This window comes from Melanotaenia boesemani, chromosome 6 (genome assembly GCF_017639745.1).
Source record: "Melanotaenia boesemani isolate fMelBoe1 chromosome 6, fMelBoe1.pri, whole genome shotgun sequence".
Classification (NCBI taxonomy): domain Eukaryota; kingdom Metazoa; phylum Chordata; class Actinopteri; order Atheriniformes; family Melanotaeniidae; genus Melanotaenia; species Melanotaenia boesemani.
Window position 1 is genome coordinate 33427052 of NC_055687.1, and position 121896 is coordinate 33548947.

Here is a 121896-nt window from a genome sequence, read left to right on the forward strand (position 1 = left end):
ATATGTGCAAGTTGTTTCACTTGCAGAAGACTGTGGAACAGGTTCCTCAGCAATCATTACAGACTCATTGTTAGCTGGTTCCAATGCAGATTTGACCTGCATGGTGAGTTGTGTTACTTTCCATTCAAGCTCCTTTGTGACTTCCTGCAGGGCTGTTAGCTTGCAAGTCAACTCAAAATTGGTGGCAGTCTTCTCTTCAACTATTTTCTTTAATCTCTCCAGTTTATCGAGGGCTGTTGCGTGATTTCCTACAAAGGTACCTTCATTCTCTCCATTAGGAGTTCAGGTGATTTGACCCTCTGCTCCAGTGCTTTCTGTGCTTGGTCCATCATCATGGACTTGCTTGGGGTTGCTGTCTGTTCTCTAACATGTTTTCCTGTCGATCGATGTCTTGCTTTCCAGTGGGCCGTTTCTGGCCAAGGGGCCAAGGCTTGCTGCTTGACGGAGTGTTCTGTGTCATATTGCTCTCTGGTGCTTTCGTAAGGGAAGATATTGATCCCATCATGCAGGTCTTCCATGACCTCCTCCTGTACCATGTCGCTCCAAAGTTTAGCTGAGGACGATTCGATTTGACTCGTTTTTCTGCTTGGTGCACAGTGCTGGTCAAAAATTCTTGGAAAATGGGAATGTTTGTCAGACAATGTAAAATAATCCGTGTTGGCTTGAAGATTCTCTTCTGATGGCAACGTCTTTCTCTTGACGTGATCTCAGATCTGATGTTTGCCAACCTGTGATGACATGACTGCTTGTGACAGTAGTTCTTTTAGCCACTCCCCCTAAATGGAATGTGCTAGCATCATAGAAACCAGTTCCACTGCTGGTCCTCTGATAGATTCTATCATAGCTGCCTCCATAGAACAAAGGCATGGCCCAATTCAGGGTCTGCACACTTTTTAGGTTCCAATAAGATTTTGTTAAAAAAATATATATATATGTTATCAACGAAGACAGATGTCACAATGCTGTGCCTGAGGATGTGGACATGATACAATTGAATGTAAACAATGGATGAAACAATATTATATCAGAATTCTTTCAGCTCTCACTGCACAACAATTTCAAAACTGATACACAGATGCTAACATGTGTAACATTTGGAGGCTACACACGTTAGCATGTGTGTATCAGTTTTTTACCTCCGTAAACAGATGCTGCATGTGACATCACATTTTCCTCTGTGCATGGGGGTCACTTCAGGGCCATGGACTGTTCATACTTGAGTCTGATACTCGAGTTGCATTAAATTATAATGTGAGCATCCATACGAAAAAAAATTACTGGATCTCAGCAATATATCGAAATTGAGCTAACTTCAATCAGTATGAGTAACTTGTAGCTTGTCCAAAATTAGACACGGGAATGATGTCTGCTCTGATGAGAAACACTTAGATGTGCATTTTCCTTCTTTACGGGATGGAATTTTATGTCACAGCTGAGTACATTAACAAAATCAAAATATGTCCATTTCAGTGTGAAAATTCATTCCTGGAAATGTGTAAATCTACCGGCTCCAGCCGGTGGATGCAGATGACCACCCTCCCCGAGCTGGGTTCCACTAGAGTTTTTCCTTCTGTTAAAGGAGTTTATTCCTTCCGTTGTTGCCCGCCGCCCCATGCATGCTCCACCTGGGGGTTGAATCTTTTATTTTTCCAAAGACATGCATGTTAGATTAATTGATGACTCTAAATTCTCCCTAGGAGTGAGTGCGAGTGTGAATGATTGTTTGTCCCCTATGTGTTGGCGATGGACTGGTGACCTGTCCAGGGTGTACCTGCCTCTCACCTGTTAAATGCTGGGATAGGCTCCAGCTTACCCGCGACCCGTAATGGACTAAGCGGTACAGAGAATGAACAAGATTTAACAAAATCGTTTGGTTTCCTTAGATAGACTACAATTCTTAATGAATTGGCTTAAAGCAGTGCTTCCAGAATTCAAGAAGTTCATACACTTTCCCACCAGAGACAATAACATACTGGATCAGGTTTATTGCAACATCCGAGGAGCATACAAGGCGGCAGCAGCTCCTCACCTAGGCATGTCAGACCACATCTCTGTGAGGCTGATTCCAACATATAAACCTCTGATCTACAGGACAAAACCAACCACCAGAACAGTTCAAGTATGGACTGAGGAGGCTTCTTCAGCACTACAGGACTGTTTTGAACTCACTGACTGGGAAGTGTTTAAAGATTACTTAGACCTGGAGGCCTACACATCATCTGTCCTGGACTACGTGCAGTTCTGCACTGATGCTGTTCTACCCACAAAGTCCATCAAGGTGTTTCCAAACCAGAAACCATGGTGTGACAGCACAGTGCGGTCTCTGCTCAAAGCTCGGGATGCAGCCTACAGGTCAGGTGACAAGCTGGCCTACAGCAGGACCCGGTCAGAACTGAAGAAGGGCATCCAGCAGGCCAAACACAGGTACAGACAGCACATTGAGGAGCATTTTACTGACAACAACCCATGTGAAATGTGGAGAGGCATCAAAACCTTAACAGACTACAGGAATAGCAACCAGCAGATCAGCCATGACCCCACCCTACCTGACACCTTAAACAGTTTCTTTGCACGCTTCGACACACCTGGCAGCAGAGAGACTGTTTATCATCCACAGCGTGAGGAGCAGCCTCTCGTCCTGCAGCAACACCAGGTAAGCTCCACCCTGAGGAGGATCAGCACTAGCAAAGCAGCAGGACCAGACAAGGTATCAGGAGTTTTTCTGAACATTTTCAACCTGTCCTTGCAGCTTGCTTCAGTTCCTGTGTGCCTCAAGTCCTCTATCATTGTGCCTGTGCCGAAAAAATCTGCTGTCACCTGCCTCAATGACTACCGCCCGGTCGCTCTCACACCAGTAATCATGAAGTGCTTTGAGAGGATCGTCTTAAGTCACATCAAGGACGTCATTCCTGCTACTCTGGACAGATATCAGTTCGCCTACAGGGAGAACCGATCGACAGAGGATGCAGTCTCACTAGCACGGCACACGGCTCTGACCCACCTGGAGCATCCTAACACCTACGTCAGGATGTTATTTGTGGACTTCAGTTCAGCTTTCAACACGGTGATCCCGGACAAGCTGACACTGAAACTCCACAACCTCGGACTGTCCAACCCCCTATGCTTCTGGATCAGGGACTTCCTCACAAATAGGCCTCAGGTGGTGAGGATTGGGGACTGCACATCATCCACACAGTTCCTGAGCCTAGGCACACCACAGGGATGTGTGCTTAGCCCGGCCCTCTTCACCCTATTCACACATGACTGTTTTGCTATCCATCCCACAAACATGGTTCTGAAGTTTGCAGATGACACCACCGTGGTGGGTCTCATATCGGACAACAATGAGACCCTCTACAGAGCGGAGATCCAGCACTTGACAGGATGGTGTTCAGACAACAACCTTGTTCTGAACACCAGCAAGACCAAGGAGGTCATTGTGGACTTTAGGAGATCCAGGAAGATGGAACACATCCCTGTCCTCATCCATGGGGAGGAGGTGGAGCGGGTGGACAACATCAAGTTCCTGGGCATCCACATTACATCTGACCTCACTTGGTCCGCACACACATCGCACCTGGTGAAGAGGGCCAAACAAAGGCTCTTCTTCCTCAGGAAGCTCAAAAGGACTGGACTCTCCTCTCAGCTTCTGACAAACTTCTACAGAGCCACCATAGAGAGCATTCTCTGTCTGAGTGCAACAGTGTGGTACGGGAGCTGCACTGCACACGACAGGAAGGTCTTGGCCCGGGTGGTGAAAACAGCACAGGGGACTGTAGGAAGTCCTCTCCCGCTCCTGGACTCAATATACGACAGCCGGGTCCAGAGAAGGGCCAGTCGTATAGCTGCAGACCCCACCCACCCAGGACACGAACTGTTTGTACCTCTTCCCTCTGGAAAGAGATACAGAAACATCAAAGCCCACACCAACAGACTGAAACACAGCTTCTTCCCCAGAGCTGTGAAATCCATCACCCCATCTCCCCCCACCCCTCATCCATAGACTGAACACTAAACTCCTGCAGACAGGTAGACACACTCAGACTGCACTTTGGGACAATATGCTGCAATATGTGGATCACTTCCATGCCAGTCACTTTAAACACTTTAAATACTTGTTTGATTTGCACTGTTATTCCATTTTATTCCTTTTACTCTTTATTATATATATATATTTATCTAAAGATATATTGCCTTTTGCCTTTCCATACTTTTATCTTCGTGTGTTACAGTGTGCCTTTTAAGCCGAGAACTTCTGAAACAAAATTTCGTTGTGCCTTGCACAATGACAATAAAGACTCTTGATTCTTGATTCTTGATTCTTGTATGAACACTGTTACTATAAATTGTTTTAACTAGATCACAAATAATTGGTTTGAACTGATAATGTCTGCAAAGTGCCTTGAGATTACTTTGTTGTGAATTGGTGCTGTACAAATAAAACTGAATTGAATTGAAGAATTATAATACTGTTAACAGAGTAAAAAGGCCTACACCAATTGACTGTTTGCAAAAGTTTTCTTCGGACAATGTTAAAAGGTTTAGAGGATTGTTTTATTTATAAAATGCATTTACCCTTTTACATCGTGTTATAGGATTTTCGCACGATATGTTTTTCAATATGCACATTCAAGCTGCCTGAGGCTCTAAGTTGCCTTTAGACTGAAGGGAATACGAAGTTAAGTAGATCCAAAGGAACCCTGCATATTGCTGCAGCAACCCCCTCCTCATGCAAAGTAGAAGATTTCTCTTACAAAAATGCTAATTTAATTTTGTGCACTTCCATCTTTCCTCTCTTCCCCCAACTACCCCACCAGAAACCCCCCCTCCACATACACTAACACACACATAGGCACACATGCGTAGGCACACACAACTACCTCCCCCAACTCTACTGTAGCTTTGCCATTAGAGCTATTTGCATCTGACTGAGAGGCCATTAGAATAATAATTAGCCTGACCCACCGAAGAGGGAAGGCCTTCATCAGCTCCAAAGCAGGAAGCAAGCTGAAGGCACATACATAATGAACACACACGTTCATACACATACATTTTGCTGGTGAATGAGAGCTAACACATACACATGGTATTTTGATCAATCTTTATAATCAATCTGCCAAATGAAAGCTCCTAGATTGGACAGTTTTTCCAGCTGGGCTTGAGTGTTTTCTTGCTTAAGATTTTTTTTTTTTTTTTTTTTTTTTTTTACCTTTTTAAAATGTATTTATCTATTTGTCTACATTTCTTGCTAGAAAAATTATGAAGCATGACACATTTTAATGCTGTGGTTTTGGAACAGATTGAAAAGAATATAACAAAATGTAATTTGACTTGCTAGAAAATCTTTCTAAAATTGCGTTTTAATTACTGTTCATGATTTTTTTTTTCTTTCTTTTTATTTTTTTTCCCCAAAATGGCTAAACTAATAGGACTTTGTAGCAGAATGCTCTTCTGGCAAATGGGATGAAAAATGGGTATCACATGCTTTTAGCAGATATGTGCTAATGTGCCCAATTTCCAGGATCATTATGGCATTAATGTACAAATCACTGGCCTGGATGGAGATTTTTCATGTTGAAGGAAAGAATAATCAGCAATAATTAGCTTCGTTAAAACACAGCAGAACCCAGTTCGTATTACAGGAACCACATCAAACTCAAAGTACACCTTTGTTGTAGTTTATCAATAAATCTTTATCCAAAATTTGAAAGATGAAGTATTATAATTTGCACCAGTATTAAAGCACAGTATGCACTAGTACTTTTATGCAAGCAAAGCAGCTGTATTCCATATTCTATGGCTTACAGAAATTACAGTGTTGTATAAGTCCTATTATGAAGCAGTTCACCATAAACCTCCACAGACAGGTGGATGTCTGTCTTTGTTTGGCCATATTTGTCTTCGTGTTGATTTCACAGCTGAATTAGGTGAAAAAAACCTTCCAAGTACTTTCATGAGTACCATTTAAATAGATAGAAAAGCCATAACAGATGTGCTTACTGATGTGTAGCATCTTTTTCTTCATTATTTTGCCTTTACGGTACTTTGGTAAAACCTGTATTAACCTTGTTTCCAGCAGGAGCTTTTCACTTAAAAACAGTCATAAATTCACAGTATAAGACAAGATAAGAAGTTAATAGACACAGTAAAATTTCACAGGAATTAATACTGACTGCATATAACAGCTGGTTCTGAATAGTGTAGCCAAATTTAAAAAGAAAGAAGGAAGCAAACAACATTTCTCTTAGGGCATAATTACACCAGGATAGTCCACTAGGCTCGGTGCGATTGGGGTCTCGATTCAGTTGGGGTTCAACATTCTTCCAGACAAAGTTTGCTTTCACACTGCACATACCAACAAAGCTGACCTTTTAAATAACATATTCCCCTCCTCACCAGAGGTGGCGCTGCATCAAGAATTACTCATCTATTGGTTATTGCCAGACAACTTCTGTTTTTTCTATTCAAGAGCAAAACATGGAGCTGCATCAGATCCGAGCGGTCTTGAGTTGATCATTTTTCTATCAGGACTTTCACTGCATTCTTCCACATCTGACTACGGAGGTTGGTTTATTTATATTGATTTATTTATTGTTTGCTGTTGGCTATAGTTTGAAATTTGAGCAAATATCTACCCTTTAATACATTTTTATTTACCAATTGGTACTTTGTATAATAAAAACAAAAGAAAAATATTTTCAAGATGGGAAATTAGAAATTCGGGCTTCCAAGTTCAAATTAAACAAGTTGCCTTTTAGTACTTTAAGAAGAACTGCATTTAAGTTTAGTCGGAAATACCTTTTTTCACACTTCCATATAATCAACATTTAAACTGTTACTACACCCCCTACTTTTTGTGTAACTCCACCCTCTGCCAAAATTTGAAAAATGCCTGAAACTGCAAGGGTTGGGGTGGGAGGTGATCTGGGGCGGAGAATGGGTGGGTCGGGATACACAGGCAGAAATGACAGAATGACAGACAACAGCTCAGCGGCCTCGAGCAAGATGGAAAGCAAGATTCACAAAGCAGCTACGCCACAGAGTGGTCTTTGAGGTGGAAGACTTTTACCCTTCAGAATCTCCTCAGTTACACATGAACCAGGTGGTCGTGAACGTATCAGTCTGAGCCATTAGTGCTGTTAGCTGCCTGTCAGCAGCTCCAGCAGCTCTGGAAAGCTGGGGAGACTCGTGGCAGGTGCTGGCAGGTGCAGGAAGTGCTGCTGTGAGTTGTCGCTGCTACGATTTGAGCTGCTGTCTGTCGCCAGATGAGGATCAGCAGGTAAAGAAAAAAGTCCAGAGTTAATTTACACCCCTCAAAAGCACAAATCCGTCCCATTGCAGGAATATTTCATCAGAAACTCCATGAAAGTATAGAAGTCTGAAAGTAGCAAATCTACACTATATAAGTTCACATCCGCTCATATGTGTTGATGGGCTAAGTCTGCAAGGCGAAGACCCACCCATTTGCATCTGGACAGAGGGGGCTTTGAGGTTTTTTTAAATTCTCTCATGATGTACAGAAACACCAGTACAGCTCAGGTACGTCTCTACATCACGAAAACAAAACCTAGTTTTACCCTGTAGGAGGCATTAAGAGCCATTTTTGACCCACAAAATCCTGTTTTTTAAAGAAATTAAAAAATTACAGTATAGGTGGTTTTCATTACAATTAAGTAACACTATGTTGTTTACAGCTCAAAAAACACATTTTAGTGTGCACTATCCCTTTAAGTTAAACATTTGTAAAGAGACAAACCACCGGCAGAAAAGCCAGGGCCCTTCAAGCAGCATGCAGATTTTAAATGGGGCTTGTGCTCCCTTGACCCCACCCATAGATCCACCCATGCTGCAGTGCTCAACAGAAAACAGAACGATGGAAGTACTAAAAGAGACCAAGAAACTGGATTTTTTCAGTTAGTTAACACTGTTTTATTTACTTATTTATTTGATAAATATCAGATATAATTCCATACAATAATATATATATTTTTTACAACTTAAATAAAACCAAATATTTTAGGAATTTTAGGATTTGTAAAATGACACAACCTGAAACTTATTACGTTATTCATGTGAAAATAAAAATGTGTGCAGGACAACCATCAGATGTAATTTCTACACTTGGCTGTAATGTTTGCTTCTACAATTCATAAAGAGGACTGCAAAAAAAAGAAAAAAAGAAAAACACACTGAACCATGTCTAGTGTTGGAGGAGCCAATTAAAGCACCCCTGATTGAGAAAAATGTGTGTGTGTGTGTGTGTGTGTGTGTGTGTGTGTGTGTGTGTGTGTGTGTGTGTGTGTGTGTGTGTGTGTGTGTGTGTGAGTGAGTGCGTACAATGAGAGCCTCTCTCTTTCTGCCAAGTGTCTCTCATGCATACTGTATGCATGCCTGAGTCCATGCATATGTTTTTTGGTGTACAGGTAATTCTGCACTTCTGTTGGCTGGCTGAAGTTGTGTTTATTGTGCACGCATACGACCATAAATTATTTTGTATGTGTGGGGAGGCAAGTGCACAAACACATGCATACATATGTGTGCATTTGCATGTACATTCACAAACATCTAGTTAGTTTCAGTTCTGGCATACACATGCGTGACTGTGTGCAGCAGATTGCTGGGCGGTTTTGTGTATTTATGTGCGTCGTGTGCTTGCTGCAGGCAGGTTGAAGATTGTCTCCCCCCTGAGGGCCTCTTTCTCCCTGCAGCATGTGGGAACCATGGCGCGTTGCCAGGATACAAGCCCCTCGTCTGTACTGACAAGAAGACATGAAGAGCAAAGATTAATTATTTACAAGCAGACCCCTGTACACCACGTCTGGCTTGGCACTTCTCCTGCATTTAATGTCACTATCTATGAAGGCATCCATTTTATTGCTTATTCTATTTAAGCTCTTTGAAAAATCTGTTGCATCACCCCGCCCTCTATCTCATATGGTTTCTTGCATCTAAGGCCGGTTATTTTTCTTTTTAATAAAGCTATTTTACATGGGAATAACTAGCTTTGACACTGCATTAAGCTAAAGTATGTTTAAAAAGGAAAAGAAAGGCAATCTTGACTGTTCCCTAATGGCCCCTGCTTGCACTCACAAAGCTATTTTTTGGTGTGTTTTCAAGCTGTGATCACTAGTGTCCTCTGGGCAGCCTTCTCCACTGCCTCATCTAATATTCATGGGGTCTATACGCCTCTGACTGACAAGCATATCTGCTCTCTGAGAGCAGTAGATATTTACCAAACATATTAGAGTGATTAATTTATTCCCACATTCGTCTTGGGTGTCAGCTCTGCCTTCTCTCAGCCTATAACTCGCCAAATGACACGACATTTAGGCGTCAGGTTAGAGGCGTAGTGCATAAAAAGCTCAAACAAACACTCACACTTTGGGATGGACTGCTAATGCTGTGTTGTGACCAATAATTCAGATATGTTCTGGTCGTGACAAATCTGGAAGTGAAGGCATCCACGCAGCCTCACCCTGGACTGCCTCTTTGTTCTCTTGTCCTACCAGCTCTTTGTTGTGCGGCTGACTGTCTGTCTGCTCGTCTTTCTGTCTGTTTCTCTTTGCCTGTCTGTAGTCGGTCGGGGTTTATTTGCATTCCTCCAGCACATCCATATTCATGATGGAAGCGGGTCACTCCTAGTGGAGATGTGTGTGTGTTTTTTTTATTTATTTTATTTTGTGTGTGTGTGTGTGTGTGTGTGTGTGTGTGTGTGTGTGTGTGTGTGTGTGTGTGTGTGTGTGCAGGATTTAATTAGGCCATGGTCAGAGGGGATCCTCCACACTGAGTCCCAGGTGGAGAGGGAGCAGGGATCCCACTGTTCTGAGCATTATGCATTTTCTATTGTCCCCCCACCCCTCCTGTACAAACGGGTGCTCCCGTGGTGGCGACACAAGACGCCTTTTCATCAGGCTAAATTCGGTCTGATCCAGCACTAATTCTGCTCATATTTGACGAATTGATTTTGAGGACCACAGTCTGGGGAAGATAAATCTTGCTGTGTTTTTTAAAGGAGAAAATTAAAACAAAAAAAGCACCACATGCTACATATGACGTATAATATTATTAATAATTCAACACACATTCTTGACTTTGCATGTTTTTAAGAACTGAGATAGTGTGACTGATATTTGAGATTAATATAAAAAATAATATTCAGTGTGTCAGACTTGAGATTTTTTTAATTTGGAAACAAAATATGCCCCATGACAGACACAAAGCCACCTACAGAAAGCATTCGGCCTCATGCAAGTGCTTCTATTATCATCAGAAATGTAATTGCTCTGTTGTTGCTGAAGGACAGAGGGTGTGGGCGGGGGGGTCGGGCTCCCAATGTAAAATACGTGCAGAGCATTAATGCACAGCCACTTCTTTCTTTTATATTCCAAGCCAGCCTCTGTGCCTTCCTTACATGATGGAGCTATTGTATCCCTTTAACCCTCTGTATGTCACATGTCAGGGAACACAATCACTGCTGCAGCCTCCTTCACCCCAAAGTGGAGATGAGCATTAACACCAGGCTGATATTGTATGGCAGTGCAAGGCTTGTTACAGAGGTCAGCAGCGCGGGATAACACCATTTAAACCTGCCTTATCAGAAAGGTTTTGAGACAGAGCCTACTTTTTTTTTTTTTTAAATGTTGTTTTCAAAATGAGAAAGAAATGTGAGGTGGTTTATATTCAGTTTTAGAGATTGTGTGATAAAAGTAAAATAAAAAACAAATGATCATGGAAAACTTGGCAACTTTTTTCATTTTTGTTTCAGCTAGTTTTGTTTTGACATTATAAAATGTTCGAAAAAGAGCCGCTTACTCTCAAAATGGAATTACACAATTTTGTTCACTTTTTATTACTATTATTTTATCATTATTGCTGCTACTTTTTTCTGGAGATTTTACTAAACAAAATGGCGAAACTTTGGAGAGTTTACAGGAAAAAATGTTTATTTGGAAAATTCTATTCAGTTTATGCAAATAATAAGGATGAAATAAAAATAATAAATTTTTAGACATTTATTAAGTACTTGAATGTAAATTTCACCAAACAGACAGAAGTTTACAAGTTTACAAGTGATACTAAGAATTTATATATTTTTGTTGTTGTTGATGATGTGACCTAATCATTAGTTAAAACTATGAAAATATGATTTTGGCTCTATTAAACTACATGAATACCAACAAATTCCCCAAAAATACAAACAGCACCAGGATATAGTGCTTGATGGACAACTTTTTTGTAGTTTTTCTTTTCTCATTTTTTCTTTTTTGTCTATTTTTTTCTTTCTTTTTTTAAGACAATTTCATCTGTAGGAATGTTAGATGTTTTTTGCCCACCTATACACCACTATCTGGCATCTTTTCTCAATATGTAGTTTCCTACAAAATAAGATTGTAATGACTCATCCTAAATTCTTGTATGAGTACTACTTTTCTCCAATAAATGAAACACGTTTTCTCTTTTTCTTTCTTTCTTTCTTTCTTTCTTTCTTTGTTCCTCATTCTTTCATCATAACTAGAAATGTAAGCTTGGATGCGATGCAGGGCAGTGAGTGGATCCAGTTCAGGTCAGTGGAGCTGAGGCAGCTGAAGCTAAGGACCAATATTTACATCATGAATAATTGTGATTTTTATTCAACTTTCTAATGCACGCTACATTTTAAAAAATCTTAATTTAAGGAGGATTTCAAATTAATTTAATTGTTTCCTTTAGCTGATATAAGTTGGTAAGTGAGCTGATTACTAAATATGTGTGGGAGGAAAATATGTGTTTGTTTATCATGATTTCAGAATTTCTATAGCAAAACTTAATGCATATTGTGGTAATAAGACTATATTATTCCTCAGTTATGAATTATTTCTATTTTAGAGCTTTTTAAAAATAAATATAAATTACAAATGAATGCTGAATTTTCTTTTGCAATAAAAAAGATGTTTAGAGATTTTTATCAAAGCTAACCATATTTCATGTGAGCTCTTTTTTCCTCAGAAACAGAGCTGTCCTCATCAGTTTTTCCAGCTTTCTGTGTGTAAACGGTAAAACTAAAGGGAAAATTTGAGAGGAATACCAAAAAGCGTCTCGACTGTCTCCTGCCAAACTCTCAAGCTGTGCATTTTATGAGACAGACTCGAGGTAATTTTACATGAAACGCTCACAGACGCTCTTAAAACAATTAGCGTCTTTGTTTGATGGGAGGGGGAAAAGAGAACTGATTATCGAGATGGGACTTTATATTGCTTCTTAAAAACTAATTAACTCCTGAGAGTTTAGTGGCTTTTCAACAAACGGCAGATTGTTAAGGTATTGTTGAGAAACATTGTTGGGCGTGATAATTGGCATCCATTCAGAGCCGCCCTGGCAGACTCTTAGAAAGGAGTTGATTATTGAACAATGAGACACTCGGTGACAGAAGCCTGACTTGGCATTTCTTTGGCCTTTTTTTCTGTCGTCGTTGAGTCTCGCTCGCGGTCATTCTTCACTCCTTATCTCTGCTCAAGCAATGCCAACGCTCACATTTAACGGGGCACTGAGAGAATACCCTGACTGTACAGTGCACTGGACGTTAAGTACCAGCCATTGTCCATTCCTTCTTGACACCAAGAAGCAATTTGTTAGCATGATGTGGGCATTGTGCCATTGTCTGTGTGGAGTACTGTAAAAGTCCAAGACCAAAAATCCAGATATAATCTCATGCAACAATGACTTGTTAAAATTTTTATTTTCAGAAAAGACTGCATGAGTTTTGTTTTTTGTTTTGTTTTTTTTTTTTATTAAATACTGCAGCATAGTCAGTGGCTTTGGTCTGTTTGTGACTGTAATTATTTTAATTAATTTAATTAATTTAATGCTTATGAAAACTCCTTATGAAATCGTCCTCCAATAAAATCAACCTACAGATTTAAATTCCCAGAATCTTATTACAGGCCATGGTTATATTTGACAGAGGAGGTTGTGGTGGATGAAAAGATTGACAAAATATTTACTGTAATACAGAAAAAAGATGAAATACATGAACCTCATCTATTATAGATACACAATGTTGCACAAATGTGCATTACCCCATATGCTCTGTTCACTTTAAAAAAAAGCTGGGGGTTCAACAACTTAACAAGTTTTAAATATAGCTACATGTAATATAACTGTATATTTTCTATATGTACATGATGTAGACTTTATTTGTGTGAAAAGTCTCTACATGGTGTCACGTGCACAAAGAACTAAATCTGGATTTGGTGATTGTCCATCTGGGGAGCAACCTTATACCATTTTCACACAGAAACGCTGCCTGGTGAATCATGTCCAGACTTAGTCTCCAGTTACACGTTCACAAACGTCAGAGGTTACTTTGCATCAGTTGTGTCTGGGGAAAGTGCACGCAGGACAGACTGAGATGCAAAGCTACTGACTTAGCTCCATGATTTGAGTTGAACTTATATGAAGTATTTTCAAACAAAGAAAGACTGGAAAGCAACATTCAACCAAACAGAAAAAGTATGAAGCAGAAACCTAATGTACTGCCACATGGACATTAAAGTCCTGTGTTGGGAATGTTTGCATTCCCACACCATATCTACTGGATCATGTCTACAAAGTTTCTGTGTTGTGGTGCATGTGAAAAAATAGCTCTGCTCTGGTATTTTTAGTTACAACAGTGTAGAATTTTGCTTGCAGCACTTTGAGCTTCCAAATAACAGCAACACTGTGCTGCAACTCAACCACGGAGAATGGTGTAAAGATTACCAGAGGTTATCACAAAGTTCTCTGGCAGCTTCAGCAGAACAGCAATTTTCTAAGTTGATGGCATGAACTAAAAGGGCACCAACCTCTAAATTCATCAGTTTTTACACAAAACTGTTTCCAGGTCATCAAACCTGACAGGAAAGTATACCTACGCTATTCCAGTTCTCCACAGAAATCCATCCACCATCCATCCATCCATCCATCCATCCATCCATCCATCCATCCATCCATCCATCAATCCATCCATCCATCCATCAATCCATCCATCAATCCATCCATCCATCCATCCATCCGTCCATCCATCCGTCCATCCATCCATCAATCCATCCATCCATCCATCAATCCATCCATCAATCCATCCATCCATCCATCCGTCCATCTATCCGTCCATCCATCCATCCATCCATCCATCCATCCATCCATCCGTCCATCCATCCATCCATCCATCCATTCATCCATCCATCCATCCATCCATCAATCTATCCATCCATCCATCCGTCATCCGTCCATCCATCCATCTATCCATCCATCCATCCATCCGTCATCCGTCCATCCATCCATCTATCCATCCATCCATCCATCCATCCATCCATCCGTCATCCATCCATCTATCCATCCATCCATCCATCCATCCATCCATCCGTCATCCATCTATCCATCCATCCATCCATCCATCCATCCATCCATCCATCCATCCATCTATCCATCCATCCATCCATCCATCCATCCATCCATCCGTCATCCATTCATCCATCCATCCGTCATCCATCCATCCATCCATCCGTCATCCATCCATCTATCCGTCCATCCATCCATCCATCCATCCATCCGTCATCCATCCATCCATCCGTCATCCATCCATCCATCCATCCGCCATCCGTCCATCCATCCATCCATCCATCCATTCATCCATCCATCCGTCCATCCATCCATCCATCCATCCATCCATCCATCCATCCGTCATCCGTCCATCCATCCATCCATCCATCCATCCGTCATCTGTCCATCCATCCATCCATCCGTCATCCATCCATCCATCCGTCATCCATCCATCCATCCATCCGCCATCCGTCCATCCATCCATCCATCCATCCATTCATCCATCCATCCGTCCATCCATCCATCCATCCATCCATCCATCCGTCATCCGTCCATCCATCCATCCATCCATCCATCCATCCATCCATCCGTCATCTGTCCATCCATCCATCCATCCATCCATCCATCCATCCATCCATAGAAATTGTGATTAAGTCACAAGATCAAGCATGCAAATGTTCACAGTTTGAATGACTAGCAAGGGCCCTGCAACATGCATTTCTCAATAAGCCTCTATAATTGATGTCAACACAGTGAAGCAGGAAGCCCACAAATCAACTTTATACTGCAAACCATCGCATCAAAATGAAGAAGTGAAGCAGATCAGGTTTTGCGTTCTGCCCAACTATTCCCGAAACTGTCCTAGCAAACAACAATAGTTCATATAGAATATATGCAGAACTCCTCAGATCTAAGCAGTGTATAGATGAATGTACATAAACACATCCCAACATCGAACAAAACTATATATGGACATTTATTTTCCATCCTTTCTTGTCTTGTCAGTGTGTTTCCATGGTGCATCTAAATGCCTTCTCCCATGATAAATTACTATTTTTGTTCATCATTTAGATTACATTTTTCCCAGTATTTGCTCTCTGTCTTGCTTTGGTCTAAATATTAAACACTATAGTCTGTTTGAGGTTTTATGCCTCCTGTTTTTGCACCTTTTGCCACAGTGCATACTAAAAGGAAAAAAAAGACAATCATCCATATGCAAAAGGACCCAATTTCAAGTGAAAAGAACTAGAAGTTAACTAGAGCGGAAAAGTGTGGTGAGTAATTCTGGCTAGAAGAAGATTGTATTGTTTCATAAATATTGGATTTTTAACTAACTTTTCTCTTTTTTTTTAAGTTCTTTAGAGAATTAAAGTAGACAATTTCTCTTTGTGCTACAAGTACGATGTAATGAATCAAATGTTTTTTGTTAGAGGCTGAATCTACTGAGATAGAACAGATGAATAAAAGATGAAGAAACAATAACACGGAGGGAAAAAAAACACTCTGAACACACTAAAACTTTGTATTTAAGATTCTTGCATTAAATAGACATGAAGGGAATCTCTTGTTTACTTGAAGAAGTGGGCTTCTCTTTTCATCACGGCTTTGATCAGAGTGACACAAACGGATCCAGAGAGAGATAAATAACAGGAAAACAAAAAAAGAAAGTCAGATTTGTGATTGACAGCCTTAATTAACTAAAGCAGAGCAGGTTCTGTGCATTTCCTCTCACAGCCTCTGGGGCCCAAGCTGTGATTACTGGGAAATGCCAGAAAACAATACCTGACTTTACAAACAGTTTATGTATTCTCCCAGCAGTTACATTCATGTATGTTCATGCAGGATTTATTTTAATGAGGATTTTCAGTTTGCTGAAATCCAGGCTGATCGTGTGAGGATGCTGCTGAAAATCCTCCAAAGGAAATTAGCAAGATGCCATATGTTTCTAACTGTAAAACATTCACAGCTATGCAGTGTTGCTTATATATTACAATTTTTCACCTTCAATTCTCATGTTAAGTGATGGTATCATTATTACAACAAATACAATATGTGTGATGGAGAAACAGACGATCTTCTCTATAAAACTCCTGGAGAAAATGATCACTGCATCTCTGCAAGCGAGATTAGAGGTTGTGGGGGAGATTATATTCTGGGAATTTAAGGGGATTTACCAGCCTTAAGAAAAGGTTATATTCCAAGTTTTATTTTTCGTTAGTCTTTTTTTGTGTTTTATTGATGAATGTAAGGTAAACATTTTGGAAAGGTTTCACAGAATGCTTGGGTAGCTGTTTTAATAAAAAAACAATGAATTACCTATAATAAGGGAAACAACTCAACTTTTGTAAATACTGAAAGTGGATGTTATTACATAAGCACATTATTGACTTAAACTCACCAGCCACTTTATCAGGTCTGCCTTTCTAGTACTGCGCTGGACTCTTTTATCTCCAGAACTGCCTTAAGTCTTGGTGTCATAGATTGAACGAGGTGATGAAAACATTCTTCAGCGATTTTGGTCCTTACAGACAAGATAGCATCACACAGTTGCTTCAGATTTATTTCTTAGGCTGCACTAAACCTGGACAGTCTGAAAAACTTGGTTTGATAAGGCAAGGAATGCAGAGAAATGTTACACCTTCACAGGGTTCAAATTATGGGGGAGCTAAGGGGAGCTCAGCTTCCCTGAAAGACAAAGAAGCTCCCCTAAAGACATTCAGCTAATGCTTCAATGGGGAGCCCTAAAAATAGTCCACTTTGAGGTCACAAATGCTTGATGCAGAAAACGGATATGCAGATGGACGGACACGTCCATCTTCTGTAATATTTATGTGCGTAATTGGTGCATTTTTAGAGGCCTTGTGAATTTGTTGCATTACTCAGCAAACGGAGCAATACCACCTGAAATCACAGGGGCAGCACTGAGCGGAAGAAACAAACCAGAGAAGAAGAGGAACAGGAGGACAAGGAGGAGGAGGAGGAAGAAGAAAATGAAACTTTAGAGATGGTGAGAGCTTTTGAAGAAAGGGTGTGTGTTTTGGGTGGTTGGAAACCATTTTATAGCGGTGCATTACCACAACCAAACAAAACTGATGTCAGAACATGGAAGTGAACTCTGAACTCAACACTGCCCACTAGTGGATTTCACAATCATGGCAACATAAAATACACCAGGAAGCATGAAGGGCAGCAACATATGACAGCACTTGAAACAGTGCCTGTTACGTAAGTAAGGCAGCAAAACTGGGCCTTATTATAGTAATGGCTGTGGCAAAGGGCAGTATGATAAATAAGTAACTCCCACCAACCTGAACCTCAGCTTATCTGGTCTTGTCTTCCATTAATTTTCTTTTTTCACAACATTTTTCAGCCTATGAGGTTATTTTTCTATGTTACATACGCCTCTGTATTTCAGCTAAGACAGGCAGGAAATCAGACATAGGAGCAGAGTAAAAGCTTCCGGTATTTTTCAAAATAAAAGTCCCCATTCACATTTGTGCTGCTAAACCATGTAAAGATTACATGTTTAACCGGTCAGGGGGTCTCAGTGTTTTTTTTTGTTTTGTTTTTGTTTGTTTGTTTGTTTGTTTGTTTTTTTGGGGGGGCATCATAGACGCCTAGATGTTTATCCTGGAAGTGGAGAATTACAAGATTTTCTAATTATGTGATTTCTTGATCTCGCGGATACTGCTAAGTGGACTGCACTCGCGGGCGCTCCACATCTGACACGCTCCCGGTAGAAATCGCCGCACCACAGAGGTCGGAACAAAACCGTGGTGCAGCCGTGACGTTAGCCTGTCACGAGGAAACTGCAGTTTATAAAGAAACTGCAGTCGATAGACACAATGGAAAGCCGATGACGCTACATTCATTCTTATCATCCATATTTGAGGAATAAAGAGTAAGCCTTCTACTGTACAATGAAAATCCAACTCACCACTTGAAAGAAGGTGAAAAATGATAAAAAGAGAAACTGTAGAAATACATGATTGTATTATAATATATGAATTCTTTACACAAGAAATTAAACAACTCTAATCTAAAAAAAACTAAGTCAGTTTATGATTATTCTGAATTAGCAGGTGATATTGTGATACTGCACAAGACAAAGGTGTTTTTGCTCTAATTGTACTTATGAATAATGTGCAACATGTGGAGGTGGGTAACAGTCTCTGATTATGGTGTAGGGGAGCGGAAATGGCAAGCAGGCATTAGCACACTGCGACATTAGCCTCGTCCCTGACAGCCTCTTAGTTGAAGTGGGCTTTAATTAGCTATTTTCCAGTTAGTAAATGGAGGAATTATCGATGGCCCAAAAACAAGAGTGAAACTGGGCATGCAATGTACACGCAAGAAAAGCAACACAAACACACACACATGTAGCCTGTCAAGTACAAAAACAAACACTCCACAATAAATGGCAGATCCATGCATATCATATTAGCATAATATGCTGCTCACAAATGGGAAAAGCCATTATCTGGTTTTAGGGACTGGAGCTTTTTTATACCCTGCTTCCTAACTAATCAGAGCCTTGTCATACGATGCCATACTCACTGCAAGTGTTTGTAAATGCAAGATTTGCTCTTACCTTCGCTCCATTCAGCCTCTGACAGGACACTCATACTTTCTATTCTTCCTTTATGGACAAGCTCGGAGTTGTCATGGCTGTCACAGTAGAATGATAACAGAATGCAGAGGTTATTAGCCAGCTTTTTAATTAGTTTCTCCCCTACCACACTTGTCCCCTCTTATTTCTTTGTATGTGTGGGTGAACCAGAAAGGCATTATTAATATTTAGATGAGAAAACCTCTGCTCCTGCCTTCAAGGCTGTTGGCAAAAACAGACTCCCCCCTAATGTGGCAGGGTAGATGGATGGATGAATTCCCCTGATGGCCCTTCATCTTGGCTGCTGCCACAGCCGAGCAGCCTCTCTAACAGGGGGACTGGGGCTGTTTATAGTGCAACTATAACATGTTGTGCTGTGTGGGTTTCTTAAAGGTCTACAACATTATTAAAATGCTGAAAATGTTCCATGTGTTTTAGATATGCTTTGCCTTTTATGGGGTGGGCATTTTGTTTTGTTTCTCCATGCTGATGCACAGCCAGCCTAAAGCAAAGACATGACACAATGATGAGTTATCTTTCTAAAGTGTGTATAATGATAATTCACTGCAGGCAAGAAAAAAAAACATACATTTTATTAAGATCTTTAAAAACAAATAATATAATGGAATTTAACACTTTACTGGGATCAACTCCTGTGTGATTGAAATATTCAGGTGGTTTTCTTAAGGACAATACCAACAATTTGTTCCAATGATGCTTACAGCATGAAAAATGTTCACATATTGATAATGAATTATTATTGTTAATCTTTTTTAAAAAAGATTTATACACTTACTGACCACCTTTTTAGGTCTACCTGTTTAACTGCTTCTTAACGTAAATCTAATCAGCCAATCACATGGCAGCAATTTAATACATTCAGTCATGTAGACACGGTGAAGACAACGTGCTGAAGTTCAATCTGAGCATCGGAATGAGAAAAAGGAGATTTAAGTGACTTTGAACGTGGCATGGTTGTTGGTCTGAATGTTTCAAGAACTGCTGATCTACTGTGATTTTCACACACAACCATCTCTAGGGTTTACAGAGAAGAAGAGAAAATATCCAGTAAGCAGCAGTTGTCTGGACCAAAATGTCTTGTTGATGTCAGAGGTCAGAGGAGAATGGACAGACTGGTTGGAGATGACAGAAAGGCAACAGGGAGTCAAATGAGCACTGGTTCCAACCAAAGTCTGCAGAATAACATCTCTGAACATACAACACATCCAACCTTGAAGAATGGCTATAGCAGCAGAAGACCCCACCGGGTGCCGCTAATGAGTCTCCATTTCAGCTCCACTTGCAGATGGTAGGGTCAGAATTTGGTGGAAACACCATGAAAGCATAGGTCCATCCTGCCTGTATCAACATTTCAGGCTGCTGGTGTGGGAGATATTTTCTTGGCCAGAACCAAATTTTGAACCAGTTGGCGCATCGGGCTGTAACCTGAGAAATCGGTTCACATCAAACATAAAAAATTATGGGTTTTCTTTGCTGACCATGATGCGGACTGGATTCATCTGAACGCCAGACCGCTGTATTACTTATGTTTCAATTAAGATAAAAAAGGAAAAAAAGAAAGCAAAGCCAATGACCAATATTGCCTTTTGATATTAGGGGAGAGCGGGGTAATTTGTGCCAAGGGGCAAGTAGTGCCACCCTTGTTATCTAGAAAACCATAGAAAAAGTTGGTCATGTGACCACATATTTTTGAAGAGGCATCCATTTCACTCATCCTCCAAAAAAGGGAGACACAAGACTGCAGAGGTAACCACATTTAAGTTCAAAAAACACTTTTTTGCCTTCCAAAGTAAAATTTCTGCAGGGATGCATTTTTTTCAAAATGGCTGTCTTAGGGTGATTAGTCCTAAAGGGCCGGTTGGAAAGGAGAGGAAGATCTGCAGGGTGGCCATAAAAAGATATATGCATAAGAAAAAAAGTGACGAAGCCAGGCTATGAAAGAACAGCAGTCACCAAATGAGTCTTCAACAAGAAGCTGAAATAACATTGACATGCGTGCCAACTGAACCAGAGACAAAAAAGCTAATTAGATCAAGTACAGGCTATTGGAGAGATATTGGGAGATCATAGCTTCAGCTTAGCCTAAATCTGAATGTAAACTACAATGTTCCGATAAACTTTTAACCTTTTCTAGGACTTGATTGGTTCAACATCTTTAAAGTACGCTACCATTTGGCATGTCGTTTCTGACAGCTTATCTGTCTGCTGGTGACTGTCACTGTGAAGTTTGCAGGTAAAAAATCTAAATCTGATAACTACGTTGGGTTGGTGGAGAATGCTGAAGATGATGAGATCAGTGCAAAGTTTCTGAAGCAAAGTTGTTAGAGGGCTGTTGGTGGAAAGCCCATCTTCACATTTAGAGAGAATTATGAAGGAGTCGTTCCCAGAGGTGATGTTGTCAAGAAACTACCCACACCACAAAAACTTAGTGGTACAGCCAGAAGAAAGCATAAGCTCACATTCCCTTGCAGAATTGACAAGTGGGATGTTAAGCAGTAGATTGAATCTGTGAAGAGATTCAAATGCAGATGATTTGCAGATGATTACATGCTCATTCTGGAATTTTTATTTTGTAGGATGTAGGTAGGAGTGAAGCGTAAGAGTCAATTAGGTGTTCATGTGACAGTAAAGGCCTTGTTATCCAAAGTAGCCTTTGATGTTAAAACATGAAATAAAGTAAGTAAGTTTATTTTGAGCACATACAAAACCAAATGTACAGCCATGAAAATTCCACATACAAAAAAGAAAAATGAAACAAAGATCATGCTCGAAAAGGGGCAGGAAGAAGTAAAACTTGTTAAATCCCACCCCTTCTCCAAAGTTAAAATAATATTTTCCACTTCCTGTTAATTTTCCATCTGAACTTTACAGTCCTACATCATAGTACACATTTAAATGATTTCATATTGTTGAACCATTTAGATATTTCATTTTAAACCAACACAAAAAATACACATTTCAAAAAGAAGCTTCTTCATTCATATATTGTGTGAAAGTAATATCTTTAAACATTTTTTAAATTGCTTTAAATTTGGACATTTTGCTCCACAAACAGAAATACAAAAACCTCTCCTCCTTGTTTTCACCCTTTTGACCTTATAATTAAATTTCCCTATCAACAGATAACCCCCTTCCCTTTCTGTAAACAGTCCTTGAATATTTGCAGGTAGTAATTTGGTTTAGCCTTAAATAAAATTTGTATAGTCTGTAGATTAATAATGTCTTTCAATTTTAATAATTTTTACTGCAAAAATAATGAATTGGTATGGTCCCTGTCACCTGCCCCATGGATGATCCTTGTGGCTTTCTTTGGAGAACAAACAGTGGATGTATTATTGTTTTGTTTTGTAAACGTCTGCACAGTAATTAAAATATGGAAGAACTAACGAGCAAGAAAGAGTATGTAGTGATTTATGATCTAGATTCTGTTTTGCTTTATTTAATACTGCTAAACTTCTTGAAACTTTACTGTGGATGTGTCTAATGTGTTGTTTCCAACTAATTTGTTCATCTATTATCAACCCTAAAAATTTTATTTTATTCACTCTTTCATTCTCTACCCCATCCAACATAATTTCATTCTGCAAATTTGTTTGATCATTTCCAAACACCATTATTTTGGTTTTCGTCAAATTTAATGATAATTTATTTCTATCAAACCATAATTTCATTTTTTTTTTTTAATTCTATGTTAATTTCCTTTATTAACAACTGGAGATCACTGCTAGAACAAAAAGCACTGGTATCATCTGCAAAAAGACCAGCTTTAACACATTTGTTACCTTACATAAATCATTTATATAAAGAATAAACAATTTGGGGCCCAAGACTGCCCTTTGTGGGACACCACAGGAAATGTCCAAACTAGTGGAGCAGACGTCCTCAAGCTTGACAGACTTTTTCCTTTATGACCACAGTGAAGCATCTTCTGATGCTACTTCCAGCAGGATCGTGCTCCATGTCACAAAGCTCAGATCATCTCCACCTGCTTTCTAGAACATGACAATGAGTTCACTGGACTCCAATGGCCTCCACAGTCAGAGAATGTTCCTACATTCACGCAAACTCTGATCATGGCTGCAACACCACCGACCTAGCTGGAATTTATGGAATATGAACAAAATAAACCGCTACCAATCTCAGATGTATCTGTACAAATTTTATTTCATACATTAATACAAAAGACGACGTTACCTGCGTCATTCCTGTCATTTAGCTGACACTTTTCTCCAGCGTCTTGCCTTAGGCCACAACTGGAAAGTGTTACAGTTCACCCCCGTGGGATTCGAACTTTGACTGACTGAGATATCCAGTCGCATGTTCCGATGCCTCTGGCGGGTCTTGCCTTCTGACACTGTGATGACAGCATCTGCCACCTGCTGCCACTATTCTGCCTTTCTGACACAAGTAATGCCCACGGTGTGCCCACCAATTAAACTTTTTTACGTTTTTCAACATGGCCCATCAGGATCTCAAACTCACACCTTGAAAAATTCCACTTCTTCCCTCTTTTTTTCTCCCGAGCCATAATGTGATGAATGTTTATTATAGGCGTTCACCTGACCATTTATAGCCACCATGCGTGGGAAGTGCGCCGCATTTCCTTTTTGCGCCACAGATGCCACCTGTAGTTTGTTTTGCTGCTCAAAGTTTTATGCATGAGGCCCCAGATCTCAGTCCAGTAGAGCAGCTTTGGGATGTCATGGAACGGAAGATTCTCATCATGGATGCAGCCGACAAATCTGCAGCAACTCTGTGATGCTGTCATGTCAATATGGAGCAAAACTTCTAAAGAATTTTTCCAAAACCTTGTTCAATGTATAGCCCCATTTCCACCATTGGGTTTGGGTCGGTGTGAGATTGTTGTGGTTTGGTAATTTCTGATCTCTGTTTTGTTTCCACAGCCAACCCAGTAGTCAGCATATAGTAGCAGCTAGATACATAATAGCATGATGTTAGTGACGCAATGCCTTCTTTGAATTATAATTAAGAACACAATGCAGAAACAAAGGAGAGAATACATTTTTTGCATTTCCTCTGGCACAATGCAGGATACATCCTGGACAGGTCTACAATGCCAAAGTATAGGATGCTTTGATGTGTGTGGGTCCTGATGTTTGGCAATGTTTGACATGGACAAATCTATTGATTTACATAATCCAGCCTTAAGGCCCATTTATGCTCTCTTACATACGTAAAAAGGGACGTCCATTTCAAACATTGTCATATTTCCTCATACTTTCATGCATGTTTTACGTTCCCACAGTTGTTAAGTCAACCACTAGTGGGCAGTGCTGAGTTCAGCGTTTACTCCTGCGATCCAACATCAGTTTTAGACAATGGCTGGCAGCAGTAATGCATCGCTATAAAGTTGTTTCCAACCACCCAACACACCCTAAACACTCGCATAGTCTTTTATCAAAAGTTTGAGCATTTTTTACCGTTTTTGTCCTTGTCTTCATTCTTCTTCTATTTTTCCCCCTTCCTGTTCCTCTTATTCTCTGGTTTGTTTCTTTCACTGGTCACATGTCAGCTATTCTGCATCAGATTTATGACTCAAAGGCAGTTCACTTCCATTATGTCAAACCTCTGTGTAAATATAAAGTAGAAGTTTGATAAGTAAGTCAGCACATGCAATGGATTTGCTGTGTGACTTGCTGGGTAAGTTCAAAGGAGAAAGTTTTGCCACAGACAGCAGAAGCAGAAAGTCCTAAGGCTTTGTCAAACTGTGTGGAGTAGATTTATTGGCGTGGAGGTAGTTTGAGTGAACTGAAGCTGTGCAAACATCTCAAGCCTTCCCAAAATGAATAATAATTAAGCAATTTAGGAAAAAAAAGGTGGCCCACTTCAAATGGTGTGTAGGAGAGACATCTGTTCCTGCAGGCTGACTGAGGTAAGGAGGATAGAGACTCAGTTCCCTGAACGGTCTACATAATGCTCTCACATAGCCTTGCTCTGTCAAAAAGGTAGATGTGATAACTAATTAACTGTATCTACTGAGATGGCAATAAGACTTGAAAAAAGAAATTAAAATTATGTTGTATCATTATAATATACAGTATATAGTTTTAGTTAGATCAGAGACATAGACATGAGTTATGTTTGTTACCAAAAAATATGTGTACAGATCAAAGTCATTAAGTCATCCTCTCAGTCAACAGAGGACCATCCATACTGAGGAAAGGTTATGAATTTTACAACTAACAAAACAGTCTTTACAGTTGGATTTCCCCTGACTCACCCTAAACTACACAAACACTGATAAACCACACACTGTAACATGTGTGGTGCACAACATGAACCTGAAGCAAAACAGATTGAGTCCATTCACTAAAATACAGTATGTTCCGGTCTCTGAAAGATTAATGCGAAGTTACTGTCCAGGTGTTTATGATGACACAAAGAGGGTGTTTCTGGAGCCAGATAAGTGAAGCAGAAATGACTGATGTTGAGTGCAGGATGCTGGGAAATTCCTCTTGTTCTTCCCAGATTGTGGCATATATTTTGGGTATAGATCATAAAAAAGGCACAAGTTGTTGTAAGTGAAATGTCAATCACATAAAGACTAATGATGGCATCTCTGGCAACAACCTATAACTATTTAAGAAGAGTAAACCTGTGTTTTGTATTGTGTAAGTTTATGCTTCTCATGAACTAGTTCAAAGTTCAGTTCATTTTAATTGTTTTAAGTCAGAAGTGAGAATGAAAGATTGAACTTGAGAATCCTGTAACTAACCAACTAACCTGTTGCTGGGAAGTCATACCACTGAAGGCTGCAGGCAGGGTGATCTGGGTCGTTTGGGGCTGTTGGGAGAGAATCTTACAGAAGTAACGTCACGATCATTTAGGATGTCTATAAATTCAGCCTGCGTTACCACATTTTGACAGAACACCGGTTTGTTACGCTGGAGTTAACACATTCAATGAATACACGCTCAAAACTGGACTGGTGTGACTTGCTAATGCTACCATTAGAAACATATTCATTCAAATCAGTGTGCAAGTGATGTTTGTAAAAGAATTCCATAATTAAATAAATAAAACTCTTCACAAGGTAATACCTGATATCGAAGCTGATATGTTCTTTGTTTAGAGTCGCAGTAGCAAAGAAGATACTGCTAGCTGGTCAGTTAGCAGGTGCTGGATGGACTGACTGTCCAGGAGGTGGTAGTCACTGACTGGTGAAAGAAGTTGTCTGTTTATTGTGTCATGAAGAGTATCTTTCCCTCCACATATCTCTCTTTCTACCCCAGCTTCTTGTGCTTTATTATATAAGTAGTATCTGAGGGGCTAGTCACAGCTAAACACATGACCACCTCCCCCATAAGTAACTGGCTGTCAACGCCAAGTCATGAAATGCTGAAGACAGTTAATTGACCACCTTGCTCAACATCTTGTCTATGTTAATGTACTTCTTCACTTCTCTTGTTTTCTTTATTGCTAGACTCACTGGTTTCCAACCTTGCAACAGCCTGCTTCTGTATTTGGGAGAAAGTCATGGATCAGGTTATATTTACCTTTGTTGGAACAGAGTTTTGTCTGCTGGTACAAAGCCAAAGTCCAACAAGTCTCATCAAGTCTATGCTGAGCTCTTGTTTACCAAATCCATCTCTCTGTCTCCTGAGTCCGTTTTGGGGTCTTGTACTTGTTACCATACTGTCGGTCCAGAAAGCCTACATTTGACCTTTTGTCCTTAGAGTCAGCGTGAGCATGCTTGATGGTTTGTCTCTCTTCTGACTCCTTCTGTTTCACTCTGCAAAAATTTTTTGAATTTTTTTATTGATAAAGTGAGTGCTGTCAGGGTTTTAACCCTTATTTTGCACCCCTGAACCTGCTCTTTCATCGGTGTCTTCTGCTGTCCTGTCTTAGAACATTTTAAATCTGTGACTATCAGATTCCTGAGATAGTTCTACATCTGAGGCCTTCATACAGTCCAGGTGACACTATTCCTCCCAGACTCAAAGGAGGTCTTTTGTGCAGTAGGTCCCTGGGTAGTCAGTTTTGTTTCTCCTGGGTTGTGTTCCAGTTGCTTTGAAACATGCTGCTGTGCAACCTTAAAAAGAATAACTTCCTAACGTTTTCTCAAACTTTTAGCCAATTTGCAAGCTGCCTTTACATTCTAAGATTTAGAAGAAGGTGGTTTATCTTCAGATACAAGATGATCTAGAACTACATGACCTCCATGAGCAGTTTCAGTCTGGTTTTAAGTCATGTCACAGCACAGAAATGGCCCTTCTCAGGGTTGGCAATTATTTGCTGTTAATTCCTTATTTTTGAGCTTCTGCTGTTCTAACTTTACTTGATCTCACTCCTGCTTTCGATACATTGGATCATTATGTTTTATTACTGTTTGCAACAGTCTGTTGGTGTGAACAGCACAGTATTCAAATGGTTTGAGCACTCCGAGTGCTTCCTCAGAGGCCTCACTTAAAATGGGGTATTTTTAAGTGAGGCCTATTCTATTTTCACCTTGTTTACTTCCTCTGGGGTCTATTTTTTAAAAGCATAACGTGTCATTTCATTGCTATGCAAATGACAATCTGCCGAAGATCAATGTATAAAGAACCTGCGAAAATGCTTGTGGGACATTAAAACATGGATGGAGAAAAATGTCTTCTGCATAAATAAAAATAAAACAGAGGTCAGTACTGTTGGTAATACTAACCTGCTGGTAGGATGCAGCAGTGCTGTTAGCTCTCTGGACTCATTTAACCTGCCTTTTTATTAAAAGATCTTGGGGTTGTTCTTGATTTTAACCTAAAATTTGACAGGCAGGTCAGTGCAGAAGTCCAGTTTTTATTATCTGAGGCTTATTAGTAAACTCAAACCTTATCTTCCTCATGATGTCCTTGAAAGGGTCATTCACACTTTTAGCTCTAGCACTTTTAGGTCTAGACTGGACCACTGCAACTCTATTCATACCGGGATTGACCAGTCTCTCCTCCGCTGTCTACAGCTCGTCCAAAACTCAGCTGCCCGCCTGTTAAAGGGACAAGAGGGTGGGAGCACAGAGTACTGTGCCCTCGTCACTGGTCGTGTCTCTCCCTCTCTACCTTTCTTTGCTCCTGCACTATCACCGTCCTTGTAGAGTTCTGAGATCTGAAGAACAAAGGCGGTTAGTAGTCTCCAGGACTGGACTTGTGACTTGGGGAGACAGAGCCTTTTCCTCTGCAGCCCCTAAACTTTGGAATGGTCTCCCCCTTTCTGTGAGGTCTGCCAGAACCCTGAATGAATTTAAATCTCTTTTAAAAACTAATCTTTTACACTGGCTTTTAACTCCAGAGAGCACGATAATTAGGCCAGGCTTTGCACTCTTTTGTCTTTAATGTTTATTTTATTATTGTTTTATGTTTTATTTTGTATTATTATTTTTCCTGTGCAGCACTTAGGGTACCTCTTGATATGTGAAAGCACTATATAAATAAAGTTTGATTTGTTTTGATTTGATTACTCACCTAACTGGCATGTAAAACTTACTTTCTTTTTCAGTGAGGTTGTATCAGGTCTATCAGAACAAGCATAGAAGACCCTGACATTTTTCTCAGCAAGAGAGTAGAAAAAGTATGGCCTAGAATTGTGCAGAGGTTTCAGCTTTTTGTGTGTAGACCGTCATTACAGTAAGTGGTAAAAATTAGACAATCTGCATAACATTCTTGTCTTTCTCTTTCATTCTTTTCTTTGCAGGATGTGTATAAATATTGAAAATAAAATAAAAAAACACAATGTCATTTAGAAAGAGATCCTTTCTCCTTGTTTCCTGTTTATTTGCTGTATTAATTTGTAGCTTCCTCTATTAAACTGCAGCAACACGAATATTTTGCCTCAGTCTTGATGTATTGTTATGACAGGGAAGTCTGGTGAACTGTATGAGAGGCTTGATGCTCTTGGACACAATGTAAACCTAATGTATGGATTTTAAAGTCTGAAAGCTGTGATCCTTAAATTAAACAGTAGCTTTCTGCATAAATTAGACCTCTCCCATATGACCAGATGCCATGTGAACACTCCTCCACTTTCCTGAGCTGTAATAGTCTTAAAAAAAATCATGCACTGAGTAACGATGATTTCTCATTGACTGTGACATCTCTGTGATTTAAATGGAAGACCGATGTACCTCTGAAGTTTACCAGCATCAAATATAAAACAAAACAAAACCTCCTCATTGCACCAAGGCCGCTTTGCTGTTGAATATTTCAAAAACCTTCCCCCCTTTTTCCTCTTGCCAGCAATCAGGAAACAATCTTTTCTTGTCTCTCCCCGGCATCTTCGGGGACTCTGGGTACGGAGTGTGAGGGAAGACATCTGAATGCGAGATGACTGCTCCAAATCCGATGGCGGATGGGTGTAGCCAGTGGAGGGCGGTTTAATTGGAGATGTGGCTGGCTTCTCCTGCAGAGGGAAATAAGAATATGAGGGGGCTCCCAGTGGCTCGGTGCATCACATAACCAGTGACCTAGAAAAGGAACACTGATCACTCCCCGGAGCTGACGGCAGAAGAGCCTCATGCTTAAGGAATGCAGTCTGCCCAAGTCTGCTGCTGAAGAAAGGAGAGGCACTGAGTGTATGTGGGACAGACAGAAGCAGTGAACGTGACCCCTGCAAATAGTGAAGGGGAAGAAATGTACTCAGTTTGCTGTTGTGATATTCCTATACAGGAATATCACCAAGGCGACCACAGATCAATGTCCGGTTCTCTTTTTTCCTTTTTTGTTCTTCACCACGATCTTGTGTTAAACTATGTTTCTAATATTAAAGTTTATTTAAATCTAAAGATCATTTATTTCTGTTGCAACTATTACAAATCACAGTGTGCAGCCAAAAATACACAATTTTGCAGATTTAATTTCTAAATCAGATGTTTTTCATTGTTAAACGGTGCAGATGTAATACATTTTGTGAGACTCAGCATGCTTTGCAATATTTTCATCAGTCATCTGTTTATGCAGCTGTCCTCCGTTCACGAGTAGCTAAAGATGCTGAAAATGACATTAATTAACAGATATCTGCTTCCAGCTTTACGTCAAGGTGTTATAAATAATTAGAAATTGCCTATAAATGCTTATTGGGGTGGTTAAAGTGTTATCAGATAAGTGTTTTGTCAGTTTGTCACTGTTTTCTCTGATAGTTTTAGTGAATGTCTCATTTATTAGAATAACTTTCACCTCCTAATTGTGCACAAGACTGTAGATTCTGCAGGAATCTCACATCTCAACAGATCAGGTCAAGGTAGAACTGAACCACCTTACTCCGCTGCTCACTTATTCACCTAATCAGGCCATTTTCAGCGATTGTGCATTCAGGTGATCAGCTGGGGGATGACTTAACCCAGTAATGTCAGCTGCTAGCCAGCTATGCTAACTGCCAGGATAAGAGATGGTCAGCAAGCCCTCTGATGCAGACAGTAGCACTGAGGCATTTAAATAAGCCTTTCCTCCTGTAAAGATGTGAAAAACAAAACGTGACCCAACATAATGTGCTCATTATCTTGTTTGTATACCCAAAAATAATCTCATTATTGCATCACTCCATTATGCATTTATTTTACTTTTAACTGTTAGGAAATGTATCAGACAGCTTTAGAAGTACTAGGTCAAATTGATTCAGCTTTTTATTTTATCATTTTAAATGAACAATTGTTGTACTTAGCTAACCAAACCACCATGGCAAAGCTGTCACTGTCAGCGAGCATTCAATCAGCTGATTAAATTGAGAAAACAATTAGTAGATTGATCCACTAAGTATCATCCTAAATGAAAAGGAGTCACATCCTCTGACAGACCACGGTATTTCTTTAAACATTTTCCCTGTCTCTGCGTTTTAAACTCCTCATTCTTCCATCAGAAACAGACATGGAGAAGCTGCATTCAGCTTCTATGCTTCAAATGTTTGGAACAAACTCCCATAAAGCCTCAGATCAGCTGAGACACGTTTATTTAAATCCAAGTTAAAGACCCACCTGTTCTCTGCTGCATTTCACTAGTTTTTATTTAGAAGTCCAGATCTGCATCTGGTTCTTTTAAGCTGGAATCTTTAAATAGAATTTAATACTGTCTTTCCCCACACTGGAACTTTATTTCTTTGTATTTAATTAATTTTCTCTCTTTTAATCTTTGTTTTTTCAATGCACCTTTATTGCTTTCTGCACCCTGCTTTAATGTTTTATTTAAAGCACTTTGAATTGACTTGTACATTAAATAAATATACTGAAACAAATAAATTTGCTTTGCCTGATTGGATATTTTCTTTTTAATAAATGACAAAATATTATAACATAAAAAGAGACCTTTAGATATATGTTCAAAGTCAATGACGAGTGTGTGTTTTACATATAAATATGTGTGTGTGTCTATATATATATATATATATATATATATATATATATACACACACACAATGGGGTTGTGGGGGCTCGAATGTGACTATATATGTCCTCCTTTTCCTTTCCTTTCAAAGAAAGCCTCTCCCATCCTTTCGTTTGTCTCCCGTCGACGTGCATCACAGCCTTCACATTAATCACCAGTCTGTCGCTCCTTTCTCTCCTCCTCCTGGTCTCAATTTATTCACATTCCTCCCTTTCCCCTTCCTTTACCGTGAATCACGGCTAATTAGGCGCTCTCTAGATCTGATTTTCATAAAAGGCTGAGGGGGAAGGAGAAGGAGGGTGTGGGGGGGGGGGGTCTGGTTATGACAATTATTTTTCATAGGCTGTATAGAGCAGGGACAAAGGATAAATGGTTATTAGTATTCTGCACCTTAAAGAAAATCACCAAAAAGATTTCACTTTGATTAAAAAATTACAAGGAGATACTGCTTTTTGTTTTGTTTTGTTTTGTTTTGTTTTGTTTTGGGGGGGGGTTGAATTTGCAGGACAGCGAGGAGCTCTGCACCAACCAGCAGCACTACTGCAAGGTGAGTTCTTTCACTTGGGAAATCAAACATTAGATCTGATGAGAAAATAAGTTTGTTTTGACATATTCTTTAAATTAAAATCCATATAAAAGTGACTGCGTCTGCATCTTGCTGACGAAAGTTTTGCTCTCATGCTGTAAAGGACTGTTCTGTTTTTTGTTTTTTGTTTTTTGTTTGTTTGTTTTTTTGTGTTCCAATTAGTGGCTTCTGTGGTTGCAAGTGCAGCATTCTGGAGTGATTCCTTATTAAAAGCAGGTAAAAACAAAGTGACACAGACAGCAGAGAGAAACAGAATGTGCCCTGGTTAGACGCTTATGTTAAAAAAACCAGCAACTTAAAAACTAAAACCAACCCAGAGAGTTGATGTCATTATATATACCATAAAACCAGCATATGTTCTCCACACACACACACTCCCACCATCCATCTGACAAGTATCAAATAAAGGAGTTTACATTATTCAGAATGTACTGGCCTGTGGTTGCATTGATGGCAGCAGCACCTGACAGCCTCAGGGTGGATGCAGGGGGTGAGAAAACATTGGTTGAGGTGGGGAAGATCCGGTGATGTCCCCTGTTAAATTAACAACAGACAGATGCACATATATTCATGTAGACTGATGATGTCTTCCGCCATACTGAGTGGCCTCTATTGTCTGTGGCCCCCTGGACAGGGTCTCCAGATGGCAGGGTGCCTATTACTGCAGCCCCTACTGTGAGGGCCCCACAGTGGAAGTGTGTGTGGTTATCTTTGAACGTGTGTAGATGCAAATTCATACAGAGAACAAGATTTTCCATTTGAATTTGTCTGGCTATATGTCTGCAGGGAATGCAACGTGTGTGTGCGCATGGATGAGGTTAGGGTGGGCCAGAGGCAACATAAAGTGAGACACCGGTGTGAAATTCCTTCAAAGCTCTCATCAGAGCCTTTCTCTCTACAAAGGAGAGTGCAGTGCACGTCCCTCAGGGGGATTAGCTCGGCCTTGGTCATTAGGCTTCAGCCAAATGGGCCTAAGGAGACGCTGGCTGGATCTATAGCATGAAACACGTACAACACTCTCACTGCCGTATGGTGGGCCCAGCTCATGAATATCATTACGTAGTAATGCAGGATAACTACCCAGGGATAATGCATTGCACATTATGTTTTGCTGTGCGTGTCGGGATGGCTTTGAAAGCAGTGCATGGACCTAAATAAAATTGGGATATTTAAAGCTGATTGTCTTTTTCAGTTTGAATGATATCTGCAATGTTTAGCTTACAAAGTGAATTCCTTCCCTTTACCACAGTTCACATGTATACCATAAATATATGTCTGGCAGTTGTTGGTGTTAAAGTGGAAGATGCTGTATTCCCTTACTTTAATGTGGCTTCTCAAAACATGTAGAAGAAGTGACAGAAGAAAAAAGAAGAGGAGAAAGAAAGAGGAGGAAGAAATAACTTAAAAGAGAATAACAGTATATCTTATTTATGTTTTTTCGTATTCATGAATTCTATTTGTTGACCAAACTTTCCCTCTGACCTTTGTAACCAATAGAAACCACTGATCAACAGTGCAACATAATGATCAGAAGAAGAAGAACGAGGCATCAATACTACAATCGATGTCTGCAGTCACCGAGGTTGTACACAAACAGAAAGCTCACACAACAGGATTATCTCAAACTGGAATACTGGTGCGATCATGATTCGTTACTAAAATCAAGCCGTTGGAGAAAATGTATTAATTAACATATTAGATGAGAATAATTTCAAGGTTAGAATTAATGTTTATTAAAGTTTAATCAAGAATTTAGAGATGTAAAAAAAATTGAGATTTCTGTAAAACATCATATTTAGTTTCTTTATCTCAACAGTTTTCTTAAAATTCATCCTCACTGAGATTAAAATGTGCTTCTTCTCTAATTGTAAAATGTTGTGTTGCTTCTTTGCTTGCAGTCTGGATCAAATGAATAAAAATCCCTATATATTTAAACATAGGTCCTTAATGTTCAAGCAGATCTAAAAGAACACACACACAATAAACATAATATATATGGATGCAGGAAAGTGATCAGTGTGTATATTTCCTGTCACCTCAATGACTTATCTCTACTGTAGAAACAATTCATTACCTGCAGGATATCTGACAGGACGTGCTGCGAGGCTTCCCTTTTGTACGGCTTCGAAAGATGCTGACATTTGAACATAATGGTGCCAATAATGCATTCATCTGTTCACTGTTTATGGACCAGCAGCCAGGGGTGATATTATGATAGATTCCTCGAGCTCCCGCCAGATAGTCTTAGATGGGAAGTGTTTGGCTTTTAGCATGTGGTTAAACATCGAATTGAAAATACTTAAATTAGGTTTTATGTTCTTCTGTTGTTCATTTTTACTCAGATATAAGGATGCAAACTGTCATGTGTATCAGTTTACTCTAATGAGCTAATTTTAAATGTTTAACTGCATATTTCCATCTGTGAAAACTTATAATTTTCACGCATAATTCTTTAATCTCACCTCTATCACTTATATTGCTCTTTTTGTTTGTCCTCCCTCATGTTCCACTTTTCAGATGGTGATAAATTATTAACACAAAGTATAGATCTACAAGCTTTCAATGCATTTCAGTTGCTGAGCCGCATTGCCAAGGGGTGGAGGAAGTGGGTGGTGGGAGGCGGGTGGCCGAGCATTTTACGAAAGAGCGAGCAAGCGAGGCAAAAATGCAGCGCTCTCCAAAGGTCACTGCCACCCACCGGGTCTCCTGTGATATTTTCATTACTGAGGTGAAAAAAACACACACGCCACTGTGCACTCAGCTCTCTGTGCACGTGCACCACCTTCAGGCCTGGCGCAGCAACCCCCAGTGGCAATGTTACATGGCATGATGGGTGGGAGGTAAAGGCACAGTTTTCTATATGTGCAGAAGAAGATGGGGGGGAACACAAGATAGACAAAATCAGAGTTGAAACAGAGGGAAAGCTATTATGGGAAAATGGGAAAAACTATTAAAAGAACAAAAGAATCAGGAGGGAAGGCAGAGAGAGGAACAGGAATTTTAAAAAAAGGAAAGAGATTGGAGATGGAGGTAAGGAGATATAAGAAGCTGGTGAGACGGGACAGAAAGAGAAGAAATGAGAGACTTCATTACAGCAATGTGTCTCCTGCTAAAGCTGGGAATCAGATAGGCTCTGATTGTTTTTTCTTAGATACACTGTAATCTTGCTGATCTCCAAACAGTGCTGTAATTGGATTCTTCAGGGAGGATCAGAAAAAAATGTCCTACAAACTGCTGTCCTTTTTGTCTCCAGACACACAAACAAGAAGATAACCTGAAAGATAGATAAAGGTTTGCTTTTATATTAAGATGTATGATATGAAATTAGATTATTTTGTGATCATTTGTCTTTCAGAAGGTTAGATGCTGATAAGTATGTAGTGTTACAATAAACTTGTATGAGTTAGCCAGTAAAATAACTGATAATATAATATTTCCTCAAAAAATGAGATGTTTTAGTAAATGTTTATTCACAGAGTCACTCAGTTTAGAAGAAGTGGGCAAACAGGAAGATTCACTGTGGCAGTAAAATATCCACTAAGACCACTAAGAAGGTAAATTCGGATCATGTAATTCATGTAAACTAATTGCAAAATAATTATTCAGATCTCATTGACAAGCAGGTTAGCCTTTGTTTCTAAACAATGTGCTTTTAACAACTTCCAGACATTAGCTTAAAGCTCAGAATCTCACTTATAAATATGCTCATTTTTTATTTTAGTCTTTGTTATTACAGAATTGTAGTTTGTATGACTTGGAATAATTTCTCAGCCTTTTTCTGTTCTAATAAATACATGGGACAGAGGTAAGGGTGGATGGAGCTGCCACCAGAATTGGGGAATTTAAAAGGAAATGAACTGAAAGTGACTGTCAGGGGGCAGCAGAGAGGGAAATGGGTCAGGGGTGTGGAGTTAGGAGACGTAGCTTGTGACGGGTGGAGTTTGTAGCAGTGTGTGATGTGGCCTTTAGAGATCTCCACCTGGGGAAATTTCTCAAATTACATAATCAATTTGCATATTAATTGTGCACACTGCACATGCAGAGAGGGTCCTGACAAGAAATTAGCAGGAGAGCTCTTTTTTTTTCTTTTTTTTTTTTTTTTAAATTATAGCTTTTAAGTCTAGACTGCTGGGATGACCTCCCATGATGCATCTTTCCTCACTTTCCTCACTTTGCACTTTACTGTCCATCTATGTAACATTTTTGATATAATGATGAGTTTTTAACGTTTGTTTTCTCAGGTGCCTCAGTCTTCTTTGTGTTTTTATGTAATTCTGTGCCGTCCTCTCGACTCTGAACAAGCCAAGCCAGATGGCCACCTCTCCTGATTCTGGGGTCTCTTCTTGGCAAAAGGGAGTTCTCCTTGTGATTGTTTCCCGCTGGGCTGTGCAAGCTTTGGATGGATTGGATAATTACAATATTTAATTGGACAGTTGATGCGTGGAGCTGCATATTTTTGTCAGGCATTTAAATGGTTCAAATTATTATATCATGTTATATTTTATTCAAAGAGACTGGATACTTCATCTATCAACTTAAGATGCTTTAATAGAAAGTAATGTAATTAAAATAAACTTTATTCATGATGAGCTTCTTTTTTCTTATTTTTTCTCATAAAACTGTACATAATACAAACACACACACACACACAAACACATATATATACGAGATGTTTTGAAATAAATCTATTTCAAATGTGTATATATATATATATATATATACACACACACACACACACACACACACACACACACACACACACACACACACACACACACATACACACACACACATTTGAAATAGATTTATTTCAAAACATCTCATAAAACCTTGAAGCAATTACTGTTACTAGAGGTGTGTGAAATTCATGTAAAATTGCCACAGCTGACTATTAATTAATTCTTCCCTTGAAATGGCATTAAATCTCCCTTGAAAATATAAATCCCTAATTGCTGTAGTAAACACTTACAGGGATGGTGAAGAGGATATAAACCGTGCCAGGCAAAACAACTTTGCTGTAAAAGCTTGACTGGAAAGCTTTCATCCGTTTAAAGTTTTGTCTGTGCTCCCCCTCTGCCATGGAGGGGCAAATAAGGTGGGTGGGTGGATGGCGAATGTTGAAGACGACTTTTAAATTTCACTTTCCCCAAAATCACAGTTTCTTACTTTCTTAACTTCACTGCTTTTCTCCTGTTTCTTCTTCAGAAGTCTTTTTAAAGCCTTCATTAAAGCCTCATATCACCTGATCTTCTGATTCCAGCTCCTGACAGAACCTCAAGCCATCAACTGATCTTCCATCTCTTTCTTTCTTTCTGTCTCTCTCAACGCCCCTAAATCTCAACATAAAACAGATTTTTTTCTTCTGCCCCTGCTGGTTTGACCCTTATTGGCAATGACATATCTCTGTCTTTAAAGCAGCACCATCACCTGCCAGCAACCTACTGCCACCACCACCAGAATCTACACAAATCTTTTCTTACTAAGAAGGTATATGTCTCAAAATCTGCACAGCTAATTTTTCAGACCTGGTCTTTGTTTTCTCCATGTGCAATTTTCACTTTAGCAGAAGTCAAACATTTTTAACTTTATCTATATGCTGCATATATAGATGAAGGCCAGAGGCAGTTTAGTAGCAAGTCCAGATACCAACTTCTTTCATTGTTTTCAGTATTCATTCTTCACTTTCTGCAAATCCAGGTTGGGATTGCTTTAGTTTGCTGGTATTCCCTCTAATGAAACCCCACAGCAATAGGAGTATGGCATGTGTGTGCGCATGTGGCATGTGTGTATCAGGCTGTTTCTCAATACCAAGTACACTTAGAACCTACTTGTATAGTCGCTAGTAGGACTTGACAGTTTGACTTGGAGGTACAAACTTCCGAGGATGGAAGTGCACTCATTCTGCAGCTGGATGAAATGCAGACTGTCCAGACAGAGGTCGCTTTGAAAAAGATGCAGCAGTTATCTGATTTAGTTCCACGTATGAAAGTGGCCTGGGTTGGATTTGGGCTGTTCCAACCATCATAAAAAAAATAGAAAATATCATGTTAGGGGTCGTATATAGGCAAAAACAAGTCTCCAGTGTGAACGTAGCCTATTAGCTCCACAGCAAGCAATCACCTGGTTAGCTTGTTGTCAAGCCACTTTGCTTTGCTAGCTCCCAGTTAGCCCAGCACTTCCAGAGTACTGGTCAGCTCACCATGTGGTTCTGTGGTGCATTGTTTAAGAACTGAATTATTTCTGAGAGCACTGTGTTAGCTAGCAGCTCTGAGTAGCCAGCAACCAAAATTGTCTAAATCATACATTGGGCACACAATGTTCCACAATTTCTTTGGTTTTGTTGAGAATTGTTGGCTTGATAAAATCTGCATGGCTGATTTTTTTCTTCCTTTTTCTCTAAAATGATATCTCAGTTCATTTCTAACCCTTATAACCATGTAAAATAACAACATTAAACATATTATTGATTCATACAAATCCACTGCAATTCTTACAATGAAATTACTCTCGCCTATGCTCATATTTTCTTTTCCTTGAAAAAAACCTTTGCTTGTGCAACTTTTCCCCCTTGTGGTGATACTTCTTGAAGCCCAACGTCCCCATTTAAACACAGACAGAAGTTCATTGGCACTGTGCTGAGCAAAATAGCTGAAGCTTGAAAAAGCATGTTGCCAACTGCTGAAGCCGCAGCAGTAAAATCTGTATTGGCCATCACACCGTCTGTGAAAACACAATGAAAAGTGTATTTTATTGGTATTAAAGTGGTATGCAGAGCTACATGTATAATGTTTAACATATACTTATATAATTTGAAGTGCATTTTTAATTTGAATAGAAAGCCCTATAATCTATTACCACACCATTTCTTTCAAATATGTCAGATTTCACCCTTTTGCTTTTATGTTAACATTTTCCTTGTATTTTTCTTTTACCTTCACCTTTTCAGTCTTTCATTTTTCATCTTTTCAAGAACAATTTATTCTTCTTTTACTAGTGCATTTGCTCCCCTCTGCTGCTTCACAGCTTTCTGTCCTCTGCAGTCTCATTTCTTTTCTTTTGATTGACCAGCATTTCAATAGCAATGGCCAAGGTTATTTGGCAGCCTCCACAGAGCACATTTGTTTGTCCCTCTCAGAGAGTGAAGAAGACACTCTGCTCTTCTAACAGACTCCAAGAGAGAGAGTCTTTTGAATTGGTTTATAAAAGAAAGCCAGCAGAGTCTCTTTGCCCTCTCTCTTCTCTCCTTCTCTGCTTTTGTAGAGGGTGACAAAGGAGTCTCTCTGTGTTTGCCATGGGACCAGATGTACTCATGCAGTAGACAGGACGCTAACCTCTGGAAGCCCTTATGTTCCTTCTGTTATTGGACATTAAAGCTACACTTGATTGCATATTGGCAGCTTAATACAGAGAACTGCTTAAGATGCAGAAAACTCAAGCAAACATAAAGCACACAGGAAATAGCACATATTGCGAGTGTTTCCAGGAGGAGCTGAAAAATAACTGGTACAGCTGGGAAATGTTTGTTGTTGCCATGGTGATTCATGAAACTGGTAAAATGGTTTATTTGTTATACATTTGGAAAATTAACTTTTCTTTTTTTTTAAGGGACCTGTGTGGAGAAGTGCTTGACATACACCTGTTAACACAAATATCTAATCAACCAATCACACAGCGGCAACACAACAGAGTCATGTAAACATGGTGAACGCGACTTGCTAAAGTTCAATCGGAGCATGATGTGAGAGGTCAGAGGAGAATGGGCAGACTGGTTGGAGATGACAGGAATCCAACAGAAGGTCAGATTAGCACTGGTTCCAACCAAGGTCTGCAGAACAGCATCTCTGAACACACAACACGTCCAGCCTTGAAGCAGATGGGCTACAGCAGCAGAAGACACACCGGGTGCCTCCTGTCAGCTAAGAACAGGAAACTGAGGCTACAATTCACACACACTCACCAACACTGGACAATAGAAGATGGAGAAACATTGCCGGTCTGGTGAGTCTCCATTTCAGCTCCATGTTCAGATGCTAGGCTCAGAATTTGGTGGAAACATCATGAAAACATGGATCCATCCTGCCTTGGATCAACATTTCAGGCTGCTGCTGGTGTAATGGTGGGGGGATATTCTTTTGGCACACTTTGGGCCCCTTATTACCAACGTGGCCTGGTTTAACCACCATAGTCTACCTGAGTATTGTTGTTGACCATGTCCATCCCTTTATGACCACAGTGTAGCATCTTCTGATGCTACTTCCAGCAGGATGATGCACCATGTCACAAAGCTCAGATCATCTCCACCTGTTTTCTAGAACATGACGATGAGTTCACTGGACTCCAACGGCCTCCACAGCCACCAGATCTCAGTCCAGTAGAGCAGCTTCGGGATGTGGTGGAACAGGAGATTCCCATCATGGACGCAGCCGACAAACCTGCAGCAACTGTGTGATGCTGTCATGACAATATGGAGCAAAACCTCTGAGGAATGTTTCCACCACCTTGTTCAATCTATGACACCAAGAATTAAGACAGTTCTGAAGAAAGAAAGGCCAACCCGTTACTAGCATGGTGGGCCTGATAAAGTGTCCAATGAGTTTGTGTGATGATCTAAACCAGTGGTTTCCAGTGGTTGCATCTGTAAAGCTGCTGCTGACCTACCCACCCTAACCTTTAAAGTCAGAAATTAATAACCATTAATGAAGACTGTAGAATAAAATATTTAAAAAGTAAAAGATTTTTACTGTAAAATGTTGTAGACTATTAAAAAGGGAGCCCGGCACGTTGACGCATTATTATCGCTTTAATGTATTAATTATTTAAGGCTGACAATTCTTTTTTTTATGCATTAATACAGTTATGTTTCTCTTTTTTTTATCAGGAGTTCCTCACTGACTCTGACAACGCAGACATATATATATATATATATATATATATATATATATATATATATATATATATATATATATATATTTATATATAATTAAATGTAAAGTTTTACAAATTTTGGTTATGCACCTAAATTATTCTTTTTTTTTTTCCAGGGCCAGGGCAATAAACCTAAAATAATAATAATAGATATCCATAAACTAGCTAACCCCCACCCTCCCACACACACACGTCCATTACAACTGCACATTGTTTTAAAAGTATTCATATTATGTGTTCATGGCACATAATCAGCAGTAATTGCTAAATGAACCATGCAGAGATCAAAGACGTGGCATAATCCCACTTTTTAAAGTATCATCATTTGTCCCATTAGAAATCACTTTCCTCCTCAGTTCTTTCGTGCACTTTAATCCAGCTTGGTATTAAAGGCTCGACTCCTGTCACCAGCTCACAGTGCAGCTGTGAATCCCAGCTGTCTGATGCACACAACAGAAAAAAATCCAGGCGTTAGACTGAAGTCGTACATGGGACAGCTTTTCTAGCATTCTGGATAGCAAAAGCTACAGTTTATGCTATGATTAGATTTTAAACGTTATATTTTCTACCCAGTAACTTGTATTTCTGCAAATTAATATATTCATTAAGCTGTTGTCATCACTCAGAGGTAGAGGCGGGGTAGGGCACCCTGCCTAAATCTCCTGTTGCTCTTTTTCTCGACGCTTCCCTCTCCTGCATCCCACAACAAGCTCATTAAACTGCAAGCAAACTGACATTTCACCCCAACGTCTCCCTCTCTCTCTTGTTCACATCATTAAGTGGCAGCGTCAGGCTCAAAGGTAGCCGGGCAAACTCTTTGAGAGAAATGGCTCGCCTGGCAAGCGGGCGCTTTGATGAGCTTGTCACTCCCTCACCCCAAACATGCCTCATTAGTAGTTCAGTTGAAACACCTATCTGTACCCCCCACCACCACTTCTACCTGATATTCCTCCACCTCCCTCTTACACACACACACACACACACACACACACACACACACACAAACAGTTTAATTTCCTTTCTGTTTTCTCCTCCATCTCCCATCTCCCAGGCCCCCCTCCTGTTTTTCAGCTCTAATTAGCCGGCTTCTCCCTCTTCTGTGCTTCCCCAGTCACATCTCAAAGGGAGACGGATATGATTTTTCTTTAACCCAAAGGCCAACTTAATCAGCTGAATTAATGACTTTATTACTCGTTAGGCTCCAGGCCATGCAGCGTATTTCTCTCCAAATGCCCACTGCTCCTCGCTCCGTCTCTTCCACTTCTTCTCCCCCCCTACAGGAATTTGTACCTTGCAAAGGTTTCGTAGAAATAAGACAAGAGAAACAGAGACAAGGTGAAGCATGGCATTAGAAATATAATCATTTAAGAGATACATTTGTTATCAGCTAGTAGATTCTGGTCATTTATTCATATATACTGTGTTGATGCATATGTGTAAAGAAGAAAAGTCATTTCAAGATTTTGACTTTGTTTGCTGGTCTGTCAAAAATTAAAAATAGCAACATGGGAAATACAGAGCATAGAATCACTGCTAAGCTAAACGTCTAAATGCTCCTTTTTTTAAATGGCTAAAATATGGTAATTAGTTTATACATCAGTGTCTGCCAGTAGATATATGGCCACAGTTGAAAAACACCACCGATAAGGAAATGCGCCATTAGTCTTCTCATTTATGTGACAAACTTGAACAGAGCCCAAGGCCTGTACACTGAATTAGGTTCATGTAGTGACAACAAAATAATGAGGTGCTTCTGAATCTTGCTTCTTATTGCTGTGACAAAAGGAAATAGCTGCAGCTCAGATGCACCTGTGATTCAGACAGTTAGCAACGACAGGTGACTTCTGCTTCTATCATATTGTTCTGTCTTTGCTAGATATCTTTAATTTGATTGAAAACAGCAAGTAAAGTGTCTACATTTTATTTTAAATTTATTTCTATGTGAATAAATTTCTTTTACTAAACTGGAAATTAAACAACAGCTTATAGATGGCGGGAGGTGTGTGTTATTTTATATATGACCAAAACAAAGTCAGGAAATACAACATACTTCTATTTATATATATATGTTGTCTATAAACATATAATAAAAATGTATAGATTGGCTTGTCTGATTATTTTTTAATTCTTTTTTTTTTTTATCTTTTCACATTGAAACATGTTTTTGTACTGAATGAGACAATTTGTACAATTTAGTTGAGCTTTTTGTTTGATGACAATAAAGATCCTGATTCATTTTTTCCTCTGATACCCAGAAACTTGGTAATAATTTTAATGACAGACTAATGGTAAAACTTGTTTTTGAGTGTCTAGAAAATTCACTTAAATCTCTTTGTAACCTTGATTTCCATAGTCCAGAACAAATAGTGCAACGTTGCCCAGCAGTTAATTAAACTCAGCGATGAGGACGATTTAAGGTAAGACTCGTATTAGAAGAAAAATGATCTCATTCTACTCTGTATTAATGGAAATATCCAGCAGCATGGGATAAGACGTTTGGAGCAGATATACCTGCTTCAGTAAATTCACAGAGTTTGCTGCTTAGCACTTGCTTACTTATAAAGACATGCAGGCAACATGCAGATTTATTTTTCATTCATTCCTATTTTTTATTTGTTTCATAATAATAACATATTTTCTGTGGGAATGACCACAGCACAGTTTTCCACTTCACCACAGTCAATTATCTTATATCAGCTCCAGCTAAAAGATGACTGCACATCTAAATATTTTAAGTTTTTTTCTTTCTTTCTTTACACAATAAAGATTTTATTTGAATACGTTGATTAAGGATGGTGATCTGAAAACTGTAGCTCGACTCTGCATATATAACCATACTGCCTTAAGGCTTAAAGATCACAGCTGTTAAATGCTTACTTTTGGGTTACTGTTTACCAAAAACCAGTCCTAAAAGTATGAAGTACTGGTTTTTAAGTACAATAATAACAAGAAGAAGAACAAATGAGCTAAACATTTGGGGCTGTCAGCTTTAATAAACAGTAATGAGCTTAAAATTGCAACAAGCTACAACATACTTCTTCCAATCAACACCATAACAGCATGTGATGATGCATTTATTGACAATAGTTGTGATCAGTGGAAGGAAAACGCTCATTATCAGCTTGTGCCTCCTCTGAGGAGGAAGTTGATTGAAGTCAGAGGTGTGAAAGACACACACGGTATTTGCACATCAACTCATCCTGAATCGGTACACAACTTCCACCTGCAAGTTCCTTCTAACCTTATGCAGGTAATCACCACAACAAATTACATTAACAGAGTCAGCAAGCCCATTTATGCTGTGAAATTGATCTTTTATATAGAATTTAGTGTAACAAAATGATTTTTTTGCTTAAACTTAAGATTCTCTTTCTAATTTGTGTGATGTGACACTAAAGGTGGCATGAACTCACACCCTGACAACTTTTCCAGAAAGTCTCACCTGAAGGTAAACTTTGCTTGTTAGCAGCAGTGTTTGGAAACAAGGTGTGAGGGAGGATGTTGCTCTCAGTTTTCCTGGAAACTAACATCCCGTCTTCTCTTCGGGACCTTTTTGAACCTGTAAAGTTAGTTAAATAAAAACTGAAAATATACCGGAGGTGTCACACCAAACACTCCCTTTACTGTAGATTCATCAGGAGCGTTAATGTGTCTGTGTGACGTTAATTAAATATTTATATTTTAAAAAAAAACTAGAGGAATAATTTATACTTGCTCCCTTTGTTAGTGTATCTATGGAATAGCAGATTAGCTTCGGGGAAAATGAATTAACTAGCCATCTTTACAGGCTTTTCTCAAACTTTGGGCTGATGTGTCAACAATTCCAATTAGAGTCAACTCTAAAAGTGAGAAAATATACAGTACTTTAATCAGGGAAAAATCTTCTGCATTCACATCTGCTAACCAAATGATTATTGTTGAAAAAACTGTCTTTTAACTCTTTTTGCAGCCTACAAACCAGACAGTCTTGCATCAAGACTCAACATTTACCTGCTGGGTTTCAAGACGAGACAGAATGTTTTTATTTGGGGCTTCTGAGCCAAAAGTTTTAGGTCTTACAGAATTTTCTAACATACATGGTGTCAAATGTTATTCTTCAGCTTTCCGTTAGGTCAGTTTTTCCACATTTGCTTCACTCTATTATTGGACAGGAGCAGGGAAAAGAATTATGCCTTAGTTTTTAGCTTTATAAGGATTTACTGAAGGTGTGACGTACTGAACACAGAGCCGCTGCAGCAGCCAGTCAGCCATTATTGGTCCAACTCTGCCATCTACTGCTGGATGCATGAATTACAAGATATTATAATAATAAACATGCATGGTACCATTATTTCCCAAGATATTTTACTTCTACTTACCCAGGTGTTGGAAAAAGATTTTTTTTTCTGGACATAAAGATTAATGTAATATGTTGGGAAAATGTTTAACTTCATTGGTACCCTGGACCCCCTTTTTCCTTCAGAACTGCCTTAATTCTTGGTGTCATAGATTCAACAAGGTGTTGGAAACATTCCTCAGAGATTTTGCTCCATATTCACATGACAGCGTCACACAGTTGCTGCACACTCATGATGAGAATCTCCTGTTCCACCACATCCCAAAGCTGCTCTACTGGACTGAGATCTGGTGGCTGTGGAGGCCGTTAGAGTCCAGTGAACTAATTTTCATGTTCTAGAAAGCAGCTGGAGATGATCTGAGCTTTGTGACATGGTGCATTATCCAGCTGGAAGTAGCATCAGAAGATGCTACACTGTGGTCATGAAGGGATGGACATGGTCAGCAACAATACGGAGGTTGGCTGTGGTGGTTAAACCAGGCCACGTTGGTAATAAGGGGCCCAAAGTGGGCCAAAAGAATATCCCCCCACCATTACACCAGCAGCAGCCTGAAGCGTTGATCCAAGACAGGATGGATCCATGTTTTCATGATGTTTCCACCAAATTCTGAGCCTAGCATCTGAACATGGAGCTGAAATGAAGACTCACCAGACCGGCAACGTTCCTCCATCTTCTATTGTCCAGTGTTGGTGAGTGTGTGTGAACTGTAGCCTCAGTTTCCTGATCTTAGCTGACAGGAGGCACCTGGTGTGTCTTCTGCTGCTGTAGCCCATCTGCTTCAAGGTTGGACATGTTGTGTGTTCAGAGATGCTGTTCTGAAGACCTTGATTAGAACTTCCTGCTTCATTTCTATCATTTCCATCCAGTCTGCCCATCATCATCAGAATCAGATGTACTTTATTAATCCCGGACTGGGACATTTCAGTGTTACAGCAGAATTGCTGCCATGTGATTGGCTGATTAGATGTGTTTTAATGTAAACAAGCAACGAACATGTGGACCTGATAAAGCGGACGGTGAGTGTGATTACTGCAATGATGTGAATGCTTATGAATATATAAACTCACTCCTTTATCTTAGGCTGGCTTCAATGAAATCAAACTGTTACATACAGAGAAGGAACTTTACAGAATTGGTTATTGTCATTTTTAGGACTTACCATAAAAACCTAAACATATTTTGACTTCAGTTTCTACTAAATGCAATTTAGACACTCATTAGAAGTGACTACAACATGCTGGAGTGATTAATACATGACCATTTGCTCTAACTGTACCCTAAACTCAACCCTGAAGGGTTTAAATGCTCTGACAAATGTAAAGTACTTCTGTTTTTCTCCTCTTCTCATTTTGATAAACTGAAAACAAACTGAAATAGAAATGGAGTTAAATCAGTTATAAAAAATGTTTCTTAGTTAAATTGCATGAAAATTTAAATTTTCTTACCACAACTAAAAGCTTCTTAGTTTATATTTTATACACAAATGGGTTAAAAAAATAAAAACAAGAAAAGCAGAAACTACAGGAAAATATCTAATAAAGCAAAGTTGGAAAAAACTCAGTTTATTTGCAAAAAATAAATAGTGTAAAAGACTTTACAAATTAAGATTCTGGTTTACTAAATAGAGACCTGAGCATGAAAGTGGAGCAACAGACTTTTGTTTACTGTAACTGGACTTAATGACAAACTCCAGATGTTTTTCTCTTTGTTTTTTTAAGCAGAGTTGTGAGAAGCAGGAGTTGAGATCTTAGGAACAGTCCGCAGTGGTCAGATTGCTCTCCGTTTGGAGAAGCAGGGAGGAATTCTGACAGGAAAACTGAATTAAGAGCTTTCTCGGAGTGCTACATGAACCAGAGATCACGTTGCAGCATGGTCACTCTGATCAAGAAATATGTAAAGTTGACGTTTATGACAATTATGAAATGCTCTAAACTTTTTGAGTCGTTTTAAATAGCACTTACAAGCTTTTTGTGGTGGAAATTTTCTGAGAAACTGTTTGCCTCTCGAGTTCTCAGGTGAAGGTAAGAAAACAACAACTTTTCAGTATTATTGCAGATCCAGGTGTTTTTAAATGGAAATAAAGTGTCCAAAGATATAAAATATCGTCTGCGGTCAATGTGCAACAGAAACTGGTAGCTTCTGCATGTCATCAGTCTGCGGGTCAGAGTACAGATCTGTATTTACATGCAAACATGAGCCAAACTGCGCATGCATTCTCAGGATATACAAACACCCGAACACGGACGGCCAGTCTTACATGGTCACCACGACAACACACTATCTCCTCACAGAATGGAGACCTGCAAGAAAAAAACAACAGAACAGAGCATGAAAAAGTAGTTTTTAAAAACACTGATGAATATTTTATACAGAGCAATGTTAATGGTGCTGAAACTGCCTCTGACAGGCAGGTAGGGCTAAAAAAAGTAATGTGAAACTTTGTGTTTGGCTAGTCAGGATGCAACATTGTGTCCTGAAAACATTTCTTTGACACTGAATCAACTTGATTATAGGCTTGAAGGTAAAAGAGCACATGAACATGGGCAAGTAATTCCACATCTTAGAGGCTGGAAATGCAGAAGTCCAACGGTTGATTCCTGTGATTAGTTAGCAGCGACATCAGGAGTCAAACAGGACTCGAAGATCGCTGTTCATGTGCTGCTGATGGGTGTGTAAATCAGGGTGTAAAGACGCCTGCTCAGAGTCACCAGACTGCTTCATCTGCAGTAGCTCCCTGTTTCAACTGCTTCCAACTCTGCGCTCCAGTTATGGTGTGAAGAGCATCTTTGCCCTCCTTAATGTTTGATTAAAAACCCTGCACCTGCTTCTAGGTCTCATTGTAAAGAGTGAATGTGTACGCAGGTTTTAAATTAAAAAGGAGAAGTCAGCTGCATGTCTGAAGATGTGTCCTTGTAAGAGTTATTTAATTTCCAACTATTCAGTCGAAAAAGAAACAGGGTTTGATGCAAGTCATGTTCACACAGGTTTTTAATAACACAATGAATGTTATGATCTTATTTCCTGTGCAAACCTCATCTGCGGACCAAGTATGCCAACAACACATGTCTGGATTGGAGGAGGAATGACAGAGTAAGTATTTGTTTTAATAAGAGAATTTCTCGTTACCCACACCTAAACAGTGTGTTGTAGACCAATTCCATTTTAATTAACTTCAAAATTCTGAGATTACTAACTCAGTTTACAAAGCACTGAATGGTTCAGGGCCAAAATACAGTCAAGATCTTCTGGTTCGCTCCCTCAGGTCATTTTCTCCACTTTTAAATCACTCAAGTCTTCACTGTGTTTCATGGAATATCCATTGCAGAGGGAATTCTTCACACCCTCCTCCTGATTAGCAGGAAACTGAGTAAATGTCAGTAAAATCCTATGTGGCCAGCTATTTTTTTTTTCTTCTAACAGTTTTTTTTTTCCAACTGAACTGTACAATTTATAGGTCACATTTAAGGTGGAAAATGTTTGAAAATGATTGCCCCCATCATCTTACCTGAGACAGGTGGCAAAGGCTCTACGAGCATTGCGGTGCAAAAAGTGTATGGGGAAGCCTTTGAAGGTGTGTCCATCTGGCACAGCCCTCCTCACTGCATCCTGGAACTCCTCATTGCCGCAAGAGACGCCGGTACAACGCTCCATTTCATAGGCCGACAGGGCTGAAGACAGCAAGTAGGACAGGTGGTCATCCCACAATGTTGCCAGATCCAAGTCCTGAGGGGGAAACAATCACTCACGTTTGTACTAAATATTTGGGATATTTCAATGTTTTTTAACTGAAAAGTACTAAATTATAGGTGGACAGATGAGGTGAGTTAAACATCTTCTAAAGCTCCAAACTATCAGGCATCTACATCCAGTCCAGCACAGTTTTTCTTTTTTTTTTTGTTTCTACCTTCCTGTACTCAGAGACCAAGTAGCGCATCTCCAGCTCCAGCTGGTTGCTGGCTGCAGCAGGATCCAGAGACGGGGCACAGAGAGGAGGCAGAGGGGGCAGTGAGGTGGTGGAGCCTGGCGCACAGACAGACCTCAGAGCCTCTTCGCTCATGGCTTTCCAGCGTGACTGATTCTGAAGGAAAATAATGGAAAAAAAGAGTTCGGTGTATAACCTTAAAGCAATATGTCAGGATAGAAAATTTGGCTGAACAAAACTGTTACAGACTAAAATTTACTACCAACAAACTGGCTCCTGCTGTGAGGACTGAAAATGGTAATCACCCAGCAGTGCTCTGCTCCAGCCGACCTTTGCCCTCTGACTGACTTAAAACAACCTTATTTACTACCTGTTTATGTTTGCATGGCTGTTGTGCAGCATAAATTAAGGTTTTAATACTGCAGCTAATTTTGCATTTTCAGTGTTACAAATTTTTGTTTTTGCTCATTTCTCCTCAATAATCAATGCAAATGACAGAGAATGTAACTGTTGAATAATCAAAACTTATGTAAGGTTATATAATGATCTGGATTTTGTTGAATAAATTCCAAACGATTGAATAATCAGTTAAATCATTGCAGTTTCCAACAGGAGAGGTATTCAGCATGTTACACTACAAAGTGCCCTATGTCACTTCCTCTCATCGGTTCACTGGATGGTCCATTTGCTTTCATATTGCAAGCAAACCACACCCAGTTTTAAAGCAGACTAGAGTTCCCTTCTTTGGTCTGCACCAGAGTTCGAATGCATATTCACACTGCTTCAAACATAGCAGCAGATCAGGGATTGTTTAAAGCAGACCAAACAGCATTGGTGTGAATGCCCCCTTAAGTTTTTAATGGTTCTGTATGTAGAAACATTTGGAACAGAGTGTATAATAAAGGAATCTCTGTATGTTTGTGTGCTAGTTATTCACTCTTCACAACAACTCTTCAAATGGTCTGCTTGCTTCAACCTTTAGTAAGTCAAGTCTTTAATCTGAGGTTGTTTTATGCTCTACGCTCAGAATCACCAATGTCTATATATGAGTTATTTAGGGGAAATCTGTAAATTATAGGCTGCATGACCCCCCTCCTTCACAGCACAAATTCTCATCCTGGGGAATCTCAAAAAACAGCCTTGTTGCTGTTCTGGGTGGATATGTCCAATCAAACAACTAATACAACACACATTTTCATTTCACTGCAGAGAAAGTACAGTTAGCATTAGCTCCTGCTCTTATGGCTCGTTTCATGGGTTTTGGTTCATTAGCAGAAACAGACACACACAGGTGTACTGCTCAGCCAGTGTATCTTCATAGATGTCCTCATTAAACAGTAAAGCTATATGTGCGTGTCTGTTCCTTGAAAACAATTGATTGCCTGCATATGAGGCAATTAGAGCACATTGCACTCTCTATATATAGCTGAAGTGCTTATGGGACATTTATAAATTCATACTTACAGAAAATAAGTTGAGTTACACTATCCCTGAAACGCCACTGCACTATTTTCAAAGCCATGACGTATTAATTCAGTCCTTGCCAACAAAAAAAGTGAGCAGTGTAATTATATTTCTGTGACACTAAAATGGCTCAATAAATGGAATAATGGACCATGAAATATAAGTGAAACTAATTTAATGAGTGACAGTAAGCTCAAGCTGTGCAGGGATCATGGTGGGAAACTGGGAGGAACATTATACTCCAACCTGGAAGTCAAAGACGCAGAGCTCCACAGCATCCGAGGGCTGGCAGTTAGCCAGGAAGGTCTGGTGGTTGAAGACACAGCCCACGGTGCGGTAAGGGGAGGAGGCTTTGGGTTGAGGGGCCAGGGGAGGGGCATCCGGATCAATGGCTCTGTGCAGATATCTGATCACATTTATAAAAAAATATTAATAACAACAGACCCGTTTTAACATACAAAACATGTTGTAATCCCAAACTCTGCAAACTAAAAAGACATAAAAGTTTTCTACCATTTTGAAAAAACAGACTTCTTTAGTGATTTACAACGTCGCAGCTCAACTGATTTATACCAAAACTTAATGGTGGGGAGTTTCTGAACAACTATAATATAATCCATTGTTCTGTGGCCAAAATCTGCCCACCACGGAAATTCCTTAACACGATTCTGGGATATCCTGGTAAAAACAACAAAAGAAGCTGACTGTAGCTACAACTGTGTTTCATTTTTGGGGCTGCAGGAAACTTTAAAATATATATCATTCGGATGTGTTTCTGGGGTAAATAGCCAATCCCAAAATAAAGTCTAGATTTTCCCATGTTACCAGTTTTTCAGTAGCAGCTCAATCCACAAGGATTGGAGTAAAAGTAGATGTCCTTTGACTTATGCATCTGTAAATCAAAAGGGAAACTGAAACCTGTGTGCTGTGAGAGTCTCCCAGAAAGTGATGGTCCCATCAGAACCACGGGTCAGGACCCAGGCATGTGGCACCCCCTTGGCTTTGGTGCCCACGCACACGTATGCATCCAGGCCGAAGCCGAGCAGGAGGCTGCAGAGCAGAGTAGCGTGGTCCTCACAGTCTCCCTGAGGAGGACAAACAAAGCTGGATCAGGCATTTGAATTGAGAATATCAATCACTTCATCAGATTATTCGTGTTTAATTCAGTTTAAGAAGTTTGTTTTTAACTTAGTTTTGGTTCTAAGTATCTTTGGAGTTATGGCAGATTCACTTAATTCTCCAAATAAGGAGCCCGTTGGTATGCTTAAGTCCCAGAAGACCATGAGATGTTCTGGTAGTTAAAATCTCTGAAAGCTTGTGACTGGACTTTTGGACTTGGATTATTTTGTTACATATCCAGTTTCCAAAAAGCAACAATTAATTTTCATGCTCAGAACAGCTCTTTGTTTTCCTTGGAAGCTCTGTAGAGTTCACTGTAAAAAAAAACATACAGAGAATTCAAAATCAGTCTCTAAAACTTTATAATTTCACTTCCATAACTTATAACATATACAGAAACCTAAATTCAGACATTTTACCGTAAAACATATTTTCAGGAACTGCATTCTCAAAGAATAACATCACTTTTTTAACAGATTCAACTTTCTCTTTACTAAATATTATTGCATAAAATAATTTGCATATATGTAAAGTTTATTGTCCTCTGATATATCAAACTGACAGAAGTGCAAAAGATATCCACCAGGGCAACGGAAACGAGAATTAGACAGGATTTGGAGCAAAGGCGATTATCACAACTTAAATCCTTGAAATATAATCATCGGCAGATTTCTTAGGTCCACCTGTTCAAAGGCTTGTTTAATGGCTAATCAGCCAATCACATGTCAACAACTAAACACATTTAGTCATGTAGACACGGTGAAGACGACTTGCTGAAGTTCAAACTGAGCATCAGAAGGAGGAAGAAAGAGGATTTAAGTGACTTTGAGTTCAGCATGGTTGTTGGTCTGAGTGTTTCAAGAACTACTGATCTACTGGGATTTTCACACACAACCATCTGTAGGGTTTACAGAGAATGAAGAAGAGAAAATATCCAGTGAGCAGCAGTTGTCTGGACCAGAATGTCTTGTTGATGTCAGAGGTCAGAGGAGAATGGACAGACTGTTTGGAGATGTTGAAAGACAACAGGAAGTCAGACAAGAACAACATCTCTGAACACACAACACGTCCAACCTTGAAGCAGATGTATCAACAGTTCAGGCTGCTGCTGGTGTGATGGTGTGGTGGGTATTTTCTTGGCCCACTTTGGGCCCATTAGTACCAACGCGGCCTGGTTTAACCACCAAAGCCTATCTGAGTATTGTTGCTGACCATGTCTTTCCTTTTATGATCACAGTGTAGCATCTTCTGGGCCCGGTTGTTCAAAATATTTAATCTAGATAAAAGCTATCCAGATTTGGTATTCCAATTTTCATGATGGAAGTCCCATAATCTATCTTATTTTTTTTGTACAAAACAGCATTGGACTGGATTACTCTGATCCAGACACAGACTTTCCAGAATTACCAGAAATAGTCTGGCTTTGGTTTGCTGTAGTTTAGTAAGAGTGATTCGTTCCTCAGTTTCTCAGGTAAGAAGCAACTTGTAGACATCATCTTCATGTTTGGTTGGCAAAGAACTCTTTGAGCCTCTTTTCTGAGTTTCCCCGACAACTTCTCCCAGTGAAGATCTGCCTTTTTCCTTTATTTCATTTGTCCAAACCAACTGCAAATTAAAACTGATTATGTATATAAACACTACATGATATATTATTTGACCAGTTTTCTGTTAGTTTTATTACATTTTGCTCGTGGAATCCACACTGCATCCACCTTTCTCCTGGGATCAGAATAATCCAGCTTTTTGGATCAAACGTATCCCAATCCTTCCTAAAATCCAAGATTGGATTATGTGATCTAATCGGATTACAGAATCCTTTTTTTTCTTTTGAACAACCCATTTTCAAGACTTGATTTAATCCAGATAACTTTTATCCAGATTAAATCTTTTGAACAACTGGCCCCTGATGCTACTTCCAGCAGGATAATGCACCATGTCACAAAGCTCAGGTCATCTCCACCTGCTTTCTACAACATGACGATGAGTTCACTGGACTCCAACGGCCTCCACAGCCACCAGATCTCAATCCAGCAGAGCAGCTTTAGGATGTGGTGGAACGGGAGATTCTCATCATGGACGTGATGAACTCGGTACTAACAAGGTGGACTTCAAGTTGGCTTTCTGACTTCCAACTTAAATTTCCCTTTTACAGCTAAAGTCATCCATAAATATTTATCTGCAGGGAATTAAATGCTGATCTGTGACCTTTATATTGAGACAAATTAATCACTTACAGTGTGTGTGTGTATGTGTGTGTGTGTGTGTGTGTGTGTGTGACAGCAGATTTGAACAGAATGGATGATGCTTTCACAGCAGATCTGTATAATTCATCATGTTTCAACACCAATCTGTTATAGGAAAAAAACCTAAATATATTGTTCTTGCTGCACCGTTGCTGTTGTGAGAAGTGTAGAACGTGCCATAGACAAGTCAGCTGAGTGAAACTCTAATTTCACTGGCGCAACTTTAAAGGTAAAAAGACCAGGGCTGAGCAAGGGATTGTTGATGCAGCTTGCTGGAAAGAGCTATGGCCAAGTCAGAATGATAGATGTTCCCCAGAAGTGCTACTATGGATGGTAGCATCAGAGCAAGCTGGGGACTGATGAGGGTAAATTAATTTTCTCTGGAATGAAACTCATAAATCACAGCTGACCCGGGCCACTTTGTGAGAGTTGTGTTGTGTGTGTGTGCTGCCAGCCACTCACAGCAGAGAGGCACTGAACATTTATCCTGTGGTGGTCTGGGAAATTCCCCACTATCAGGTCGAGAGATGAAAATGCAGCAGTCGGTCAAGTCTGCACAAATCATCCTTCCTCAGAAATAACACCATCTGCCACACTCAGGAAGGAAGCTGAGGTGGTTCAAGTAAACGCTACCTGACTTCAGGGCAGCACGGCATAAACCTGTAGCATTATTTAGATCCACTGTAGCCACAGAGAACGTAGCATGGTTACACTTTAACTGACCCTGGCTATTTTTCTTTTATTCCCACTTTTTTATTTCTACTTTAACTCCACATTTTTAGACCTCTGAGATGAAAGCTCCGTTTCCATCGCAGGAACTTTTTTCATTTACCTGGAATAAGAACTATGTCTTCTTCTATGTGTCTTTTAAGGCATTACTTATCCCAAACAGTGCTCTAGCACCTATCAAACGAGCTCAGAGGATTCTCACTTCACACACAGAGTTGTTTGTCCATTCAGAGACACCGTAGTAAAAATGGTAGCACACATGGCAGTTGCCATGTGCCCGTGGCAAATAGATATAATGGCTCATTCTGAGAGAATAAAAACATGTTATTTCAGTAACATGGTTAGATACCAACAGAAATACAGTTTTCAGTGATATATGACAAGCCTTTTATTTTGTCACATACTGGATCTTCAAACCAGCGTGTAGTTGCAAACATTTTACTTCTACAGACTTAACTCCATGTTTTGTTCGTTAAAAAATTGGAGCCAAAAAAGAAGAGTTATGAGAAGTGGATGGATGTGGTCCAGGATCTTTTGTGTGTATTTGCAGCTTTAAATCTGCAACCTGAAACCACAGAGGGGAAAGAACGGCCGACAAGCTGGCAGAGCTGAATCTACGACACACAGAAACAAATTCAGGAAAAGGTAAAAGAACCGAAAAGTGATTATAAGAAGCTGAAGGACCACAGCAGCCGAAGCGGGTCTGACTTCTGTGCCAAAAAAAATCCGCCTGATTACAGTAAATTTTCTAGAATTTTGCTCTGGTGGAAACAGAAACAATGCAGATTACCAGGAACTATTTTACTCTGGTAAATAAATTCCATGCCTTTAAAATTTCTGGAAATGTTGGTGGAAAACCCCATTACCACAGAAAACAGATTTTTTTTTTTTAATGGGGGCTAAGCAGTGATGTGATGGTTATTACCGTCACCTCAGCATGAAGGCTGCTGGTTTGAACCTCAGCTGGAGCCCTTCTGTGTGGAGTTTGCATGTTCTGCCTGCATATGTGTGGGTTCTCTCCGGCTCCTCCAGCTTCCTCCCCCAGTCCACAGACATGCATTCAGGTTAATTGGTATTTCTAAATTCTCTCTAGGTGTGAGTAAGTGGTTGTTTGTCCCTCTGTTTTAGCCCTGTGATGGACTGGTGGTTAAAATAGATTAAATTAAAAATTAAATATTAAAAATTAAAAATAAAATATTTTCATGGACACATTCATCATCAGAATCCCTCCCTGTTGTGTCTGCTGAGCAGCAGGAAACTTACCTTCCCTCTACACAGGAAAGCCATTAATGTGCACCACTGCTCCTGCTTGCTGCCTCCTCCTCCCACCACCGGGGCCTTCTCGTGGGCCAGCAGGCTCACAAAGCGGGCTGCCTGTCGGGGGCTCTCCAGGAGACGGCCAGCCCGGAGGACTCGCACGTAGGAACAGACAGGTCTGTTGACGACATTCTCATCCTGCAGAGCGTACCCACACCCAGAGGTAACGATATGGTACTGGGAATCTGAGTAATCCTCTTCCCTATCTACTAACACCAGTGACAGCAGCTAAAGTTGTCAATAAGACAGACAAACCTGTGCAAAGATCTTCACAAGTTTAGATTGGTGAGACGGTCGGATCTCCAGGAACTCTCTCCACCACTGTTTGGCATACACCAAGAAGAGTCTCTCCTTCTCTGCTGTCCTCTGTCTCTCGAGTGATTGCTAATGGGGAACACAGTGATACGAAAACCTAAATACAGAGTTTTGACTTTTTTTTTCAAGGGAGGATTGATTCTTAACAGCTGTATTGGAATTATGCTGTAATAATTTCCTATTGGTTGACAGTGGTTAAGCTGATTCACAAATAATATAAGAAAAGGATGAAGGATGAGGCTTTCTTATCCAGTGGCTCGCTCCATCTTTAATACACATTTTTATGGCACATACAATTAGGCCCTAAAATATTTGTACAGTAAAACAGTTTTCATGGTTTGGATGCTGGATGCCACCACACTGGGTTTGAAAAGAAACAACTGAGATGTAATTGAAGGGAGGACTTTCAGGTTTGACTTAAATGGTAGTAAAATGATCTTATAGTTAAAAAAATATAACTATTTTTATGTGAAATTATCTCATCTCAGGAGCTCAAAAGTAATTGGAGAATTAGCAAAATCGTAAATAAAATGTTTATTTTTAATACTTGAAAATCCTTTGCAGGCAACGACTGCCTGACGTCTAGAATCAATGAACATCACCAAACTGGGGTTTCTCCTTTGTGATCCTTTGCCCAACCGTTACTGCATCTGTCATCTGGGTCTTTCTGTTATAAGTTGTGTCTAAAGCAAGTGAAAGTCATGATCAGTCATGCTGAGATCTGATGTTTTGCTCAGCTGACAACGTGTGTCACTTCTTTGCCTTAAAAAAACTCCTGCGTTGCTTTCACAGTATGTTTTGGGTCATTGCTCATCTTCACTGTGACGTGATATTCAGCTGAAAGCAAATCTCTATAACATCAAATTTCACCTAGCTGCTTCTATCTGCTGTCACATCATCAATTAACACCAGTGACCAGGAGCTTTTGGAAGCCATTCATGCTTTCACCATCTAACCGCCATGTTTTACAGGAGATATGGTTTACTTTAGATCACGAGCTGCGCCAAGCCTTCTCCATACTTTCTTCTTCCCTTCATACTGGTACAGGCTGATCTTACTTTGATATGTGTAAAGAATGCTGTTCCAGAACTCACTTGGCTTCTTTAGATGCTTTTTGGTACAGCCTAACCTGAACTTTCTATTCTCGAGGCTGAATAATGGTTTGCACCTTGTGGTTGAACCACTTGGATGGACGTTGTGAAGTTTTTCATCACTATGGAAAAGATCCTGCAAACATCCACGTCTGTTGTCTCCCATGGACGTCCAGACCTTTTGAGTTCCCAAGCTCACCAGTGCGCTTTTTCTCTCAGAATGTACCAAACTGTTGGTTTGGTCACTCCTAACATTTCTTTTTCACATTCATTAGGAGCTCCTTTGACCACATGTTGTGGGTTCACAGCAACAGATTACAGATGCCACACTCAGAATCAACTCCAGACCTTTTACCTGGTTTGGTTGATGATGGATTAATGAGGGAAGAGCCCATGAAATAGTTTTAAAGTTAACTGTCTAATTACTTTTGGTCCCTTGAAAAGGAGGCAGCTTCATTAAAGAGCTGTAATTCCTACATCTTTCCTCCCATTTTGATGTGAACACCCTCAAATTAAAGCTGTGAGTCTGCGCTTTAAGCCCATGTTGATTAGATAACTGTATCTTAAAAATGTTTTGGTAAAAAGCTAAAATAAAAACAAACTTGTGTCAGAATCTAAATATATGAGGACCTGACTGTATATTTAATGACTGATACAATAATCTGTTATGCTAACCTGTGTGGTGACGATGTCTGCGCTCAGAGTCTCTGGGAGAGGAGGATAGAGCTCCAGACTGACGGTCAAAACACCAGCTGGAACTTTGCATTCACTTCCTGTTGACATACAAAACTTGTTCAAAAGCTGCTAAATTCAGATGAGAATATGAGCAAAAACTATTAGTAATTTATGACATTAGCATGTATCATACTATAATTTTCTACAACAATATTTAGGTAAAAGGTTCTCTGTATTTCTGAAGGAAATATTCCACTTTTTTACTCCACATTTCCTTTAAAGCTCCAGTTATAATACAAATCATGATAAAAGTCTTACTTCAGCAGGAAATTGTGCTACTTCAATATTCTACCACATAAAACTGGTTATGGTCATAAACAGCGTAAGTAGGACTACATCTCATTCCCTATTCAGTGAATGGGGACATAAAATGTGGTAATCTGACTGTGTCCATAACACATATCCCAGCAACATTCAACACCGGCCATTACTGTTTACTCTGTTTTTATTAGAAGCCTTCCTATCGGAGGGAAATGACCCAGCAGGATGGAGGTGGCAGCTGTTTGCATTCTCTAAAACACCAAGAAAAGAAGCTCCAGAAGAAGATCCTTTCTTATCTCTGATCCGCTGTACTATGGCCAGTTCTTTGAACCAGCAGGTGATTCTCAAGTAGAGAAAACTAAATTATACATGTTCACTTGAAAGTGGAAGTAGCATTATGGGAAAGTATTTACTTCCTATTCCTTTTAATAAGAATAGAGATGTACTACTTGCTGGTCAACATGAGCCAAAGCTTCTAGCAGCTAAGGATCCTTTAAGATCACATGTTGAATTAAATCCTTGTAATCCTTAAACTTTTACTCTATAATGTATGTTCACTGTTACTAGGTCCACCTTACTAGTACTGGGTTTAACACACTCTTTCCTTCAGAACTGACCTAATTCTTGGTGTCATAGACTCAACAAGTTGGTGGAAACATTCCTAACTCTATATTGTCATGACAGCATCACACAGTTGCTGCAGGTTTGTCGGCTGCATCCATGATGAGAATCTCCCGTTCCACCACATCCCAAAGCTGCTCTACTGGACTGAGATCTGGTGACTGTGGAGGTCGTTGGAGTCCAGTGAACTCATTGTCATGTTCTAGAAAGCAGCTGGAGATGATCTGAGCTTTGTGACATGGTGCATTATCCTGCTGGAAGTAGCATCAGAAGATGCTCCACTGTGGTCATAAAGGGATGGACATGGTCAGCAACAATACTCAGGTAGGCTGTGCTGGTTCAACCAGGCCACGTTGTAGTAAAAGATCAAATACTATTACACCACCAGCAGCCTGAAGCATTGATCCAAGGCAGGATGGGTCCATGTTTTCATGGAACATTTCTCCATTTCTATTGTCCAGTGTTGGTGAGTGTGTGTGAATTGTAGCCTCAGTTTCCTGTTCTTAGCTGGCAGGAGGCACCCGGTGTGTCTTCTGCTGCTGTAGCCCATCTGCTTCAAGGCTGGACGTGTTGTGTGTTTAGAGATGCTGTTCTGCAGACGTTGGTGGGAACCAGTGCTGATTTGACTTCCTGTTTCCTTTCTATCATCTCCAACCAGTCTGTCCATTCTCCTCTGACCTCTAGCATCAATCATCAGAATCAGCCGTACTTTATAAATCCCAGACTGGGAATTTTCAGTGTTATAGCAGAATAATAAAGTGGCATGAAAATCCCAGTAGGTCAGCAGTTTCTGAAACACACATACCAACAACCATGCCACAGTCCAAGTCAGTTAATCCTCTTTTTTCCTCCTTCTGATGCTCAGTTTGAACTTCAGCAGGTCGTCTTCACCATGTCTACATGACGAGTTGCTTCCATGTGGTTTTTAAATGTTCTGATGAAGACTGTTTCATTCAGCAGAGTCACTCTAAATATTTGTAAAGTTCTAATCTCAGATAACGCGTTTAAGTTAATAAAACCTAGAAAAAATATTTGAAATAATAACAATTCAGAAATTACTACAATGACCGTAGATTCAGCTCATTAAACTGAGCGCGGAAGTGTCGTCACCTGTGTGTGCGTGCAGGTGTCTATATGCGTGGCATCAGGGCGGGACTCCCCCGTAGACACAAAGAGCAGCTCCGTCATGCCACCATGTACATCAGATAACTGCATCAGAAAGTATAAACCTGCTCTAGAGGAAAGGGAACTTGCAGTGACTTCTGCTCTGACTGGGTGCTGGATAGAAAACCAGATCAAATAACAGGAACTATTATCTCCATTTTCACACCTGTACTGCAGCCTTGAAATGTTCTTCACCCATTTTGAAGGGTCTCACATAAGAAGGTAAACGTACCAAACATTCACTCTTCCTAAAGAGACAGATCCCTACATACAACTCCGGGAAATGACTGAGTCAGCACACCTGTTTATCCAGAAGGTAATCCTCTGGAGCATTAACTGCAAGCAGGTGTGTGTGCTGACAATCACTGTTTCACACTCATTTTTTCTTCTTTTGCTACTTTTGACCTCCTGGCAAACATTGTGGACACATCTATGTGATGCAGTAATACTATCAACAGAAAAACAGTAACTTCTACTTGTAGATAAGAAGCATCATCAGACATTCTCATTGAGCTGTAAACAAAACAAAACCCTCTTCACTTATTTTTCCTTCAATGTCCTTCCTCCTGTGTTCTTTGTACTCAACATTCCTCTGGAAAAGCTTCCAGCTGTGACAATGGCATGAAGTGAAAAGTCCATAACAAAATGCAGAAAGACTCTGATGTTTACGTGTGAGGGCAAATTATAAAGTTCAGCTGAGAGCGAAGACAAAGTCCACATGACATCTCACATTTTGTTATATGATCATACAGGGGAATATTTAAACCATTATCTTGACATTGATTAAACCTATAAAAAGTCAACATATTTCTAAGTTTTTCCATCTACATAAACCCTTCAAGGTTTAAAGTCGTGTAGCTGTAACATCACCAATGAGTCATTCAGTTGCTAAGAATATGCAAAGTGTGACTGTGCTTGCACCAATTGTCAGCAGCTTGACGACACCTCCCCCCGTTCAGTGCATTTCACTCAGACGTCACACTTCGACGCCTTTTGCACATTCATCCCAACCAGATAGAGGCTGCATGCCAACATATCTATGTGTGCTTTCAAATAGTGACCTGTCATTCAGGAATGAGAGGTGTGATAAAACATAAATGCCCAGTTCAGTACAGCATGTTTCACGAACGTGACCTTACAGTAGAACAACCTGCAACTAAATCTTAGAAAATATTTTCTTTAGTAACAGAACTCCTCTTGCAGTTTGTATTTATGGGGCCTGGGAGAAGGGACACGTTTCTGTTTGTAGTATAATGTTACTACAAATGTATAGGAGTAACATCATTTCTGAAATTTAATAAAAGGTACTTCTCATCAGGAGCTGTTAAAGCAGCTGAAATCATTGTTGCTCACCAACGCCCATCAACTCCACAGCAAAGCAGGTTTTGCCACTTGACGAGCTGAGGACCGTCCTCCAGTCCAGGAAGTGGGACGAGACCAGCGTTGTCTCACTGGATGTGTCCGTCTTAATAAGAACAAAGTGGACTGGATCACATAAGGACAGCATGGTGGTTGCATCTGCCATTTTACTGCCATCGCCTGCAATACCATAAATAATTGAAAAAATTTAAGAGCAGTAAAGAAATACATACTGTATACAGGTATATTAAGTTACAGCTGCTTTACTTTTTGTTACGCCATCCTTGTGGATCTCCAAGAGGAAGCCTTCCTTCATGTCAGGCTCGCAAGCGCACGGCACTGGTTTAGAGCGAAATCTCTGGTTGCGAAAGTGCAGGTAGAGTGTAAATGTAGAACACACCTGGCCAGGTAATGGCTCTGGCTCCTGGAGGTGCTCAAGAAATGCTTTACCTCCAAGTACTTGGAGATAGAGGTATCGCCTTGATGGATCAATACTGGCTGAGAGAGAAGAGGGGAAAAGTAAGTGAATGTCCAAGAACATAGTACATTATTATATCAGTTCGTGTGAGTTTGTACAGGATGTTTCTTACTTTTCTTTGGCTGAAAAACATCTTTCTCAACATGAGTGGCGGGCTTGGGCGTAGATCCTGACTGTGCATCTGTGGTTGTTTCCTAACAAGGCAGAAAAAAGTTCTCACTCTTGTTTTATAATAAATCTCAAAAATGAACAATTAATAATAAAAATATTAGTTATTGTTGTGGAAAAATGAAACTAATTGTAGTTTTTATTTAATTACAGTTTATGTTTTTTCCCCAACATTTTTAATATTTATCGACCAGGTGATGTCTCAGCTTGATATAGGGTAAATTAGAGTCCATAAAGTTTGAAACTGTCTGCAAAGTCTTGAGAAACCTGGCCAAAGTGGAGGTCTTTCATCACTTCATCTATGATGCCCCTGCGCTGCAGAGCACGTAGGAAATCTGCTTCAGTCAGAGGCCCATGTGCTGAGCTTTGGTCATCTCTTACAGTCTCAGCCAACACTTCGCGGATTTTCCCATGAATATCCATCTGACAGAGAGAGGGAAAAAAAAACTTTTATTCTCACTGCATTTATTTTAATAATAGATATGCAGATAAAAGGAGAAAATCACAAAGAAAGGCTTCAAAGGCTTTCTTGCTTCGTGAGAGAAAAAAATGAAGCGCTCATGTTGAATCATACGAAGAACGGAAATTACAGCATTAAGATAATTCATTAGTTAAAATAAGTAAGTTAGGCAATGTTGTTTTCTCACCTTGAGCAGGTGACTGTGTATGATTTGCTTCAACTCGGATGCTTTCTCCGGAGGTAGAGACATTACAGGTGATTAGCTCCGCTAAGTTTACAGCCAAAACTTATACCTTTATTAACAAACGTGCACTGTTTTGAACAACAAATAACGACGTCGTTTCCGTTTTGAGCTATACTTGAAATTTATGTACATTCGTCGCCTGTAGAGCAACCAGTTTTCTTGTGTTGACAATTCGCAATTGCCAGTTTAAACTTTGGCGAGACAGCAAGCGGGAATCCATCTCTACCGATGCCTGAAGAAAATAAAATTAACTTTAAGAAGCGTAGTATTTCAGCATTTAACAAAGTTGCATAATGTAAGTTAATTACAATGTTAATATGGAAATGTATTTTAATAGATTAATAATTATGTCTATTTTGTGTTTGCTGAAGAAGAAAAAAATAAATTTTATTCAGGGATCATATTGGTTACCCTACTACGATCACATTCAGCGGCACAGTGCAAATAGGACCCTTTAAGAAATTTGTAGTTTAAAACATAATTCGGTGCAATTTGTCTTTCGGCGTGTGTAGTGTGTCCTTTTAAGTCGTTTTCAGTTTCTTAATTTTCTTTTCACGTAGAAATAGCCCGAGTCAATTTAGATACATCTAACTAAACAAGTTTGATCTCCATAATATTTCTAACTAATATTTCAATACTTCAGGTTAATTACAGTATTTGATCCCTGGAGTAATTGGGACTCGATATAGGACAGGAAGGAGGGAATAAAACTTACACATTTCTCTAGTTTATCATAGCCATTCTAGATACAGTTGGCAGTGTGCATAAGTGGAGATTTCTCTCTTGCGTGTCTTAGTGGTTCCCAACCAGGGAACTGGGACCCCCCCGAGGGTCACAAGGGGTCCCCAAAATTTAGAACATTTAGAGCGTTGTGATTAATGTCCACACATTTGGCATGGTTGCATGGTGTTTTTAATTCTGAATTAATTATTTAGAATTTAATAATTTGAAATTAAAATATTCTCCTTTGCATACTACTAATTCCGATTTGAGGGTTACACGGAAAACACGTTTAATCACCTTTATTCAGTTCCACTTAAGATCTCGGGGTCGGATGTGATGTATTTACATCTATGAGAAGAAAACAAACTCCAGTTCCTGCTTCTTTTTGTTTCGTCTACAAAATGTAGGACCACATAACAACAACCATTTTCGCTCTGAATTTGATTATAGTGTTGAAGCAGCAGCTCAACATCAGCACAATACTTCACGTTCGTTAGGTGGGGAGGATACGGGAGCTAGAATACCATACCGTCATCGCAACGGGACGCGGGAACGAGCATGCGCAGAACGACTGGAATTAATTTAAAGTGGAATGAACATGATTGAGGAATTATTCAATTCAGGTTTAAAATGAGAATAAACCAGCCAAGAAAGAAAGTAAGGTTATATGTTATTTTAACTTAAGCTTTATAGAAGGACAGGACTCAGCCAGAATACATTATTTATGGTGAGAATCTCACTTTTAAAAGCATAAAACCAAGCATGGTTTCAGCATGACCTTTTAGTGTTTGTATTAAGGGGGTCCCCAAGGAAAATAGGTTTGGAACCACTGATATAAACTATAACAACGGTGATGTTGCAACTAATAAAAGGCTATTAATAGTTGCATTAAATGCATTAAAATTATTTTACATTTACAGTGTTAGAAAGATACACACATTTTAAATCCTTGAGTTTCTATAGCACTTTTTTTCTCCAGAGGTCCCTAAAGATAAATACATTTCTGAAGCACATATTATCAATGTAAAATGACAAGATAATGATTAAAAACAATTCACGTCATATGAAATGTTGATTCTGAAAGGGAGAGGAAATAACAGGCGGAAACATCAGACTAATTTCTTTTGATTAATTAATCATTTACAGAAACCAAGAGCTGGTCTGGTGACCCTACATTCTCTTTTCTCTTTTCCATGCTGAAACTTACGGTTATTGTGTTTAAACCATCAGTGCTGGAAACATTCACTGTTTATTTAACATTTAACAGGTTATGGAGAACACCAACCTTGATACTACAATGAAGTCAGTTAGATTTTGTATTGAATCTCTTTTTTTCAGATGCATATTAACAATTTGTACTGTCATTATTCATAAACACTATTCTACTCTACACAACACTCTGATCTGGAATAACTGACCTGTTTTGTCCTAAAGAAAAATCTTCCTATTTTTGTGACTGGATAGAGAGAAGTATTTGGTTTGATTTACATTTGATGGACCACTCTTTCTTATGTACAATAATTTCTTTTGTTTAATGGTAATGTGCAAAATAATATCTAATGTATTTAATGATACTAATTAAAAAGTAGACATACAGACCATCATTGTTGTCCAGGCCTGTTTCATGAGTTTATTTTTTTAAATAATTCTGTTGAAGCATGGTTGAAAAGCAAAGTCTGACTTTCATTGGTTAAATTTAATATAATTTTATTTATTATTAATTTAGTCAGATTGAAGTTATTTCTGTGACCATTGTGAGTTTTTCTTTCATTAACCGAAGGGCACCAACAATTTTGTCGACATCTGTAACTATAGACTACCTTAACAAGGTTTTCATTGGTTACCTCACTCTACCACTCTGATCAGAAACTGATCACACACATTTTAAGGTCTCAAGTGATAGCCCATTTATTTTTTTAAGTTCTGCAGAAAAGATTTAACATGAACATTTCTGTTCTTTACCAGAGGCCCAGAGGGCGGGAATACCTTACGCCAGTATTTATTTCGCTGCATTGGCTCCCCATGCGTTGCAGAATTCATTTTAAGGTGCTTTTAGTTTATAAATATCTTGGGCCTTCTTATTTATCTGACCTACTTTTAAATTATGAGCCCTTGTGGACCCTGAGGTCCTTTGGTACTGGCCTTTTGGTTGTACCTAAAGTCAGGACTAAAACCCATGGAGGCTTCTTTCCACCATTACGGCCCTCATCTAGGTAACGGCTTCCCAGGGAACCTCAGGGCTGCAGAGACTGTTGATGCTTTTAAAAAGAGTCAAGACCTACCTTTTTAATTTAGCTTTTAACTGAATTATTTTACCTTGTTTAGGCTACTTCATTTTATTATTTTATTTTACTTATTCATGTACTTAATTACAAAAACTGGCGTTTTTTTTTTTAATTTCTCAATTGTTTTGTATGAGTTTGTTTTACTAATGCACGTTGCTTTTATGAGCTCCTTTAGTTAAACTTTCATACTTGTCATTCTTTTTTTTGTTTTGAGGTTTATTTAATTTAATTTTAACATTTTTAACTCCAGTGTATTCCTCATAGGGAGCCTCCACCCTGGGACCATCACCTGCTTGGTCTGCAGGACTGTTGCCATGGGGATGGCTATGGTCTGGGTGGCTAGGGGACCTGCACTGCAGCCCAAATGGTTGTGACGTAGGTCCTGCCCTGCTCTGACCTGGGCTGTCCCTGTGGTGGCTCCTGGTGTGGATGGATCCCCAACATATTGTTTCCTCCCTGTAGAGTCAAGCCAAATATATTATGTCAGGAGATTGGGGGGGTGGGAGGTTGCTTCAGGTACGTGTGTGTGAGAGAGAGAAAGAGTAGGTGTGGATTTTTAATTGCTGTTTTAAATTGTTCTTTACTTGTAAATATTGTATTTGTGTATATTTTATTATGTAAAGCCCTTTGTGCTTATTATGTATGAAAAGTGATTTTTAAATCAAATTTGATTTGATTTACGTGTAGCGTAAATATATTTATTTAAAAGAAGTTCTGGGCTAGGTGATAAGAAAAACATGATGTACAATGGCTTGACTACTATTACAAATTAGTCCAAATTAATACTAAAAATATAAAGTAGCCTTTTTAAAATTAAACAAAATTCTAAGAAGAAAAAAAGTGAAGCATGCATATGTATCCAGCCCCTTTCTCTATAAAGCCCTTTAATAAGATCTAATGCCACCAATTACTCCCACAAATCATATAATTAAGTCTGTAACACCACTCATCAAGAAGCACCAACAAGCACCAAAACCATGTTGATAGATTCAGAGAAAGGGGGCTACATAGGAGCGATTCATATATATGCAGTCATGGAAAATAAGTCTTCCATGCCTGTAAACATGATTAAGTGTATAAAATATATGTTATTGAATATATGCAAAGTTATTTGTCCGATGATGGTAAAGCATACAGGCTGGGGCAGAGCTCTGGTCCAATTTAAATCCTGCTTGCTCCTCTAAATACACTATCCTGGTGGAGAGGAAATGAAATTAGTACAGCACTCAATACGACCAAAGCCTCTTCTTGAAATATTGAATCAGTTCCTGGAATCCACAGTAAGAGGCCTCCAGTCTGACTGCATTGATCTGGCTCATGGTCAAAATGAAATTATGACTGTACCAACAGTGCACAGCAGTGTGGGGATGGGGGGAGACGTGGATGCGCCTGTCTGGGAGCGAAAAGCTGCTTTATGGCTCAGAGTTACAAAAACACACATGCACATTGAAAGCATGGTTGGATAAAAAAGGTTTTATTATTTTTATTATTTATCATTTTTGCTTTTCATTTCCCCTCCCCAAAAAAAAAAACAAACAGCTCATCAGTCATGTTCTCTCTGCAGCTCTGCAGAGTACAGTACTCCCCTGAAATATAATGTGGAAAACAAGAATAAATGGAATGTTATGGTCAAATGTTCATCTTCTGGGTTACATGAGAACACGTAAAAGCCATGTGCCACAGTAGCCAATGAAAGTTTCATTTCAGAGACGAGTACAAGCTAACAGCACATTCGGTTTAGGCTGATGCTTGTCCAACGCCTCAGTTTCTACCAACAAGTAACTGCAGTGCAAACATTTCCATCTTGTGTCCATTCACACAAGCTTTATTCTGTACTGATCATGCTCGAGACCTCAAAGCACACATTTCTCAATTTAACCTACGTCAAGGCACATAAAAAAAGTTATATCAACAAGCAAACCAACAGGTACGGATGTGATTACCATCACTGTCTGCTAACTTTGAGTTTAATCCAAGGAGCTTTGTAACAACTTCTACATTGCACTATTATAGCTTTAGATTGGTCCCTGTCAGTTGAAAACCAATTAGTTAATGCTATAGCTTACAATTAAGGAGTCACTCAACTCAAACAAACGACTTAATTATGCTATGACTAGTATAGTTTTTCTAACACAGATGTGAATTATATCAGATCTAAAACAAAAGAAATTCCACATTATGGGAGTGCAAGGCTTCCTCATCTAACAGCTTTCCTGGCTGTTACCCTCCTAAAACACACAGCTTTGCTTTGGTTTACTCAACAATAAATGAACAGTGGGAAAACTAGAACACACACACATGAACCCATCCAGTGGGTAAATACATGTACTAATTGGCAAAGGACCTGGCAGCTCACATTAGTCTACATGACAACCAAAATTCACAAGATGGGCAATAATTTACTTATATAAACAGAAAAGGAAAACCATTCAAGCGAAGTTTGAAACATTGGCAGGGCAGCTCTCTAAGAAGTGTCTATGTGCACAAAAATATATATCTGGCCATATTTGGATGCCCTGCTGAATGTTAATGGAAGAACAGGTGGTGCTCTGGCTGGAAAACCTGTAAATGCATGCATGTCAGCACATTACACACACACACACACAAATGATTCCAGAGTTAATCTTTTGGCTCTGGAGTCGTCCTAGAAATTCATAGGAGCATTGACAGTCGCCACAAGTCACTCTGACATGTAAAATGTAAAACGTGTCCACGTCTGATTCAACACTTGAATCTGAACATTGAATGCAAAAATAAACCTGTCTGAACTTTTTTCTTTGTACTGCACCTTTAGTGGGTTTCTTTCAAAGCCATTTTGCTATGATAGAGTACATTCATCAACAGGAAAAACAACAGAAAAAAATCGTGCTGGCACCAAGATCCTGAGATGTTACTATTTTTGTTAAGATCTTAAGAGAAAAATATACACACACTCATTTGATCTAGCGCTCCTGCATTTTGACTTTAAGAAATAAATACCCTCAGATATGCACATATAACAATCTACATCTACTTAGAGAAGAAGTACCTAATCCCAGGTACTGGTGCAAAGTAGGAGTCAGTTTTAGGGGACCCAGAGCCTTTCACTGGGAGTACATCCAGCACAGCAGGCCGACGACCAGGGCTGCCCCAGCACTGACGTTGAGAAGGATGGGAGTCCAGTACTGCCACTTCTCTCGTTTCTTCTCTGAGTCAGTCAGTCTCTGTTTCATCTGCTGGACTCTCTGCGCAGTGCTGGCGATCCTCTCATCACGGTGTCTCTTTCTAACACTGAAATACGAGTTAAGGAGTTATCAAAAATATGGTCAAGTCACATTATAATACAAAGCTGATACAGGGTTTGTTTTCCTCCCATTTATACACTGCCCATCCAAAAAAAAAAAAAAAGTTACCAACTGGATTTAACAAGTTATTTAACCTGAACTAATGCAATGTTGGTTAGCCTGTTCAAGAATGGTCAAATTATTGGCATCAAGCAAAGAAAACATTGAAGGAAGTGCTGAAAATACTGAAACTGGGTTAAGAACTGTCCTACGCATTGTTAAAAACTGGAAGGATAGTGGGAAACCATCGTCTTCCAGGAGAAAATGTGGTCAGACATTCATGTTCAATGATGGTGATCAGCATTTGGTGAAATCATATTGTAAAAATTGCAGTAGGACTCGGGGCTATGTTTAATAGTGGAAGTGAAAACATTTGGACACCCACAATATGAAGGGAACTCAAGGGATTGACAGCCTTAAGAAAACCACTTAACTGAACTGTGATGCCTATCCCAAAAAAAGAAAAAGGGTGCTCGATTTGCTAGGGAGAAAAAAGACTGGACTCTGGAGAAATGGAAGGTGGTCATGTGGTCTGATGAAGTGATGCAGCCATCATCTCTAGTGCTACTGTACCAGCCTGTGGAGGCAGTCTATGATCTGGGGTAGCTTAATCAAAGCTTAAGGCAATGCAAAGAAATATTAGAATGACTTTCTTTCTGATGGGCAGTGCATCTTTTTTTATCTAGCACTGATTTTAAGAGGTGCAGAGCTGTAACTTACTGCCCAGAGTTCTCCACATGGTGGTCATGGATGTTTGGCTCTCTTGTCGAGAGGTGGTCTCCCGTGTTGTCCTGAGGCTCCAGACATGGTCCATTTGGCCTGCTGTCATTAAGATGAGGTCTGGGTGGAGGTGGTGGAGGAGGCAAATCTAGCTCCAAGTCATCTCTGGACAGCCCTTTCAACATGTCCTGTTGACAACAACAAGTGTTTTAAATGTGCTTTATAAATAAAGTGGTGTGGCATTTTAATGGAAAAATGTGTTAAAATTATTGTTTGTTTTTTTGTGGGATCTGTACCAAACAAAAATATGATTTTAAGTCTGTAAAATCTTATGTGGAGATCAATTTAACACTTCAGTATAACATTTAGTGACTGATGAAATTTAAATGATAATGTTTTATGAAGCCCAAGTCCTGCCTCAGCGTCACCTCCTCTCTAAACTAGCTGACAGCTTCAATTCTGTCACCTGACAAAATAACACATTGACGTACGCTAAGAAAACAACTACCCATTCAATGTCTGAAGGACACTAAAACTAATGCAAGACCAGCTAATTTGGTGACAAAAGAATTAAACAATAGCAGAGTCCTATTTAGGGAGGGATTTTCTAATCTTTAGTGTGTCTTTCTGCTGGTTGGAAAGTATAGAGGTAGGATAGGTCAAAGATGATGCAGCTGGTAGTGAAAGACCTCAGCTGATGTCTGTGTATAAGGGAGAACCGGTAAAGCAAAACATGCTGTTGTAGACACCGACTGTGCTGTAACTCTTCTAATTCCACCACGTCAGGGTGTTATTTGAATGCACGAAGTGGGGCAGAGTTACACCTCCTGTTTAGTCAGTGCAAATGAGCCAAAGTGGGAGACTGGCGGGATAACGCAGCTTCTTCTTTGCAGCCTGATGGCGTGATGTCTGTATGCAAAGAGATATCTGCACAACATTTCCAGATAGTTTGGTTGTCCATTTGCAACAAAGAGTTTTATGAAATTTTTTCTTGTTTATCTCATGCTAATGAGCTTGCTGTTAACTGGAGATTGCAGTGAGGTCTAAAGGTGGCATTTATACAATATTAACAATGCAAACTACGGCTGTGTCCGAATGTCCACCCTACTCCCTAACCCCTCGTTCACTACATAGGGCAGCACTACATAACACACTACATAGTGACTCATTCTCTTGGCGATTCCAACACGAAGCTCTCTTAATTTTTCCTTGCCACAAACCACATGACAACCAGCCGTCACCATGGCAACCACAACGCGTGTCAAGATGTCATTCCAAATCCAATCCAAAGTTGTGTGTAAATATTTTTATTCCTTAGGTTGTATTTTACCCTTTGTTGCACATCTATTCAACAAAAAATGTTTTTTCGCTTCCTTGCGCCATGTTGAGCTTCTGCCCGCAATGCATTGTGGTCTATATTGAGCCTTGCAGGGTTTGTGCATGCAAAGAAAGGGCCGTGTGCTGTGTTGACATGATTCCCTTACATGATAAATAGCACCTCAGTGTCAGCTTAACTAATTATGTGTACTGAAAGTGGAACAAATTACAGGAAAAGTCAGGGTATAAATGAAAAGATGTGTGACTCAGATACAGATCAGATGTTAGTGCCTGTTTTAAAAGAGGCATGAAACACATTTAAACACTACAAAGCAGTCAATGTAAAAACAATCAAAGTTCTTTGTTTTTTCTTCTTCTCCGTTTTGATTTTCATTATTTTGTTGTTGGTTTCACTAAACAGTCAACCATTTTAACTGTTTTATTGTGGTTTTACCGATAACTAAAATGAACACAGGTCATAGGAGCTGATTTTTGATAGGAGTTACTTGGTTGGCAATGTCACAAACCTAAACACATCCATCTCCTCCTGATGACTGTTTAAAACGGAATCCTGAAGTCACAGCAATGCTTTTGTATTTTGAGGCTAAATCTCCTGTAGTATGTTGGATCTTTTACGCTGTATGAGAGTTAACTCCTGACGAATCTCAACATGTTAGTGTTATGCTTCCCCGCAGCTAAGCTTCAGTGAGGTTTCTGGCTGGCACTGGAGCTTACCAGAAAAGAACAAATAAACTTACAGCACTCCAAAAATGAGCATTAAACCTGTGTTAATCCCCAGCCTTGTGACCCAGCTACCTGTGCTGCTGTGTTGTCCGTCAGAATGAGCTTGGCTCCCTCGATGACAGCCATGTAAGAGAAGCGCAGCTGGTCGGGAGTCTGGATCAGGCCCATGCGATATTCCCTCATGTCTAGTAGCACCTTTTTTATGTCCACTGACGATGGGTTCTTCCTCCTATCTATCTGCAAAACACATTTATATGTTCTTATAGGATACGTACACATCCTATAATGGCATCCAACAGTACACCTCCACTTTAATCACTATTAAATGATCCATCAGATTTACCTTTCTGCTTAAAATCTCATCAGTCTACTATTTATCAATGTTTTTCTCAAAATGAACACCACACACAGGACACTACATAACCCCCAAATTATCAATGGTGAAGCTTGTGACAGCTCAACACAGCTGTAGTTCAGGGAAAGGTCAGTGTATGACAATCAGTCAGAGACATGAGGAATATCCCAGTTCCAGGCTTGTTTTAGTTTACAAAAGAGACAGGTATAAGCAAGACTCCTTTCAGAAGGTTAGGGGTGCCAGAGCACTACTTTTAGGAGGATGACCTGCTGTCCTCTGCAGGACGGCTTGCAGGTCATTTTCATTTCAGCAGACTGCTTTAGATTCATCACCATAATATTATTACCACCAACATTTAGCATGCGGCCTATCTGATCCCACAAATGGGCTTTTCGCTCTTTGTTCTGATTATTTGTGACACGTCAACAAGCTCGGGATGAAGAAACAAGTTTACGTTCCATTTTTCAGGTTGAAGTCTAATAAATTAGATGTGACAACAGCTGCCTTTTTAAAAAAGTTCAGGGATTTTCAATTTAAAGCGCTCATAATGGCTGCACAGAAAAACAAAAGCAATCTGGAAAAAAAGGCAGAGAGCTATTCATCCCACCCTTTCCTCATTGGGAACGATGGAAAAAACCAAGCAAAACAAACAAAAAAATGTTGTTTTATTCTATTCCCATCTAATTTTAAAAAAATTAAGTCGCGATGCAATCAATAAAATTTGTTTTAAAGAGTCAGAATTGCACAGGAAATCAGGACGTTAATGGTTATTCCTAAAATATGGGAAAAAAGGACAATTTCCTAAGTAATCACTAACATCCATGTTTTCCATCTCAGTGCCCTTGTAGGACACTCCCTGCATAATAACACGGTATTTATAATTCCCATGAACTGCATATCTTGCTGTTCTGCCTTAGGAAATCTTTTAACTCCGTTGAGTCACAACACAGAGCAACAATAATCTCCTTCTCCTTGCTTACCAGGACAAGGCAAGTATCCACCAAGACAAATGTCCCTGAGCGTCCAATCCCAGCGCTGCAGTGCACCACCGAAGGCCCGTGCTCTGGGCCCAGCGAGCCAGACTCCCGAACCTTGAAGAGGAAGTTGAGGAAAGAAGCAGGAGATTCTGGCACGCCAAAGTCAGGCCACGTGGTGTAGTGAAAATGGTAGATCTCTCTCGACTCGCCCGTCTACAGAAAATGAGTGATAGGAGTCATGAGTTTGGGGCTGCATAATCACCTCTCCAGATAACTGGACTGATCCAAGATAACTACTTGATTCGTAAACGTAAAAATCAGACAAAGCTGCAGGTGGAGCGCAATCATGAAGACATGTTAACAAGTTTTAGCTTCTGTGAAAGTCAATCAGAGAAGGTCAAGAAAGGCAATAAGCATTTCCTATCACACCCCTGCCCTGAAAAAAATCCACAACACATTTCATCCAAAAAATACAGTCTCCAGCTTTAAAACAGCGCTTCAAAGCTTCTCTGCTATGCTCACTTTTGTGTTGTGTAGATCCAACACTCTGATTGTATAATGGGAATGGTCCTCCTCTGAAAGCAGTCTCACAACAAACCCTGTGTCTGTGAATGACATCTGCATCTCCTCTGCGGTGGGCCAGTACTGTGCACACTTCTCCTGTTGAGACAGAAAACAATGAATGCTCGAAGCTCAACTGGCTCTTATAAGGACTGAGAAACTTATGATAAACTTACAAGAAAAATAGGACTATGGGGTTTATGTTTAAACCGTTTCTCAAAGTTTAGACCCTAATGTTCACAAAACAAGACTGAAAGCGTATTTTAGTGAAAATATTAATGACTACAAATTATTTGTAACCTTTTTAGGGCCAAATATGTTAAATTTAAGATGCTAGACAGGAAGAAATCAGTGATTAATAGTCTTGTAAATTCAGCTATCTATTATCTTTGTACTCCAGTGAAAAGGGAAAAGCTACTAAATAGAATGATACCAATCATTTTATAAATATAGTGATGTCCCATGACAACAAAAACATGCATATGAACCTTGTTATTGTGGAAAATTTTTCCATTTAGCTGGGGTTGGTCTTCTTAGACATTTTTCTTAAAAGATGACCAGGGCGTAACAGATTAACTCAAATTTGGACAGAAAGGCACAGGATAGCCGTTTTCTTCATGGATGACGTGGACTGGGTATGTGTCGCTAAGTGTACAGATGTGTAAGTCATTCAGTAAATTCCAGGAATCCAGCTTTATCGAGAAACACGATGTAAAGGCATGAGCTTTGTACAAAGAACTTCTGACCAAATATATATATAATTTTGACATGAAAATGTAAAAAAGAAGAAAAACTACAAAAACATTGCAATTTTCCTCTAGGATTAATACAGTAGTCATCTAATATAATTTAATTTTGACATTCTTGCCTTAAAAGAGACCATTTTCTACTTTTTTTTGTCATAAATATTACTGGGTTATGGACTTGTGGTTTAAAAACAAAAGTAATTATTAGCAGGTGACGATTAAAATAATGGTTTGCAAACTTTCAGCAATTGCTTATCTTTTCTTTTACCCGTTAAATTGTAAACAAAGCATTATTATAAATATATCATTCAAATTATAGATAGCATTTTGTATAAACCCAACAAATTTGTCTATATTTTAAAATTTTGTGTCTCATAGGAAAATGTCCCGCTAACAATGCCAGAACAGTACACACAGAAAAAAGTGATTCATGGCCAGGTGTATTAGTGTACTCACAGATCCTTTTTCTATCACTCTGTTGAGCATTATAACAGCTTTGGAACATTGCTCCCAAATCATCAGCCAGAAATGACCACATGTTGTCCTCAAAGGGCCCTGTTTAAAATATACACAGAAAAAGAAAAATTAAATATCTCTGAGCAACACATAAACTTTCCCTTATACGCAAACATTTGTCCAAAGTGTACATACCTGAGAAAGGATGTAAGCTCTAAGGGCTTCTTTCACTGTGACTAAACTTGCATTGATGTAGTCATTTTCAGAGTTTTCAAGTTTTACCCGACTGTGATCATCTAAAACCAAATCAGAGATCACAGAGTGATTACAAACATGGTAAGTCTCAACAAATGTGTTATGGTTACCAGCTTCCTTTGTCCCAAAACTCACATGGGCTGACATCTCTGTAGCGGTTCAAATTTCTGTTTACTGGAAGTTTTGCTACTTTGTACGGATATTCACTGGCCTGGTTGCGGATCTCCTATTGCAGACAAAAAGACTTATTAAAAAGGTAGTCAGTGACAGTCACACTTTGCACAACCTGGACAGTAAATGCATCAAGCAGTAGCAACAAGTAATGGCAGCATTTACCAGAGAAAAAGATGAAAGGTTTTCATTACAATAAATCTATTGTACTGGACTGGTTTGAACTCCTGTTTTGTTCAGATTGTCATTTGTCGAAGTGGTGCATTGTAATATCATCAGCTGCTGTATCCTGCCTATTTGGGTGCGACTAAAGGGTGAACAGAGTTCACTTTTTCAAAGGACACTGAACAAGAAACTTTTCCATTTGTTAAAAGAAAAACAATCAGGAAAAACACGACTAGACTTTACAGATTAGCTTCACTTATAGATCCAAACAAGATTAAATGACCCTGTGTTTGGGCATTATGTCTCATAAATTTATTTCTCTACCAATTACAAATAAACAAAAGAGAGATTATTATCTGGCTAACGTGATAACAGTAATCCCTTCTATTTCCGGCCTATTTTGCCTGATAATTTTATTATAAACTTCTTAACCCTGTATCCGAGTGCGACTAAAGGGTGAACAGAGTTCACGTTTTCAAAAGACACTGGACAAGAAACTTGATCCATTTGTTAAAAGAAAAACAATCAGCAAAAACACTACTTAACTCTTGACAGATTAGCTTATAGGGATCCAAACAAGATGAAATAATCCTGTTTGGACATTATGTCTCATATTTATTTATTTCTTTACAAAACATCTCCAGTTACATGACATCATTTGGTTCATAGCTGCATATAACAGGGTCATATCCAAAGTTAAACCGGACTAAAAAAATATTATGAATAAATCTAAATGCTGTACTGTCTAACACAGCTGGTGATAAAAAACACGTGCGCTTTTCTCTGGAAGTCCCGATTAGTTCTCAGAGACTGCAGATGACGTCTGCTGCTAGCGTCAGCCAGCATTAGCTAACCGAGGACTGTGCTGCTGCTCGTTTCGCATGCCATCTACGGAAGTCCGCGGTCTGCAAGCGCAACGCTGCTAGTTTCTCACTGCTCCTTAACAACGTGGTAAATTGTACTTGTTAACAGAAAACACTGGTATAATATGAATAAAATATCCAAACAGTGGCAGAAGTATCTAGGGGTTGCTATCAAGTTAGCTAGCTAAGTATGTTAGCAACCTATCGTCATAGAAACAAGAGAGGCCCAGTGTCCCGACTTACATTGTAAAGGTTTTGCCATTTTCCGGACGAATCAATATCCTCGAATTCTTGCTCCATTTTGCCGTAACTGGTGAACCCAAAACAAAACAATAAAACAAAAAAAAACTTGAATAATCTCAGCGTGCTTCCAGCGCCGTTCTCTAACTTACTGCTTACAGTCAGCCATCTAAACAGCTACGTGTGTGACCCAATGAGTTCCTGCGGTAGTCTACTGCTCCTTCACAAACCGCACGCACGCTGACTTGCGTTGCCAGTTGTGTGTTTACAGTAGCTGCCTACAACAGAAATAACTATGGTCACCACGACCATTGCGTTTACATTTTTATTTAACAAAATAATATGTGCCAGTGTTGATACGAAATTTAGTTTGAATTATGACAGCTGATAGAGCGGATTTTTATCGCACATTTTAAAATATAATTTCCATTTTGTGTAAATTACAGAGATTATTCCGTTTTAAAGAGCAATCAATACAAAATGTATATTTTCAGACTTTTCTTCATTTCTTTCATCAAAGAAAGTGTAACGTGTGAGTGTTATAACAAACGTGGCAACCCTGCTAACTAATATCGGCCATAGAAAACGTGATAATGTTTAAAGACTGACTGCAACTTGTGTTAGGATTTTTTTTTTCCAAAAACACTTTTCTAGCTACAGTTTTATTTGACTTATGATTCGGCATATTCTGCCCAATTGTGAAGTATCTTAAAAACCAAAACGCTGTTTAAGCCGCTGCTAAACTTTTGTGTTAAGGCGCCCCTCTGTGGCAAACATTATATTACGAGGACTCCGGCGCCAAACTTACACATGTACAATACAACCTCACAGGCCTGCTAGCAAACAAGTGTGGCTAGACCTGCTGCCATAGTTTAGTTGTAAAAATGTTTGTCGCTCGTAGTATCGCAGCAGATCATAAAGATCTCATTCACGACGTGTCGTATGATTTTCACGGTCGTAGAATGGCAACTTGCTCCAGTGATCAAAGTGTTAAGGTAAGTTATACTTGGTGCTAATGTTAGCATTTGCTAAGCCCTAAGTAAACCCCTTATGTTAACTAGCATTACCCACGTTATCCACACTTCTTGTTTTCATCTGAAATTATTGACTTATTTGTTGTTGTGTACGCTTGTTAGCTAAATCCCACCTCTCTTATTTTACCTTAAGCAAGCTGTACGACGCTACACTTAATTTTACTAGTTGTTCTGTCTGTACTCTTCAAGTTAGATTAGCTGTAGATAAGTGAGTGCACTTTAAGTTGCACCTTACAGGTTAACACTTAAAGAGTTTACTTAATGCTTTAGCTCCAGCATTGCATATAAATTTTCAAGTATGTAGAAGGTTCGGGACTGTCACTGCGTCTTATGCTACTAGCTTAACAAGTATGTGCACGGATAAGGTAAAAGCTATTTATTCCTCTCAGGTTTGGGACAAAAGTGAGAATGGCGAGTGGCATTGCACAGCCAGCTGGAAGGTAAATAACCTGCTACTGTTTTTCTCCTTTTCAACTGATGGCTAAAGGCTTCTCACTCATCAGCTTTTTATAATAACATTTCCACTGTTATGTGTATTTATGTGTTGTAGGTTCAAACAAGACATTCACTCAACATAAAGTAGTCCAGAATATGCATATCTTGTTCAAGTCAATCTCATCTTTTGTGCAGACACACAGTGGATCAGTGTGGAGAGTAACCTGGGCTCATCCAGAATTTGGACAGGTTCTAGCCTCCTGTTCCTTTGACAGAACTGCTGCTGTCTGGGAGGAGATTGTAGGGGAGTCCAATGACAAACAAAGAGGGTTGAGCCACTGGGTTAGTACAACCCTAACATATTTTTACATCTTTAGGCCTGTTTGTGAAATGTTAGGTCTGATTCACGTCTTTTGTGTTTTTCTGTTGTAGATAAAGAGAACCACACTCGTGGACAGCAGAACATCAGTGACTGATGTGAAGTTTGCTCCCAAACACATGGGACTGATGCTGACCACCTGCTCAGCAGATGGGGTGGTGAGGATCTACGAGGCTCCTGACGTGATGAACCTGAGTCAGTGGTCCCTGCAGCATGAAATCTCATGCAAGCTCAGCTGCAGCTGCATTTCTTGGAACCCATCCAGGTAAGACAACAGTTTTATGTTGCATACTTAGATAAATGTATTTAAAAATGTATTGTTTAGTATTTGTATTATTACACCTCTAAACTGGACATAAGTCTTATTATATACAGCTATGCTGGCTGATACCTAGGCCCTGAAATGAATGAAATGGAATTTTAAAAAGAAATGTTTACTAAAAATATTATTTATATATATAAAATATTACTTTTTAAAATATGATTCAAAGTATTATTATTATTACATTTTAACATGTTGCAAAAGCTTGTCAGTTGATGACTTCCATTTGTTTTTTAAGCTAGGTACACACATAAAGATTATCGGGCTGTTTTTGTCCCGATTTTCTCCCTTCCTGACCAAGGACGGCAAACTGCCGACTATCTTAAGTCATATAAGATTATACTATAAGATTATCCTGTGGTCTGAGGTGTGTCAAGAGTGAATTTGTCCAATCGGCTCAAAAACGGGCCGTGGCCGACAAAAACAAGTACAACATGTTCAATATTTACAACCAAAAACCTTCACGTGTGTGGGGAATGTCGATGACTCCCGAGTTTTGACTCTGTGGATTGTGATGTAGAACAGAATGTAGCCAATCAGAGAGCGAGCTGACTGGGGAGCAAGGAAGGATATAAAGTCCATGTTCACGCTGTCTCCAGTCTGTTGTTTTTGTCAGTTCTGGATTTTTCTGTCAACAATAGTCGAAACGACCACCATCATTACTTTATCACGTATGTCCTCCGCCATGCTGGGTGTTGTGTGTTCCGGTTGTTGTCACGGTTTGTCTTCGTTTCTCCGGTTGTTGCTCTTCTTCGTTTTTGTTAGATCACATTTGGTCACGCGAGATTTCTGGCTCAGAGGACTAGATTGTAGATGGGTTGTGGGACAGCATCGTTCTGTGCTGAGATTATCGGACCACACCACACACAGTACGATCAAAACTGTTAAATGCCTGATTTTTTTTTATCTTCACGTGTGAGAACAGATAAAAAAAAAAAAAAACTGTGTTCCAGGCCTAAGGCATGGTTCATCATATTACACACTTGTACGAGATAAAACTGTTTCTATAACAAAACATAATTAAATGTGGCTCCCTAAAATAATGGTAGGGGAAACACTGGTTTGCTGTTTCAATGCACAGTCAAGTTGAGCTATGGTTATAGCTCTGCTGGGCCTTTAATTAGCCCTTTTTGTCCCAGTGTACTAGCAAAGGAAGGGAATGGATTGAATTATCTTTGACTCTGATAGTCCTCTATATGCTCCCTTTCAATTTGTTAACATGAGATGTTGATATACAGTTCAGCTGACGACATGCATTGTAACAAACTCTGTAACCTGTTGAGCCGTGAATTGGACAGCTTTATACATTTTGTACGGGTTGTACATGTAATTATACAAAAGACATGATTACTATTCTTGTGGTATTTCTCTGTTACCAGTTTCTTCTGTATACTGGAAATACTGCACGAACTGTGGAGCATGCACAGTGCCTATACCAGTTTTAGCCGCACTAAATGTAAACAAACAACATGATTTAGTCCAGTTTTTTCTTTCTTTCTCTTTAGTGCCATTTAAGCTTTAAAAAAAGCATTGAGTTAAAACAAAATGCACGCACGTGGCAAAAAGTATCATGCACATCTTGCACAGGACTCAAGGTTTTGAACTGATGACAATTTGTTAGTAAGATAAGCCCAGAAAAAAAGGTTGCATCATGGTTTATTGCAGCTGTTGAAAAGCACAGAAAAGGCTGCTGCACATATGTGGAGCGTTACCCTGACCACATTTCAACCTTCACCATTTACTAATGTAGCCTTAGAAAGGTTCACTTCTTTGGAAACTGACATAATCAGTTAGCTTGCTTTAAACTAACCCGAGTTCCCCTGTAAATAGTTATAATCTTATGTGTCATCTTAATTTCACTTAGCTCTCGTGCTCACCCTCCAATGTTTGCTGTGGGGAGTGATGACAGCAATGTAACATACGGTGGGAAGGTTCAGATCTACGAGTACAATGAAAACACACGGTAAGTGCTCCCTTTTGAGTATTATGTGTACTATAGTATTAAAAACACACCAGCATAATATTTATTGTCTCTATTTATGAAACATTTTACTAATGTTTTAAAGGAAATATGCTAAAGCAGAGACGCTGATGACAGTCACAGATGCCGTCCATGACATTGCATTTGCTCCAAACCTGGGGAGATCGTTCCACGTGCTCGCCATCGCAACAAAAGATGTCAGAATATTTAAGCTTGTTCCCATGAGGTGATACATTCAGTTATCTTTTTTCTTTCTATTGTCATAGTTGTCATTTTAGTGGCTGATGGTGTGTAGTAATGGTTGTTGTCCCTGAAACCTTCATTTCACATCTAAGTGAATTTATATTTATGTCATCGTGGATTCTTCTGACAGGAAAGAGAGCACCACCACAGGACCCACCAAGTTTGAGGTACAGATTATGGCTCAGTTCGACAACCATAATTCCCAAGTGTGGCGTGTGAGCTGGAACATCACCAGCACCCTGCTGGCTTCTTCTGGAGATGATGGCTGTGTGCGTTTATGGAAAGGTGGGTGCCTGCTGCTGGCAAGCGACTCATCACGTAATCTTTTTTCTTTTTTTCCCCATTTTAGTGACATCTGTACTAAAAGTTGTTAGTTTGGTCAGTGGAGACCTTTGTGAGGTTACTTTTGTGATGTGTTGTTGCAGAATCAATGTAAACTGGTCCAAGTCTGTAAAGAAAGCTCATGTATCTAAGATCACATCATTAAATTAGATTATTGGTAGCAAACGGGAAGGCGACTACTCATTCCACCATCCATCCATCCATTTTCTGCCACTTATCTGGAGTCGGGTTGCGGGGGCAGCTGCCTAAGTAGGGAAACCCAGACTTCCCTCTCCCCGGCCACATTCACCAGCTCATCTGAGGGATCCCGAGGCGTTCCTAAGCCAGAGAGATGTAGTCGTTCTTCCCCGGGACCTCTTTCCGGTGGGATGGAACACCTCACCAGGGAGGCGTCCAGGAGGCATCCTAACCAGATGCCTGAGCCATCTCATATGGCTCCTGTCGATGCGGAGGAGCAGCAGCTCTACTCTGAGCCCCTCCCGGATCACTGATCCTCTCACCCTATCTCTAAGGGAGAGCCCAGCCACCCTGCGGACAAAACTCATTTCGGCCGCTTGTATTCGCGATCTTGTTCTTTTGGTCACTTTTGGTCGTGACCGTAGGTGAGGGTAGGAATGTAGATTGACCGGTAAATTGAGAGTTTTGCCTTTTGGCTCAGCTCCCTCTTCACCATGACAGACCGATGCAGAGTCCGCATCACTGCAGACGCGGCACCGATCCATCTGTCGATCTCCCGCTCCATCTTTCCCTCACTCGTGAACAAGACCCCAAGATACGTGAACTCCTCCACTTGGGGCAGGACCCTATTGCAGACCCAGAGAGAGCACTCCTCCCTTTTCCAGCTGAGAACCATGGTCTCGGATTTGGAGGTGCTGATTCTCATCCCAGCCGCTTCACACTGGGTTGCGAATCGCTTCAGTGAATCTGAAAATCAGGGCCCGATGAAGCCAACAGAACCACATCATCCGCAAAGAGCAGAGACCCAATCCTGAGGCCACCAAACCGGATCCCCTCAACACCTCGACTGCGCCTAGAAATTCTGTCCATAAAGGTTATGAACAGAATCGGGGACAAAGGGCAGCCTTGGAGGAGTCCAACCCGCTCTGGAAACGATTCCGATTTACTGCCAGCAATGCGGACCAAGCTCTGACACCGGTCGTACAGGGACCAGACAGCTCGTACAAGCTGGTCCGGCACTCCATACTCCCAGAGTAACCCCCACAAGAGTCCCCGGGGGACACAGTTGAACGCATTCTCTAAGTCTACAAAGCACATGTAGATTGGTTGAGCAAACTCTCATGCCCCCTCAAAGACCCTGAAGAGGGTGTAGAGCTGGTTCACTGTTCCACAACAGGGACGAAAACCACACTGCTCCTCCTCAATCCGAGGTTCGACTGTCCGACGGACCCTCCTCTCCAGCACCCCGAATAGACCTTACCAGGGATACTGAGGAGTGCGATCCCCCTGTAGTTGGAGCACACTCTCCGGTCCCCTTTTTTGAAGAGGGGGACCACCACCCCAGTCTGCCAGTCCAGGGGGACTGTCCCCGATGTCCACGCGATGCTGCAGAGGCGTGTCAGCCAAGACAGCCCTACAGCATCCAGAGCCTTAAGGAACTCTGGGCGGACCTCATCCACCCCCGGGGCCTTGCCACCGAGGAGCTATTTAACCACCTCAGTGACCTCAGCCCCAGAGATGGGAGAGCCAGCACCAGCTACCCCAGACTTTGCTTCCTCATCGGAAGACGTGTTGATGGGATTGAGGTCTTCGAAGTATTCCCTCCACCGCCTCACAACGTCCTGAGTCGAGGTCAGCAGCCCCCCATCCCCACTGTTCACAGTGTTGCCAGAGCACTGCGTTCCTGCCCTCCTGAGACGCCGGATGGTGGACCAGAATTTCCTCGAAGCTGTCCGGAAGCCATGGCCTCTCCAAACTCCTCCCATGCCTCAGTTTTTGCCTTAGCGACAGCCAAAGCTGCGCTCCACTTAGCCCGCCGATACCCATCAGCTGCCTCTGGAGTCCCACTGGCCAGAAAGGCCTGATAGGACTCCTTCTTCAGCTTGACGGCATCCCTCAGTGCCGGTGTCCACCAACAAGTTCGGAGGTTACCGCCACGACAGGCACCAATGACCTTACGGCCACAGCTGTGGCTGACAATAGAGCCACGGAACACTGCCCACTAATACTCAATGTCCCCCCGCCTCACCCCGGACATGGTTGAAGCTCTGCTGGAGATGGGAGTTGAAACTCTTTCTGACAGGGGACTCCGCCAGACATTCCCAGCAGACCCTCACAACACTCTTGGGTCTGCCAGGCCTGACCAGCATCCTCCCCCACCATCTGAGCCAACTCATCACCAGGTGGTGATCAGTTGACCACTCCGCCCCTCTCTTCACCCGAGTGTCCAGAACATGCGGCCGCAAGTCCGACAATACGACTACAAAGTCGATCATCAAACTGCCTGGTGCCAAGTGCACATGTGGGCACTCTTATGTCTGAACAAGGTGTTCGTTATGGACAGTCCATGACGAGCACAGAAGTCCAGCAACAAAACACCACTCGGATTCAGATCAGGGGGGCCGTTCCTCCCAATCATGCAATCATGAGCTCCAAGGCTCCCACCATATGTTACACATCAACACCCAGAGAGAGCCTGAGAGCCTTGTAGAGAACTGAGATAATATGTTCACTGTAACCTTTATATGTGGATTATTCTGGAGACATTTCATCATTCCCCAGCTTGTCTCACATCCATTTGTTAGATGCATTTCAGAAATTAAAATGTCTGAAAAAGGGCTGCAATGGTTAGTCGATGTTGTCGACAATAAAAATAGTCAACAACGAATTTATTTGTAGGCCATAGTTGGTTTAAACAAAAAAAAAAAAAACCCTACAGAGTGAGACATCATCTTCTTCTCTATCTCTGTGAGTTGCACATGCGCACTAAAGTCCCCCAGGGAAAAAATATGGCGATTGACCAGGGAACAAAGCAGCGGCAGAGGACGTCAAAAGTCTGGGATAACTTCACGTTAAACTTATAAAATAAATTAAATACATTTGAGATTTGTAAAGCGGACCTTGTGTACCACGGAAGTACGTCTGCAATGCTCGAACATTTAAAGAGGAGGCACGTCGGACTTACATAACAACCTCATGCAAGATTTCAAAGCTGAAAGTGAAATAAGATCAATTTAATAATCATGAGATACATAATCCAATTGGTCGACTAGTCGTTTTAATAGTCGATGACTAATCAACCATCAGAATAGTCATTAGTTGCAGCCCTAGTCTGAAGGACTTAGCATGGCTGTTTTAACGGAGCCGATTTATTATCTGTACATTTCTGATTTTTATCATCCAGCTTTTCTTCTAGCTTTACTTCTTATCTGAAGTGAAGCTATAATTCAGTCCTTTTTTTCCCTCCTAATAAAATTAACAGGATGAATGACTTGAGAAACAACTTTACCTACACGGACCCATGTTCTGTATGCATTTATGTAAACACTTGTCATTTTACACCTACAGTAATGTAATTAGTCCAGCAGGAGGCAGTGAAAGCGAGCTATGAACTATGGCATGCACTGTCACTTTTTATGTGATTAATCTCATAATTGTGGCAAAGAATTTGTAAACATATGTCTAGCTGACAGAGCATTACTTATTCGGCTGGAGCTGGATATTTCATTGTAGCTACATTCTGCTCTTCAACATCGATGATCACTGTAACCCTGCTTTTCACCGCTGAACGCTGTTGGTCTTCCATCTGCTTTCCTCCTTCAGGTACACTTACTTTACCTTGTGTCTTCTGCAGCTAACTACATGGACAACTGGAAGTGCACGGGTATCTTGAAGGGAGATGGCAGCCCGCTGACGGGTTCATCTGGTCAACCCTCAGCAATGAGCACTGTGGTGGGCTCCTCTGTTCAGACCTCCCAGAATGCCCTGAACGGGATGTCAGCAGGAAGGTAGGTGGTGTGGTGCAGCTGACGCCACTCACCCAGTCCAAGCCGAGCTGGTCAGAACTGACTACTTTATCGTTGCCTCACACTGACTGAGAGTGCAGTTGCCCACTGACAAACCTCTTGGACTCACTGACCCAATGCTGCCTTCATGCAAAGAGCTTGGCTTTTGGCTTCCAGCATGCAGGTTGTTTGGATCCAACCTGTGGAGCTGGGTGTGTTATGGTGACTTCCTCTCAACTTGTTCTGATGCATGTCATGAGAGTTATGTCGTGTTTCCACTTTGCAATCCCAGTGCAAGGACTAAATGTTAGCTTGTTATAAAAAAAAAAGATTAAAAAAAAAGTTGATTTTGGATTTGTTATGTGTCTATTATTGAACTATGAATCATTTCAGGAGAAGCAGTAATTTTTTGGGGGGCCGGGGGGTAACTTCACTGTGTAAATACCAAGAAATTTAATAAGTTTGAGCCAAAAAAACATCTCAACATCTTGGTGATAATTTATGTTTTGAACAGTGCTATAAAACCAATCAAAGCTCTCCTCACTTTTCTTTTTAAATAAACCTATCTTTGGGCAATTTTTGCTGAACTCTTTGCTCAGCACAAGGAAAGCTTTAAAGAAATCAAATTAACTGCTTGTAAACACGTGAACATGAATGTGAATACAGCCATTTACATTTGCAAAAACAAGAACTTGTAAGTTTCTGCTTCAAAATAAATTTTATAAGCAATAAAATTTAAATTATTCACGTCTTTAGTGTGTCCATGCAGCCTCATTTTAAATGCAGGGCTCTACTCGGTATATAATTACAGTATAAGTAACATTGAATGTTATGAAGCAGAAATTAAACATGCCAGTAAAAAATTAGATTTTCAGGCTAACCCTGGGTTTACCAGAGATATGTGGCTATATTTATGTTCAATGTCATTACCTTAAACTTAACCAAGTCTTTTGACTTAACTCTTGTTTCATGTCTAACCTGATTAACACAAGATCAGTGTGTTTTTTTTATGATATTCTGTAATGGATTAATTAGATTTTTGTGTTGTAGATTGTTTAATTATTTTACACAAAGTTTCCTTGCATTCCAGCTACCATTTGAGAAAAATATGTGTGAAGTGGGTTTGCTGAAGTTAATTTGGTGTTGTGTTGCTTGTTGCATGCAGGATTGACAAGAGAGCTCCCTTTGCTCCTCCCCTGCGGCAGCTGACCTCTCCAAAGATAAACCAGAGTCCAGCATATTACTAATGTGTCCGTGTGTCCACGTGTTGATATATTTAAAATACAAGACTGTGCTCGGTGCATTTCATAACTGATTACTTGGTTATAAATGGTTGAAGTTTTCATCATTGGCATGAAAACTGCATGCATGTACTCCACAGCTTACACTTTGTTTTGACCCCTTTAATATTTTGAGAGAAGTTTACTGGTGTTTGATAATGGTGTTGCACACACACTTGTGGAAAATAAACTGATGTTACCATTACCACCCTGCCTCTCATTAATCCCTTTTTAATTTGTTGAGTGCATATGCAGCGTTTTTCTTTTAAATTCTTATTTCTACTTTTTGTTTTTTCCTGTATATTCCTTTTGTGTTTTGTTTTTCCTTCCCCTGTCTATGTATTTGTCATCTGTCTCTTTTCCTGTGTCTGTTTTGTTTTTCCCCCCACATTGCTTCAGGTATTTCTTTCCACCTCTGGATCCTCCCAGAGCGGGTAGCAGGTACGGTCTGCTGCCTCCTTCCTCCCTAATCGAGCACTGTGATGCTGAGCCAGTTGTTCAGCCTCAGCAACAGGCTCTTCCCCACAGACTCTCCTCTAGAGCGCTGCTGTCCCTACCAGAAGCTGAAGAGCAATGATTTCTATTTTCTGTGCATGCATTTGAAATGAATGAAGAACAAGCTGAATGCTGATGGAGTGAAGATGAGCTACAATACTGCCCTTCATTTTTAATAAATACATTTTTTCATGTATGTTTTCTTGTCTTTTTTCTGATTAAATTAGGAAATAAATGGGAAGATTTAATGAAGATGGATTAAATGGGATTATATCAGACAATGTCAGCTGATAAACTAGTAAAATTGGTCATTTTCTCTGTTATTTAAAAACGAGTTCCTCTTTTGTACAACTGAAAATAGCATGTGAGGAACTAACTAGTATGCAGGTAGGAAAGAAAACAAAACAGTGGAAAGATTATATAACTTGTCATTGCCTCAGACATGGAGCCACTGTGTTATTCAGTCTGTTTTTTAGGCATTCTAGACATTCGTGAACCTCTATAAGGAGTTGATGTGGTAAAGACCATGGTGATCAACTTGGTGTGGAGCCTGCGGCTACATTCAGTCTTTGGTTTGAACAGGTGCCTTGCTGAAGTGTCACAAAGTCAATGAAACCTACTGTTTAGCTAATGCCATACATTATTTTGAGATCACATAAGATAATGTGGCACTTTGGTTGATGCATTAAGCATAACATCTGTGAAAATGTATTATTGAGAACTGTAATGTACATTATAATTCTAAAGTCATGCCACAGACTCCTTTGGATAAAGGTCTGGGCTTTAACTTGGCCATCCCAACACATTTTAATATTTACCCATAATCAGGGGTGAAATAAGCCGGTACGGTCCGGTACTGCGTACCCATAGACTATAAAAGATTTACCGGTGGTAAGTACCATGAAGATGGGAGAGCCACTGCCTGCTATAAAGGCCTCATTCAGAACCAGTCACGACTGCACTCTGGGTCAGACAGTAGATCCATTAGCAACATGACGTTTTGAAAACTACTTCGTATGTTTAAAAAATCCGTTATTCCAAACTGTTTCTGAACTGTCAGTGCTGTTTTAGTCCATACTGGACGGAGCTTTGACCGGGCATCTTCTTCAAGACTCTTACCCTGCTCCCACCCACACCCTTGGAGAGCCTGGTGCTGTGCCGAAAAAAGCACCCCTGCCATGAAAAGCATCCCCTCTCAAGGAGCCTTACCAAAAGGCTGGTGCGTTTGATTCAATGCACTGGGACGTTTTCCACAATTGGTCAACAAACATGAAAAGACGCATTTCACACATTTCTTGTAGTTGACTAAAACACTTTCAACAAAATTTAAATATCTGCCAGTTATCTACAGACATTTTAAATAAAAAAAGTTTTTGCTCGTCACTTCATCAGCTTTTAATAGAGCCTTGTTCTCTAAATGTTTAATAATGTTAAAATTAAAATAAAATTTTCATTTTCCGTACTCCATAGGCCTACAGGTAGCCTACAGTAAAATATTTAAATGTTTTATTTGTTTCAGTTTTGAGTTTGTTATTTTAAAATGCATGAAGTGAGGGCGAGATAAAGGTTTTGGAAAAACTACTTTCACCCCTGCCCATATTTCAGTTGAGTGTTGCTTTGGCAGTATGCTGAGAGTCATTATCATTCTGGGAAATGAACCTTCATCTCTGTCTGAAATCTGTGAAAGGTTTAGCAGATTTTCCTCAAGAACCTTGCCACCTCACTGGGGGATGATGATAGGGTGAACTTTGTCTCTTTGTTGCTCCTCTGATTAGTGCCCTTGTTACTTGGCGCTCCTTGGACAGGTTTGCTGTGGTGTCACATTCTTTTCAGTCTGGGAAAATGGATTTAATGGTGCACTGTGTAATTTCAAACAGTTAGATATGTCTTTTATAAACCAACCTCGATTTGTAGCCTACTTCCATGCTACTTTGTCCCTGACCTCTTTGGAGAGCTCCTTTGTCTTCTTTGTACCTCTTGACTAGTTGTGTTGCAGACTCGGAACAGGTTTGTATACATTGAGATTATGTGACACTTAGATTACAAGATGGACATTTTTAACAAATTATGTGAATTCTGAAGGTAAATGTCAACGTTAGATCTTATTTTTAGGCTTCATATCTGCTGTATGTGTAAGATTTCCATTCTTTGTCCAGACAGCTGTCTGCTAACTGAGGCAAAGCTGCAGCTGCTTGGCAGAACACGATACACTCCTCACTTGAGTATTCGCAGTATTCTCCCACGGTACATCCCTACTTTATTTCTTCAAGTAAAGCAGAAACATTTTTTTTATTTTGTCATTAACCCAAGTTGGTTTAAAATGTTTAAGTTTATTAAATTAATTTGTTATTGTACAAATATATATTTCCATTATCAAATACATTAAGGGTAGATTTGGGGGAAAATAGGCATTTATTTATTTAAGGAGTAACTCACAAGTAATTTATGATTTTTTTTTTCCTAAACTGACCCAACCAACCAAGAACAAAGTGGCACGAATGCTGTCTAATCACGATTTACTATTTCCTCCCCTCTGGCTGTTTTAACCAATCAGAGTGATCCAAACGGCTAAAGTCCCGCCCTTAAAATATGACGCTCACGCGGGCTTCCTGTGGTTTCTGGGCGCTGTTTGGTGTTTAAGAACTGTAGCAGAGTTTGTTTGAAATGGCCAATTTGAAGAGAAAATTAAAAATATAAGCGCCGAGGAAGGTACATTAGTAATATAATTAGATTTTAAGCGTGTCTGAGTAAGTCTATAAAGACAAAGGTTGAGTTGGTGAGGAACAAGCAGTGTTGGCCCGCTCCTGGAGTACTGAATGTAAGTTTTAAGACCAACTAACGTTTAGATTTTGACTTTCTTAGCTGAAATTTAGAAAGAAACCTCAAGCAACCCGGTGATGCTCGTTAACTATTTACTCAACTGTTTGTTGTCGTTTTGTTAGGTTTACTTTTAATGTGTTGAACAAGGACAGTAACTCAAATTTGGAGGGTGCAAGCTCTTAACAAATGCTCCTGTTTTTAGCAAGTAGCTAATAACGACAAATTCTAGCTAATGTAGATTAAATTAGCAAGTGCTGGCTATCTGTTACATAGACGTACTTAACCGTACATCTGCAACAAAAGCAGACATGAAGAATATAGTTTAAAAAAAAGTTTGTCACAGCTGAATCATGTTTTAACCAGACCCAAATGAAGTGGTCTAACCTGAGCTAATGAACTGTTCATTTAACGGGCATGTTTGGAGATCGCAAATAATACTTTCATTGTTTCTCCCTCTCTCTGTCTTCTTATGTAGTCTTTACAGATGATCTTCACCTAAACTAACTCAAGCCACGTTTGGCAGTCCCAATGCTCCTTTAAAAAATGGCAGAAACATTTTATAAGTTGGAGGATGAAGCCTTCCCCAGTTTCCTTGACAAATCTCTGGACAACACCAGTAGCCGTGCCACACTGGGGAATGTGACATTGGGTTCAGGCCCAGGGCTGCCAGTGGCTGCCTCTACAGTCGCTAAAATTAGACCTGGATCTGACAACAGGTGCGAGCTTGTGTCTATCTCTCTCTCTTTTGAACAGATGTGACTTGTGTAGAAAGACTCGTGCTCTCAAAGTTAATTAATTCATGTGAGAGATTGATTTAGTTTTGCTGGTGTTTAATAGTTGCATTAAGTGCATTAAAATAAAAGATCAAAAGACCAAGTTAAGCTTTTGGGTCATAATGATCTGCAATTGGCTAGTATATTAATATTTGCTTTGTTAAAGCATTGCTCTGGGGCTTGTTTTACAGAGATCATGTTGAGGCATCATATCTAGAGGGCAGAGAACTACAGCAGGGCAACACACTGACGACTGTTGGTGAACAGCCCAGGTTTGCCCTCAGCTTCAAAGATGATTTGTGAGTAAATACCAACATATTTCACAGAATTTCTTTTTTCCCCTGTTAATTTTCTGGGAACTACGTAGAGAGGAAGCTTTATATGATATTTTTCAGTTCTTAGAATAGTTTTCTTGAGAAATTTTCAGTTGCTCAGTAATTTGTTATGCTGTTATTATTAACAGTGTAATGCAGTAGTAAAATAATATTAGAAAAGTTTGAGAAGCTTTCAAACTAAATGCTGTTGACTCATTTTGAAGTGCCTAAACCTATGTTTTGCACGCTCTTGGGTCTTAAACTGCCCTGGAGCACGTACAGACAGAGATGCAGCCGTTCAGAGTTTTGGTTTCCAGCCTGTTACACCGTTTTGCTTGGCGGTATCTGTTGTTGGTATGTGTTGCCAGCAAGTGGATAACAAATGGACTATTATATTACTATTAAAGATAAAGTTTGGGATAAAATGTTTAGCTTAAAGACAATATTTGTTATGAGACCTCGGTTTTAATATTATTGATAAAATCTTTCTTTATTAACATGAAAGTGCTAACATTTAATTTATAGTTTACTAGGGAGAGGGTGCCATTCCTGTTATTGTTGTATGACTATAGCGTCCTCTGGGAAAGTTTGCATGTACACTCCGGTGCTCTGTTCCCATTGAAGTTGAGCCAAAAAGGAACCAACTTAATCCAGTGTCTGCTGTAGTCATATGACAAGGGACTGAAAGCTGATTAAACATTTCACATGAGTCGGACACTAGTGGGGATTTTTATTTTTTTTTAATGTCTATATTAAAGAGGCTTCATTGTTTAAAAAAAACCCTTTGGGAGAATTTATTTTTTTATTTTTTTAATCCAAGTCACAGGGTTTTATGTTAAATAAAAATATGGACATTGGAGTAGTATTTCTTTTTTCATGCTGTAATGTGATCAGAAATATTTACACTATTGCTTGTTTTACAGGGACAATGCAGATGACTTTATTGCAGCTCACCGCCTTTCAGACGTGCTGGTGAAGATCAGTCTGGATGAGACTGGGTCCAGAAGCCAAGTCTCCACGTCCGGTTTTCTTCCCATACACATGGCTTCAGAGTTTGGTCGGCCCACAGAATTCGGAACAGGTTCAGAGCTAGAACTCTCTGCCCGTATTCCACATCGCTGGCTCCATCCTGCCTTTTACCGTTTTATTTAGCTTTTTTTAATTGAAGTTGAGGGTTGATTTGAGCCTCATTTTGATGGGTTTAACTATGTCTGCTGCTTGTTAAGTGTTTAAAGTGTTTAATCATTTCCTGCACTGATATCAGTATTTGTTGAAGTTGGAATGTTAATCTAAAAAGGTGTTTTGTTTTTTTTACTTTCTTCCCTGTTAGATCTGTCAACAGGACTTTTGTCGTTTGCTCAGTTTAGACAAAAGGAGACTGCAGATGCAAAGGTACAGGCTTTGTTTTTTTATGTAAGTTGATCCATGGCCAGATGTAAAGATGATGCCCTAACTAACACTGACTGATAAAAAGTTGTTTTATTTATTCATTTACTAGTTTTTTTATTTTTTTGTTTGTTTGTCAGTTAGTTAAATTTGGACAAAAAATCTTTTACTTGCCAGGACAACAATAAACTAAGACTATAAACTGTTTTTAAAAATATGCATTAACTGAATGCATAAAAAAATGAATATGAGGTGTATTCACCTCAGGCTAGCTTGTAATGACCCAAGATGATATCCTTTCTATTACGTTCCTCCAAACACACTCAGGGCTTACCAGCCACAGCTGAGGAGGATCACAACCAGAGCGAAGGAGTGGATAGCGACCATTTCAGTGGCAGCAACGCCAGCTTCCTGGCAAATGAAAAGCTCATGTCTGTGGACAGCATGAACAGTGATATCACAGGTATGACTAACCTTCATTTTACAGCATCTGAATCTTACTTGAATATTTTTTCACAAGCTAGCGTTTCTTATACGTCATTGTTCGGTTTGTGATTGAGTCACATACAGTATCAGTCAAGTGTGGACTCATTTACCCATTAGATTCCATGGTGTGTACAAACCTATGACTGGTACTGTATAATTGGTATAAGCTTGAATATTTTTGGCCACCAGATGATGACATCGATTTAAACAATCTGCCTGATGATGAACTGGAGGTCTACTTCAATAAACTGATTCCTCCTGCAATGCAGAGAGGAAGAGTGGAGGGTCAGGAGATTCCTAGAACAGTAAGATTGGCAAATACTGTTTTGTGAGAGCGCTGAAAGTGTGTTTTTTTTTATTTATTTAAATCATTTAGTTGTGTCGGCCATTAATACAGTGTATTAATGTACAGGGGGTGGCAGCTGCTTCTGATGATATATCAGAGACGAGTTCTACAGAAGCAGAACAGTATCGATATCGGTTCCTTGATCAGTACGATCAGGTGAGTTCGTTCGATCATTACGTTTAAGAGTCAAATGTTTGACCTAAAGAAATATAAATTAAATTAAGTAGAATTGTGTGATTTGTAAGGATTTACTGTATGTCGTGCACCTTTTTTTCAGGAGGATTTCCAGATGCCTGATGTGCGCCTTGCAGCTACAGGTATGGATTCCTGTCCAGCCAGCGATGAGGACACGGAGGATGAGCTGGAGTCGGCAAGAAGGATCAGCAATACCACCAGGACACGGCTGCTGCCAAGCACGTCCAGACAGCTGGTTAGAAATAAAAAATTATTTTATTATTTTTTTTTCTTCCTAAATCTCCAATACCCTGTTTTGGCCTCACACACACTACCGCACATACCTCCACAGACTATAACTGAATGGACTGAACCACAGTTATACTGCAGTTTTGTGTTTCATAGGTTGGAGAAAGTAACCATCCCACGTTCAGGCCCGGCCTAGAAGGGGGCAGTTCTGATGATGAGGCCTCTGCTGGCCGTAGCGGTCCTTCTCTGTCTGGAATCGAACATAGAAGATCTGCTGAAGGACAGGTCATCAACCCTCCCGTCACAGGTGTAAACATGCGGCATCACAGATTTTCCCTATGACACTCTGGTTTTTTCTGACTCTCTTGGCCATTTCAATTCTTTTGGGTAATTCTGAATTATTAATTTTGACCAACTCTGAAGACGGTAGTTACCAAGGTGTTATTGTGTTGTGAGAAAAGAGCTCTTTGATCCGTTTTGTATGACCACCAGTTTGGTTTGTGCCACTATGCAACACCAGGGGATGGAGGAGGTGGAGATGGGAGCAGTGGGAGTGAGGAAAGTGGGAACGATGGGGGAGTTTCAACCATCCCTCTTCCAGTGAACAATGTCCACACCACCTACGACGCCCTGCGTGGTCTGGGAATTGTGGGTAGCAGTCCTGTCAGTGAAGATGAGAATGGTGGTCTGAGTAATCTGCCAGGTCACGGAAGGAACGGTCTTCCCAGGCATACAGAGGTAGGAGTGAGGATATTGTAGCAACTCATTCTTTCTTATCTTTGAGTTTTTCCCATTTTTTGTGATACATGAAATATTAGTAACCTAATTGGCATAATTACTTAAATATTTATACAGTATTTCACCATCTCACCACTGTTAATGCAGTTAAAACCAAATTTAGAGACTCCTTTTGAGGAAAAAGTCTCACTCAAAAAGTCACCATCAATATCACTGTTGTCTCATTTTATATGTGATGTGAGTGGTGATTTGTTTTTTCATTTTACAGATGGGCGACCGTGTAGGCCCTGTAGGAACCGGGGAGGCCAGCTCTGCTGAAGGCACATCTGGGGCACCTCAGAGACTTCCTGTCAACTGGAGCATGATGTTGGACCGACAAGAGGCACTGGTGAGTACAACATGCTTCGTGTGCATACAGTGCTTTGGAAAAGTATTTTTCAACCTGGGTGATTTTTCTTCACATTGCAGTCTTTTATTTTAAATGAATATGTTTTGGGGGTTTTATGTAATGGACCTTCACAAAATACTTCAAACTTGTCATCTGGAAATGAAAAGGGGGAAAAAACTTAAAGTATTACTCTCTTTTCCTTTGAAGCCTTCAGTTATGATCTGGTGCTACCACTTGCCTTTTACAGGGTGATAAATGCAGCTGGTGTATTTAAAAAGGTTTTACATTATTGAATAATAAAAACAGACTAAATTAAAATGGATTTGGCCTCTTCTAAAACACCTCTTCAAGAAAGCTATGTACAACAGATACTTCTCACTTGTTGTGATATTTAGAGTTGGACTTGTTAAGACATCTGTTTGTGGTCTGATTATGTTTTCCACATTGCTTATAACTGTAATCCTGTACCAGCATCTGTTCACCCCCTCCAAAACCCCCTAAAAGACTTAATTCCAGCTTTCAGTAGAGGCCCAGATCATGCATTCACTCCAAAGAATTCTAGATTAACTATCAACTAGGGATGCGCCGATACCACATTTTTACAAACAAAGTACAAGTACTTACATTTGAGTACTTGTCAATACTGAGTACTGACATGAGTACTAATAAATCGCATTACAGTTCACTGGTAAGGAGCGTGAACCAGATGCGATGACTGAGTGGTTAATTGTGATGTGTCATGTGACTCATCCTGCAGCATCCTCTAAATGTAAGGCTTGAAAACGGTCAGAATCTTCATAAAGGAGGAGGAAGTGGTTTTTGGTGGATTCTGTTCAGCACTTTGACAAAGCACCTGTATTCTTCTGCAGAGATAATGCCAAATTCACATTTTTAACATGACATGAGTAATAACTTTTGTTAATAGAATTAAATAAAACATTAGAGGAGAAAATTTTAAATAAAAGAAAAAGTTAAATAACAAAGAAGAATACTAATAATGATTGTAATTACCACTTAAATTTAAGATAGCTATACCTGCGCATAGCAAACACTGATGTTGTATCCGAGCACTTTTATGGATACCGAGTACAAGTGCATGCACATGGTATTGGAGCAGTAGCTGATACTGGTAGCTGATACTGGTATCTGTGCATCCCTACTATCAACATAATTTGATGATTCTATGGATTTTATTTCACTTTGTCAAACCATCATTCTTCCTGAGTGGCTTAATTAATATTATGATGTTTATTCACGTGGATTGTTTTTTTGGTCGTCTTCTTTCATACCAGGATGCTATGGAAAGCACGGACTCCGGACCTGCAGCTGATCGCTTGTTGGATTCGGTCTACTTGAGGAACGGAGCTGGACTGAGGAGACCTCAGGATTCAGCAAACCTAACGTCCTCTCACCTTCAAGGCACCCAGGGGAGCTTTTGCCTCTCCCAGGTACGACATGTATAACAAAGAAGCATGTAAAAAAACTGAGATTTGACCAAAATATCCATTTATTTTTTTTCCTAATTTATTTACACATAAGCTAATGGTGAAAATACCTAAACTGGCATAGTTGTAGGACATTGCATCTCTAGCAAGCAACGTTGTATTAAGTGTAGGAAACTGATTGTGGTGTTTCATTGTGGATTCCTTGGAATACTTTTTCCTTTTTAAATTGTGTTTTATTGTACATTATCGTTGTGTGTCTTCAAATACTCTTTTAAATAAACATGATTATTATTAATAGTGATAGGTAGGTGGATAGATAGACTGATTCAAATAACAGTTCAAATATTGATTACCATGCAGTCTACATAGCTTTCGTTGTCAACCTGTGCCTCAGGTTCTGCTACCAGATTGTGATGACAATGATGGATTAGATGAGCCTGATGGAGCTAGACACTCGTTAGGACTGAGGGGAGGACCCTGTGGTGATGTGACTGCTGCTGAGGCCTCAGACGGTAACAGTGAGGATGACAACAATCCCCTTTCGACTTCCCTGGAACCCAAGTATTTCTCCCAGAGTTTCCACCAAGAAGAAGATGATTCAGATGAGGGGTGGAACCATTGTCCGGACAATGTGGAGCTGGAGTTTCAACAAGGTTGGTTGTGTTTATGTCACAGGTGTCTCAAAGATATTTAGTATGTGGTCATAGTTTTTAGCTTTTGCATTTATTTTTGCTTGTTACACTCTAACTAATGAGGTTTTTGTCTTCAGCTGCAAATGCCACTCATAACGTCGTTTACCAGAACGAAGAAGGCCAGTGGGTAACAGACCTTGCATACTACTCCTGCTTTGAGAAGGAGGTTGATGGGCAGACGTCTGAGGTTGAAGAGCAGTTTCAAATCGAGGACTTTGTACCTGCCAGTGAGTTCAACAATTGTAATAAAAACATGTAAAAGACGTATAAGGCCATAAATACACAACTTTGGCTTTTTATGTTTTGTTTTCTTCTTCCCAACAACGTTTTCTTCTTTTGCAGGTGATGCTATGGCAAAGATAGTGAAGGATCAAGAGGACTTTGAAAAGGAGCACCAATTTATGCAGGTATATATCTAAAGCTGTCCCTATTTCTGGCGTTTAGATGGGAGTGTCATATTAACGTTATTTGCTACAAACACATAAAAGATGAGTAAACAGCACCACGGCCTGTTACTGTTCACTCAGGAGGAGCAGATTGAACCAGCCAGCAGCAACAACACCTTTCACAGTGACTCGTCATGGAAAGTCCCCACAAATGGCCAATTTCTGATGAGGGCTTCTCAGGTCTCCTCGGAGTTCAGGCAGGCAGATGAAAGTTACCTGCGACTGTCTTTAGGACAGTTTTTTGGGCAGCGCTCTGAAGCTCTGGGCTGTTTGGGAAACACTGATGTGGATGAAGTGAAACGGGTGAGTAATTACTGTTTACAGATATGCACAACATGTCTTATTGGTAGATTTGGATCATATTAAGAGTTCAGTTACATGTAGAGCCACTGCCTGATCCCGATTCCTCCACAGATAATTCTGATAGTTGTATTACAGCACATTTTGTGGAAAATGACACGTTTTCTAATTTAATGTAAAGCTGCGGTTTTATTTATTTATGGCTCAGCATTTAAAGTCCTTCTGAGAAATGATGTAAAATAAAAAAATGATCACAGAGAGCATACTCTGTTTTCCTGTAGCCATCCTTTGGCTACATCATTACCTCTCCAGAGAAAAGGGAGCCATTTCCCCTAATTCGTCCCTCAGAAATCACATCTCAAGGCAATTCTCCCCACAATGACACAACGGAACTTAGTGAAGCCGACAAAACACTCAACCCAGGTATGTTTTTAGTAGTAACAATAAGTCATTTTCTAACGTTTGTATTTTTGTTCATTTGAAATGATTTACCCTGGTTTCTTATCATTTCTGTGTAGAAGACCTCGACAAAACTCTCCATGTTCCAGGTGAAAGGATGTCTCCTAAAGGGGATACTGATCCAGAACATTGTGAACCAGAGGTACAGTGATAATTCTGTCAGTAGTGAAATATTCTGATGTAGGATTGAAGAGGGATTTCTGTGGGTGTATAATGTAACCTCACTTGTTTTTAGGCCTGTACGCTCAGGGCTGCACCTCCTGTACATAGCCAGGGCTCAGGCTCTGAGTTGAACCAAAGCTGTTTGTCCCCTGACAATAACAGCAGCCAGCTGATGCTGAGCATTAGTACGATTGCTTCAGCCATTGCTAATGCATCCATCAGCACTGACCCATCACAGCTGGCTGCCATGATCATGGATCTGTCCAAGAAGAGCCGAATGAGGAATCGTCCAGAGTCTGCCGGCAGGAATGCAGAGGAACCCGCTGCAGCGCAACATGTAAGAATGTGAACATATGTAATCGATTTTATTTTATTGAGGATATTGGAAACACACAGAAAAATGCAGTGTGTTCTCAAAGTACTGTAACCCCACAAAGTTCATCATGGGTTTCTTCAAGATGCCCCTGGTGTCCACAGAGTCTGGGGCAGCATGGCTCAGTGGGTAGAGTGGTCGTCTTGTAGCCTGAGGGTTGCCGGTTTGATCCTCAGCCTGTCAAGCTCATGTCGAGGTGTCCTTGAGCAAGACACCAAACCCGAAATTGCTCCTGATGGGTCGTGGTTGAGCCCCTTGCATGGCAGCTTCCGCCATCAGTGTGTGAATGTGTGTGTGAATGTGATGTATATTGTAAAACACTTTGGTATCATTCCAGGTACAGAAAGGCGCTATATAAATACAGACCATTTACCATTTAAGGCAGGCCTTATAGTCAAAGCATAGGTCATAAATGTTATTTTTGGCCCCCATGTTAGTGGATTTGAGCATCCGCACCAGCTGTGTGACAAAAGTTTGTGAGAAAAGTACAACACAAAATGTCCTAAGTAAATAGTAAACATTTCTATTGCTTTGAGCTGTTTGTTCATTTTGTTATATAAAAGTTCGTTATTGATGTCCCTAGTCATACTTCTAATGAACACTAGATAAAAAATCAGCAGGAGATCTCATGTTTTTAAAAAAAGAAATAAGGACCTAATCTCACAGATAAAATGGTACTTGGAGTTATTGTACCTGAAATATTACAGGACATGAACAAAAGGCCAGGGGGAGTTGGACAAAAGATCTGGGTCCACACAGGTTTGACACCGAGACCACAGCCTTATAATTACAACCCTGATATGCATCACAGAAAGCAAAAAAAAAAGTCATATAATTTCAAGAAAGTCAAAATTCACAATGATGAATACTGAGAAGGAAGAAACAGCAAACTTTGGCACAACTACTAAAAGGGCACTATTACCTATACTGGTTGTTGCAGCAGAACTACTCCCCATTCCCCTTAAATCGATTAGTAGCTCTTCAAGCACAAATTCTACAAAATATTATACATATACTTTACGTAGAGCACAACCTTTTTTTTACTAGGCCTTTTTTTCTGTCTCCCGTCCAAAATGACATTCCCAGAAAAATAATTATATCTTTACAAAGACTGAATGTATAATCCTGGTCTCAGAGAAAAGCTGAGGCATTTGAGATTACTACAGAAATGTCAGAAACAAGATGTGTTACTCTGTCAGAGTAAATTCACCTGGAACATAGTAAAATGGTTATTTCTTCCTAAAAGAAAGCCACATTACTTTCAGTGAAAATCAGAGGATAGCAGCCCAGTTCTTCTAGGAATTAGTAATGTCTGATGAGGAACTGTGCAGAAGCTGAAGAAATGAACCCGAGCAGTTTTTCCGAGTGTTTTAATAGAGGTGTTACGCAGGCAAATACCTCAGTAACCCTGCAGCTGATGTTAATGATGGACACCACTATCAATGGTCAGGAGAATCCAGGGATTGCCCCCACATTCACCTTAGAAACACCATGAAGATCCAGAAAGAATTGAAGCCCAAGATGGTCTACGATAGACAGAGTGAATACTAAACCTCATTCATCTTCAACTACTAGGACATTCATGATTATTTTCAAACAAATGCAGTCATAGAAAAACACATTAGCAGAGTTTTTAAGCGATAAAATAAAGCTTTTCATCACAAAACAGCAAAAGTAAGACATGATTTATGGTTTTGGCTGCCAACTCCCAGATCTTTTGTGCCACAGTGATGAGACAGACTTTATTTGTAATCAGAAGAGTCTCTGCTTTCACATGACTACTTGTTTGTGTGGTTTACTTGAAGTGGAGAAATTAGCAGGAACTCTAAAGTGGACAGCGGCGTTCTCATGTTTTTCCTACATTCCCATATAATTGCTCAGGGTTTGAACTGATTTTTGCTTGGATTCCAATGTTTGGTAGAGTCTTTGAGCAGAATTTTTCCCCGTGATTTTGACTTGTTGCATGTTAGAATTGGTGTGTCCTTGTATATTATTGTGCACGTATCTCATGCTGCCCCCTGTACAAGAAGATGTTAAAGTGGTGTTTCTAAACTCCAGGACGGACATCCTAATACTTGTAGCACTGATCACCAGCGCTACAAGAAATGGTTACTTGCTGGCAGCTTTTCCAGAGTGTATCCCTTCACTCATTTTCTGTGTTGTAGGAGGCTGGTTGATAATTACAGCTAAAGGATAAATGACTGTAATTAGTTTTTTAAAAATCTTTCTGCTCAAAAATGTTTAAACATATTGGTGAATTTGTGTAGTTGTTGTATTTCAAATGTCCATTAAAAAATGAATATTTAAAGATCATATATATTTTTTGTCTTCTCTGTAGATCCAAATTGAGCCAGATTACAGTGCCATCCTCGACACACTGCAGAGAAGCATCTGTGCTGGAGAGATGAGCGCCTTTGACATAGAAAAATACCTTAAAAAGGCTGATGTGTCAGGCACCAGTGACTCCTCTGAGGCCCACACGACCTTTGATTTAAGTGGTTGGGTTGATGGTCTCGGCTGCTCTCAGAGGAATCCTCAAGCGGGATATCCTGTGAACCAGGAGAATGAGAATCAGCAGCTCTCTTCAAGTACAAAAACTGAGGAGGACAAAGGAGAAGTGATGGCGCTTGCAAGTACACACTCCTCTGCAGTGCTGCTTTCCAATGCATCGTCACCAGCAAAGAGGGGAGACTTAAAAAAAAGCTCTATTCCACGTCCTCGCCTGTCACTCGGCGCTGCCAGAAAGTCTGAAGGCTCGAGGCAATCTTCCCCACCCAAGCCTGCAGCAGACAAACTGAAATCCTCTGATAGCACTGCTGCGTCTTCAGCAGAGACCTTTAACTGTGCAGGCAGGACCTCCACAGAAAACGAAGTCAAGCCTGGAGAAGTGATCTCTAAAACGTCCAATAATGAGAATGCTAAAAGCTTACACAGAACCTCCCCAAACTCCAGAAAAAGACACTCTGGCCTGCCTTGCCGTAAAGCCTCCTCACCCTCAGCCCAGAGGTCGAAGAGTGTAGGCCAGCAGCCACAACACAGACCCAGTGGTTCTTCTGAGAAGAAACCAGCAGCAAGCTTCACCGCTGCTCCTCTACCTCATAACTCTGTGGAGAAACATGTTGGCTTCTCCTGCCAAAATACTCAGCCTCCACGAGACCCTTCATGCGGTAAGTGTCTGACTGCTGATGTTAACAGTAGTAATCATAATACATGAAAGAATTTCCTGGTGGGTCATTGGAAAAAAAAGAATGTCTTAATATTTATTTTATTAATTTTTCTTGCTTCTAAAAATGACCAAAAGGGTTTTCTGAGCCATGCGTGGAGGAATCTCAAGGCAACTTTAGACCATCCACCTCTCCGCTCACTCACTCTTCTCCAAGCCAGGCCTCCATTCCCAGTGCTGACTGGTAGCAGGCATTGTTTGTATTCAGATAATACAGTATTTATTAGTTTTGTAACTGATTACAACTTGATTGATCCGGTAATCATTTAACATTTTTAATCTTTTCTTCTTTCCAGGTTGTCGTCACCTACGTCAAAAAATGGCGTTGTTGCAGACAGAAGTCTGGGTCCTGACCTCTCACCTCAGTCTCTCTGCTCCAGTCCCAGTCTCAGCAGGCTCACATACATCTCAACGAATGATGGCACTGTTGTACCTACACCTGAGGGCCATAAGGTACCGCAAGAGCTTGGGCTGGGAGGGCTGAAAGTTCCCTTTTAATGTTAAATGAGACATGAACATGTGACATAGTCAGATCACTATTAAGACATTTTGTGAAGTGTTAGGGATGTGGTGAGCTTATAGTGCATATTAAATAAAAGAATAGTTGTTGAGAAATATTAATTTTTCTGTAATCAAAACCTATAAAATGGTCAGTGTAGATTTTCTGTGTGGATGTGGAAAACGTTTTTGTAATGGAACATTTGGTATTTATTGTGCTGGTGTTTTCTGGTATCCACAGAGGAACTCATCTATGGCACTGAGTACCACAATCATCAGATTCAGCCCAACTCCGCCTGTGGAACCTGATGCACCGTCTAACCTGGATATTCTTAACCTTCCCAAAAGCCTTGATGGTGTTCAGTCGCAACATTCAAAAAGTCTGGACCCACTACCAGCGCAGCAGTGTAAAAATCCAGAGTTCTCACGCAGTAGTTCTGCTCTGAGCTGCACCCGCAGCCAGAGCAAATGCAACTACCGCTGTTCAGGTGACATTTCCACAGGATGCAAGAACCATGAGCATCTTTCTGAAGCAAATGCAAGGCAGCTCACAAAAGTGGATTCAGGTTACTGCAGCAATCTAAACATTCAGCAGATCAGCGGCTCCCACCAGTGGCGAACTTCTACATCAGTATTTCCGTCCGTATATGCTGGTGGCCTCGGCGTGCCCCCTGCCTGCTCAGCAGAGGGGCTTCATTATGTGCCAATCCCCAGCTTTAAGCCTCAGTGTCCTGGACTGATTGACCTTTCCCACAAAGGAAATATTCAGTCCCTCCTGACCGGACGGCCCCTCATCAGCTCCCAGCTACCTCAGCTGTATTTGGGATCTGAAGCTTCGTTACATCCTGGTACTTTTCATGTTGGCCCACCAGGAAATGCTCTCTACTCTGTGTCCTCTACAGGCATGTCATCTAGTTTTCTTTCTTTATAGCAATAATATTGTTTTATTATCTACAGAATTTAATGTTAGAAATAATTGTAAATGATTTGTTGGCGAGTTTTAAAAATCTTTAAAATGAAAAAATAAATGGAATGCCAGAAAAGAAAGGAAAGGGCCAACAAAGAGTGATCTAACTGAGACACATTCACCCAACATCAGGTCCTATTGGGATTTCTGGAGCTGCTGAGTCCCATCACCTCCCTAGACCACATCAGAGTCAGCAGGAGCTGAGAATGATGGGAAAACCATACAGTCAATATGGTGGAGAGCCACTGGTGACGGGTGGTCTTGAGGAACTGAGAGGTAGCATGCAGGTCTACTGTTTACACTTTTGAAACTAGAGAAATAATGACAGCTTTTAAAATGTAAGTTAAGATTGATCAGACTTTTTTTCTTCAGTGTGAGCTTGGTACATCGTCTAGATTTCATTGTGAATAAAGTTGCAGTATATCATGGTGACAGTGATCCCTGTCCCAATTTCATCCTCAGGCCAAGTGGTGGTACCAGAGGAGCTTCGGTTCCCACATGCCTGCTGTGTCGGCATTGCTTCGCAGACCTCATTAAGCCTCTTTAACCCCTCGGAGAGATGGCAGCAAGTGTCAATCACTGTCACCAGCTTGGCTATAGATGGAGAAAAGGTTAGCTGGGGGCTATGTGTCCTGGAACATTTCACATTTGAAGTACAGTATTGGATATTTTGCCTACATAAATGTCAAAATGCTGGCTTCAGACAAGTGACACAACTTAATCATTTTGTTGCTCATACTATACGTTACTTGTGCTTTAATTGCTCATACTGATGTCTACAGGTGGACAGCTTGCCTTACCAGTGGTTGATGGTGAAGAACAAGACAATTATTGGCCCCAAGAGTACAGAGGAGCAGAAGGTGCTGTTCGTCCCTCCCCAGGCTGGTGTCTACCAGTGTACCCTCAGTGTTTGCTCCTGGCCTGCATCAGCTGACACGGAGCTGGCTGCCAGGGCAAATATATTTGCCAAAACTGTGGTGCTTGTTGCCATAGCAGAGAATCCTGCACTAGAGGTAGGAGTCTCCAGTTTAAGTCCCAAAATTCATCAAAATTTGAGTTTGGATTTAAGATGGTTGAACTACTGAAAATGGATTATTTGTGAGGAATTATACGTGTGGACATTTTTTAAAGCCAATATCTTCAAATTTATTTTAATTCTCAGATTGAACTTGGCAAATCTGGTTGTCTGGATTTTGGAGACCTGCCAGGAGGCAGCACTAAGTCACTTCCCCTGAGATTGCTCAACAGGACTCGTGCCACCGTACCCATCCGTCTCGTCATCAGTGCGGTGCGTTAACACGTATTGATCCAAAAGAGTGATGCAGGCTGTCTGAAATCACTATACTAGCATTGCCCTCGTATAAAGTGATATTTTTACTCACCCTATAGCAGGGACGACCAACTCTGGACCTCTTGGGCCAGTGTAGGTTTTAGATGTTTATCTGCTGCAACACACCTGAATTAAATTAATGGGTCATTTAGGAGGGTTGAGCAAAACCTCACAACAAGCTGTTGGAGAGCCATTTGATTTGAAACAGGTGTGTTGCTGCAGAGAAACATGTAAAACCTGCAGGATAATGGCCTAAAAGCTCCGGAGTTGGTGATCCTTGCCCTATAGAGAGAACTTTAAGTATCCCACAATGCCCCATTAAACATACCGTACATCTGATTTCACTGATGCTGGACATAAATAGCATAATATAATCAAGTAAAACACCTAAATCTGTTGCATAAATAGAAGTTTGTCTCCCTAAGGGTAGAGTTTTTACATATCATAACTGCAGGCATGAGAAAAGTATGCGAGTTGTCCTGAATGTGAGCAGAGGAGAACACAAACAGTTCTAGGCAAAGAATACAGGTTTTGACTTGGTTCTTATGATGAGGTTGATGCTGAGCCCACTGTGTGATTTCACACACAGCCACAGTGACCTCCAGTGGCAGCTGTGTGAGGATAAATACAGATTTAAAAGTTACCTCTAAGTAACACACAGCTGTTTTTAAATGCTTAGAAGATAACACCCAAGTCAGTGACAGTATTTATTCTTTTTATAATGAAATATTTACTCTGTGAACTAAATATTGTAGTTTTAATACCTTGCTTAGATTTTTACTTGTTAATTAAATGATCTGTGAAAGACATTTGTCAGATTCTGTTGACATGAGCACTTTTATTCTAATATTTCTTATTCTACTCTTAATTCCTCCAGAATGCAACAGCATGGCGATGCTTTACCTTTTCCAAACACCCCGTCCCTATAACGTCTGAGGCTACACAACAAGCTGGACTCATGACTCCAGTTTCTTGTCCCTCGGTGATGAATCATGTGTTGCATGCCAGCTACGGAGAGGTTAGCATTCCTATAATCATGTCAACTTTAGACAACGTCTGCCATTCAAATGGTGACATGCTGGATAGTGTCCTCAGATTTACTCTGAAGTTCTTTGGTATTTGGGCACAATATTTAATAAAGTAGTTAGTCAAATAATGAAGGGGGGTTTTCTCTTAAGTGCACAGTAGCTAAACTGGCTGGTATGACACATTTAACCGTTTGTTTTAGAGTCCAGAAAGCTTCACTGTCTGGGTTCATTTCAAGTCCCCTCACAAGCATGCAACCCCCTCAGGTAATAAGTTTATCAGTCAACCCAATATATTTAAATCATTTCTCTATGCTGCAAATAAAGTAAAGGCATAGAGCAAAACAGATCTTTGTTTTCTGATCTGTGGTTTTGCCTTTCAGGCGAGCTTGGTCCAGCTGATGAGTACAGTGGCCGGGTAGACATTGAAGTGGACTCCCCTGGTCCAAGTCATGTTATCAGAAGTATTTGCCTCAAGGCCAGGTCTGGAACTGCAAGGGTCCATGCTCCTAAAGACCTGCAGGTAGCTAAACTGTCATGTGGCTGTTATCACACTGAGTTTCATGTAGGAAAACTTTGTTAAATTTAATACACCATTTGAAACTTTTGCGGTTCATTCAATGAGTGGATTAACCTCACTGAGTTTGATCCGGATCATTAGATCAGCATAGAGTATAAATGCCAAAAGTTCTGTTTTAGAATAATACATGAATGAATGAAATAATTAAATTTCCAATAGAGGCTGTTTGTCTTTTAGTTGGAGTTCATACTAACTTTTAATGGCATATGACATTCAACCTTTCTCTTCCAGTGTAGCGTTGGTAGTAACTGCTCTTTGTATTGGCTTTTGTCTAGACTCTCAGCCTTTATGCTCCAGTGGGTAAATGTAGTCAGCAGATGCTGCCGTTAAAGAATGCAGGAAACATTGATGTGCACCTGAAACTCAAGGTAATTCTGACCTTTACTTTTCTTATTACATCAGGGGTTTGTTTAAGCCTCTGACATTTTGGACTCAAAATGTGACCTTTTTTTTTGTCGTCTTCTTTCTCTCGTTTTCTGTCTTTTTAATATTGATTTTTGTTTCCTTCACTCCTCTGTTTGCAGTGCAGTGAAGATGGTGATAGTTTTTCCACGACACCTGATGAGCTGTTGCTGAAAGTGGGAGAGGAGCGAAACATTGTGGTGTCGTTCAAAACAAATGATAGCAGGAAATGTAAAGAAAGGTAGACGAATGGTTATTGTGTCCAGCAGTTCTTATTGGGATACTTGTTCTTACAAGAATTAAACTGACTATTAACTGTTTTAATGAAATCGCAACTTCAGTTTATATTGGTGTTTGAAAAATTATAACGATTAATAGAATTTGACGATGGTCATCTGTGTTAAATGTCAGATGCAGTTTCCAGACTTGAAATAAAATTTTTCTCTGCTGCAACGACGATACAGAGGGTTGTAATGGCATAATGTAGGAACTGATAATTAAACTTTTTATTTCTTTTCACAAACAACTGTGATTAGGGCCTTGTACAGACGCTCACTTTACTTTTTTCTTATGGTTTTTACCAAAAAAATAAAGCTGTACACAGGATACATAATACAGAGTACATAATAATAATTCTCCAAATCTAACGGCATGTAATACTTAACCCCCCCTCACCTGCTAAACAGTTGTATATGTGTGTATTTTACTTTTCTGACAGCGTTCCTGTCATGCAGACAATGTGAGGGTAAAAGAGGTCATCTCAGACAAAATCTGGTCTTTATTCTGCAGCAACAATCATTTAATTCCTTAAAAACAGATAGTTTTCAATTTCATCCAAAACCACCCAGTTAGCGGTTTGTTCTGTGTTTGATCATGTCACAGTGACCTCTGTAGCACGTTCACATGTGCTCTGTTAGTAATGATAGTGAAAGTAATTGAACATGTATTCAGACGTATGAAGTTTTGTCGTGCTGCCTGGTTCTAACCCTATCCTGCTGCCATATATATGCATGGGAAATGGGCACCAGTTCTGATGTTAAACTTAAGTTATAGTGACGCATGAACTATTGCATGTGTATAAACCCTAGCTACCCTCTGTACAGTGTTATGTTGTACCTGGAGTTTTACATGTTTGAAGGTTCTCAGTTTCTAGTACCAAGAGCTGCATTTTTGTAAAACACTGTGTTCATGTGTACAAGGCCTAATCTAACACCGAAAAATAAATAACTGTAGCCTATAAAACTCTATATAGATTTATATTGACCAAGCTTCTTTTCTTGATGAATTCTGCTCTGCATCAGTCTACACTCTGTATCTGATATCTCAGACTATCTAATCTCACTGACTGTAATAAACTTTATTATTATCTGACAGCCTCCTCACCATCCTGGTGCTGCCGTCAGGCCCTCAATATGAAGTGACATTGAAAGGAGAAGTAACCCCTCCTGGCTCTGGAAAACCAGCAGTACCTTCCGCTTCTGTCCATGGCCCAGCTCTGACCACCGATGTCCCACCAATCCTCTCTAATAAGCAGTTCGTGGCCTGGGGAGGAGTCACCCTGGGACGAGCTGTGTAGGCAACTTTTCTGCTTTTTAATAATTTCACTGTTGCTTGCTTTCAGAACACTGTCTAGGTATCAATTATTCACTGGAAAATAATCAATAAAAAATTCTAGGCCCAGTGTTCCATCTTATTCTATTAAGGCTTGTTTAATGTTATTCATGAGAGGGGACGGAGAGCGTCTACAGGGGCTGTTGTTCCTCAGAAGCTATCTCAACAAAATGCACAATTTATTTGTACCCATTTACGGGAAGTAAAAGGCAGCACAACAGAGAGGTGAATCGACGTGTTGTATTAAATTTGAACCTGATCAATGTTTAACTTGACTATTCTACATAAATAAAGACTTCCTAATTTCAAAATAACTTTTATGATTTATAGCTCAGGTTTAACCCAGCACAGCAACTAACAGCATGGTTTTTAGCCAACAGAAGCTGGTTCTAAGGAACAACTCGACCAGTGCCACACAGCAGCTGCGTTTGCTTATTCGTGGTCAAGACCAAGATTGTTTCCAGGTAGACTGTATGGTTTTTCTCCTTAAATGTCTGTTTCTTCTCACAATCTTTTCTTCCAAGTTGACGTGTAGGTTGGAAGTTCACGCAGAGGGTTTAGTTTCAGTCTCCAAACCTGGAGTGTTTGAAGCCAAAACAAGAACTTTTCAGATCTTATAAACATGTTTAATGATTGAGCTAATATTAACTGTTTCTCAGCTCCAGAGTATGTTCAGCCTTGAAGAGCGTCTAACCCATCATGGAGAGCTGTCTATTCGTCCAAGAGAGGATGTGACGGTCCACTTGCTTTTTGCTCCCACGAGGGTGGTCTGCATGTTGGCCAAGCTGGAGATCAAACAGTCTGGGGTCCGGCCTTCACAACCAGGAGTCAAATTTACTGTGAGGATGTAACTGATACAGCTTTGCTTTGCTCTCTAACTTCTGCTGCTAAAGCCATTAACCACTTCACAGATTTCTCTTATTTAATCATTTTATTTCCTTTCATCAGATTCCACTGTCTGGCTACGGTGGAACGAGCAACATCATCCTGGAGGACCAGAGGAAACAGGCAGATGGTTATGTGGCAGCACTGACTGATATTGCTGTGGGACGTGTTAGCAAAGTGTGTTTGTGCGTGAGGAACACTGGCTCCAGAGCAGCCTTCATCAAAGCTGTTGCTTTCTCTGATGTACCAACCCGATCGGTGATGGAGCCCTCTGTCATCAGCCTGGCCCCTTCACAGTTTGTACTGAAGGAAAGAACACAGGAGGTAAGACAGGGCTAGACCACGTCCATAAATTTGTCAAGTGCCACCAGTCTTTCTTTCATCTGTCTTCAAAATCTGCTGCTTCATAATTGTTTTTTTTTCCATTAGGACAAATACAATTATGTTAAATCCACATGTTCCTGATTCCTTCCCTGACAGTTGTTGTTACTATCCAGGCTTTAGTACGCCCCTATGATGTAGGAAACATGAACAGAATGACAAAACTCGAATCAATTATAAAATGTGGACTTTGCTCATGAGGGTCTGATCCCATATGAAGCAGAAAAGCTGGATGAGAGCTGAATGCATTCTGACTGCTGCAGCCTCCTGTCCGACATGGAGGGCAAAATGGAGGAGAAGCTCATTTTGTGTGTTGATTATTGTACTGATGAATCTTACTACCACATGAGTAACCTGCCTTCGATAAATTGCCAGTTATTCCGCTGGAGAAATTGGCCAACAGTAACTGGTCTGCATCATCAGATCCCATGTCACACTGAGCCCAAAGTAGGCCTGGAACCAGTCACCATGGAAACGGAGCTCCTTCACAAGCCTGTATTCCCCAAAGCCCTGTTTCAACTAGGGCTGCAACTAATGACTATTCTGATAGTCAATTAGTCATCGACTATTAAAACGACTAGTCGACTAATCGTATTATGTATCTCATGATTATTATAAATGGATCTTATTTCACTTTCAGCTTTGAAATTTTGCATGAGGTTATGTAAGTCCGACGTGCCTCCTCTTTAAATGTTCGAGCATTGCAGACGTACTTCCGTGGTACACAAGGTCCGCTTTACAAATCTCACATGTATTTAATTTACTTTATAGGTTTATCGTGAAGTTATCCCAGACTTTTGACGTCCTCTGCCACCATTTTGTTCCCTCATCAGTTGCCATATTTTTCCCCTGGCGGACTTTATTGCACATGTGCAACTGTCAGCAGAAATAAGAAAAGAAGACGATGGCTGTGTCCGAATATGTCCACCTAACCCCTCGTTCACTACTTAGGGCTGCTCTACATAGCACACTACATTCTCAACATACTCATTCTCTTGGCGATTCGAACACGAAGCTCTCTTAATTTTTGCTCGCCGCAAATCACATGACAACCAGCCGTCACCACGGCAACCACAATGCACGTGAAGATGTTATTCCAAATCCAATCCAAAGTTGTGTGTAAATATTTTTATTTTTATTCCTTATGTTGTATTTTATTCTTTGCTGCATATCTATTCAATAAAAAATGTTATTTCGCCTCCTTGCGCCATGTTGAGCTTCTGCCCGCAATGCATTGTGGTCTATATTGACCCTTCTAGTGACCATTGATGCTCACTACTTTTCAAGATGCATCATGGGTAATTTTGAGTGCCCTACTTTTTTTTTTCTTTGGACATTCGGACACCCCTGCAAAATGGTGTTGCCCCTATTCAGGGCACTATGTAGGGCGTAGGGTGCACATTCGGATACAGCCGATGTCTCACTGTAGTTTTTTTTTTTTTTTCTTTGTGCATGTGCAACTCTCAGAGATAGAAAAGATGATGTCTCACTCTTTTTTTCTTTTTTTTTTTCTCTTTTTTTTTTTTTTTTTTTTTTTTTTTCTTGCCAACAATAGATGACGGGTAAATTCAGCAACTATTTTCATTGTCGACTATTGTTGACAACGTTGACTAATCGTTGCATCCCTAGTACAGATGTTCAGTATGGGTCGGTATGGTTTGTTTGTTTTTTTTTTTGCATTTTCACAGGTAAATGCTAAGGTTAACAAAAATATCCAACGTGACCCACACACTTCTGTTGAAATCCTAGTCCTCCTGATCTGACCCAAAAGGAAACTTGACGTGCTGCAATCCACTGATTGGTCAAAAGAGCCATCACTTCCTGTGTGACTCAGTAATTAGAACAAAGCAGGAACAGCACCATGTTTAAATATACAGTGTTTTTTCAAAGTTAATTAAAGCCAAGTGAGGACACAAACTGCTGAGTGTCCACTGTTCTCCTTTGGTTCTGTTTCACGTTCTTCGCTGCAATTCAAGAAAGGAGTCACGCCACTATGACATCACACTGTTATGTAGCTGATGCATCTGGTGATATTTGACCGATTCGCCGCCTACTGGGTAAAAGTACGGCTGGTTGTGGAAACGCAACAGAGATCCGGACTTACCAAACCGACCCATACCGAGCCGGGCCTGCTGGTGGCTCACTTTTTTTCTTTTCACAGGCAGATCTTTTGTAGTGCTTGTTTTTAAGCATTAGATGTGGATGATAACTGCATTCAGTAGCAAACTGGGAGCTTCTTGCCTGCCAACAAAGATGCCCACTCAATGTTTTAAAAACTCTGCTTATTTTTGCTTTCTACTCTCCACCAATCAGTTGTGTGACTCTTGCAGCTATTTATCTTAAAATAGATTTAAATTCCTTTAATTTCTGTGTGTGTTGTATTCATTTACTTAGATTCTTGTTCTCATGGTTTCAGGTGATCACCGTGTTAGTAAAGTCCACCCAAAGAGAGCAGCGCCTGTGTCAGTCAGCCAGTCCGTTGCTGGCTACAGTCTGTCTGTTTTGTGGAGATGAAGTCTCCAGGCAACAATACAGGAAGTAAGACCTTGCAATCTTTACCTTTATGTTATGAGTTGATTTAATATGTGCTTCTCTAATAAAATATTAATGTTGAAAGAATAAAGTAACCAGATCTGGGAATCAGTTGTGGGTTATTGATAATTAAATCTGAACCACCCTCAGGAAACACTGCTGAGAAAATGGTTCTGGTTTTTCATTGAACTCTATTTAATGCAGGAGCACCACTGGGTAGTACTCTGATCAATGAAGTTTATGCCTGTTCAAAACGGTTGTTCTTTCAGATTGCTCGAGAGTAAACCAGAGTCTGCGTTGAAGGCCCTGTCTGAGAACAGTCTGCTGAAAAACATCGACTTCAATGAAAAGTTCCTGGGAGAGGAAAATGTTACTGAGGGTAAGAAGACATAACCACCCTACACAAAATATCCTGTAAAACGTAACTTCAGCCCAAACAGCCATAATGGTGAGAAATCTGGACTGTTTTCTCATTTCATTTTGCAGCCCTAGTGTTGATTGACAATCCAAACCCAGCCGTTCCTGCAGCTTTTACAGTATACAGCTGCTCTGCTCGGCATTTACTTTAGAAGAGCTTCTGTTTTTCATTCATTGGACTTGTGTATAACCAGTAATGTCACTTCTCTGTAGCCTATGACCTGCCCCAGCGTCCTAATGAGGCCCACATCTTCTACGGCAATATGAGTAGGGTGGTGGTATCGTTGCTGGGAAGTACAAAAAGCTCAGCGTGTGACCAGGGCGAGCTGCTGCTGACCTCTGCCATGACAGACACACAGAGGTAACGTCACACATCATGTCACCAACCTGCTGATACATAACAACCAGTTTCATCTTAGAAGTACAGTTTTGAGCAGATAATACATATATTGCTTTTTTTGCGTTGTTGAATTCAACATGGGGTAGATGTTGTGTAATTCCCAGTGGCTTGTCAAATGGAAACATGTCTCTGGATGTGCTGCCAGTGAAGGATCCCCAGGGTCCAGCACTGAGAGTTGCAGGACCTTCCTTTAAGGTAAATGACAGTGTCCTTAATGAGCTTTGATTATTAACCCTGATACGATGAAGGTCTTTGTTTCTCACATTCAAACTAATCTTTCAGGCTTCAGAATCACTGCACACCCATTCTGAATCCTGGACCATCCACCCACAACAACTTGTCCTCGCAGCTCCCACCATCAGTAAGTTGAATCAAGATGTTTGCCATGACATTAATTTATTTAGATTATATGCTGAATATGGTGAATTTGTTCCGTTTGTAGATGGGCCATCCACCACCAGCCAGGTTCAGATCCAAAACAACACTTGTAAAGAGCTAAACTTTGATCTGTCCTGGCCGGCTCACTGCCTCACCATCACGCCTCAGCATGGAGTCATCGAGCCTCAGTAAGAATGAACGGATTGTGTGGTTGCTCAGTTAAAAATATTTGGGTAAAGCTACAAAAAGAAGCAAATATTGGTCAAAATTAGATTTGTTTGATGGTTATCTTTCTGATTTAATTTGCATACATACATAATCAATGTGTTGGCAGTTAAATTTCCGGTGAAGTGAAACATTTCAAAGATCTTATTAAGCTTGCAAAATAACATAATCTGCAACTTTATATGTGTAACCTTTATTATTCCACTTATGACTTTTCCCTTGATTTTTGTTATTAAATCCAGGTGTCACCTGCAGATTTTGATCAGCCCCAACCCCTCACTATCAACCAAATCTGCCCTGCTGCCATGGAGTGGGCAGGTTTATGTCCAGTGTGATGGTCAGCAGAAGGTACAGGACATTCGCTGTGTCTTTGTGCTTTTGTCAAGTTTAAAATGTCTTCCCTGATTTTATATTTTTATTTCTGATTTTATTATTTTTTTTCCATTTTATTTTTCATTTCATTTAATATTGTTTATACTTTAAATGATGTTTTTATTTAATTCATTATTTGTATTTGCATTCCTTTTATTTAATAAAAAAAAACAAAAAAACATTTATTTATTTATTTATTTATTTATTTATTTATTTATTTTTTTATTTATTTATTTATTTATTTATTCATTCATTCATTCATTCATTCATTCATTCATTCATTCATTCATTCATTCATTCATTCATTCATTCATTCATTCATTCATTCATTCCATGATTCACATTATGCATCCAAAAATGCCTAAACCTGTGCTCTGTGATTCTGGTTCAGTTTATCAAGGTCCAGATACGTCAGGACTTGGCTCTGGATGTGTCTGCAGCCCCAGCAGATACAACTCTGTCAGCCCTGCCTGCTCAGGCTGCTACTCCTCTGCTTCCTGTGGCCAGGCTCGGCACCAAGCCCTCACTGACCACACAGACGCCGCAGACTCGTCAGGCCCTGGTGGAAATTAGCAACAAGGCCATCATCTTTCCAACGGTTCATTCAGGGGAGGCATCGGGTAAGAGACTGACTGACCACTGGAGGGAAGCTGCTTTTGCTAAGGATGCACTGATGCAGTGAAAAAGAGAGAAAATGAGTTTTTGTGTTGGTACAAATTTAATGTGAAAGACTTGAACATGTTTCTCTGGCACCTCAGAGGCCGACCTGGAGGTGCAGAATGGGGAGGTGGAAGTGAGGTGGTACTTATCATCATTTGCTCCTCCGTATGTCAAGGTATGTTGTCTATTTTTTGTATTGTTGCAAAATTTCTGTAATTTTTCTTTTCAGTATCACTTTTTAAAGAACAGATACTTTCACAGCTTTTCTGCGTTTGAGGTGCAATTTCTTTTTAATTACATTTTTCATGGCTGTCCTATAATTAGGTTTTATTTATTTATTTATTTTACACTTGATCACCAGAGGCCACAGCTTGCCTGGTATTGTTTTCACTCTGTGTGGATGAGCTGTTAGTGCCCCTGTGTGAATTCAGAAGCAGGACACCGAAAAAAAAAAAAGGGGGGGGGGGTTACATGCTGTATCGCAGCATAATTATTTGAAAATATAAATTTTTTTTGTCCTCGTCTTCCAGCTCAGGCATTGGGAGGAAAAAATGGGTTCTCACTACCATTAAACAAATCTAGCACTGATTTATTTTGTAATAAAAGCCCTGCTGGGTTTTTCTGGTATGGTGTTGGCTGAAAACATTGCTGACTCTATAACACACACACACACACACATATATAAACACAACAGACTACATTTACATATACTGTACAATCATGCAATATATAGACATGGTAAAGGACACACGTCAGAATCAAACGTCCCTACTATGTACACATGGGAACCCAAACCATGTAAATGTCGTTTCTCCTGCATTATAGAACCGAATCCTTTTAGTATTGGATCCATCGTGTCTGTCTTCAGACAGATGTTTGTCAACACGATGCTTGCCTCTTTTTTCCAGTCAGAAAACTTGTGGTTCACGTGAAATTTCAGCTGCTTTAAGCCTGATATAAGATGCTGTTAAATGTTGTTCTGCTGAGGTGGAGGAATGTAATCCTTTTCTTCATCACAAGATTATGTAAAAACTAAGCCAATATTCATGAAGCACAGGAGATGAGTAACACAATGGAGAGGATTCTGAGCTTTGCCTTTAAAAATGAACAAAGTGACATTTGGTTGTTGCAGAACACCCCATAAGCATGTGTGCATTTTTATGTGTGTATCTTGGCATGTATAGATGTTATATTTACATTTTAAATATCTTAATACTGGTTATTGTGTGAGAATTGTATGTCAGGCCAAGCTGTGCTTCTGCATCTCATCAGGGGGTTGACAACACTGAAGATGTTTACAGGGCCACCTACACTGCTTTTAGATGTTCCAAGGTCTCAGGAACCCTGGGGGCTCATGAGAAGATGCAGGTAGGTCCTCACGTCTAACCAGACTTTTCTTTGATAATTAGAGCAAATAATTTAAAGGTACAGCAATGTAATGACTGCTATGGGTTACACCACAGGGTGGATTATCTTGTAATGCTTGGACTTTCAGAGGAGAATATCAAGGATCAGCTCGGTTCTGCTGATTCCTGAAATACGAGTAAAAGTAGCTCCTCCTTGTTGCATGTCATAGGAAACAGATTGTTTCGGGGGGCTTTCAACACTTGCTGAGACCAAACATGAAAAAACATCTTTATTGGTTCTTTCTGTTCCCTCGAAAAATTTTCAAACTTGAACTAATAAACTAAAACAACATAAATATGAGTGTAACTGAGAATGAAGCGATTAGCTTGCACTTCGTAAGTCTCGGGTCTGTCCCTGTAAGAAGAAGAGATATTGAGTTGATATAAGTTCCGTTTAGAAGTTTTCCTTGAACAAAAACCTGTTAGTAAAGGAGACATTTCTGTGTTATTGCTTCTCCAGGTTCCTGTTACCTTCATGCCCAGAGACAGAGGGGACTACGTCCAGTTCTGGGACTTGGAATGCCACCCCGTGTCCCAGCCTCAGCAGAAAACCAGAATCCGCTTCCAGCTGTGTGGGACGGTGAGGACTTCTCTCTTTCCTTTCTAACAGTGCAGCTTAAATCAGAAAATGTGTTCATTTATGAAGCACAATAAGTTGTGAAAATGTTGGTATTTGCAGACAGAACAGCATCACAGAGTCCAGGCTTTGGTGATTATTAGTCAGCAGTGTCATACTTTGCTGAGTAGCCAGAATCTGCCTGTTGCATCTTCTTGCTACTCAGGTGATGCTTTGTAATCAACCAGGGAGATTTTATTTATTTTTTACATTCATCTTTGTGCTTGTGAGATCAGCATCTTGGTTGTGAAGTTGAAGCAAACGTTTGCAGTGGATCGGTCAGGTTTACAGTTTCCACCTGAACTAGTCTTGTGAGGTTGTGATCAGATCATAACGGACCGCCAAAGATAAAACAATACAGTTTAGTATCAAAGCTTTTTGGATCTTCACGTTAATCGACCAGATAAATCTGAGTTTTATTTCTGGTGCCTCTTTTTTTCTTTTCTTTTAAACAACTTTTCTGTTCTAAAACAGTTTCTGTGGGTCCAGTTTAAAGAAGCAGTTTCGCTTCAGCAGCTCAAGTTTATTTTACAAAACTAAAATGATTCATTTTTACATCTGGCTCACATGTGACCTTCTACAGAAACAAGATAAGTTGTGTTTGCTAGGTTTTTTCTTTTTGTTTTTGTGTTTAAGCAAATCAAGCAACAACATTGTTTGAATTAGCAGAATAAGTTTACTACTGTAGTGCAGAGAAGAGAGATGAACAGCATCGTGCTACACTGAGCTCCTGGATGTAGGACATTTATGTGGAATCGTGCAGTGAAAATGACTTAATTTCAAACCATTTATTTAAACATAATCTGCCAACAGTGGTGGGTTTACTACATACAACATAACATGCCAATGTGTCATTAAGTCGTCGTGTTTGGTGTCCTTTCGGTCGGATGATGGTAAAATGTGAACAGTAGGATGATGAGGACTTTTTACATACAAGCTGCCATTGAAGCAGGACATTTAATGGTAGATTCATGGTTCACACACTTCTTGTTTTTTTTATTTTTATTATTATTTTCCTTATGTTAATGAACACCTCAGAGAACAGTAAATATTTATTTTAAGTAATTGATTAGTTATTTCTTTTTCATAGCTTTTTTTAAACATCGACCTTCCACATTTGCTTCTATAATTAGTCTGGCTTTATCGTAAGTGAAAGAAAACAACTTTAATTACTTCTACCATCAGCATCAGACATTATGTACATCAGTGCAGTCGGTAACAGAATTAACCGATGAGAAAGTAGCTTTTAGGATGGGAAGTCAAGCTATCCTGCTGAGGCTGGTGTGCAGGCTGTGTGTGTGTGTGTGTGTGTTCTACTTTAATGTCAACTGTTATGACATGCTGTTAATACACAGCAAGTACGATGTCAGAGTTGGTGGTAAAGATGCTTGTCCTTCTTAAATAGTTTTATTTTTTTTAACGAATGCAGGTTGTATTTGATATTTTCTTTTTGTGGGTAGTGTTTAAGTAAGAAATCACGTCTGTGTCCGCAGGGAACAAAGTCTGGACCAGTGGAAGGACCACAGGAAGGAGACTGCTCTCTGGTGAAGACAGAAGCCAAAGTAAAGAGCTGGAAGAGATCTGATGCTTCAGCAGGAAAAAGCTGGTGAGCTAAACATGAACATAATCAGTCAGTTATACCAATAAGTTCTGCACCAGCCACCAAGTTAAGATCTCAGTTACGATTTAAATGTGATGTTGTCTTTTGTTTCTTATGGATGTTCTTCAACAAATGCATATTTCATTGTAATGACTCTAATTAGCACGTTGGTTATTATCTATAACAAGTTGAATTATTATTGCAATAATACATGGCACAATTTGTAATGTCAGTCAGGAGGAGGCCGTGCAGAGGGGCGTGTACTCTCCGCAGGAGCTCTACACCTTCCCAGACACACGGGTCGGTGAGTTCAGCACTCTGAAGGTCAACATCCGCAACAACTCATCCGACATGCATGAGGTGAGGCATTCCACGTTAGTTCTTTTTCCCCCGCTTACTGCGGCAGGAAAAGCAGAAACTACGCTGTCTTGTTCAGAAAACGTCAGAGTTACACAAAGGAAGTCTATTTAAAATATATCTGTTTGGTTTAGACTCTTTAGATTCTGTAAATGAGACCTTGTTGAGCCTTTAGCGAGTTCAAGCCAGAGCTTTGTTTACTGTTATTGTGTTTGGATGAGCCCGCATGTGTAACTTGATGTCTGTACTGGATGTTATTGGTGACATTAACGCCCAGCATTTTCACTGTGCTTTGCATGGATTTGATATTTGATGTGTGGCTTTTCTAATATACTTGCAGCTGAAATTTGTAAAACCTAGGGAGCCCTTCCAAACCAAGCATTCCCAATATTCCCTGAGGTGAGTTTCATGGTTATCCTTAAGAGAGGTGCTCCAAACTGCACTCGCAGCTTTATTTCTCATTAGTAATCTTGGGTTTAATGAACTTTTAATGACCCTTACAATTACTGCTCACATCTGTCGGTTTCCATGTTTTTGCTAATATTTATTCCCATGAGGTATTAATGTTTAGTCAGAATGTTCTGTGTACAACAACAAAATAATGAAACATAATTTTCTAATTTCAAATGCTCTTTGTGGGAGATCTTGTGAGATGGTGGGACCTGGAGGGTAATTTTAGGCCTAGAGGAGTATCAATGTTTTGCCTAACAAAGGCTGCACTGCCACAGGTACCAGCTGTTTTACTGGGCTTATAAGCACAGTTTGATGGTGTTGTGTTCCTGGCATGCTGTGACTTTTATCAGGGTATCTGCATGTCTTTATAAGGCACTTTATAAGTGTTAGGGTTCCTCAGAAAGTATTAAAGATTCCCTTTAATGTTCAGTTTTATCTTGCAGATCTCTAATAAATGACAGCATGTAACGTGTGAAGTTTCCCAGTCACATATCATGGTGTTAAATTATTTTAAATCATTTATACTTTTGATAAAAAAAAACAGAAACTGTCCCACCCTTCATGATACTGTTTTATATGCTATTATTATTATTATTAATATTATATTATATAATATATGGTTGATATTCATTCTACTTGTGTGGCCACGAAATGTAAATGAAACTTCTAGCAATGTGGTTTTTCTAAGATCTGCAGAAACCCTATATCATACTCTTATTTCCGCCACATCCGTACTTCACGATGTATTCACCAAAAATGCCCATTTATTGTTTTATTCATGCCAACATGAATGCATCATTTGGTGTGCATGTGCATACAATTTGGAGTTTTGTTTCTTTTAGGTTGCAGTACTTCATATTTGTGTTTTTTTATTTGTTTGTGCATGTTTTTTTATATTCTTGAGATCAGATCGAATGACTTTTTAACTCACCTTTTTCTTTCGTGTCCAATTAGATCACAGCATTATCTGAAACTTCCTGTCAAATTCAAGCCCAGTGCAGCAGGCAGACACACAGGCCTGCTGCTCGTCCAGTCAGAAACCAGTGGAAGTCTTGTTATTCAGCTGACTGGTGAGGCATTGCCATGAGTTCTCCAGCCACGTCATACGGCACCACCTCGTACTGCTGGATGCTCTTTGCTATGCTGTTCACTGTGGGACAAAAGAAAAGCCAAACCACAGACTGCTGAAGATCACATGAAGGCAACTGGATTTAAATCCGTGCTTGGCATATTTTTAGAGATGCGTCTTGTGTCTGACAACATGGAGGTGGCTGGAAACACCCCTATGTATATGTAGAAAAGAGACGTGTCCCCAGCTGAACCAGAAGAAGAAAAATGAATCTCTTTGTGTCAGAAGCTGGATGGTCCACTTGGTCTGACAGTTCAGAGAGCTTGTCATTTTTGTCGTTTTCCTCTACATCTGGTATTTGCTGGACTCTTCAGTCAAGTCACAAGGCAGCATTGTTGTTGCTGCAGCCCGTCACACAGCGGCAGTACCAGCTGAGATACGTTTGGGATTACTGCAGCGGGTCACACAGAAATGCCTTTGTCTCTTGTTTGGTAACAAGACTGCAGGGATTTTGTTTTTGGAAAAGCTGCATTGCGTCATCTTTTTTTTTTTTTTTTTTTTATATTACTCTGTTAAAATCTGAAAAAGAAATTCTTTGTCTCAGAAGCCGATGAAGTCATTTTCTGCATTATGATTGTAAAACAGCCACAAGATCTTTAAGATTCCTGGTTTTTAATGGAGTCATTTCATTTTTAAATGGCTGCTATGGTCTATTTACATTTCCTTAGATTTTTCTAATCTTCTGTACTGGTGTGGTTTCTATGGAGATGGCTCTTCGTGTACAGTCCACCTGCACAGTTACTTCTGTTGGCACCATGTGTCCCAGCAACCTCTAAGATTTGTTCCAAACTGTCCAGATGTAGTAATTTGGTCCTGATCAGGGCAGCTCACAGCAACATTAGGATGGTTGATGACTGTTATTACACGCTAAAAGAGTTTCCTCTGATGGGCTCTTTGTTCGGCAGCTAGCCAGGTCTGCTTAGTATGGTTACCATGGCAAAACGATGGTAATCACTGTTCCAGTCACAGAAAATTAGCTCCCAGTTTCCTCTTTTGGCTTTTGGGGCACGTGGCCAGAAATGCGAGAAGGGGTATTGGCTTCGCTTCCATAATCAGCTTTGGAACTGGATTTGCTCAGAGTTGTGTGTGCAAACTTCCTCACGGATGTTTTTAATCTGTACATGTCACATTCAGTGTAGCAGCAATTTGGTGAACACTAATGTTTAGAAATATTTTCCTGCATATTGACATTTTAACATGAAGGCAGGGGCTTGACAACCATCTGGACACTGATTTACAGTTTGCACTATGTTATGTAATATATTGTATGTACACATTTTAAATAAAGTTTTTTGGTAAATAACTGTCCTTAATTTATTATTTTCTTTTGTTTGATTTCCAGCTCAAGTACATTTATCCACCATGTCAAATTCTTTGTATCTATTAACAGTTGGTGATACAAGGAGAACACCTGGGTGTTTCCTAAAGGTGGAGACGTCAACATCACCACCGTTGTGTGGGTCAAGCAACACATTATATATATATATATCTGTAATTAACTGTCCAGAAGTATTTCCTTAATGGCTAAAGAAGACACTTTATAAACCACAGATCACATTCTGTTCTTATCGACGGTCCCACCTCACTGAGCTTAATGCACAAAGGTTTACATTACAGTACGTTAAAAGTTCACTGGAGCCACTTCCAACTGCAAATA

The 121896-nt window shown here is 40.0% G+C and overlaps 4 protein-coding genes across 6 annotated transcripts; 2 read left to right on the top strand and 2 right to left on the bottom strand.

The window, feature by feature from the left end:
• Positions 1 to 46713: 46713 nt before the first annotated feature.
• Positions 46714 to 63062, bottom strand: cep76 (centrosomal protein 76). Its single transcript, XM_041989153.1, has 13 exons — positions 62811 to 63062; positions 62431 to 62586; positions 62108 to 62189; positions 61785 to 62015; positions 61512 to 61697; positions 58053 to 58150; positions 56227 to 56355; positions 55918 to 56109; positions 51482 to 51648; positions 50810 to 50969; positions 49082 to 49255; positions 48683 to 48900; positions 46714 to 47477 (listed from the first exon to the last, which is right to left on the bottom strand). The coding sequence occupies exons 1-13, from the start codon at positions 62871 to 62873 to the stop codon at positions 47339 to 47341; spliced, it is 1995 nt and encodes a 664-aa protein (XP_041845087.1). The 5' UTR covers positions 62874 to 63062; the 3' UTR covers positions 46714 to 47338.
• A 4305-nt stretch (positions 63063 to 67367) lies between these two features.
• ptpn2a (protein tyrosine phosphatase non-receptor type 2a) lies at positions 67368 to 76977 on the bottom strand. Its single transcript, XM_041989164.1, has 9 exons — positions 76772 to 76977; positions 75465 to 75555; positions 75270 to 75370; positions 75075 to 75173; positions 73834 to 73971; positions 73315 to 73524; positions 72052 to 72216; positions 69919 to 70106; positions 67368 to 69145 (listed from the first exon to the last, which is right to left on the bottom strand). Exons 1-9 carry the CDS (start codon positions 76826 to 76828, stop codon positions 68959 to 68961), a joined length of 1236 nt encoding a protein of 411 aa, XP_041845098.1. The 5' UTR covers positions 76829 to 76977; the 3' UTR covers positions 67368 to 68958.
• Positions 76978 to 77413: 436 nt separating this feature from the next.
• seh1l (SEH1-like (S. cerevisiae)) lies at positions 77414 to 87400 on the top strand. Of its 2 annotated transcripts, none has more exons than XM_041989162.1 (9): positions 77414 to 77763; positions 78192 to 78242; positions 78433 to 78579; positions 78670 to 78881; positions 80803 to 80901; positions 81005 to 81145; positions 81293 to 81447; positions 85316 to 85469; positions 87146 to 87400. In XM_041989162.1, the coding sequence occupies exons 1-9, from the start codon at positions 77653 to 77655 to the stop codon at positions 87321 to 87323; spliced, it is 1248 nt and encodes a 415-aa protein (XP_041845096.1). In that variant the 5' UTR covers positions 77414 to 77652; the 3' UTR covers positions 87324 to 87400. The 2 variants fall into 2 exon arrangements, with proteins under 2 accessions (XP_041845096.1, XP_041845097.1); XM_041989163.1 differs by lacking the exon at positions 87146 to 87400 and adding an exon at positions 86632 to 86951 and having other exon boundaries at positions 77416 to 77763.
• Positions 87401 to 89864: 2464 nt separating this feature from the next.
• cep192 (centrosomal protein 192) lies at positions 89865 to 121542 on the top strand. 2 transcript variants are annotated; one of them, XM_041989150.1, is made up of 52 exons: positions 89865 to 90059; positions 90537 to 90777; positions 91026 to 91133; positions 92072 to 92229; positions 92479 to 92540; positions 92862 to 92997; positions 93210 to 93325; positions 93433 to 93522; positions 93644 to 93796; positions 93946 to 94096; positions 94310 to 94527; positions 94796 to 94915; positions 96208 to 96363; positions 96755 to 97013; positions 97130 to 97279; positions 97395 to 97459; positions 97580 to 97801; positions 98080 to 98221; positions 98317 to 98399; positions 98493 to 98756; positions 101131 to 101959; positions 102094 to 102199; positions 102312 to 102468; positions 102755 to 103415; positions 103613 to 103756; positions 103943 to 104091; positions 104263 to 104493; positions 104643 to 104768; positions 105688 to 105828; positions 106039 to 106102; positions 106219 to 106358; positions 106691 to 106783; positions 106940 to 107058; positions 108192 to 108389; positions 108802 to 108892; positions 109088 to 109267; positions 109377 to 109637; positions 112111 to 112232; positions 112496 to 112605; positions 112857 to 113004; positions 113130 to 113238; positions 113326 to 113404; positions 113486 to 113609; positions 113889 to 113994; positions 114410 to 114638; positions 114777 to 114853; positions 115951 to 116046; positions 116545 to 116664; positions 118194 to 118306; positions 118534 to 118660; positions 118998 to 119056; positions 120065 to 121542. In XM_041989150.1, exons 2-52 carry the CDS (start codon positions 90605 to 90607, stop codon positions 120195 to 120197), a joined length of 8268 nt encoding a protein of 2755 aa, XP_041845084.1. In that variant the 5' UTR covers positions 89865 to 90059; positions 90537 to 90604; the 3' UTR covers positions 120198 to 121542. The 2 variants fall into 2 exon arrangements, with proteins under 2 accessions (XP_041845084.1, XP_041845085.1); XM_041989151.1 differs by having other exon boundaries at positions 113148 to 113238.
• Positions 121543 to 121896: the final 354 nt, after the last annotated feature.

What these genes read in the sequence shown, in the direction of transcription:
- ptpn2a (XM_041989164.1), bottom strand. Translation starts at nt 76,828, where the DNA reads ATGGAGCAAGAATTCGAGGATATTGATTCGTCCGGAAAATGGCAAAAC. An exon ending in TGGATCTACACAACACAAAA is followed by an intron (nt 73,525 to 73,833) that starts GTGAGCATAGCA and finishes CATTTTCTGTAG; the next exon opens with ACGGGCGAGTCGAGAGAGAT. An exon ending in CGGACAACACAGCAGCACAG is followed by an intron (nt 70,107 to 72,051) that starts GTAGCTGGGTCA and finishes TGTTGTCAACAG; the next exon opens with GACATGTTGAAAGGGCTGTC.
- seh1l (XM_041989162.1), top strand. Translation starts at nt 77,653, where the DNA reads ATGTTTGTCGCTCGTAGTATCGCAGCAGATCATAAAGATCTCATTCAC. An exon ending in CCAGTGATCAAAGTGTTAAG is followed by an intron (nt 77,764 to 78,191) that starts GTAAGTTATACT and finishes TATTCCTCTCAG; the next exon opens with GTTTGGGACAAAAGTGAGAA. An exon ending in AAAGAGGGTTGAGCCACTGG is followed by an intron (nt 78,580 to 78,669) that starts GTTAGTACAACC and finishes TTTCTGTTGTAG; the next exon opens with ATAAAGAGAACCACACTCGT.
- cep192 (XM_041989150.1), top strand. Translation starts at nt 90,605, where the DNA reads ATGGCAGAAACATTTTATAAGTTGGAGGATGAAGCCTTCCCCAGTTTC. An exon ending in ATGTGGATGAAGTGAAACGG is followed by an intron (nt 97,802 to 98,079) that starts GTGAGTAATTAC and finishes GTTTTCCTGTAG; the next exon opens with CCATCCTTTGGCTACATCAT. An exon ending in TTGCTCCTCCGTATGTCAAG is followed by an intron (nt 114,854 to 115,950) that starts GTATGTTGTCTA and finishes GCATCTCATCAG; the next exon opens with GGGGTTGACAACACTGAAGA.
- cep76 (XM_041989153.1), bottom strand. Translation starts at nt 62,873, where the DNA reads ATGTCTCTACCTCCGGAGAAAGCATCCGAGTTGAAGCAAATCATACAC. An exon ending in TGGTCTCTGAGTACAGGAAG is followed by an intron (nt 48,901 to 49,081) that starts GTAGAAACAAAA and finishes TTTCCCCCTCAG; the next exon opens with GACTTGGATCTGGCAACATT. An exon ending in GCCTTTGCCACCTGTCTCAG is followed by an intron (nt 47,478 to 48,682) that starts GTAAGATGATGG and finishes TTTTTCTTGCAG; the next exon opens with GTCTCCATTCTGTGAGGAGA.